Consider the following 107,197-nt stretch of genomic DNA (forward strand, 5'->3'; position numbering starts at 1 on the left):
CCACTTAAATTGTTTGCTCTTTAGGGAAGATCTTAAATTTTGTATTCCTTGTATGCATCCCTCCAGCACTTAGTTTGGGGACATAATAGGTACTTATTACACATGAGATGGCTTACTTTTGGGGTAGACTTTCTCGGTATTTAGATGCATCCAACAACATTTCTAGATTTTGTTCTACCCCATCCTGCTGAGCTCAAGGAGTCATCCTCGGGCTGAAGTGGGAAGGGACCAGCCTGTGAAATGGCCAGCAGAGATTTTGTTTATTTTATTAGAAGGTTTCGATCTCTGTGACAGCTCCAAGGTGATGGGATGGGGAGGGCAAGAGAGAAAGCAGGGAGCCTGGGGCAGGCACATAAGATAGTGGTCTCTGGCAACTAAATAAGCTGAGGGAACTCCTGGACTGAGCTCGCCTGGGTTTGAAAAATCCGCCTGCTGACTTCCACCCTAGTCCCGGCCTCGTCCTCATCCTCTTCGTTCGACTTGTGGCGGGTGTTCTGGTAGAGCACAGCACACACACCTGTGAGCCAGGCAGCCACAGTTCCCGCGGCGAAGATGCAGAAGCCGATGAGCAGCAGGAAGATGTAGTCTTTGTGGTCCAGGTGCGTGATGCACATGTATCGGAGTGGGTTCCCCACCCGGGTGATGGGCCACCCTGTCAGCTCTGTGGGCTCCACACATGTGGCATTTAGATCATCTAAGAAGAAAAAACACAGCAGGCAGGGTGCTGAAACAGCGTGACTCCCAGGGTCCCAAGGCCAAAGGGGATCAGGAGGGACCATCTGCACCCTCACTACTCCAAGTGTGGTCTGTGGGCCAGCAGCATCGACATCATCTGGACCTTGTTAGAAATGCAGAATCTCAGGACCCACCTGTGACCTCCTGAATCCGAATCTGCATCTCAACAAGACCTTCAGGGTATCTGTTGCACATTGGAGTTTGAGAAGTACTTGGCCTGGACTGTTCCTTGTCCCCAGGCTTTGCTGCATTCAGGCCATGAAAATCTTTCTTAAGGATGCTCAAGGAAGGAGAGGCCACAACAGGGGTGGGGAGGTTGGAAGGTTAGGCAAGATTGCCATGAAGTGTTGACATCTCTGTGTTCTTTACCAGTCACCTCCCTCTTGCCTCTCCCTTGCCTCCATCCCAACTTTCCCTTCACCTTGTCCCTTTCTCTCTAGCAGTAGCTGAGTCCAACCTGGCACCACTAGCATCCCCCAAGAGTATTGCAAGCCACTCAACTCTAGGGAGGGAGGAGATTCTCTTGAAATGTTTACTGTGTGTTCTACCCGCTCACCACTTTCCCCCCTGAACAAGTCAGGGGAGCCCAGGGTAAACAGGTTGCCAATAGGGAAAGCAGTTCTGCTTCTCAGCGGTGATGTTGGCCATCGCTGGCTGATTATGTCATCGACATGAGTCTTCAGTCATTCTTAGCAGCTGACTCAGCTTCCTGGCTACTTCTCTGAGCACCTCCCCATATGTAGCGCCATGGCCTTCACTATGTAACAGAAAGAAGAGTGGGCTCTAGAGCTAGACAGGCCAGGCTTCTAATCCAGATTCTGTTACTTACTAATTTCGTAAACTTCAGCAGGATACCGGATTCTCTCTTTGAATTCCATTTCCTCGTCTTACCAGTGCAAAGAATGAGACTTCTCAGGGTAGCTGAGAGAACTTACTGACATAGGTAAGAAGGCACAGGTGATTGTGCCTCGAGCACGGAATCCTCAGAGCCCTATCACTGCCCCTGCATTTTTCTAACTCCATATACTCTGCCATGCTGAGGCTGAGTGCTTGTGTGGGATGCTCAGGTGAATGTATCCAGCACACACTAGATCACTGAGCTCCAGCTCAGGGCTGAAGCCAGGGCTTGAGACAACCACAATCAAAATTATAATAGCAGCCAGTATTTGCTAAGTGCTTACTATGCACTAAGTGATTTATAAATATCTCATTTAATTCTAATAATAACCTTGATGCACATAATATTATTTTCCTTGTCTTACAAATAAGGAAACTGAGATTCAGGAGATCCCATAACTTGAAGGTTTTAGATAACTGCAGAATCTAGACAGAAGACAGAAGACAGAAAGCCAGTGTGAGCTTGTTTTGCGTAAGTGGGATTTGCAAACAGGAGCTATTGTGGAGAGGAGTTTCCTCTAAACTTCAGGACAGGAACTGCCTGAATGGTGAAAACATCACTATCCTTGGTGACCCAGGATGTTAGGAAAATCAGGTTCAGTTAGGTAAATCCTAATGGGGGCTGGAAGCAGCATTCAAAGAAAAAGTACAGAAGTAAGTTGGCTGAGGAGAAGGCATTTGGGCTTATGGGTGGCTGGAAAGAGCTGTCCTCTCCACCCGGACACCAATACCTGCCTCTTGCTTCTGTATCAATGCACCTACAGCAAAGTCATTTTGTTTTGTTCAGGAAGATGGCCTGAAGTGTGTAGTGCTGTTTAGGACTCCAAGCTTGTAGACACAACAGGGGAAGCCAGTGCAGGAACTGTGTCATATCCACTGTTTGTAATGATTACAGAGGAAGGGAGAGGAAGAAGCCTCTCTCTAGACAGTGTGGGATGGTGGCCCTCAGGGCAAACCTGCCCCACCAGAGAGCTCTCAAGTAGAGGGAAAGGAGTTGAGGGCTGAAGTCGCAGAAACACAATTATGCCTCTGTACCTCTTTCTAGTCAGCCTGGCTTGAGGACCTCTGTGGCTTTGCCCAGGAGGCCTGGGCATGGGGCTCCCATGAGCAGGGAAGGTGCCTGGGAGCTCTCCAGGAATTCTATCGAGAGAGAGCTCAGGTCACCTGCCCAAACTGTGGGAGACACAAGAATCTTCAAAGAAAGATGTATTTGAGAAAGGAAAACATGGGATTCAGAGGGTCTGGGATGTGTCTAGGGGGGTTTATCTCATTCTATTTTTAAAAAGATTGGGCTTTCAAATTGCAGCTTGGGCGGCAGAGATGAGACTAAACATCACACACGTTTCCCCATTTTGGAGCATTAACTTTGAAAGGAGCAATTAGGCAGTGATTTTAATGCATTGTTAGGCTGCTAAGTGAGGGATGTGGGTGGCTTTGTTGGGAGGGAGGCCTGGGTTTCTCTCCCACTGAATTATCTCCCCCTCTTCCCAGTCGCAGTCACTGCCAAGATTTGGGCTCTCCCCTCCCAGGCTCCCTGTCTCCATTGTTTCCCTTTCCCAGCTCGGGGCCATTTCACACATTTCTGCCAAATTGCCTTCCCCAAGTACAGCTCTTCTGGGTCACACTCTGGCTCAAAACCGTCCTCTGACCTCCTGTGAACCTCAGAATAACACCCAGACCATTTGGCCTGGCATTCAGAGCCCCTCAGCATCCATCCCTTCTCCCCTTCCCTCCTTACTTCTCAGCACTGCTGGTAGCCTTTGCTCCAATTAAATTAAACTACATATTATGCCTTGATTACACCTCACCCTTGCCCTCATCTATAGTTACTTTGTTACACTGCTCCTTTTTTTATCAAATGCCTCATACTCCTAGTTTTGCAGGATCATGTTCTTCCCATCTTTTAAGATCTAGCCTAAATGCGTCTATTCCAGGGAGACCTTCCTCAACCACCCCGTCCTCAGAGCTCAGAGGACATGTGATTTTCCCACTCGTGAACTCATCTCTAGCATTTCCTTGTGTCATTCTTAAGTACCTATCACATTCTGTCTTGCATGATGGTTATTTACAATGTGCATCCTTTCTCCCCTACCAGGTAGACTTTTAGCTCTTAAAGGTATAAACCATGTCTGATCATTATTGTTCTTGTTAATAAGAGCTATCATTCATTGACCGAATTGTGTAATTTGTAAAATTGAGGGATGTTCTGATACTTTTTTAAATTATGAGATTCGAGGTTAATCCTATTGTTCTGGTTTAATTCTGTAGAAACACTCTGATCCTTTGAAATTTCTTGAGAATTTGCTATATGGCTGAATTTAAGGTCAATTTTGGTATATTTTCCATGTGCTACAAATATATTATACAGTAGATCCTCTAATAACATTGTTTCATTCTATGTCATTTTGTTACAATGTTAATGAGAAAAAAAATATTCCCAGCCAGGGCCACTGTCTGTATGGAGTTTGTGCGGGCTCCCCATGTCTGGACAGTTTTTCTCCAGGTGCCCTGGTTTCTTCCCACATCTCAAAGATGTGCATATTAGCTTATTAGGTGGACTGGTGTGTCTAGATTGTGCCAGTCTAAGTAAGTGTGAGTATGTGTATGCGTGGCCCCCAGTGGAATGGTGTCCTGGCCGGGGCTGCTTTCCACCTTACACCCTGAGCTGCCAAGATAGGCTCCAGCCACTCACAACCCTGAACTGAAATAATTAGGCAAATATTATCTTACTTGTTTGTATAAATCTTTCTTAAATGTATGTATGTTTCATATTTCAATGCTAAATATTAGAAGGGTTTTTTGATCTTTATTTAGAAGTTTGATGATGTTTTTGTGACTAGAAATAAGCTTTAGAAACTTAACTCTTCCTTATATCAATTAGCCTATGGTAGAGTTGGCTCTGTTATATGTCATTTTGCTTAAAGTGGCAGTTTCTAAGAACCTATGGATATTAAGTTAGGATTTACTGTATTCTTTGTTGAGTACATTGTTCTATGGGTGTCAGTTAGGTTGTAGTGGTGTACTGATCTTCTATACCCTTATTGACTTTTTATTTATAAACATCTGTTATCTCTTAGTTATTATTAGACTATTGTCTACTAGGCCCTCTAATTATGTAAAATTACCAGTTTTTACTGTGCATTGGTCTGCTCCATATAGTTCTTTCAAGTTTTGCTTCACAACTTTTTTTTTTTTTTTGAGATGGAGTTTCACTCTTGTTGCCCAGGCTGGAGTGTAGTGGCATGATCTCGGCTCACTGCAACCTCTGCCTCGCAGGTTCAAGTGGTTCTCCTGCCTCAGCCTCCTGAGTAGCTGAGATTACAGGCATGCACCACCAGGCCCAGATAATTTTTATATTTTTAGTAGAGATGGGGTTTCACCATGTTGGCCAGGCTGGTCTCGAACTCCTGACCTCAGGTGATCCACCTGTCTCAGCCTCCCAAAGTGCTGGGATTACAGGCATGAGCCACCACACCTGGCCCTTGCTTTACAAATTTTAAAGCTGTGTTATTAGGTGCATACAAAGTTATAATAAGTCTTCCTGGTAGAATTACCCTTCTATCATTGACCAATATCTCTCATTATCTCTAGTAATGCTTCTTGCCTTAAAGTTTACTTTGTTTAACGTTAGTATGGCTGCATTGAAATTCTTTTGGTTACTGTTTGCACTGTGTATCTTCTTCTGTCCTTTTACTTTTAATCTTTCTATGTTCCTATATTTAAGATATATTTTTGTAAGCAGTATGTAGCTGGGTTTTGTTTTTCATCCAAGCTAGCAAACTTTGTATTTTAATAAGCCCATTGACATTTAATGTAATTACTGATATATTTGGATTTATACCTAGTATCTATTTTTTTATTTGTCTCACTTATTTCATGTCCTTTTTCTAACCTGTTGCCTCCTTTTTTTTAAAAAAAAATCATTTAACTTCCTTTTCTTTAGCTTGTTAACCATACCTTCTTTTCCTATTCTAGTATGATGACTTTAGAGGTTTTATACCCATCTACTGATCCTGGAGTGCCTGACATGTGCTAGGCACTATATGAGATGCTTTACAAAATTAAGCTCTAAGCTGTACTCTTGATCACCCCACAGGGTAGTTTTAATTATTCCCATGCTATGGAATGAATAAACTATACAACAATTCTTCCTTCTCTGGCTTTCTTGATTTCCTTGCCTCTCACACAGGGGGTCAGCAAGTACTGTTTTACATGCTGTGCACTGCACAACTCCAGGAGGTTCCATTCATTTTATAGACAGGTGACCCAGCTTTATCCCATCCCTTTCCTCAGCCTCACTCCAGCGGGCCAGGGCATTAACTACAGATGTCATTAATATTGAATTTCTTATTGGGAATAGTTCCTAAGGAAACATAAACCACGACCTGGTTTATTTCTGTACACAGCATATTGCTCAAAGGCCGAAAACCTCTTTGTCAGAATCAGATGCACGGAAGAACTACAGTGTCTGGGTGCTGGAACCACACTTATTAGTGTTGGAGCCCAGGAGGCCTCTCTTTCAGAAAATAGTAGTGAAACCTCCGGTTATAAGGGGAACTGCTTCTTTTCTTGGTCTTCAGGAGGGACCCCAGTTCTGCCCAGGGCTCTGCTGCAGGTTCCCAGGGCCTTGGTGCCCCCAAAGGAGCCAGGCCATGGGCAGGTTGCTCTGAGCTCCTGTGGCAGCTTGCTCAGGAACCTTCTGGGCTGACAGGAGGGGCGAGCATCTAGGCAGTGGCAATGGAAAGCAAGAGGGTGGAATCTGAAGGCACTGCAATTACCTCTCAGTGAGTAAATTATGTTTCTATCAGCTTTATGCACCTTGTCAAGCACTTTGTCGACTTCTAACCTGGATCTAGAGAAAAGCCCAATTCCCCCATTTTTTCTTTCAGGCCCCAGTCCACCCAAATATCACTAGATGTACAGTGCTTTGCCTTCTATTTTTTTGCAAGCTAAGTTATTTTTTATCAAGGAAATTGATTTGCCACCTATTCATTTGTCTGACTCCACTCATTAGATTACAGATGCTATGAGGATAAGGATTTTTTGTCTGTTTTGTTCACTGACATCTATCAGGATGCTACAGTGCAGGGTGTATTTGTTGAATGAATTGATTGTTATTCAAACCCCTTGGGCTTGCTGTCCCTGACATAATGCTCAGGTGGAGGAAAGGGAACCTCAGTGGTAGAATACCATAGGTGGGTCAGCTGACCTTGGACTGCCTCGGACACTCTACACTGGGTGAGTACCAATCCATATGAGAGTCTGGGGAGGGTTCAGTGAGCTAAGTGAAGCTCCAAGGAGGCAGGAATGGATGCTCTCTAGGACCAAATGGAGGTATAAGCCTTGAACTGGGAAGGGCACCTCCTCTGTCCTGTGAGACTGAGGAGAAGGAAACAGGGGTAAGAGTATGAGGACAAACTGCTGCAGACATGATATCAAAAGGTGATTATTATTATTTCCAAATTACTTTTTGAGAACTGTTTGAGAGCAGAGATTCTTTTTCTCTACCCTTGTATCCTTAGTGCCTGGCACACAGTAGGTGCTCAATAAATGTATGTTGAATGCAAGAGTGGATTATTGATCTGATCTCCTATAGCACTTTTAAAACTCTGATGTCTTTGGCCTGTTGTTCAGGACAGGTTCTCCAAATGGAATTTGAAGGGATCACTATTATATATTCTGTTGTACTACAGGTGCCCAGAGGAGGTGATTCCCTAGAAGGAAACCTAGGTTGGGCAATATGACTGCTCAAGAACACCAAAGCCAACTGACCAACAAGGGCCCCTTCTCAGATCCTCATGCACAAACCTATGAGAATTTCAAGCCCTGGCACTGGCTTCTACCTTTGCCTTTCTGGAGCTCCACTTACTCATTGCTCAGCTGTCATGCAATGATGGCATAAGCCAGGGGTCAGCAACCTGTGGGCCAAATCCAGCCTGCTGTTTTGTAAAGAAAGTTTTATTGAAACACAGCTTTCCCATCCTTTTACATATTTTCTAATGCTGCCTTCACCTTAATGGCAATGTTGAGTAGGTGCAATGAAGATCCACAAAGCCTAGAATATTTACTGTTGGCCCTTTCTGGAAAGTGTGTGCTGACTCCTGGTCTAATCCATCCTAGGCATCTTAAAACCTTAAGGATTTGTGTTATTTGGGCTTGTGCAAAGTACAATTCTTATCTGGTATTCACAATCCCCCCCGCCTTGTGTATAGAGTCTATAGATTTTTAAAGGTTAAAAGTGATTCATAGACTCATGGAACATGTAGACAAGACCTTGACGTTCAGCAAGTTCAACCTGATTATTCCTGTGCTTTACAGGTGTTTTAGCTTACAGAACTGGTCTCATGAATAACTGGTTGCATATGGGCATGATTCAGAAGCAGAAAGCTTTCTTTTTCTCATAATTTCTTCTCATGGGCTTGTCAGTACCCAGAACTCTGTCAGTGGGAGATGAAACCTTTCATTTCACCAATAAAATAACACTCAAAGTGTAAAGTTTTCTGAAAAAGAAGCAAATGACTTAATCCCTACTCAGGGGTAGCCCCCTGCTACTACCTTTTGGTGGCGTGAGGGGAACAAGCTGCATGATGGGGCTGGGGGCTGGGACCAGGTTCTTCTTGGAAGTTAAAAATTAAATTTTTTTCTTTTAGTTTCTTCTCAGTTTGGCCTAGAGCTGAGCCTGCTTAATAACTACCCATCTGCTCAGAAAAATCCAGAGAGCAGACAGTTGTCCTCATGGATAACAAACCATTATGAAACCCCAGGAGCGGAAGGGCACCATCATTCACCAGTTCACCAGGCAGAAACACCAGGCAGAAACTGTTTGCTTCCTCTTTCACATTCCATGTTCGGATCATAAGCAAACCCTGCTAGTCCTACCTTCAAAATGTGTCCTGATTCTTACCTCTTCTAATTACCTGGACCATTGCCCTGGTCCCAGCCAGTGTCCTCTTTTGCCTGAACTGTGTTGGCCTCTGAATGTGTGTCCTTGCTTTTTCCTACAATCTCTATCTGGAGACAGCAGTGGGAGCAATCTGTAATTACAGATCATGTCACTTCTCTGTTCAAAATCCTTCCATGACTTCCCATCACACTTAGAATAAAATCAAAAGCCTCTCCATGGCCTATCTACCCTATGTGACCTGGCCTCAGTAATTTTCTATCTCATTTCTTCCCTTTCTCCTTTTCCTTCGCTCTGCTCCAGCCATATTCCCTTTCTAATATGTCAAACTCATTCCAGCCCAGGGCCTTTGTGTTCATTCTCCCCTTGGTCTAGAAAGACCTTCTTCTACCCCATGTAATATTTTCATGGCTACTCTCTCACTTTATTTCAGTTCTCTGCTCAAAACCACCTCCACGGGCCCACTGAGCCTGAAGTATCTGCCTTGTTCTCAATCTCAGGCACATTCTTCTCTTCCCCTCTCTTATTTTCCTCCATGGCACTTGTTATTTGACATTATGTCATATATCAATTTATTTGTTGTCTTCTTCTCCCACTAGAATGTAAGTTTCATGAGAGCATGTCTGTTTCTGTTCACACCAGTATGCCCCGTGTCTGGCCAAGACGCTGGCATCTGATTGGTACTCAGTAACTGTCAGTGAATGCATGTACTCAGATCCCAGTCCGGGCTCCTTACCTCTTTGTAAATGTCAAATAGGGATAACAATGCCTGTGCCTCACCTCAGCCAAATGCTGTGACCAAAGCCTCTCGGCTGTTAGAAGAAAATGCACTGAAAATTACAAGGGTTTGTCTAACATGACTTTAATTCCATCTTAACTATGTTTTAATTGGATGCATTGAATTTTTAGTTATTCTCTTATTTGGGTTGAGGAGAAAGCCAAATTCACCTGTGTGATCAAAAAAGCTATCATTGGCCAGGTGCAGTGGCTCACACCTCCCAGCACTTTGGAAGGCCAAGGTGGGCGGATCACTTGAGGTCAGGAGTTCCAGACCAGCCTGGCCAATATGGCAGAATCCATCTCTTCTAAAAATAAAAAAGTTGGCTAAGCATGGTGGCACATGCTTATAGTCCCAGCTCCTGGGGATGCTGAGGATCACCCCAGCCTGGTAAGTTGAGGCTGCAGTGAGCTGGGATTGCACCACTGCACTCCAGCCTGGGCAACAGAGCAGCGAGACTCTGCCTCCAAACAACAACAACAACAATAAAACTATCATGGCATATGGGCCATGCAGCAGATTAGGTGTTTTTTTTATGACATCATCTTGGAAGCTTTAACATCCCCCTCAAGAGCTCTGGCTCCCCCAAGTTGAACTCCTTGCCTCTGCTCACCCTGTTTGTTTCTGCAAACCCACACTGCTCTACCCCTCCTCTGCATCTCATGTGACACTCAGAATCACTTCCAGGCAAAGAATTTGTAACAACAATGACAGCTAGCATTAATTCAACATGTACTGTGTGCAGTTCTAAAATCTTCATGTGGGTTTTTTCATTTAATTATCACAACTTGAGGAAATAGGCACTATTTTATCTTCATTTTGCACATGAGAACTTGGGTTGGATGGAGATTGTTGCCCACAGTCAAGTAGTTGGCAAGTGACAGAGGTAGGATGAAAAGCCAGGTGGCCTGCATCCAGAGCCCACCTTGGTGTTGCCTGCTCAACTGGGATGTGAGCATCTCAAGGACAATGGATATTTTATAGTCACCTAATTGGATTGGTGTTATGGAAGCATCATAGAAAACATTACATGAAACTGTGTACTTTATAGATGTACAGTCATTCTTTGTCTTCTACCTCACTGAAAGAGAAATACAGGCACCAACTGGGCCCCTCAATTGTATTTGTCCCCCATTATTACAGTCACCCCCATCTATGTTTACCCTCGCCTCCTTCTCTGCAGTCCCAGAGGGCAGAGGGGGTGCCACTCCTCTTCCAAGGATTACCCCTTGGAGACCATCCATCCACTCCTGTCCTCTCGGGGACTTTACCCCACCAATGACTTCCCCTCTCTCCTATATCTTTGTCCTTTTTCTCTGCATCCACTCTTTCCATCAGCAGATAAACACATGGTTGGATCTCTTTTCTCCTAAAAATCCTCCTTTTTCATTTGTTTTCTCTCCAACTAGCACCCTATTCCCTTCAGTCCACAGCCATGCTTTCCAGAAGAGTAGTTTACATGGTTTACTCCTTCTCATCTTTGATGTTCAGTTCATAGCCCATTATGGATTGGTGTTCACTCTCATCATGCCAGCGGAACTGCCCAAGACATCAGGGATCTCTGGTGCTAAATCTGATGGACAGTTTTCTGTCCTTATCTGACCTGCTCCCACTTTTTGGAACTCTTTGGCTTCCATGAATTTATCTTGTTCTAGTTTCCTTTGTCTGGGGGCTCCTGCTGTCCTACATGGGTTGCTCTTTCTTACTTGACCCTTTGGTATGTTGCATTCCCCAAAGCTTCTGTACTTGGCCCTTATTATCCTCATTTGAAACTCTTTTTCCTGATTGATCTCATCTTCTGTTAGGTTTCAATGATCACTAGTGAGTTGATGATCCCCAAATATATGTATATTTTATGCCCTGTGCTCTTCAGAATTTCAGGTCAGAACATCCAAATGCCTAGTGTTTTACAGGGACTTCCCACTCAGTAAGGTCAAGATGGGACTCAGCTTCTCCCCTGACTTCCTCACTGCCCTCCTCCATGTGTGTTTATGTCAGCAAAGCCCCCACACTGTCCAAGCCAAAGTCTTGGGAGCTACCATTGATTTTTCCCTTTTCTATATTTTCTATATCTCATTCATTCACTCAGGAAACACTAGTTGAGCATTTTCTCTGTGTCAGACCTGTGCTTATTTCCAAAGATTCAGATCTGCTTTCATAGAGCTTCCAGTCTATCAGGGAAGACAAATGTTAAATGAATACACATTTATTAATTAGAATTGTGCCAGAAGTTACAAAGGGTGCACAAGAAACTATGAGAGGATCTAGTTCAGTCCCAAATACTGTTGCTTCTGCCTTCTAAATGATTCCTTCTCAAATGTCTACACTTCTCCTCCTCACTGTTGCCATAGGCTGCCATACTGTCTGGCTTGAATGCCTACAGGAGCTTCCTTCCTAGACCTACCTCCAGCTCACTTGCCTCCCAAGACTTCTTAGGATATATTGCATATTCCCCGGAAAACCATTCAAGGCCCTTCCTAGCTGGCCCCCATCCTTTTCTCTAGCCGCATCCATCCTTTGTACATTACTCCCAGAATGAGGAGCTCTTCACCTTTAAAGGTGAGGAAACTGAGGTTGGCTGCTTTGGCCAGACTTGCACTGCTGTTTTTCAGAGTCCTGAGTGATGCTGGGTGACCTGAGGGGCCAGGTGTAGAAATCTGGCATTTCTGAGCTTGGAGTAACCTTCGATCACCTACTCTCAGGTATCCCAATTGGCCTGAGTCAGGGAGTGTGTCAGCATCACCCAGGGGTTCCTAAACGTCCCATGCTTGCTGCTCCTATCCTTTCTTGGATTTTCTGGGTGGCTTAGGGATCACTGACTTAGTTTCACCCCTCTCAGCCCACTCCTTGCCCTCGGGAGGCTGCTCTTCTGGCTTTCAACAGCCTCGGAAGCCTTGGAGCTGCTGGTTGTCCAGCCTTTCTTTTATCTTTCTTTCTTTTTTTTTTTTTTTTGGCCTTTGGTCTTTATTTTAATTTTCCTGATGGAGGACATGGGTAAGCATTGATAGTGGAATAATGTCAGGACCTGAATTCATTCCGGAAGTCTAAGTTTGGGCACAGTTGTGGATGACTTTGTACTTGGTAGGTTGAAATTGGGCCATTATCCCATTACAGCAGTCTTGAATACAGGATGATATAACCTCGTAATGAAACTAAGATGTTCTCTGCTCAAAACGCCCTCAAAATGACTTGGACCTGAAGCAGCACATGACTCAACCCATCTGCTCCCTGCAGATGGCCCTGAGTGGCTTTGTCCACTGCCTCTGCAGCACCCTTGCTCAAGCTCCTCTGATGTGTGGGCCCCACCATCAGGCTCATTTAGGACTGGCTAAGGCTATCGGAGCTGACGCAGAGGGGACTCTGTCCTCAAACCGCCCCACTCTAGCCCCTGGTAGCCTGTCACTTTCTGAATTCTCACTGTTTCTGGTTGTTCCCTGTCAAGTTGCAAATGCTCCCTGAGGGGATATTTCAAAACACTAGCCATTAGCATCTCAGCGCAAATCGATTCATTTACTAATTGGAACAGCCACTGAAGGTCCAGAACACAGGACACTGTTCTAGGGTTTCTGAAAAGTGGCCTAAGGACAAATGGCATGAAGAGTTGACTGAATCAGAACCTCAGGACATGGGACCTGGGATTCTTGTGCTCATTAGAGTTTGAGAAGCACTGTTTGAGCAGGTCTGGCCTGGGAGGAAAGTCTGGGGCAATGAGTTCCTTGGGATGGAGGCATTGTTTTAGTGAAGCTGAGAGTGCTTAATATAGGAGGTGGGAGAGTGCAGGAGTTAGAGGCATCTGCTTCTTAATTGAACTTCCTAATTATGTGATGTAGCCCTCATCACTGGGAACACCTCCACCTCAGCACTTGCCACTATGCACTTGCTCACCTGGGACCATGCCTGCTGAGCGCTGTTCTCCTCTCACCTCCTGTGTGCTTTCTATTTAGGTCCATAGGCTACCAGCTATAAGAGGCCTTTGAGGATATCTAACCCAAATCCTTTATTTTAAGGACAAGAAAAGTGACTCTTGAAGAAGGAAAGTGACTTTCCCCATATTACACAGTGGCTTTTCTGGGATCAGGACAGGGCTTCCTGGCTTTCAATTCTATTTTCTGTCTCTTGTATCCTAGATTATTTTATTCAAGACAAAAATTATGACTTTTTTTTTTCTGTGAAACAGCCACCCCAGCATTATAATGCAATGTTGGGGACATCATGAATATACAGTAGATGTTTCAGAGTTAAATGGATCATGATGTGCTTGACAGCAAAGAAATATCATGGCATCAGGGAAAAACATTGAACTTGGATGTCAGGATATCTCTGTACTGGGCTTTTCTCTACAGCCACTTACCTGTGACTCTGGATTCTAAAGTTCCAGCTTAAACATCCTATGTTAAAAGGCTACCCTGACCAGTATGGTAGCCAGTAGCCTTAGGTGGCTATTTCAATGTATTGAAATAAAATAAAATAAAAATTCAGTTCATTTGTTCTAGCCAAATTTCAAGAGCTCAATGGCCACATGCGGCTAGTGACTGCTGTATCCGACACCGTATATATAGACCATTTACCCTGTTGCAGAAACTTCTATTGGACAGCATTAGAGCAGACTTTGTGGGTAGAGGGGATGGGATGTGTGAGGCTAGGTTTTGTATGTTTTGGAGCTTAGAGTTTGAGTGAGTTTTCGAGAGCCTCCTGAAAGCCATTCAACCCCGTCCCCTGAGGGAAATCAAATATCCTGGGAAGAACTCAATGACCACTGTCACCTTCAAGTAGCATTAATGACTGGAAAATAACAGTGCTGGCCAGGAACTAGCCCTCCCACTTGCTAACCTGGGCCAGAAAGGAAATGGAATGGGTGGGTCTGTTTTCAGTCCGTATTGATCAGGGCTCAGTAGAGCACCCTAGCAAGGGACACATTACAACACACCTCCATTTCTGCTGTAACTTTTGGGTTTAAAAAGTGACTACATTAACTCTTTGAGAACTGAATACTTTTCAGTACACCTGGTGAATATGCCATTGGAGAGTTTCTTTTGAATCAGACCTTTGATTATGGTGCCAGATCTCTTGCCAACTTGATAAAGTTTTGATATTCTTCTTTAGTGTAGCCTTATGATAAAATAAAATGAATGAAATACTGGGCTTCCTCTACAACTCCTCTATGGGGGAGGTCCTTAGCAAAAATGTGACACAGAAGAAGCATATGATATTGCCCTCATGTCTTTTCTTTTAATACCTCTCCACTTCCTTCTTGCACCTCTGTTTCCTTCAAGGTTCTCCACTGCTGCAGAATTAATCTTAGCTAATCAAATTCCCAAGATTAACCCCTCCTTCTGATATGAGAGCAGATAAAGGCTTACGGACTCTTGTGTTATTCTTCCCAGGAGTTCATGTATTTTTGCAGGTTCTTTTTCAAGATCATGACACATGATTGGGACCCAAAAGGATGAACCTCTAGTGGCTAATTTCAGCTTAATGGTAGGAAGTGGATAGGATCACACTGGGGCAAAAGTATTTATTGCTCAGTTATACTATGTAGGTGACGTCTTTCTCCTGAGGCTAGAGAAAGTTGCCTACACATCCCTAGAATGTTGCCTACACATCCACACCTGCCTCTGGAAGTGGAGTTTGTCTTTATGTAGAACTTTGGTTCTAGATTCAGGTGACTCAGGAACAGGCAGCCTTTTGCTGCTGGTCCAGCCCAAAGTCTCATGGCCCAGGCTGAGACAAAGCCTTGATTTGAGCTTCTGCATTTGTTCTCTAGGGTCTGAAAACCCATCTTAACTTATCTAATAATACCCAACTTAGTCAGAATGTGACATAGACTTGTCCTGTCCCTCCAGGATTCTCCTTGCCCCATTTTTGTATATCCATACAAAAGTCTTAGAAGCAGCTGCCCACCTTCCCACATCCTATCTATATTCCTGCCTGCATCTCTATAGTCATGTTTCTAGACAGGGTGCATTGTCCTCTAACACCACATATGCTGAGCCTTCCTGAAGTCCACTGCTTATCTAGGGGAACACTTGACTACTTTCTGCTATTCTACTCTCTTAGTATCCTGTACCTTTCCTCATCTACCAGCCATTTGTTTTTTGATTGCTTATAGTGTGTCAAGCTTAAATGCTAATGACACTTCATAAATGTTCTCATTTCATTTTATGACAGCCCTAGGAATGTTGGTTCTATTATTATCCTTGTATTCAAGATGAAGAAATTAAAGTTCAGAGAGGTTAAGTAACTTATCTTATATCCTGCGGATAGTCAGCATCAGGGCTAGGATTATAACCCATCAATTTTATTCCAGAACCTGAGCTCTTAACACTGGGCTCTGCTGCCTGAGGGTGACTGTCCTTCATCACCTGGAGGACAAGTGGCTGCCCCAAGTGCCTGTCACCCCAGTAGGCACATGCTGGCCTCGTTTGTCCTGCCCTGTTTTGTTCTGTTATGCCCAACTAAACTATGACATAGATATGGCACTGATGACCCAGAGTTACATGAGTCTCCATATGCAGCCTCAGGCTTCTTGGTTCGTTACCTTCATGAGCACTTGTTTGGCACATAGTAGGCACTCAATAAGTATTTCAATAGATAAATGGATGAACTGAATTGTAGCATGGAAGTCCTTTACTTCACTGCATTGCTTTTCAAGGAAGGTATGTGCACTCTTACATTGCCCTTAATATTTTACTACAGTGAAAATTTCCCAGGGCTAAGATTCAGTATTTCCTTGGGTCTAAAAGGAGCCTGTTTGTGAAGTGGATTCTGTTTTATAAACACCAGATAACTCAGCTTATTTCATAGAAATCGTCCTATCTCCTGAAATGTGGATACATGTGGAGAGATACATGGGCTCCATGCTAGAATATGTCAAAGATCACCATTTTGATAACAAATGTGGTATAAATAGGTGGGCTTAAGTTTGAGACTTCACCAAGAATGTTTGCCAATAGCAAAGATATTTCCACCTAGCAGAGACCATGAATCATCATATGAGAGTCAAATAAATTAAATACCTTTCCTTACATTGAGGTTTGGCTAGAGGGCAAGAGAAGCAGCTAATGAATTTTACTTTATGTGTGTTCAACTTTATGGATATGCATGTATCTGTTCATGTATGTGGGTGTGAACCTGTACATTTATGTATGTATATGTAATATGTGGGTGGGTATGCAAGTAGGTATGTATGTATAAATGGTATATACTTGTGGGTAAGTATGTATGTATATATGGTATGAACGTATGTATATATGGTATATACAAACCTTTGTGTTTGCATATGTGTGTGTATTTGTGTCTGCCTGTGTGTTTGTGTGCATATTTGTGATTATATGTGTGTATGGGAAGGGAGAACCAGACTGATTAAGGCCCAAATGAGAGCAAATGCTAAGGTTAGATGTTGCCCTTTTGGAGTTGGGGTAGACTGGGGTGAAACCTGGGCTTGCAAGGGAAGTACAGGCATATCAATGAATTTATGATGGTTAGTGCTTATTATCCAATGAAAATGATCTTGAGTCAGTTCCAAGTGGCAGCCAGATAGAAAATAAAGCTGAAGTTTAGATGCTGTAGCCATATGTTTATAATACAACTTATATTTATGACTAAACTCACTTACAGGATGATAGTTATGTAATTCGAGGCTTTACAAGGTAGTATAGTCTTGTGGAAAAAGACCTGCGTTTGAAATCAAGGGGTTCAAATCACTTTCTTGTCATTTATCAGCTGTGTGATTTTGGGCAGGTCAGTCTATTTTCCCATCCAAGGATAGGGTTAAAAATACCAATCCTAGTCTCTTCCACAAGCTGAGGGCACAAGTTTAAGTGTTGGTGTGACACTCATGCTAAAGGAAATGAGGTACCATGTGTGGAAACATGGAGGGAGATGAGCAAATTAGCAGTTGTGGGTGCATGTGTGGGGTCCCAGGGCTGGGGGATGAAAGCTTCGTCTACCTCACAAAACAGACTCTTCATTCATGCGGAGCTTATAAGCTTGACAAGATAGACAATCCTTTCTGATGTCTTGGAAAATATGCAGTGAAAAAGATCTACTTTATAATCCCATTCAACTGTGGATTGAACTGAAGAGTCAAGGAGTCCAAAGTGGTCAGCCTGAAAATTCTGAGAAGATACAACTGTGCAAGCAGAAATCTGATGAAGGGAGATGGAGTGGGAGGTGAAATGGTAGGCTTAGGTGCTGGGATGGAAGCCAAGCGATGTTACTCTTGTCATCTGGGGTGAGAGGTCCCACTTGCAACCTGATGGGCTGTACTAAAGGAAAAGTGCATGTATGGTGGGCAGGGGCAAGAGAAGATGACACCCTTCCACAGGCTAATTTACAGGGACATAGACAGGGGAGAATCCCCTTTATGGACCACAGGTCATGCATGAGGATGATTAATGTTGAGCCTCTTTGACAGTGGTTTCTAGACACTATCACAATTTTGGAGAAAAGTAGAAAACATTATCTCTGGCTCCTAGAGATGGTGTTATAGACAGGCAAGGCAACCTACCTGAGATAACTGCTTCTGCATTCTAGTCCTGTTGGAAGATGGTCTGACAAAGTTAGTTTCTTTTGATTTATTCTAACAACTCAAGTTGAGGTATCTGGCAGTAGGGTCAGGTGTCTAAGGCACAACATTTAAGGAGGCACTGGCTCACAATGTCTTATTCTCAGTGCACTCGCTCTCAGTGCCTCCTTAAATTTTGCCTCCTAAAAGCCCTGCTTGCCTCATCCCAGTCCAGACTCTGCCAGGAGGACTTTTTGAGACACACCCATTGGGAGGCCAAGAGGGCATGTTTTTTACTTGCTGTCACCACTTGGTTCTCTCTCCCCCAGTTCTCCTTGAAGTCTGTCATTCTGGCCAGGATTATTTCTAGCATATTGCCACCTGGGCAGGACTTCATGGTGGAAGCTTCGGCAGGAGTTTTATGAAGCTGCGTCTATGAAAACGTTTTCAAAGGCAAACACCCAGGGAAGGGAGACACTACATGGTTTTGACAGGATTTGATTTTCTACCCAGAGTCCAATTTTGCTGGATTACATCAGTGGCTCCAGACTTTCTATGAGGAGTTATTTCTCGTTTTTCTGAAGCTCTGACTTTCCTGGGTAAAAATGCTATTATTGGTGGAGAGAAGAATTGGAGGGTAAGGATGAGACAGTAAAGTCCCTAAGATAAAGAGGGAATGAAGCACAGGGGCCGTGGCAGGCCGGGTGAGGACAGCGGGTAGAGTGGTGGCAAGGAGCTTGGAAATCTCCCAGGTAAGAGTGGAGCATCTACCTGTAAGACTAGAATCTCTCTGCTTGACACAGTGAGCACTGGGACCCTTTCTCCATTGATTCATGCCATTCTCTCCTTCCATAGGAGACCAGCATCTTCAAAACAAAGCAGCTATCAAAAGCCCTTTCTTCCTCCCTCTCTCACTGTCTGGGTAGCTCACATGCCCCTCCTTCCATCTGTATATTAAACTTTCCCTTCTATATATCATACTTCTATATGAATGACTGAGTTTACTTTTTGATCCTGGAAAAATTCAGTTGCCGAATTAAAGAGATTAAAACAGTTTACTAACAGAATACAGTGTCCCCATATTACCTTGTCACTTTGCAATTAGAGTACTTTATCATTTCTACACATATCATATATTTGATGCAACTCTGTGCCTTAGGTAATATTATTGTCCCCACTTTATGGATTAGAAAACAGGCTCAGAGAAATGGTGACATTTTCAAGGGTAGCCAACTGGTAAGTGCTGAGTTTGGGACCAGAACTCAGCCCTTTGAATTCCTATTTCAGAACTTCTTCTTATTGCTACTCCAGTCAACCCAAGAGCGGGGGCCCTGCAGAGTAATAAGAATGCATTCAATCAGCTTCACCCAACTTTTTCTCCCATTCTGACCATCTTTAGAGTTCACCTTTTCTGGAGCCACTTCAATCACATTCTCTTCCCCACACCCAATCAAGCCCTCACCTGAGGGGTCCATATGGAACACTATTAAGAAGATGGCGAAGTCCAGGAAAGAGCAGTTGCACTTCCAGGGGTTTCCACTCAGAAACAGGGTCTCCAGAATAGTGAGGTGGTATAAGGCAGCACTATCCAGGGTCTGCAAGCCGGTATTTCTGAGGTCCAGGTACCTCAAAGAGGTGGTGTTGGCAAAGGTGAACTTGTGAAGCGATAACAGGTGAGGGTTGTTGGCAATGTTCAGCTGCACCAGGTTGCTGAGCACCGAGAAAGTGAATGGGGAGATTGAGGTTAGGTTGTTGGAGCTGAGGTCAAGGTAGATGAGTTTGAAGACCCCGATGAAGGTATAATCCATCACCTCTCGAATCCGGTTGTTCTGACAGTCCAAATAAACAAGGTCACTGAGGAGTCCTAGATGCATTGCTGGCAAACTAGTGATTCTGTTCTCGTTCAGGAACAGCCTCCGGGTGTTCAGGGGTATGTCAAGGGGGTATTCGGTTAACTGCTTCCCTGTGCAGATCACTTCTTGGGCTTGACACAGACAATTATTTGGACACTTTGACCCTGATACCAGCCCCATTCCAAAGGAAAAAAGTAACCACCCAGGGCCAGGGCCTGAAGAAAGGGACATAGTAAGAAGCCACAACCACCCTCCTTTCACCTTCCTGCGGGCTCTGTCCCTCTGATCCGAAGGCTGCCGGTGGGGGGTGGGGCGGGGGAGGGGCGCTGGAAAGAACTGTAACACTTTAGCTTTGTGCAAAGCAATTTTCCATTACAGGAGAACTGAACAGAAATTGAAACGCGAGGCTGAATGCCCTGCCGCCCAGCTTGGTGGCTCTGCTGCTCGCTCCCAGACTGCTGCTGGAAGCTTGCCCACTTGGCAGCTTTGAAAGGTCTCACCCTTTCCCTGAGTTTGCGAGTGAAGGGGAGCCAGGGGAGAGCCACATGACAATGAGGTTGCCAGTTGACACCTTTGTGATGTCAGCAGCCTCAGGAGACTTCCTGGCTAAGGGAAAGAGATTCCTCACCTCTCCTTCTGGGTGGTGTGGGGGTGTTTTATGTGTCTTGGTAAGCCAGCTGGAACTCCCTGGGGGAGTTGGGGCCTCATGGGTAGGAGCCTGCAGCATGCATGTGCTGGGGACCAGGCTGGGTTCAGTGTGTGGATGTGTATAGTATCTGTACCCCCTCCCCATGGAGTTGTAGTAGAAGATTAGGTGACATTGGACCCCATAATCTGCAGGCCATAGAGGGAACATGGGACATCTCCAGGCCAACTCCTTTTCTTAGTGATAAGCAGTGACTTGCTTGAGGTCAGTTCTCAGCGTGGGTCTTTTCTTGGGTATTGATTTGGATGGGTGCCAGTTTTTCAGTGTTGCCAGGAGAAGATGGGAAAGGGGGTGTTTCTTTTGAAATGAGGCAAGGGGAATTCCTCTGATAAAGTGGTACTCTTTTCAGACTTTATTCCTAGGATGTATACATCTCTGTCTGCATTTTGAATATATATATGTGTATTTTTAAAACGTTTTTGAATAAGTATAAGCTACTCCTTCTAACACAAAACCCAAATGTATGTATAAAAAATCTGAGTGCAACAATAGAACTATTTTTTTACCACTCGTATTCTCCTAGGACTTTTAAAATAGTGAGTGCTTCTCTAGTACTTCTAGTGTGAGTTTATATTCATTAATTACTTGTCAGGTGATGGGAGTCTTTTGCAGAGAGGGATAGAAAATCTGGAAGCTGAAGAGTTGGGATGTATCACACACCCCATGGAGGAAGGCATGTCAGGCAGAAATAAGATAAAACATCTGAGGAGTTGAAACTTTTATTTTTGGGAAAATTGGATTTCATTTTTTAAAAACATTCATATATACTGAGTTGTGAATATTAATAACATATTGAAACCTAAGCACAGTGCCTGGTACCTGGTATGTAATACATGTATAGTGAATGAACAACGTGAGAATGTTTCTGATGGCTTGCATCCTTCTCTTGCTTCTTTGCCAAGAGAGAAATTAATAAAGTCAAATGGATTTGTGGCTAGTTAGCTAATGCTTGATTGTTTACTTGCTCAGCATTCCTTGGGTGACTGGCTGTGAATTAATATGATGACTTAGGCATGTTTACCAAATTGAAAGTGACCTTATTTAAGTAGACATTTCAAATACTTAAAGTAATGACCCCAAAGATAGCTGTACTAATTGAAGCATGACTTAATTGATAGGGCAGACACCCTTTCCTCATAATTAAAATGAATTCTATTAAAAAATAAGTTCCTTTCTAGATCTTACATAATTGCTGAGGAGAGAAATCTGGCACATGAAGTCTATAGAGAAGAATTAATTTCCCAAGTGACTGCTCTGGGAGCTGTGGAGAGGGTGTGTTTTGCTGGTGGAGTGTGGCAGGGATGCTTTGTTTGGAAGGGCTGTGTTTGTTGTCTGCTTCCTTTCGATGAGAAATGATCACTGAATCACTCACCAAAGCTCATGGAGTGATTTTGCTGATGTTTTACCTTTTCTTTTATGCCATTCTCCCTCTTTCTGACTTCTTCCCCTCAGACAGCCCCATCTCCAGGTTGCCCTACTTCATTTCCAGCCTCCTTATCCACACTAGCTTTCTCAAGACAGTAGTCTCAGGATTAGGCCTACCTGTTTGGCCGTATGGTTACAAGTGCTCTGCTTAGAAAAGCCTTAGGTAAATATATCATGCTAAAGGTTATTGACTGACACCAGTCAGCTATGCCTGGCTCTGGAGTGTCACCATTTTCACAAAGCACTATGAATGGTTTAACCTCAGGGAATATTCTTTTTGTCTGAGGTAGCTGTATTTTTTTGGTCCTGAAGCCTGGACACTCATGGGCTAGTTTCAGCTTTGTCAGGTTAGACCACATCCCTAAGTGTGTACCTCATTTTGAGACTGAATAAATAGATGTTCAATAAAGAAGAAGTAGACTAGACAAAGAAGAATAGAGAATGTAGCATTGCTTGAATTACCTGATTTCAGAACCTTAAAGAAATTTTGTTTTCAAAGAACAACTTGTGAAACTATTATTTCAGAAATTCTGCTTTGGGAAGTCCTAGACTAGGCTGTTTGCCCTTGGTTGAGGTGCTTAATTTCTCTGGGCTTTATTTCTGTCATCTACATATTGAGGGAAATGAAGTAGATAATTTCCAAGTGTCTTTAGGACTTCCAAACTCCTTCATAAAGGAAAGGTTTCAGGCATCACCCAGCAAACCAGTAGAGGCTGGAGTGCAGTGGCGCGATCTTGGCTCACTGCAACCTCTGCCTCCCAGGTTCAAGCTATTCTTCTTGCTCAGCCTCCCAAGTAGCTGGGATTACAGGCCCCCACCACCACGCCCAGCTAATTTTTTTGATATTTTTAGTAGAGCGCAGTGGCGTTATCTCGACTCACTGCAACCTCCGCCTCCCAGGTTCAAGTGATCCTCCTGCCTCAGCCTCCCGAGTAGCTGGGATTACAGACGCGCGCTGCCACATCCAGCTAATTTTTGTATTTTTAGTAGGGACGGGGTTTCACCATGTTGGCCAGGCTGATCTCGAACTCCTGACCTCGTGATCCACCTGCCTCGGCCTCCCAAAGTGCTGGGATTACAGGCGTGAGATGCCTGTGCCCTGCCGCCTTCCTACTCCTTCTAATCACACCATATAGTCCCACCTATCATGTGGCTGCAAAAAGGGCAATCTCTCTACCCAGCAAGCGGCTCACACAGCTTCAGCTTCAGCATGGTCACCCTTCATGTGTGTGGCTGTTTTATTAGCCTGCCCCTGCCCCTTGGATAGCTGGTGTGCCCATCCTTCCAGAAGGACAGGTGAAGCATCAAGTGAGCACTTGGAGAGGTCCCTCCTGTCACATACAATCGCGCTAGCTGACTCTGCTCTCAGGCAGGCTCCTATTTTTAGCTGTATCTGATGGAGGCACTGTCTTCCCAGCTTAATGATCCCTCTTAGGTGCCAGCATGCCTCCAAACAGCTCTCTAGTGATCCAAAGGACAGGTGGGTACAGGCCCTGATATCATACAAAGAAGAGGCTGGGTGATATAGGGCAACGTGAACACAATTGAGATGCTGAGGCGGTATGACTTTGTGACCTCTCAAGGCCCTGATTTTCTCTTTTTTATTATTATTATTATTATTATTATTATTATACTTTAAGTTTTAGGGTACATGTGCACAATGTGCAGGTTTGTTACATATGTATCCATGTGCCATGTTGGTGTGCTGCATCCATTAACTCGTCATTTAGCACTAGGTATATTTCCTAATGCTGTCCCTCCCCCCTCCCCCCACCCCACAACAGTCCCCGGAGTGTGATGTTCCCCTTCCTGTGTCCATGTGTTCTCATTGTTCAAGTCCCACCTATGAGTGAGAACATGCGGTGTTTGGTTTTTTGTCCTTGCGATAGTTTACTGAGAATGATGGTTTCCAGTTTCATCCATGTCCCTACAAAGGACATGAACTCATCATTTTTTATGGCTGCATAGTATTCCATGGTGTATATGTGCCACATTTTCTTAATGCAGTCTATCGTTGTTGGACATTTGGGTTGGTTCCAAGTCTTTGCTCTTGTGAATAGTGCCGCAATAAACATATGTGTGCATGTGTCTTTATAGCAGCATGACTTATAGTCCTTTGGGTTTATACCCAGTAATGGGATGGCTGGGTCAAATAGTATTTCTAGTTCTAGATCCCTGAGGAATTGCGACACTGACTTCCACAATGGTTGAACTAGTTTACAGTCCCACCAACAGTGTAAAAGTGTTCCTATTTCTCCACATCCTCTCTAGCACCTGTTGTTTCCTGACTTTTTAATGATGGCCATTCTAACTGGTGTGAGATGGTATCTCATTGTGGTTTTGATTTGCATTTCTCTGATGGCCAGTGATGATTAGCATTTTTTCATGTGTTTTTTGGCTGCATAAATGTCTTCTTTTGAGAAGTGTCTGTTCATGTCCTTTGCCCACTTTTTGATGAGGTTGTTTTTTTCTTGTAAATTTGTTTGAGTTCATTGTAGATTCTGGATATTAGCCCTTTGTCAGATGAGTAGGTTGTGAAAATGTTCTCCCATTTTGTAGGTTGCCTGTTCACTCTGATGGTAGTTTCTTTTGCTGTGCAGAAGGTCTTTAGTTTAATTAGATCCCATTTGTCAATTTTGGCTTCTGTTGCCATTGCTTTTGGTGTTTTAGACATGAAGTCCTTGCCCATGCCTATGTCCTGAATGGTATTGCCTAGGTTTTCTTCTAGGGTTTTTATGGTTTTAGGTCTAACATGTAAGTCTTTAATCCATCTTGAATTAATTTTTGTATAAGGTGTAAGGAAGGGATCCAGTTTCAGCTTTCTACATATGGCTAGCCAGTTTTCCCAGCACCATTTATTAAATAGGGAATCCTTTTCCCATTGCTTATTTTTGTCAGGTCTGTCAAAGATCAGATAGTTATAGATATGCAGCATTATTTCTGAGGGCTCTGTTGTGATCCATTGATCTATGTCTCTGTTGTGGTACCAGTACCATGCTGTTTTGGTTACTGTAGCCTTGTAGTATAGTTTGAAGTCAGGTAGCGTGATGCCTCCAGCTTTGTTCTTTTGGCTTAGGATTGACTTGGTGATGCAGGCTCTTTTTTGTTTCCATATGAACTTTAGTTTTTTCCAATTCTGTGAAGGAAGTCATTGGTAGCTTGATGGGGATGGCATTAAATCTATAAATTACCTTGGGCAGTATGGCCATTTTCATGATATTGATTCTTCCAACCCATGAGCATGGAATGTTCTTCCATTTGTTTGTATCCTCTTTTATTTCACTGAGCAGTGGTTTGTAGTTCTCCTTGAAGAGGTCCTTCACATCCCTTGTAAGTTGGATTCCCAGGTATTTTATTCTCTTTGAAGCAATTGTGAATGGGAATTCACTCATGATTTGGCTCTCTGTTTGTCTGTGATTGGTGTACAAGAATGCTTGTGATTTTTGTACATTGATTTTGTATCCTGAGACTTTTCTGAAGTTGCTTATCAGCTTAAGGAGATTTGGGGCTGAGACAATGGGGTTTTCTAGATATACAATCATATCATCTGCAAACAGGGACAATTTGACTTCCTCTTTTCCTAATTGAATACCCTTTATTTCCTTCTCCTGCCTGATTGCCCTGGTCAGAACTTCCAGCACTATGATGAATAGGAGTGGTGAGAGAGGGCATCCCTGTCTTTTGCCCGTTTTCAAAGGGAATGCTTCTAGTTTTTGCCCATTCAGTATGATATTGGCTGTGGGTTTGTCATAGATAGCTCTTATGATTTTGAGATACGTCCCATCTCAAGGCCCTGATTTTCTTTCTGTAGAATAAGACAGGATGCTCTCCAAAGGCTTTCCCAGTTTTAAAATTCCATCAAACTTTGGTTGTGAAGAGAGAGAACAGATGATCGAAGTGTCAAAGTCCAAGCAACTAAGACAGAGTCAAGCAATTACAAAGCAGACCATGAATGTTAGCTAGTAAATAGTCCACTCAGCTGTCTGGGTACAAGTGCTAAGGGGTATTTAATTTTGGCATGTTTTTATTTTCTCAGGAGAAAAATAGCAGAAGGAAGTGCACGTGCCATTTTATTCCGTTGAAACTGCCAATGTGCTCAACTTAGGACTTACATGGGGTTAGCAACATAGGGGCACACAAGTCAGTACTTTGTTAAACTGCTCCCCAGGCAGGGAATGTTGTGGGTTCAGGTCTAAAGAATGTCAGAGTCTCAAGGACTTTGGTGTAGGAGCCACTTACGGTATCCAGTTCACTCTAGACTTTTGACACTGCCTGGGCCCTCTTTAGCAAAGTCATCTCTCAGCAGGTGTGGGGCTTGGGGACAAAAAGTTCAGCCTGAAAGTGGAAAAAGAGTTCCAAAATATGCTGGGAGGGCTGAGGCCTAAGGGCTAAATATGTATGTATCTGTCTATTCATGAGCCTTGGTTCTGTTTGCCATGCCAGCTGGTAGAAACTATTTTTGTCTTTTCCCTTCAGGCTGCCGGAGTCTCCACTCAGGAGATCAGACTCTAACAGAGTAAAGGCCAGAGGGCCAGAGGAAATCACTCCCGTTTGCTGCATTCCCCAGGGATGTCTTTGATTTCCAGGCTTCATCTGCATTCTACACTTCTGCAGGATTCACTGTCCAGAGGAATCCAAGGGGAAGCCTGTAAATTGTATACCCTTTTTAGGGTCAGAATTAGATCATGTTTTCAGCTTATAGCAAATCAATAAACTGTTGCCCATAGCTAAGCTTATGTGTAGCAGTCCGTATGCCTGAAACTTGATCCGTGGCTACCAATAATGGCGGCTGTCTAAGCCCATTGATTTGGGAAGAGAATATGGACACTTCATAGGAGCCTTGTAGATTTCAGTATGGGAGAGAAAACTGTGGCACAGTGTGAGCTTTGTAGTGAGAAGTTTCCTCTGTGGGTGGCTTTGGGCACACACTTTAGCTTCTGTGGGAATTGGTTTTCTCTTTGGTAAAATAGAGATGATGAATATTGCTTTTCCAGTGTTGTTACAGAGATTGCCTGTGATTTAAGGAAACACGATAACCACCATTTACTATTTACCCTGTGTCAAGAATGTGATCCTCCCAGCAACCCAATGAGTCATATTGCATGACCCTCATCTTATGAATGAAGAAACAGAAGCTCCAAGATGTGCCACTCTCCCGCGGTCATAGAGCTGGTGAGTGACAAAGGCTGTATTGGAACAGGAAGTTTTACTACTGGGAACAAGCTCTAACTACTGAGCTGTAGTACAGCATCAGTGTCTCAAAATGCTCATTATTGTTTTCATCAGCTCCATGGAATACATTGTCCTTCTCTAGCCCTAAATGGTGCCTTGACTTCAGACCAAATCAAACTACTGTTTTTAATGTGCTCTCTTTATGCTTTGGGTTCCCTTGTCTTTCAGAAAGCTTATGACATGTTTCAGGCTTTAAGTTCTTATATTAATCTTTGAGATTAAGGTTAATTTATATATTTATATATATACAGACACACACATATACACATATATACATACATATACATATATACACACATATATATATGTGTGTGTGTATACATATATATATATTTTTCTTTTTCCAGGTAAGGAAACTAAGTGGAAAAACAATTTGCCTAAGCTTACTCAGAAAATGAGTACATATCTAGGTACCTAGGCTGGTGAGAATGTAGCTGGATAGAACATAGATTTCCTAATGTTTTTGGAAGGCAATTTCTTTTCTGGCTGGGGTGGCTAACAAAGAGATGAATGGAATGATGCGATGAGGGCTATCTCATCACAATATTTCTGAAAGGACAAAACGATGAAAGGATCACTTCCACAGGTAAGCTCTTCCTAGCACTTCACTTCCTGGACACAGTGAGAAAGTTACCTTTAAGGCCTGGCCATAGTTCTAGTGATACCAAGTTAAAGAAAAGCAGATATCTGAGTGGTCAGCTTTTGGATCTATGCTTTTGCTTTTGTTGCCAGACGTGCTCCCACTTGAACTCTTTACCACAAGATCCTCTATGATGACAGATGTGGCAAAGGCATCCCTCCCCCACCTCTTCCTGGTGTCCTTAGATTAGCCTGAATATCAGAGGCAGCTAGGTGCAGTGGCTCACGCCTGTAATCCCAGCACTTTGAGAGGCTGAGGTGAATGGATTGCTTGAGCCCAGGAATTCTAGACCAGCCTGGGCAACATGGCAAAACCCCATCTCTACAAAAAGTACAAAATTAGTCAAGTGTGGTGACACACAACTGTAGTCCCAGCTACTCCAGAGGCTGAGGTGGGAGAATCGCCTGAGCCCGGGAAGTTGAGGCTGCAATGAGCTGTGACTGTGCTACTGCATTCCAGCCTGGGTGATGGAGTGAGGCCCTGTCTCAAAGAAAAATAAAATAAAAATCAGAGACAGTATTGCTAATCTGTCATGGGGCTTCAATAGCTTCAGCTCCCTAGATCTTGCTACCTTCCTTCTTGGAAGTCCTGTTTCAAATGTCTCTACTCCCCAAACTGTAGAGGGTGAAAGGTCTAAAAAATGTCTATGTGAAGTCTTGATCCACAGGGCTTGCTGCGTCACTTGGCCACTTGCCTTCAATCCTGTTTTTCCAGCTTAGAGCCACCACTCTTTGGCGCAGAAACAGGCTACAATGGGTTCTCTCTGAGATAGGTTCTTTTGCTGTTGCCCTAGTAACAGAATTATTAAACCGAGTTCCAGCCTCGAGAGTATTTGTGCCTGGTGAGGTAATGTCTGTCGCATCCAGCCTTTCTTTTTGTTCCCACTCCCACTGCCTTGCTTCAGGCCCTCTGTACCTCACATCTCGACTGATGCATTGGTCTCCTCCCTGGCCTCTGTGTTTCCAGTCCACCCTCACCGACGGGGCTGCCCCTCGCTCAGCAACACTCTTTCTCAGGTTCAGACACTCTTCCTTGGTCAAATTCCCCATCAGCCTGACATTCAAACCTCTCCACGATTGTTCCAAAATACAACCCACTGTGTGCCTGTGCTTTCGCAGGGCAGGATGTGGCCCAAGGGTGGGGACCGGGTAGAGCCAAGAGGAATTGGAAAGAGGAACCTGTAGGGCTTATTGAGCAACCTGTTGGTTGGGAGGCTATGTAGTATAGTGTTTAAGCGCATGGGTTTTGACTCAGACTGTCTATAAAATCTTCCTGCTCTCACTTAACAGCTGTGGAACCTTAGGAAAGTTTCATAACCTCTCTAAGTTGCACCTTCCCCAAATGCAAAATAGAGATAATGACAGTATCTTCCTCATAAAGGTTTTCTTCTGCCGAATTAAAGAAGGTCATCTTCTAAAGCACTTGGCTTAGCATCTTCAAACTTAAAAAGGCACCAGAAATGTTAGATGTGATGATGATGATGATAGTAGAAGAAGGCGGAAGGGTGGTGGTTTGAGAAATGGAACTGAGAATGGCTCCTGATTTTGGCGAGTGGGTGGAAATCATGCCGATAGAGAATTCAGGCACAGAATAAACACGTTTTTGAGAACAGATAATGATTTCATTTTGGGGCTTATTGAGTTTGATCATCATGGCTCACTTTTATTGATTCTCACTGAGTGCCAGGCACTGCACTAAGCATTTCGCATATGTTGTCTCTTAGTAATTCTCACAACAGTTCCTTGCAGTAAAGGTTATTAACCCATGCAAACTTCAGTAACCAGCCCACAGTTATTAACTTGCCCATAAATTGTCCACAGTTATAAAGGTGCAGAGATGGGATTTGAACCTATGACTTTGTGTCTCCAGAGGCGGCACACTTTACCACTATATACACTGCCTCTTGAATATCTTTACTATGGATATTAAATTAATCTCTTTTTCATGTTTTTAGTGCTAAGATGGTCTTTGGGGTAACATAATGGTCCATGCTGCTTCTTGCCTAGGTCGTGTTTTGTCCTCTTGTTTGCAGTCCCCTTGTATAAATTTGGACCTCAGACTCCAGGATTTCTTTTATGATATGTGCCTTCCTGAGTTTGTGCTTGGAGTCAGAGGTGCAGTCTTCACCTAATTCTCACCTTGGTCCTTTTGTCTCACTCCAAATTCCCCCTGGATGGGATCTTTGATCTTGAAGTGAATTAGTGTCTCTAAGCATCAGTTTCCTCCTCTGAACAATGCAGTTATAGAATTGTAGTAAATGTCAAGAGATAGATGGAGTTGATTGAGGAGAAAGGCTGTTTCTGATTTCTCTTAGCATTCACAGTACCCGGGCCAGTTCTGGGCATATATCAGGTGCTCTCTGATCATTCAATAAATAGATGACCAACTGAATACATATGCTGGTGTATATCATGAGGGCTTGCCGCTTTTGTTTGACTAGTGGCACTGCTTCCTTTTTCAATTGCCCTGCTGTCCCAGGTGATCACCCCAACTTAATGTGGTTTTTTTGGGTTGAATTTTAAAGAACGTTTGGAGTCACGTACACCACAATGGTAGAACTGGGTTATGATATTAGTGTTGGGTGGTAGGCACTCCCTACATATGTGGTGGGGAATGAGGAGGTGTGGAGGTACATGGGGTGGACTTGATCATATTTCCTTTCTTGACTTTCTTTGTAGTGAAGAAAGATGCTCTAAGAACCCAAGGGACATGGATTTAGCTCCAGTTGACAGAACCCAGGGCACAGTAAATTGTTTTTTAACAGACGTTTTCTGTTCTTTTAATAACAATGCTTTAACGTGGCAACTTTCTACGTATTTTTTCCCTATCATTTCAGGTGCTTATGCTTTCAATAACCTGCATATGGATTTCAACGCTATTTAATTAAGCTCTAAACCTATAAAAATGCACATTTAATACTCAGAGTAAACCCTTGCCTTGTTCTTTCTGAAGGTAAACAGAGGAGATATCTTCTTGAGCTCAGAGTTCTGAGATAATTACGATCAGTTGCCATAGAGAGAAAGAGAGAGAGAGAGAAAAACACATTAAAATGTATCTTACTTTCTGTGTTTAGGAAATTCATTTAATGAAATATTCAGAGCCACCAAATCTACCCAGGCCCAGATACCTATTAATCTGTTAGCCACTTGGGCTCCAGAGGGATCTTTCTTCGCCAGAAAAGCTTTTTGATTGCTCTACTCCTGTGCTCAGAAACCTTTAATGGCTCACCATTTTCCTGTGTGCAGATGGTGTTCAATCTTCTTAACATGTGAGATTCTAGGCCTGTTAGGGTCTGGACCCAACTGTCCTTCTCAATCTCATTTGTTACCACCTAGGTAGTAATACAGGTGCTTGTTGGCTGTGCTGGCACTGACGGTGGTATCCCAAGCCTTTCTATGGTATTTTCCCTTTGAAGTTCTCTTTCATGCACTCTGTTGGCCTTGAAGTTCCTGCTCACCCTTCAAGACCCAGTTTAAATTCCATATCTAGTTCAAATGCCAAGCCCCCTTGGATTCCTCTAGACAGAATTACTCTAAGCTTTCTTGGACTTTGTACTTTCATAGCAATTCTAATCACAAATATAAATTTCTGCCACTAGACTGTGAGTTCCTTGGGGACCGGGAACCTCATCTTGCTTTATTTATTTGTATTTTCATAAAATGAATAGCTCATAATAGGTCCTGATTCAATCTTACTGAAAGAAATTATGTTAATGACATATTGCCAGTTAATAGTGTGAATGATGGTGTCATAAAGATTTTTTTAGGGGAATGAATTACCTAACCCAGATCTCAACTGTAGCTGTGCATATAAAAGTTCCACAGTTTCCTACTGAAGGAGGATTTTCTTCACCTACATGGCAGCAGTAGTATGAAGATAAATCTAGTGTTTATTGCTGCCCCTTTGGTTAACTAGCAGAAAGCTCCAAGTTAGAGTCTACAACAGAATCACTTCCTTCATGATGCCTGTAGCATACTATAAATGCTCTAAATACTCAGGAATGGAAGATCACGTAACTTGGTGGTTAAAATATAAATGTTAGAGTCAGGTGGACCTGACTGATCAGCTGTACAACTGGCAACTTATCAAACATCTCTTCGGTTTTGTTACCTGGGGATTATCATAATTTACTACTAAGATTGCTTTGAACATTAAATGAGCTATTCAGGCCATTTGATTAAAAGGGCACCTGGCATACAGAAAAGTGTTCAATAAAAGATAGTAGCTATTATTTTCATTTCATTTTATGGTTATGAATTATTAATAAAATAGCAATCCAAAATAATATGATAATATACATTTCCCCAAAGAAATAGCAATTGCAGTAAGAATTACTAATTTGCTGGTAAGTTAGAAATGGTTTGTTATTCTGAGTACTGTCAGAGGTTAGAGCCAGTCCCATAATTCCAAAAGAGCTGCCTGGCTAAGGTTATCCTCAGATGCTGCTCAGATGTCCGTGGTTCTAAGCACAGCACGAGCAACCGGTAAGGTTTCTGCATGAAGCAGTCAAAGTCAATGTATGTTCAGGACCCTCCATGTGAATGAGGCTGGGACAGAGCTGTGTGGATACAGACCTGCAGCATTGCCACACAAAGCATACGTGATGCAGGTAATCTATCTGCACACAATGCTGGATTGTATGACACTGTCATCCCCTGCACTGGATAAAAGCTCTTGACAATGAACTTTCTTGGGGGTGTTACAGGAAGGCTACTCTTAAAGCTTCCTCTTGATTCTCTCCTATCAGACCTGTCATTCTCAAATCTTGTTGTGCATTCTGACTAGGACAGGTGAGTGTGTGTGAGTATGTAACCTTGGATGAATAAATGCATTAAAAATGGGATCTTATGTCTTTGGTGTCTTCTTAAACACTCCTCTTCATGATCATTCATTACCAAAGAGAAGTGTTGCTTTATTTGATCATTTGATCTTTGCTTTTACAATTACCAACCCCCGGCTGGGTGCGATGGCCTGTAATCCCAGCACTTTGGGAGGCTGAGGCAGTTGGAACCCTTGAGCTCAGGAGTTTGAGACCAGCCAGGGCAACACAGGGAGAACCCCATCTCAATACAAAAAAAAAAAGAAATTACCAACCCCCATCCTTTTTTTTTTTTTTTTTGGTATGAGGTTTCTGCAGGCAACTTAAAGTACAACTGACTCTGATTCTTTTTTTTGGAGCATGAGAGGGAAATCATGTGTGTGTTGAGGTCTGCAAAGGAGGTCTGAGGAGATTACTAGGGTGTCCCTAAAAGACCCAGGAGTGTTCATGAGCTGGCCTCTAGCATTTGCCAAATCCATGAGAGGCCAGTGCCCCTTCGGAGGCTCTGGAAACTGCCTTGGCTGGGCAACTCATTCTCCTCCTCCCTCTTCTTGCTTCAGCTCCTGCCAAAAGTCAAGCATGGAGCTGCGGGAAAGGCTAATTGGATTGGACTTAGGATTGGGGTGGGAGATCCAGCTGGAAAGAGCCTGGAACTGGAAATCTGGGGACCTGAATTTTAGTCCTGCTTCTTTCACAAACTCATGCAACTTTGGACAAGTATTGCACTCCATAAGCTTGTTTCCTCATCTGTGAATCAAGACAGCTATTGCTTTGGGTCTCAAGTTCTGCGGGGGCCAGGCCAGGGACAAACAGTGGCATGCGAAACAGCTCCTTCACCTCCTGCACATTCTAGCTGTCCTTTAGAAATAGTATTGTCCAAACTAATGCGACTGGTGCACCCTGGAATTGGCTGCCTGAGGTCTAGAACATCCAGGAGCCACTGGGAGAGGAGTGGACACTGTAACCTGGGGACAGCAAAACTCTGAGCTTCCTTGGGAGGGGAGTGGAGAAGTATCCTTCCACAGAAGAGCCACCGAGAGCTCAAGAGAAGGACAGACTCTGGTCTTTGGTCTTGGAGGTAAGGAACCTTCCTCCTGCAAAACAAAATGAAACAAAAACGAACCTACAGGATGCGGTGATCTCCATTCAGATAACAAAGTGAACTTGAAAAGCTTAAGGACCCTGGGAGGCAATAGATGAAGCTGAGGAGTTCTATTGATAAGGCAAATGTGGCTTAGTCCACTGGGCCAGTTAGAACACCACCAGTGACCAGATAGAAGGAGATTTTTATAAATTGAAAAAATAATTCATATCCCTAGGGATAATTGAAACAGTACAAAACATTATCACTGAAAAATAGGTTTCTCGGTTACTGGCTCCCCCTTGGTGTCCATTCCCAGAGGCAACCACCCTTTACAATTTCTTGTGTGTCCTTCCAGAAGGAGTCTAAGCAGCAGCTGCACTTTGCTGTTTCATGGAACAATACATCTTAGAAATTGTTCTATATCAGCACACATATTCACTAATTAAACTCCTTGCCATAGTCACAGGGCCTCATGGGCTCGTCCCCTGTCCACTGCTGTGATGTCCTCTCCCCTGACTCCCGTGTCTCACTCTGCTTAGCCACACTGGCCTCCTTCCTGTTTCTCTAATGTGCCAACATGTCCCCATCCTGGGACCTTTGTCCGTGTTGTTCTCTTCACCTGGAAGCCTCGTCCATCCTGTCCTTGGCATGCATCACTCCTGTATGTCACCTCCCCAGACTGGCCCTCCCTGGTCATCCCATCTCAAAGAGTTCCCATCACTTATGTCCTCTTACTGTTTTTATTTTCCCACACAGCACTTAGCACTACCTGGCATTATAGAACATAATTACCATTCCCTTGTTTATTTTCTGGTATTGCTGCTGGAATGCTAAGGAGGGCCGAGATTTTGTCTTGTTTTTCCACTGCTGTAATTTCAGTGCTTAGAACAGTCGGTCCCTGGCTCTTAATTGGCACTCAAATATTAATGAATACAATATTCAGAAAGCAATGAGATGTTTAGTTTAGAGGGCATGGCTTAGGCTAGAGTTGGAGATAGAAGTTTGGGTATCATCAGACACTATTTTAAACTTTGGGATTGAATGTAGAGAGAGAATATAGACAGAAGAAGGCCAGGGACTGATTCCTGGGTCCTTTTCGCATTTAGATGTTGGGAAGAGGAAGAAGGTCTGACACAGGTGACTGAGATGGAACAGCCAATCAGGGAGGAGGGAAATATGAGAATGTCGTGTCCCAGAAGCCCAGCCTAGATAATATTGGCTAAGTCCCCTAAATTTTTCATATGTCTGCATAGTATTCCATTGCAACGCTGTGCCATAGCTTATTTAATTAGTCCTCTATCCACTGGTGTTTGAATTGTTGCCAGTCTTTGGCTGGTAAATAATGCTGCAGTGAATGCAGTTGTCTTTATCAGTAGTTCTGGGTGAGGCAATAGCAGGGAACAATTTAAAGATCTCAATTTTATGTAGAAGCAGAATGAGTTCATGAGTTATTTAGATGTGGCATGGCAATAGCACTGGCTTGCTGAGAGCATTATATACATATATAAATGAATGTATTAATTTCATATGTAATACACAAATAAATGAATATTGAGAGAGTCAGAGGTTAAGGGCAGGAAAGCCCTTTTGAAACCACTAGTCCCAGCCACTGCTTCCATGGGCAAGAAAACAAATTGTTCAAAGTCATCTGACACCTTGAACACAGCCGGGGTTAGAACACAAGTCTCTTGACTTTCTGCCCACTCCTGGCAGAACTCCACAGTGCATGCAACGGTGTTTCTGATGATCAGCTTTGCCAAATTTGCTGAGCTGCAGAATATGGATATTTCTTGATTGAAGGTGCTAGGGGTTAGATGAATGAGCAAAGATTTGAGACCAAACTGACTGGAGTGAATTTTGTCTCCAGCTTCTACTAGATGTGTGGCTACATACTTGACTCTGGACCTTGTTTTTTGCAAAACTCTTACTCTTGCCCTGCATGTAGCAGGCAGTAAGTGCAAACTCCCATCTTTGCCCACCCATACTCTTTCTATTTCTTCCAATGCAGTCCAACAATGAGAGAGTAACTGGAAACTTCCTTATAAAACTTGAAGAAAAACAAGACTGCAGAAAGCAAACCAAAAGCAGTACTCTGTGTGTGTATGTGTGTGTAATTTAAGGCTTTGTCTTGTTCTGGAAATAATGTCCTAACACAAATGTCTCTAAGCAAACTATTAATATGAATACATTAGGACTACCACTCTCAAAGGATGTGTGAAGATGGAAGTAAGAGAGACTAAGGAACACAGAAATCCCTAGATAGTCCTCATTTTAAAATTAAAAAATCCGATTTTTCTGAGTATAATACTTTTTTTCTGATTATTATGCTTTCTGCAAAAACATGAAAAATATAGAAAAGTATAAAAAGGAAAATAAGGATAATGCATAATTCCATTATCACTATTACCATTTTGGTACATTCCCAGCCTTTATTCTATGTAGATACAGTTGTGGACCACTCAGCTCCCTCTTCCAGAGACACCTTGAGTCCAGCTGTTAGCTCCTTTAAGACTGGCCTCAGCATTCGAGCCAAGGTCCCACTATTTTAGTGGTGGTCCCAGCAGGTGACTGGGCCAGCTTGTGCCACAAAGCCTGGCTACTTCTCCCAGTTTAGGGCTCTTCTAAAGGGCAATCTTTGCTTTGTTGCTACTTGTTGGGCTGGCACTGATTTTCTACCTCTGCACTGTAGTTTGAGGGTCCCATGCAATTGTGCTGTTTGTCTTTCACAGGTATTACTCCCTGATAAAATATTTTGCTTTCCTAACTCATTATTGTCTACATCCTGGAGAATCTAATTGTTCATACATATAGTTATATAATCAAGCTTATATTATTAAATACAATGTGTATGTGTGTATGTATATATATGTGTGTGTATATATCACATATTAAATGACATAATATTTATCATATTATTAAATACAATGTATGTATACATAATTATTAAATACAATGTGTGTGTGTATATATATACACACACACAGTATTGCAAATACCATGTGATATTTAATATATGATAATATATGATTATTAAATACAATATGTGTGTATGTATATAATGTGTTAAATACAATGTGTGTATGTATTATTAAATACAATGTGTGTGTATATATATACACACAGTATTGCAAATACCATGTGATATTTAATATATGATAATATATATTATTAAATACAATGTGTGTATATACATACATATATGTATTATATACATATATTTAATAATTAATATATAAACACATTGTATTTGATACTATTTAATAATATGATAAATATATCATTTAATATATGTTATATATGTTATATGTATTATGTATAAGATATAATAGATTATATATTATATTTTATATATGATAAATATATTTGCTCTTTCATTATAATTCTTTATATACATTATTTCTTATTATCATTACTTAGCATTTTCATTATTTGCATATAATAGAATGTCGATTTGTGCAAATTAATTATGATTTAAATATTGCTGATAAATATTAACATACATAAATTTTCTAGAATATCCCTTATTGTTTCCATGAAATAGGTTCCCAGAGTGGAATTACTAGATCAACATGTCTGAATATTTTTAGGGTCTTGGTAGGTAGTTATTAATTGCTCTGGGAGGATTACATCAGTTTACTCAGTATAATGGTTGTGTACACTTCACTGCACTATCACTTGCATTGTGTATTGCCATTACAATTACATTGACAGGCAAAAACAGTGTTTTATTGTATTATTTTGTACATCTTTGAGTTTTACTAAAGCTGAACCTTAAAAATAAGTTTATTAGCTGTTTGTGTTTACATTTCTACAAGTTGTTTCCTCTTTTTAAAATATCTTTTAATTTAGAGGGATTTAAAAATACATTTGCCTGAAATCTATAGTTGAGAAGGCACTCCTTTCTTAGGCAATTCTCCCTCAGACTGTTTGGCTTTCTATTTGGTTTTGTGACACATAAGTGTTTTATATTTTTATGTAGACTGATCTTTTCTTTTCTTTTTTTAATTTATAAAGGAAAGAAGTTTAATTGACTCAGAGTTCCATATGGCTGGGGAGGCCTCACGATCATGCAGATGGCAAATGAGGAGCAAAAACACATCTTACATGGTGGCAGGCAAGAGCAGAATGTTTTTCTTTGAGATTTTTTCCATTGCTTTTTTTTGTTTGTATATGGGTGGACAGGATCTAGCTCTGTCACTCAGGCTGGAATGTAGTGATGTGATCATGGCTCACTTCAGCCTCAATCTTCTGGGCTCAAGTGATCCTCCTGCCTCAGCCTCTCAAGTAGCTGGGACTACAGGCATGTGCCACCACACCTGGCTAATTTTTTTTCTTGTAGAGACAGGGTCTTGCTGTGTTGTCCGGGCTGGTCTCAAACTCCTAGGCTCAAGTGATCCTCCTTCCTTGGCCTCCCATAGTGCTGGGATTACCAGTGTAAGACATTGCACCCGGCCTCCATTGCTTTTATGTGTAGAATACCTTTCTTCATCTAGTGATCAGGCAAATCTTTAGCTATCTTTCTTCTTAATAGTTTTATTTTTTGTGTTTAACCATTTAATCCATCTGAGATTTATGTATGGTGTCAGGTTCAGCATCTACATGGAATTATTCCCAAATAGTTTTCCTGGCCCCATTTGTTGCTTGACCAAAGGCAAGTTTTTAAATCTCCTTTAACTTCCATTTCTTTATTAAGAGAGGATTATGCAAATGGTACTTCACAGGGTTATTTTGAAGAAAAATAAAATAAAGTCATGGATCTGAAAGCATTTTATAAATGCTATAGAAATAATTGGTTTTTACAGTTGCTATCATTCACATGGCCTAAGTGAGGAAATACTGTGCGAACAAATGCTTGTTTGATGTAGTCCTGTCTTAGTTCATTGACAACAACAACCCCAAACAAGGCTAGTTCCCTAGATCCTAACAAGCTCAAGACTTCTTGGACTGCCAGAAAGGGTTTACAGTATCACAGATGAGTTAAAATGCAGGCTATTTATAGTGAGTACACTTCAAGGGCACATATATTTAGGAGTGTGGAGCAAAGAAGAATGCAAAGCCTGATTGGGGTTGGGGGTGTGATCAGGGAAAGTGGCCAAAAGCCTTTTGTAGGGAGACAGGATCTGAGGAAGGGAAGGAGTTCATTATTCTCTGAAGTCATCAGGGAGCACTGAGACGGTGGGATTTCAGGAAGTATTTAAATGAAAGGAGACACATGGCTTGGCACAGTGAGAGGGAGGTTTTTCAGGCATCTTGTGCTGTCTTGGGGACCTGCTCAGAGACTGGACCACCTCATGCTCAGAAGGGTGAGTTGGACTGTACTTTCTTGGCCTGGCCACGGGTTCAATTCCTTATTTAGACAAGAAGAGAGACGTCTTGTTTCTCATCAGAGGGAGATGCAGAAGACGTTTTCTGGCAGTTAGAGGCCATTCTTAACCAATGAGGGGAGAATGGCTGAAGATCTAATATTATAAAGAAAGCGCTGAGAATTTAACCACTTCCCCTCCGAAGCCAAATTATTTACTGGCTTGTCTTTCTTCTCTTTTTAAATCTACCAGCATGATTAAGATGTATTTAGGAAGGTAGGGCTACAGAAGGTTTGATGGAACTCCTAAATGAATACCGTCTCTAAGAAATAGTAGAAGAGCAGAGAACTGTGACAGAAGAAAAATAAGAGGAAAAGACATTCTTTGAGGTTAAGAATTCTATCTTCTTCATTTTTAAGTGATTTAGGGAGTTTAGCACATGGATTAGCATGTAATGGGTGTACACTTTAAATTGGTTGGTGGAAATAAATGAAGCACAGATGGCTTCATCTGTGTGAGAAACTGACTTGGCTAGCAAGGAGTTAACATGGTGCTCTTGAGGAGTAATTGGTGGTGGCTGAGTTGTGGTAATACTGCACATTCCCTGCTTAAGTGCGCATTTCCTGTTCAGGACAAGGATGGGGCCTCTGAGAAGTAGGTGACTTGGGCAGTTCTTTTTATTGGGGGGGAAAAATGAAGATAATTTGGCCAGGCTTTGGAACCTAATTTCCCATTATTCTCATCACAGGACCTTCATCCTAGCGGGCGAGTCTACTCATTATTCTTTACATCTAAACAGACTGTGCAGATCCTTCTCGGCGCCCGGGCAAGTGCGACGCCTGCTTCTCTTCCCTCTGCTGGGATCTTACCCTCCTTCAAGGTCCAACACTCGCTGCTTTTGCAAAGCTGCCTTGAAAAGCGTTCCTCCTTTTCCAGTAATTTCTCCCTCTCTGAATTATTTATTTATTTATTTATTTATTTATTTATTTATTTATTTATTTATTTTGAGACAGGGTCTCGCTCTGTAGTCACGGCTGGAGTGCAGTGGCGCGATCTAGGCTCACTGCAAGCTCCGCCGCCCGGATTCACGCCATTCTCCTGGCTCAGCCTCCCGATTAGCTGGGACTACAGGCGCCCGCCCCCAGGCACGGCTAATTTTTGTATTTTTAGTTGAGACGGGATTTCACCGTGTTAGCCAGGATGGTCTCGATCTCCTGACCTCGTGATCCACCCTCCTCGGCCTCCCAAAGTGCTGGGATTACAGGCGTGAGCCACCGTGCCTGGCCTGAATTCTTTAACTAGCTATGATTGTCTATGTGACTTAAATAACACTTATATACTGTGATGTAAAGTTAGTGTTTTACACACATATGTTTAAATCTCTGACGAGATAATGTATTTCTTATGATCTGAAACCTAGTTTTATATCCATCTTACTGCTCCCTTCCCACTGTGGTGCTTAGTACAAATCTGGCCCCATGTCAGGTGTTCAAAGATTACTTGATAGATTATTTGACGATTTCAGAAGATTCCATGAAGCTCATCACCAGGTAAATCATGACATCTTATTCTTTTTGTGATGCTAACAAGGTAGGAACAAAGGCTGTGTCCTAATGAAGCTTAGCACATTGACAGCACTCTCAAGGGAAACAAAATAGTTGCTGTGAGGGTGGATAAGTGGTCAGTGTTTCTCCTCTCGTATTCTACTGGCAAAACTGGCTCCATGGATGCAAAGTCCGTTGAGGCATGGCCTGTCCTCTTTGCACAATCTGAGTGTGGGAGACAATAGGACACTGATGATTACAAGACAGTGTGGTAAATATTGTAATAGATGTGTGTATAAGAAGCTATGGGAGTCCAGAGAAAGAGCCTGGAAATGAGGCTGGGTTAGGTTGTCAGGGAAGGCTTCCTACAAAAGGTAGTGCTTGACTTGAATTTAGACTTAGAAGAAAGGAAGGAAAAGATTTTTTTCCATCACAGCCCTAGTTAGGAAAGAGTGTTTGGGGAAATTTAGAAGGGAAACTTTTCTAAGATAAAGTTATTTTATGAAGAAGCAGCACTGGGAAATTAAGGAGATTTAATTACAACTGCCTCACGAGCAGGATTTGAAAAGGAGTGGGAGGCTCATGGAAACCTTAATTGCTGAGAAAAGTTAAGAGGAGAAATATGACAGAAGTAATGGGTCTATATGTATGTCATGTCTGATTTGTCACTTTTCTAGACAGGCACTCTGCCTCCTGTCTTATTCTAGATTAGAGAAAAAAGGATCCTTCAGCAGCTAAGGTGAAGATACCATCCAGTATGCAGAAATGGGACCTGGAAAGACTCCTTATTCCTTTTAGGGAAGAAAAGGTCCATCTCGGATTACCTCATTGTTCAGAGAATAATAAGTATTTGTTCAGCAATAACAATGTGTGAGATGCCTGAAAGAGAAATCAGGCTAAATAATTTCCTCCTTCCTTTAGAAAATACAAAACAGCTTGCCTGGTTTCTCTTCCAATTTATTCTTGTGGCTTTTTATTCCTTTGGAGATCTGAGAGGATGCTTATTTTATGAAACTTGTAGACTAGCCCTTCTGTATTCAGGGAGGATGTCCTTGTGTGCATTAAGCTGGGTCTTTAAGATTAATGTAATATATGGGAAAATGTGATAAATGATGCAGCATTAGCAGCTTTTAGCTTGTCAAAGTGGCCGCATGTTGAAAGCATCTGGAAAAATTGCAAATTGCAGCATGATCAAAGCATAACTGACAGATGTCAACACAGAGAAGTGGTCAAATGAGCGGGATGGAACCAGACCCAGCCTCCTGGGTTGTGTGCACAGGGATTGCTAGAGAGATGGGAGGATTTAAAGATGATGTCTTTTATAACTGTTAGAGCATAGAAGTGCTAGAAGGAACAAGTCTGTTGGTACACACAAAAGAGAATCTATGTTACTGAGAAGAGAAAAATTTTCATACACAAGTAGAATGATAAGACTGGACCTTCTCTAATGTCCTGTCCAACTCAAACTGGGATCACATGACTCTCTGAAACAGGATTTAATGAGATTTTGCATAGGCTCTAATATCTCATAGACCAAGGGAGCCCTTGGATACATATATATTTTTCCACCATCGTTAAGCTTTAATAGTTTACATTTGTGTAATACTTTACAGTTTATGGGAGCCTAATCTCCCAGACTATTGGTTATCTGTTGTCAAAATAATGCTGTGTAACAAACAACTATGAAATCGCAGGGGCATACAACGATATAGGTTTATTGCTCATAAGTCTAGAGTTTGCTACATGACTCGGCTGATTTTGGCTAGGCTTATTCACATATTTGGGGGTTTGGGGCTGTCAATTGATCTGAGCTATCAGATGACCTGGGGGACTCAGCTCTGATCCATGTGTCTTTCATCTTTCATGAAGCTAACCTGGGCATGTTCTCATGGTAATGAAAGAAAAGATAGAAGAGGCACAAGAAAGCAAGCAAACCATGCAATGTCTCATATAATGGCCAAATGGCCAAAGCAAGTCACATGAATTCGGTGCCAAGGTGTGGGGAAATGTACTCCATTCCTTTTGATAGAGAGATTTCGCCTGGCAAAGGGTGTAGATACAGGGAAGAGAAAATAATTAGTACAATTATAGCAATTTACCATACAGATATTGCCATGTTTAGTCCTCATGGTATAATCCTGTACCCATGAAAATTGGTATTATTATTCCCTCTTTCACAGATTAAAAAAAAAAAAGGAAACCAAAGTAATAAGAAATTGCTGGGTGTGGTGGCTTGTGCCTGTGATCCCAGCTATTTGGGTGGCTGAGGTGGGGGGGACTGCCTTAGCCCAGGACAACATAGTGAGACCTCCATCTCTAAAAAAATAAAAGCAAATTAGCTGGGCATGGTGATGCATGGCTGTAGTCTCAGCTACTTGGGAGGCTGAGGTGGGAGTATCACTTGAGTCCAGGAGTTCAAGGCTGCAGTGAGCTATGATCACACCACTGTGCTCCAGCCTGAGTGACAGAGTGAGATTTCATGTCTAAAAGTATAAAAAAGATTTTTTTCTAAGGACACATGGCTGGTCAGTAACATTTCAGAAAGAATAATGCTAGTCTCCCTATTGCAAATGTAAGGAACTTTCCATTGTACCATACCATGCTTAATTAAGAGGATAAATCCCAAAGATTTTGTCAGAAACTTCCTAAAGGTAGACTGGTAAAATAAAGTGTGTGGCCCTTGATTTTGTGTGAGTTGGAGAATACACAAACTTTTACTTAGGTTTTCTTAATCTATTTATGAAATTCTTAGTGCCCCTATAAGATATAACATTTTCACGTAATAATATATTAATCCAAGGAATTCACTAGCCATGTGAAATTTAGTTTACTTGTTAATTATGTAGTTACTAGGTGTATTTGTAAGAGTAGGTGAGCTGCTGTAACTATGTACTCCTAAATCTTAGTGATATAGAGTAATAAAAGTTGATTTCTTATTCATATTGGCCAGAACTCAGGTACGTGGCCACATCTAACAGCAAGGGAGTCTGGAAAACACAGTTCAGCTGTGTGAAAGATATTTATAAACATTTAGCAAGATCCAAAGGAATGGACCATAGCATAGGTAAGTTTTCCAGGGAGACTAGGAGGTATATAATAGGTAAAGGAATATGGAAGAGAAGAGTCCATAGCTTAAGACTCTATCCAAAAATTTGTTTTGGCTTCTAAGACATTGCACACAATCTACTCCCTACTTAGCAGGCAGAGTGATCATTATGAATTAGGATTTAGGAATTTGAATCTGATTATGTCACTCTACTGCCTAAAAACCTTAACTGTTTACCATAATAACAAATGCTTAATGTGGTTACACAGTCTTCCAAAATGAATCCTCTGTTGATTTTATCTATTGCACCTTTGCATTCACTCTTTTCACTTAGTTGTAACAGTCTTTTTAATTTGCCTAAAGTGTGAGGATCTCTTCTTACCTGTAGGCTACTAATCATGCCATTTCTTTTGTCTCTTGGACCCTCTTCTCTGAAACATTGCTTACCCTTTCTTTTTCTGACTAATATCTCCTTCTCTAGTTCTCAGCTAAATAATTACACCCTAATGTTAGGCAAATTTAGGTCCAAAATTAAGATACCAAATTACAGATCCAGAAAACTCAGAGATCATCAAGCAGGATAAATAGCAAAACACACACATCTACATATATAATCCAAATCACTGAAAATGAAAGACAAGGGATATTCTGAAAGGTAGCTAGAAGTAAAAGACACATTGTATTTAGATGAACAAAGAAAACAATTACAGCAGACTTCTTACTGGAAACAGTGCAAGCCAGAAGACAGTGGAGTGGCATTCTTACAGTTGAAAGAAAAAAATTGTCAACCCAGAATTCCATACCCAGCAAAACCATTTTTTAAAAATGAGGAAAAAATACAGATCTTAGGCAAACAAAAACTGGAAGAATTTATTTCCAGCAGACCTGAGCTACAAGAACTGTTAAAGGAAGTTCTTTGGGCAGACAAACATGATACCAGACAGAATCTTGAATCTACTCAAAGAAATGGAGAGCACTGTAAATGAAGATAAATTTAAATATGTTATCCAAACTTTTGCTTTGTGTTCTTTTCTTCTGTGATTTCAATTACATGCATATTAGACTTATATTGTTGCACAACTCTTGGGTGCTCTGTTCTGTTTTTGTTGTTGTTATTGTTTTGCCTACTGTTTTTTCCTTTGAGTTTCAATTTGGGTAATTTGTTGTTGTTGTTGCTAGATAGAGTTTTGCTCTGCCACCCAGGCTGGAGTGCAGTGGCATGATCATGACTTACCACAGCCTCTACCTCCTGGGCTTAAGGGATCCTCCCACCTCAGCCTCCCTAGTAGTTGGGACTACAGGCACACACCACTACACCCATGCTAACTTTTTAAATTTTTTGTAGAGATGGAGTCTCACTATGTTGCCCAGTTTGGTCTCAACCTCTTGGGCTCAAACAATTCTCCTGCTTCAGCCTCCCAAAGTGTTGGAATTACAGGCATTAGCCACTGCACGTGGTAAATTTGGGTAATTTCTATTGGCTTATTTGAGTTTCACTTATTCTTTCCTTGGCTGTTTCAAGTCAACTGATGAGTCAATTGAAATCATTCTTCAGAGCTGCTGTTGTATTTTTTATTTCTATCATTCCCTTTAGATTCTTTCTACAGTTTTCATCTCTCTGCAGAAATTACCCATATCATCATACCTGTTGTCATTTTTTCATCTGGAGTATTTTAATATAATAATCATAGTTATGTTAAATTCCCCTTTAGATAGTTCTGCCATGTGTCATATCTGAGTCTGGTTCTGTTGATTGCTATTCCTCTTGACAGTGTTTTTGCTTTTCTTGTTTCTTTGTATACCTTCTAATTTTGTGATGAATGCCAGACATCTTGTGTAGTTTAGTAGAGGCTGAGTTAAATACAGTCATGTGACACATATGATGTTTTGGTCAATGACAAACCACATATACAACAACGGTTCCATGAATTTATAATATTGTATTTTTACTTTGCTTTGTGCTTAAATATGTTTAGATATACAACTACTTAGACCTTTGTATTACAATTGCTTACAGTCTTCAGTACAGTAACAGGCTATACAGATTTGTAGCCTAGGAGCCATAGGCTATACCATATGGCATAGCCTAGGTGTGTAGTAGGCTACATCCATGTTTCTGTAAGTACACTCTGTGATGTTTGGACAACAACGAAATTGCCTAACAACACACTTCCCAGAATGTATCCCACCTGTTAAGAGATATATGACTATAGCTGTTAGACCTGGAACTGGGCTTGCTTTTCCTTATTCTTGGCATTTAACATAGGAGATGTGTCAATCCTCTTAAGAGTTGAACCAGTTTGGGAATTTTTTTGTTGATATGGTTACCCTCGGTATAACACAGTTTCCGTATTCCTCCATATCTTGCGTTTAGGGTGGGGGCTGGTTTGCCAGAAGGTTTTTTCCAATATCTGCTCTATACTCAGCTTTAGGTCTTCCCTTTGCATGGTGCCCAGTGAGGGTCTCTCTTCCTGCTTTTGCATCTCTCTCAGTAGTAGACTACTATTATTCGTTACTAGATTCTTGTTAGCCTGGTGGTAGGGTATGGGGGAAGCATTCTCTGTTGTTCTAAATAAGCCTCAGTTGTAGGAAGTCCTAACCAGAGCAATCAGTCAAGAGAAAGAAATAAAAGGCTTCCAAACAGGAAAATAAGTCAAATTATCTCTCTTTGTGACAATATGATTCTATACTTAGAAAATTTCAAGACTTTACCAAAAGGCTCCTAGACCTGATAAGCAACTTCAGTAACGTTTTAGGATACAAAATCAATGTAAAAAAAATTAGTAGCATTTTTTATACACCAATAATGTTCAAACTGAGCCAAATCAAGAATGTAATCCCATTTACAATAGCCATACACACACACACACACACACACAAACACTGCTGAAAAAAACAGAGATAATACAAACAAATGGAAAAACATTTCATGCTCATGGATTGGAAGAATTAATATTGTTAAAATGGCCATACTGCCCAAAACAATCTATATTCAATGCTATTCTTATCAAATTACTAATTATCATTTTTCACAGAATTAGAAAAAAACTATTTTAAAATTCATATGGAATCACAAAAGAGCCTGAATAGCCAAAGCAATTCAAAGCAAAAAGAACCAAGCCAGAGACATCACATTAACTGACTTCAAACTGTATTATCAGGCTATAGTAACCAAAACAGCATGGCACTGGTAAAAACAGACACATAGACCAATAGAATAGAATAGAGAACTCAGAAACAAAGCCAGACACTTACAACCATCTGATCTTTGACAAGATTGGCAAAAATAACCAATGGGAAAAGGACCACCTATTCAATAAATGGTGCTGGTATAACCAACTAGCCATACGCAGAAGAATGAAATTGGACCCCTACGTTTCATCACATACAAAAATTAATTCAAGATGGATTAAAGATTTAAATCTAAGACTTCAAACTATAAAAATCCTAGAGGAAAACCTAGGAAATACCCTTCTGGACATTAGATTTGAGAAGGAATTTATGAGTAACTCCTCAAAAGCAATCGCAAAAAAAAAAAAAAAAAAGACAAATGGGACGTAATTAAACTAAACAGCTTTTGCATAGCAAAAGAAACTATGAAGAGGATAAACAGATAGCCCACATAATGGGAGAAAATATTTGCAACAATGTATCCGACAAGGGTCTAATATCCAAAATTTATAAGGAACTTAAACAGTTCAACAAGTGAAAAACATATAACCCTATTAAAGTGGTCAAAGGACATGAACAGACACTTCTCAGAAGACATACAAGCAGCCAACAAACATGTGAAAAATGTTTCACATCACCAATCATCAGAGAAATGAAAATGCCAAAGCCGCAATGAAATATCATCTCACATCAGTCAGAATAGCAATTATTAAAAAGTAAAAAAAGTAACAGATACTGGCAAGGCTGTGGAGAAAAGGGAACACTTACATACTCTTAGTGAGAATGTAAATTAGTTCAGCCACTGTGGAAAGTAGTTTGAAGATTTCTCAAAGAACTTAAAACAGAACTACCATTTGACTCACCAATCCTATTAGTGGGTATATACCTAAAGGAAAATAAATCATTCTACAAAAAAGACGCATGCACTAGTATGTTTAGTGCAGCAGTATTCACAATAGCAAAAACGTGGAATCAACCTAGGTGCCCATCAATGGCGGATTGGATAAAGAAAACATGGTACATATACACCATGGAATACTATGCAATCATAAAAATGAATAAAATCATGTTCTTTGCAACAACATGGATGCAGCTGGAGTCTGTGCTCCTAAGCAAATTAACAACAGGACAACAAAACCAAATATTGCACGTTCTCACTTATAAGTAGCAGCTTTACAGTAGATATTCATAGACATAAAGATGGCAACAAGGCCGGGCACGGTGGCTCACGCCTGTAATCCCAGCACTTTGGGGGGTTGAGGCAGGCAGATTGCGGAGGTCAGGAGTTTAAGAACAGCCTGGCCAATATGGTGAAACCTTGTTTCTACTAAAAACACAAAAATTTGCCAGGTGTGATGGCGGGTGCCTGTAGTCCCAGCTACTCGGGAGGGTGAGGCAGGAGAATGGCGTGAACCCGGGAGGCGGAGCTTGCAGTGAGCCGAGATCGCGCCACTGCACTCCAGCCTGGGCAACAGAGCGAGACTCCGTTTCAAAAAAAAAAAAAAGATGTCAAGAATAGATACTGGGGACTACTAGAAGGGGAGAGGAGGGAGGGAACAAGGGGTGAAAAACTACTTGTTGGGTGCTCTGCTCACTACCTGGATGACAGAAATAGTCATACTCCAAACCTCAGCATCAAGCAATATACTCATGTATAACAAACCTACATATGTACCCCCTGAATCTAAAATCAAATTTGAAATTATTTTATTTTATTTTATTTTTTTTAATTTTTTTGAGATGGAGTCTCGCTCTGTCGCCCAGGCTGGAGTGCAGTGGCGCAGTCTCGGCTCACTGCAAGCTCCACCTGCCGGGTTCACGCCATTCTCCTGCCTCAGCCTCTCCGAGTAGCTGGGACTACAGGCGCCCACCACCACGTCCGGCTAATTTTTTGTATTTTTAGTAGAGACGGGGTTTCACCGTGGTCTCGATCTCCTGACCTCGTGATCCGCCCGCCTTGGCCTCCCAAAGTGCTGGGATTACAAGCGTGAGCCACCGCGCCTGGCCTGAAATTATTTTAAAAAGAAGTCTCAGGTATAGGCAGGCATTGTGTCTCTGAGTCTTGGGGATGGGGCTTTCTCAGTGGTCCTCTTCTACCGTTAGCTGTAGGTCTGGGCCCGAAACATATACTTGCTTCTTCCTATAGCTGGAGAGTTTGCCCCCCACCTCTCTTCTTCTCCCAGGTGCAATGGTTTCTTTATCAGTGCTCTAAGAGCGACAGGGATTGTTGCCTTCCACCAACATTTTAAGGCTTTTGTTCCGTAGGGGAGATATCAGGGACAAAGATCCAAGTGTGGCTTTATGCATTTCCCGTGGGGGCAGCTGTTACTTTCTCCCAGGCTTGCAGCTCATGGGATGCTATCTGAAGTCTCTTGTCCTGCTCCCGATCTTTTTTGTGTGTACTCAGTAAGGTCTGTGGGGAAAAGCCTGCAAGAAGGGGTAAATTCTCCTTTGTCTGGGTCCCCAGGGCTTTAATAGTCTCTTGCTAGCCTAAACTCAGCCCTTAGCAATTTGCTAAAAATTTTCATTGAATTATCCTTATCTGGGACCAGTGGCCTCTGCCCTTGGTAATCAAGTGCTTGTGTTTGTCTCCCTTTGGAGATGTCCGTGTTTCCTTAGATTTTGGGTTTGCTGGTTTCCCTTTCAACCTCAGCTCTCTGATAGGTTCAAGAAGAACAAATTTGTAGATTACCCAAAATTTTGGGGGGTGTAAGGGTAGAAGCAATGTTCTTTCCAGTTTATACATTCTAAATGGGAAACAAATGAATAATTTAAAAACCTTGTTTATTTTTCCAGTTGACAAGAGTTTAGAATACTATTTCTCATGGTGTCATCTCCAGACCATCTGTAATCAGAATGGTGAGCATATTAAAAATGTTGATTCTGAAGCCACTCTCTAGACTTACAAATCTGAAAATCCAAGGGCATTCATTCTTTGAAGCTCACCAGGTGATTCTTATGCATTTTAAAGTTTAAGAATTGTTGGATTCAAAATGAGCAGTTCGAAGGTCAGAACACGATACTCCAAAATATGGTGCTTTGGTGTGCTACATACTTAGAATTGAAAAAGATTGGAAGGGTCTCAGAAGCAAGGTCTTTCTGACCTGTCTCCCACCTGTCTTTCTTTCTGGAAGTGAGTCATACAATTCCTCTCCCCTAAAGCAGGTCACTGAAACTAAAACTTCTCTCCCCAAAGCAAGCCACAAAACCTAAAAAGTTCACTCTCTGATCTTCTTTATGTGACAGATGTTCTGTCCTATGCATGGAGGACAGAGTGTTACACAGAGAGGTCAAGAAGAATCTGGACAGGCCTTGCTGCTTCCTCTCCCAACACCCTGGGTCTACAGCTGTTAGTTCATACCCTTTTGTCCAATCACATTTTTACACAGCTTTCCATTCTTCATTGAAACCAAGCATAAAAAATCAATATTTTCCCCTGGGTCGTTGGTTCTTCATTTCCTTCTTTTTTCTTTTAAGAGACAGGGTCTTTCCACGTTGCCCAGGCTGGACTCAAACTCCTGGGCTCAAGCTATCCTCCCACCTCAGCCTCCTGAGTAGCTGGGACTACAGCAGGCACCACCATGCCCAGCTCTTAGGTCTGCATTTCTGAAGTCTCCTGTGTGACATAACATTTTGGTTTTAAATAAATTTGTAATGCTTGCCTCTTATTAATCTGTCCTTTATTATAGGAGTGTTGGTTGTAATCCTTGTGATGGGTGATCAAAAAGGCATTACACATTTTTTTCACCCTTACAGCAGGAAAAATGTATTAGCACTTGTGACGTACCAGTGTAGGAAGAGAATTGCTTTCATCTACTCTTCTAGGTTCTTTGCTGGCCTACAAACTAAATTGACATAAAACAGATTAACAGGAGAAAAGCCATTTTAATAGTGTATGCATGGGAGTCCCACAAAAATGTGACTTAAAGAAATGGTGAGATGATTGAGGCTTATAACAGCATGCTGAGCTACACTAAAGAATAAGAGTTGGGGCTTCTGCGGGGTATGCATACTAGTTACAAAAGAATGAGGGGAAGAAACGCATGGTGAACAAAGATTGTCTTGTTATGAAGATAAAAGTTTCTCAGGTGATAAAAGTTATCCTGGAGTAGCTCTCTTCCTGGTACAGACATCTTTACTAATAAAAATTTCCTTTATAAATGTAAATTTCCTTTACAAAAGGGCAACTTTTCAGAGCTACCCTGTGTCTGCAATTTCTCAAAATAACCTGCTCAAAATGATATGCCAAAAAGGTCTATTTTTGGGGTGGTGTATTTTGGTCTCCTGCAGTCATATTGTGGGGTGGTGTGTCTTGAGCTCTAACACCTGTCACTTTTTTTTTTTTTTTTGAGATGGAGTTTTGCTCTTGTTGCCCAGGCTGGAGTGCAATGGTGTGATCTCGGCTCACTGCAACCTCTGCCTCCCAGATTCAAGCGATTCTCCTGCCTCAGCCTCCCGAGTAGCTGAGATTACAGGTGCCCGCCACCACACCAAGCTAATTTTTTGTATTATTAGTAGAGATGGGGTTTCATCATGTTGGCCTGGCTGGTCTTGAACTCCTGATCTCAGGTGATCTGCCTGCCTCAGCCTCCCGAAGTGCTGGGATTACAGGCATGAGCTACCACGCCCAGCCAACACATGCCACTTTTTACAAAGATTATCTTATTTAAATCTCATAACAAACCTCTGGCATAGGCACTTTGTTATTCTCTTTACAGACAATGTAACTGGGTCTCAAAGACATTAATTAACATGTCCAAGATTACATAGCCTCTATGTGGCAAGACCAGGATTTGAACATAGGTGGCCTGATTCTAAAACCTGAGACCTTTTAAAAATTGAGATACGGTTCACATAACTTTATCTTTTGAAGGGTACATTCAGTGGTTTTTAGTATATTCACAAAGTTGTGTACCCATCACCACCATCTAATTTCACATTTCATTTTTATCACCCCAAAAATAAACCCCATACCCACCAGCAGTCACTCCCCCATTCCTCCCTCTCTCCAGTCTCTGGCAACCACTAATTTACTTTATGTCTCTGTGGATTTGTCTATTCAGGATGTCTCATGTAAATACAATCATAAAACATCTACATAGTGTATCTGGCTTCTTTCACTAGTGAAGCTAGAGATCTTAGTCACTATGCTAGAAAATCAGAAATGGGAATTGTACCTACGTAGACAAAAGGATGAACACCTTTCACCTTGCTCATCCAGGAGATAGGATAACCACAAAACACAAATATAAGAATTCCATTAAATTTAATAAAGACTTATTGAGTACCTCCCCTGAGCAAGGCCTAGGGCTGGATACTCTATCAGAATTACCTGTAGATTTCGATAAAAATAGATTTCTGAGTTTCACTTATCAGAGATTCTGATTCTGTACCAGGCCCCAAGTTCTGTGTCTAACAAGAAACTTCAGGTGATGCTGATATAACTGGTCAGGGACAAGCTGGCATGCACAACTGGAGGGTAATATTTCCTGACTTTCAATGCACATATGAATCACCAGTGGATCTTGTTAAAATTCAGAATCTGATTCATTAAGTAGGTCTGGGATGGAGCCAGAAAGTCTGCTTCTCTGATAAGCTTCTAGGTGGTGCTGATTTGCTATTCTGAGGGCCACCTCTTGAGTGGCAAGGCTGTAAGGGATGAAGGTGAGGGATAGGGAAGGCCTGGTTCCTTCTTAAGGAGCTTACTGTCAAGTGCAGAGAGACCTGAATACAGCTGACTAGGTCAAGGCGAAGTGGGCTAACTGTCCCAATCAAGACCCAAAGATGGTATGAATGGAGACCTCTCCCCAGCCCTGTGGTTCATTCCATGTTCATAAGGAGAGATCCAGGAAAAATGGCGTATGTAGTATTTGTTATACCATTTAGCAAGATGGGAGAATGTATTACATGTTTGACATGTATTTCCATCTCAACTGGTTAATATCTTCAGAAAAAAAATATCAGAGCTAAAGAGGTACGCCCTGGAAAAGCAAACATCATGTGTGCTTACTCATATGTGGGAGCTAAGCTATGAGGACACAAAGGCATAAGAATGATACATTGGACTCTGGGGACTCAGGGGAAATGGTGGGCAGTGGCAAGAGATAAACGACTACACTTTGGGTACAGGGTACACTGCTTGGGTGATGGGTGCACCAAAAATCTTAGAAATCACCACTAAAGAACTTATTCATGTGGCCAAATACCACCTGTTTCCCAAAAAACTGTTGAAATAAAAAAAACTGAAGATTAAAAAAAGAGGTAAGACCTAATTTTCCAGAAAATTTACTGATGTGGAAAACTTCATTTCCTGATAATGCTGGGTAAATCTGTGTTTTGGAGGATGTTCCATATGTTGTCGGTGCTTGTGAATTGTTTAGTTTTATTATCCTCATTAACAGGGATAATGGTTGCTTTTTAACAATCATGATCACCATCTGGAGCCTGGAAAAGCATAGTTTGAGGCTCAGGTAGAAAGACGAGACTGTCCTGACTGGGTCTCAGCCCATTTCCCCACTGCCAAGCCCTGTGTGTGCCCATGTGCTTGGCTGCCAGGCACTGCAAGAACCACACTGACAGATGTGGCGTTAGTTCAAGCAAAAATGAACAAAATTCAGAGAGTGCAGGGCACATTGGCTTGGCTGTTTAATCTCATTCTAATCTTAAATATTCACAAAGTAGCTTTCCATGTGTGCTCCCCTCACAGCCCCGGTGACCCCTAACTTTGCTGTTGACATTGTGACAAGCAGACGATGTGACTAAGTCACTGCTCCCCCGGCTCTTGGGGTGAATTGGGTTTAAGCATCTTCTCTTTGTGCTTCACAGAGAAGTGTTGCCTTGTCGGGAGGAGGTGGCTAGACAACCAAGCTGCCAGGTAACCATAGCAACCATGCACGCCTGCCCTTGTGAGTTTTTTAGGACTCTTCAGACCTTTCCCAGACCTCTATTTTCAAGCTCTCTCAGCCTGCAAGAAAGCAGCATCTGAGACCAACTCAGCCCTAACATACAGGGGCAGTTAAGGAGTGCAGATCGGCAGCCTTTTCCTGGAACCTAAACAGTTAGCACCCCATGGGCTAAGGGGAGAAGCTGGAAGAACAGGGAAAGTGATGAGGACAGAGTCCATAAGGGAAATAAAAGAGCAGCTTTTGATAGACTAGAAGCAGGGGAGGGTAAGATGCTTACATTCAAGAATGCACTGGACCCACTCTAAGGAAATGTATCTAAAAGTTTGCTGGAGGTACAGCCAGTAGGTAGATTGGTCAGGATGGTTTTCTAGAGGAGAGTTTCTAGCAGGATTCTGGAGGCCAAAAAGAGGGCTTCAGGGGTAGGGATGGCAGGGAAGAATACTTCGAGGCAGAGCAAATGGAACAGGGTGTTGGGCACCTATGGCTGGGGCTTGCAAACCTAATTCACCATCGGAAATCCAGCCGATTCCAGGGAGTGAGACAGAGAAATCAAGCTTCCCCAGGTTCTGCTTTTCCCAAAACTCCAGTCTTTCTGTCTGCCGCTCTCCAACTCACCCTTCACAGCAGCCTCTTCCTTGACTGTTGCTTCCAAAATGTCAGTGTCATTCGATCAATTGGTATCAATTTGAAAGAAACTGGGACACATGTTGACTGTATTGATGCTTAAGACACTGTTAGGGGTCAGCCAAATCAACCCCTTTGGTTTATTGGCCATTTCTCTGATCCCATGTAAACACTGTGAATGTTTACAAGAAAGAAAGTCAGAGGATGTGCATTCTAGCTGCCCCTCACTTCACCTCCCCATCATCTGCTACAAACAGATGTATCATTGGAGATGGAGTGGACTACTACATCTTAAGTATAAGGAATATTTCACCATAGAGGGGATGAATAATGGTGTTACTTCCTCCACCCCACTTTTTCGCAACAAGTAGGGGGTGATATTTTACATTTAAAAATAAAAATATTCTACTTGATCACTTTCAGAAGCTTTTGAGCCTTTGATCTGTGTTTCTCAACATCTATCTTTGAATAGGTCCAGGTTAAGAGTTAGATCTTCTGCGGTGTCTAAAAAGAGTGAGAAATAATGACTTAAGCCCCATAGCATTTTAAGACTAGCTGTTTTCTCTCTTTGACTTTTTTTAATGCTCTTTTAAGTAGCTCACCTACTGTATTAGTGAACTAGTTCTTCTATGACAACATATCTGAGACTTAGGGAATTTATAAAGAACAGAAATGTTCGATGTCTTGTGGGGGTCTGGTCTCTGCTTCCAAGATGGTGCCTTATTGCTGTGTCCTCTGGAAGGCTGTTTTCTAGCACAGTGGAAAGGTGGAAGGGCCAAGAGGGCCTGGCTAGCTCCTTGCAGCCCTTTTATAACGTTACTAATCCCTCCCATGAGAGCTCCATCTTCATGATTTAATCATCTCCTAAAGGCCTCACCTCTTAATACCATCACAATGGAATTTAAGTTCCAACATATGAATTTTGGAGAGAGGCATATATTCAAACCACAGCACCTACCTAGCATATTTCAGTGTTCTGTAGCCAAGTTTTAATGTTTCGCTGATTGCTGCCAATCTACCACTCTAAGGGATTGGTATCATTACAAGTTTTAACTTTTCCTAAGGCTAGATTTTCTCAGTGACAATTCAAATGAGATTGGCCATATCTATGGTCCATAGGTGAGCCAGACCTAGGCTGTGAGATTAAGGCATATTGACTAGTTGTTTGGTTTATTTTAGTGGCAAAGCTGTGTTTCTCTTCAGGATTGCTGTAGCTGTCTTTTGCGCTCAGGAGATGTCGCTTTGATTACATGCTAACAGAGTCAACTGAATGCAGGACTCAGACTCTGGCACACTCCACTGCATGCAAAAATGAGTATTTGGTTATGTATGTCTTAACAACATGGCTTTATGACAGGAGTAAAACCCACATTGGTAAAGTACTATACTTTTTTTTATGGACCCCAAACTGCTCGACTGTTTAGGGTAGAAACATGCTATCAGATTTGTATTATTTGTTATTTGGGGGATACATACATCATATCAGACCTACCTCATGTTGCATTTGGCTTTGACAGGGTGAGATCACTACCCTGCCCTCTGAAGCTAGAGGGTGACTGTGACGCTTTCTCATGGACTCTACATAATAACTCTTTTGTAATTTATTGGGTGATATTGGACACTGGACTTAGCATCTCTGGGCCCTGCTTCTCTCAGCTCTCCAATGAGGGGAGAGGAGGTAGAGGGAATTGAACTAGATGATAATTAACACCCCTTCTGGCTTTAACCTTCTGTAACACTCCTCAGCGCTGGGCAAGGCTCAAGTTTTAATTATAGAAATGCCCGTGGGCGCTTTTTGTCATAAGCTTTAGTACCATCCTCTGTGGCTGTGGCTAAAAGTGATCCCTTCTGTGGTAGGGGCTTCGGGCACACATCCAGTTGCCTAATTGGAATGTGCAAGGCCATGAAGTACCCAGGACACAGCATAAGAGGCAAGAAGGAAGCTCCTTGAGAGGAGGGGTGATCCGTATCTGAAAAGATTAAGTGCAGCTATATGCAATGAAAAACCTAAAATAACTGTCTTAAAGCAGTGGTTCTTAAACTGTGATTCCCTAACCAGTGGCATTAGCCTGACCTGGGAGCTCATTTGAGATATAAAATCCCAGGCCTCATAAGAATGATATAATGGACTTTGGAGACTTGTAGGGAAGGGTTGGAGGGGAATGAGGGATAAAAACCACACATTGGGTACAGTGTACACTGCCCAGTTGATGGGTGCACCAATATCTCAGAAATCACCACTAAATAATTTATCCATGAACCGAAACCATCTGTTCCCCAAAAACTATTGAAATGAAATAAAATTAAATTTAAAAATAAAATATCGGGCCTCTCCACCATACCTGATGAATCAGAAATTGGAACCCAGAAATCTGTGTTTTAAGAAGTCTCCCAAGTGATTCTGATGCACACTCAAGTTTGAGAACCACTCTCTTTTTATTGTGGAAAAAGAGGCCTAGAAGAAGGCCATCCTGGGCTGACTGAATGTTATCAGGAAACCAAACCACTCAAATCTGCTTTATCAGACTCAGGTCTGAATGACTTTGACTTTCTCCCCCAAATAAAATCCACTCTTAAAGCAAAACATTGAACAGCCATTGAGGACATTTAAGATAATTTGGTTCAGCTATTGAAAATAATTCCCAAATATGAATTCTAAAAATATTTTGACCAACAACACCATCATTGGGTTAAATGCTTCCTAAGAAGAGATACCACTCACATAGATAGACAGTCGTTTGTATATTTATTTGAAAATTAACTTCATTAATTCATGGTCATATATCTTAACAATACAATAGAATTATAAGGCCTTATCTTATGATCCTTTTTTATCTCCCTCATAACATGTTACTGATCACTGAGTAAGCTTTCAATAAATATTGAATTAAACTGATGACTGTTACAGGGACCTAGGCAAGATAAAATCAAGAATCAAAATTCTGGATAACAAAATCAGTGCAGATAGCAATTGAAAATCCTTCATAATTTTAAACATTTGGTTCTCAATAGTAGATATATATTTTTTCAATATAGTTTGGGTTGTATTGATTTGAACAGTATACTGGGAGTTGAGAACCAAATTTTACCTAATCTCTGCCTCTAAAATTAGGCAAGTTACATAATTCACTTTGTTTCTCATTTTCCTTTTCTTATGGGCGAGGAACTCTTACAAATACAGGGATTGGACAAGAAGAACCAGTCCATGAATGCTTTCTTCTCCTGAGGGAATATGTATATGGAGCCTACCCTCAGGAGAGAATGGGTCAGTAGCACAGTTAAGGCACACCAGGTACTCATCCGTGATTCTACACTCCTTCAGATGAAGTCACTTTCTATCACGTCAGACATAGTTGTACACACCCATAATCCCAGCACTTTGGGAAGCTGAGGTGGGAGAATCACTTGAGGCCAGGAGTTCAAGACCAGCGTGGGTAACAAGGCAAGACCTCATCTCTACAAAATATTAATAATAACACAATTTTAAAAAGTAGAAAAGAAGAAAAGAAATTACTTTCCATTGGTCTGTGTGAATCTGTAGGTGAGAGAATCACTGAGTGAGTCTGAGGACAGAGAATGACACAGTGAGTTTTCATTTCTAATTTAACTAAGAAGTCTTAGTAGCTTAGAACATTGAAGTAACTTCTTTTAATTTTCACACATAGCTGTGGTTTCCAAGAGAGAACATCAATGTTTTTGACCAACTTGTAATTTCAAAGACTGGAAAAACCATGCTTATATGCGCAGCCTCTGTTCTGAGGACCAGACTAGAGGATGCTTGCTTATGCCAGCAGAAAGCAAAGCCACTTCTAGATCAGATCACCTGCTGCTGACAGTCAGGTCAAATCAACAGCACTGAATAAGCTCCTCCCAGGGACAGTGCAGGTACTCCAGAAGACATGAAAGTAGTGTGGCTAATACTGCAGGTTGTCTACTCAGCATTCATTCTCTTATTCCCAATCAACAGAGCTCCTGTATCACTGAGGGCAGCAATGTGCCCACTTAAAAACTACATTTCTTAGATTCCCTTGCACCTATATGTAGCCTTGTGACTGCATTTTGGTCATTGAAATCCAAATGCAAACTTTATACGGATCTCTAGGAAGGCTCTTTAAAGGGAGGTGACTCTGCTGAAAGTGTGCCTATTTAGCCTTTTTTCCGTTATCTTTCCAGCTGCCTGGAATTTGAATGTGGTATCTGGAGCTTCAGTAGTCATCCAGGACTGTAAGTATGAAAGCCATGCACTGAGAGTGGTGGAACAGAAGGTTAGAAGGAATCTTAGTCTCTGTGTACGTTGCCTTCTTCTTCATGTGTGGTTTTTTTTTTCTTTTTTTTGTAGGAGAACAACTTTTTTATGTTTAAGTCTCAATTATTTTGGGCATTCCATTATATGCTGCTATACCGAATCCCAGTTAATACAGGTGGTCCCTGTTCTTAGGGACCTTTGTGCCTCTGGTTACTGGTACATTCCAGGGACATGCATCCCTACCACAGAGTTTATCATTTTTCAATCAGAGCAATGGAAGATGAATCCAAAGCCTGAGACAGAATGACTCAGCAGATATTAGGACTTGAGGCTTCCCTATCACCAGTGAAATGGTCACAGAATGTTAGAACTGGAAGGGATGTTCATGATGACCTGGTTTAGTTCCCCCCACCCTACCTGTCCCTCTACATTTCAGAGATGAGGAGACTGAAGCCCAGAGATGCTAAATGAAGTGTCCCAGATGACTCAATATGTTGTAGGAGAGTTCTGACGTAAAATCCATGGGAAAGTATTCTCCTTCCCATCAGTAGAAGACTCTTTCCGTCAGTAGAGGGGAGCAGCATGGCCTCACCCAATAAGGGCCAAATACTAACATGAGGGCTAGCGTGTTATAGAAGGTCTGTGTATCCGGCCTGGTTTCCTGGTGTGGTTTTAAACTAACACTCAAAGTTAGTTCAGGTGAAAGCTCTCAAAATGTTTTAGCAATGATTTGTTCATGTATCTTTTATCCTCATTCTATCCCCACTGTTGAGAGGTTATTGCAGTGAGAGCTAAAAAAATTTTGACTGACACACAGAAAGTCATATGTAAGTTTTATAGGCTTCATATTAAAACAGATTTCTGGGAATCAGATCTTTCAAATTAGTCTCCAAGTGAATGAGTATGTGGGGTAGGTTCAGATATATGCATTACCCATGGGAAAAAGGGCGGCTACAAAACAAGGCGATTTTGCAGCAAATATATCAATGAGCCCATCCTCAGAGGGACAGATTAGTGGAGTATTAGGAGCTTTAGGGCTAGAGGTGGGGGTAGATAAAAGATGACTATAAGGTAGGCGGAACCAAGAAAATAGAAGAGTATAGGTGGCGGGTGTGGTTTTTGCACAAGTTTTCTATAACTCAAGAGTAAGCATTGATCTTAGCATGGAGGGTCTAAATTTTATTACTATTTTGGTAGTGTCTTTTAACCTAATATTAAATCCCATTCAGCTGCTGGTAAAATACAACCTGCTGAATAGGGAGCCCACCCAACTTGAACCTATGAATGCACTCCGAATACCATGTTGTAGAAAGACCGTAATTATGGAGAACATCTACAAATATCACTTTGTTTACATGTGGTTAGTGATGGCCTTAAAATGCTCTGGGCTCTTGAGTGTCTCCCCGACCACCCACAGCCCAGGACCTGCTGAACCCAAGAGGTTTCTTGCTTTTGCTCCTGTTCCAGGACCTTCTCCAGTTTGGGAATTTCTCCGATCTTTGATAGCAGTTGTCTCTGGAGTCTTCCGCTTTCTCCTTATGACACTAGAGCACTTTCCACATCTTGTCTCTTTTTTCACCATTTCTGTACTTGCTCCTCCTGAAATCTCCTCACCTCAACCAAAAGCCAGAATGCAGAGCTCCTGTTGGTAAATATGCAGTATCCCACAGTACTTCCCATTTGCAAGTCTTGGGGAATCTTTTGAAGACTTGGAATTGAAGGGTTGTATAATTTTTTTTCCATTGCTGATTTATTCTACAGAGACAGATCAAGTTCAGTATCTGGTACATGTACAATGGAGAATTCAGAGAAATCATCAGAGGTTACTGGGGCTTGGAATGAAAGCTTGGACCACTGAATCAATGACTCTGCTTTAAGCATGAAGTGGAGACAGGATTACATAAATGATAATCTCTCTGTGTTTATCTGGATTTCTGCTGCAGAATGCAGCTAAGGAAATAGGTGTAGGCTTGGTTCTTTGGGTCTGAGTGCTCTCTTTGCACCTACACAGAAATTTTTAATTAGCTGCACCAGTCTCAAGTGAAGTTGACCATCGATTCCAGCTAAAGGGGCACATAATAGGTTTATTACTTTATTTTACTTTTACAAACATACAGTAAAATTTACTTTTTGGGAGTGTAGCGTTCTATGGATTTTAACACACGCATAGTCTTGTAACTACTACCACAAACAGGATACAGAACGATTCCAACACCACAATTCCCTCATGCTACATGGTAGTGTTTTGTTTGTTTGTTTGTTTGTTTGTTTTTTGGGCAACCTCACTCTGTCGCCCAGGCTGGAGTGCAGTGGTGTGATCTTGGCTCACTGCAACCTCCGCCTCCTGGGTTCAAGCAATTCTCCTGCCTCAGCCTTCCAAGTAGCTGGGACTCCAGGTGTACACCCCCATGCCCGGCTAATTTTTTTGTATTTTTGGTAGAGATGGGGTTTTGCCATGTTGGCTAGGCTTGTCTCGAACACCTGACTTCAAGTGATTCACCCACGCTGGCCTCCCAAAGTTCTGGGATTATAGGCATGAGCCACCACGTTTGGCCCATGGTAGTTTCTTTTAAAAACAGCTTTATTAGAGATATAATTCACATACCAAGGCCCGGCATCATGGCTCAGATTGCTTGAGCTCAGGAGCCCTTCTCTAAAAAAAAAAAAAAAAAAAATTAGCCAGGCATAAGGGCACATGCCTGTAGTCCCAGCTACGCAGGAGGCTGAAGTGGGAGGATTACTTGAGCTCGGGAGGCTGAGACTGCAGTGAGCGGAGATTGTGCCACTGCACTCCAGCCTGGGAGACAGAACAAGACCTTATATCATAATAATAATAATAAAAATTCACATACCATATAATTCACCTATTTAGAATGTGCAATTCAATAGTTTTTAGTATATTCACAGGTATGTGCAACCATCATCACAGTCAATTTTAGGACATTTTCATCATCACAAAGAGAAACTCTTTATCCTTTAGCTATCAATTACCTATCCTTACACCCTCTCCGAGGACCTAAGAAACTAGTAATCTATTTTCTGTCTCTATAGGTTTGCCTGTTCTGGACATTTCATATAAATGAAATTTTGTAATGGTTAGTCTTTTGCAACTGGCTTTCTTCACTTAACATACTGCTTTCAAGTCTTATCCATGCTATAGTATCTATTACAACTGCATTCCTTTTTATGACCAAATAATATTCCGCTGTGTGGAGATACAGCATATTGTTACTCATTCATGAGTTAATGGACATTTGAATTGTCTCCACCTTTGGCTATAGTGAATAGTACTGCTTTGAAGACTTGTGTACACATTTTTGTTTGAAGATCTGTTTTTTCTTCTCTTGGGTATATACCTAGGAGTGGAATTGTTGGGTCATTTGGTACTTTTATGATTAACTTTGTGAGAAACTGGCAAACTGTTTTCCACAGTGGCTGCACTATTTTACATCCCCACCAGCAATGTATGAGGGTTCCAATTTCTCCACATTCTCACCAATACTTGCTATTATATGTTTTTGTTTTGTTCTTTTGCTTATAGCCATCCTAGTGGGTGTAAATTTACATGGTAGTGTTTTGAGTTGTAAGATTCTCACAGACTGGAAAGAAATGTGGAGAGATTTTTGTCCTTTTTTTTTTTGCCTGCTGCTGATCCAAACAGTAAAATATAAACCTTCAGAATGAGAGCTATAAAAGGGAATAGACAGAGAAAATACATCAAGGGGAATTGTCAAATAAGCACTGCCAGAGAAAGAGCAGAATGTTATGATAGGAAAATCATAAGTTCAACATACTTTAAGTCAACAAATATAATTTGTTCCCATGTGCCAGGCTCCGTGCTAGGCACTGAGGCCCTAAAACGAGTTAGACAGAACCAGGCCTTCAAAATTCTTATTGTATGGAGGAGAGCAGAGAGGAGAGTTCTTCACGTAGTCTAGATATCAGAAGGGGCTTCCTGGGAGTGGAGGGATGAAAAATAAGGAAATTCTCATCAGATAATAAGGGTCTGTGGCAGTATATGGGAAAAAAACTATGCTGAAATATTTGGGAAATATCCTCTGGATGACCTACTTTTCTTTGGTCTTTGGGTAACAATCTTGATTAAAGTTTGGTTTCTTTCATTTCCCAGTTAGTAATTGGTGGGTACAATTCTTTCTGGAGGAAAGTAAGTCATAACTAAGACCTTTGCAAATATTGCTAGCTTTTGCTTATTTGCACTGATTAAAGGGAACATATAATTCAGGATGGGACCAATCTAAACAGAGTTCATATTTTGCTTTGGAATATGTTTTTTCTCTTGCCTCCCAGATGTTGCTATGTCAGATGTTCTTGGAACTCACAGATCCAACTAAGTCATGAAGCCCTAGGAAACGGGGACTGTAGTCTCTCAGGATAATGTACTGGCCTAAGCAGAACAAGTTTCTTTTGACACTGCTTCTTGTTCACACCTTTCCCATGGTGAGAAATAATAATTTGAGTTTTATATTTTCTGTCTAACTTCTGCTAGACAGGAAGAATGATCCTGAAACCTTTTGATCTATTTTAGATGTGTTAAAAATACCCAGAGATTACCTTTGCTGCTCATTCCCTCCTGGTACCATAAAAACTTTTTGCCAAATTCATGAGATGAAAATAAATTCCTTTGATGAGACTCTGTGGCTTTTTAAATAATCACCAATAACTTATTAATTCATGTCCCAAATGACAGCCTAGATATCATCATAAAATATACCCAAATATACACTAGACTAGCTTCCCAATGACTTGTTTCTGGGAGGCCACCAATGGAGAACTGACTCTAATCCCAAATAAATAATATACCAGTTGGTCAAAGTCAGGGCAGATTCACATAAATACAACAAAACCTGAAATTTATTTGGGCTATTTTTGGGGAATGAGCAACAAATTTTTATTAAATATTTTCTAAGTTGTAGAAAATAAGTGTCCTTAGGTTTCTGGTTTGAATGAGTGATAATAGTAATTTGTAATTAGCACATGAGTTATATACTGGTTTTCTATTTCCCATAACAAATTATCCCAAATTAAATGACCGAAGGCAACAAAACACATTTATGATCATACATGGTTTCTGGAAGTGGGTTAGCTGAGAGGTTCTGGCTTGGGAACGCTCACGAGGCCACAGTCATTTGCAAGCTTGACTGGCACTGGAGGATCTGCTTCCAACATGGTGCACTTGTGAGGCTGAAAAATGGGTGCCTCAATTCCTCTTCAGGTGGAACTCTCTATAGGGCTGCTTGGGTGTTCTCACAGCGTGGCAGCTAACTTCTCTCAGAACAAGTGGTCCAAGAGGGCAAGATGAAAGCAGCAGTATCTTTTATGACCTACTGTAGGAAGGCAGACATCATCACTTATGCCATCTTTTATTTGTCACACAGACCAAAGCTGGTAGGATATCGGAAAGGACTACACTAGGGCATGAATACCCAGGAAAGGGGGATCACTGGGAGGCACCTAGGAGGCTGGCTACCAGAAGTTGTTAATACGTAAATTGTAATTGAATCACTTAAAAAAAAAAGAATTGGTTGAAGTACCTCTCTGTTCCTGCAGTTAGTATCTGAATATTACTGTTTAAAAAATTCCAAATGAGTGAAGCCAGATTATAAAATTATTAGAACTCTTTTAGGGAGAAAAAGATTTATGATCAGAATCAGATGGATCATTAGTCCAGGGCTATGTAGGACCATCTGTAATTAGCTTGATTCTTCCTTCTGTTGCCATTGTGAGCATGGAGCACTGGAGTCTTCGTACCTCCCCAGATTCTCTGAAATACATAGCAGGCCTTCAACAGCTATTCCATGTTGTCTCTTATGTTATTTTCATGAGGCTACTCAGTTTTCTTGGCCCCAGCACTCATTTCCCACCATTTCCTTCTATAACTGGTTAAGTTCCCTAATGTCATGTCACACCCATGAGTAATCCTCAGATTATGTGCAATTCCTAGACCACTGGCTGTTTTCCCACTCTTTGTCTTTAATTCAAAGAAACCATTGGAATACCAGTAGGAGAGGAGTTATCACTCAGACAAACTCAACTCGGTTCTAATTTATATAAGTAAATAAAGCACATATATAAATAAGACATTTACACACTTTCACACATTAACCACTGCTAGTAACACATTCCTTAACTCTGAGGTTGAGAGCCTCAGGAAGGACACCAGTTTGGCAAGTCTGAGTTTGAAAACTGGGCTGGCCTCCCAGATCTTCCAGTTTCATGGCAGGCTTTCAAGCATGTGCCATGACTAGTAAGGTGAGCTGGGTGAGAGAGTATCTGTGTGATCCCTTCCTGTCCATCTAAACAGGTCCAGCTGTGGATATTGGCTTGCCACTCCAGAAGTTTCCTCAGCCTGTCCCCTGTTATCCTGTTTTAACTCAGTACTTTTGTTCTTATGTCTCTTTATTTTCCAGCCCTGTTTTCTTTAGACGCTGACTCCTACTGTCCACCAGATCCTTGTGGTGCAATGACTAGTGCAGACCGGCTTGTTGAAGTCAGTCTCTGGATCTGAGCAACGTTGGCTGAGCCGTGACGAAGTACTCCTATCCATCCACTATGCTTCACAGTGGGAATCTCTCCCTCTTCATCACCACTGCCCTAGCAGCCGCAGGTGAAGGATCACACACACTGATGATTGCATCACTGCTTCCAGGGGGAATAGTAGTAGTTTTCCCCTAGAAGCAGTAACGCATCAGTACTTCCAGGAGAAAACAAGTCAATGACGATTAGTTAAGGTCATCCTTGTAACTTTAATTCATAATTCTAAGAGTCAACATTTGTTCATTCAGGTCTTTTATTCATTTCTTAAATGAGAGTTTTTAGGTGGCAGGTTTTCTTCTCTCTCATTTAACAAATGAGAAAAACAAGGCTGAGAGAAGTTAAGCCACACAGCCACCAAGTTATGGGGACAGGATTAGAATCTCAGCCTCTGATACTTGGTTTAAATGGTTCTCATTATGCTACAAATGGCACAGAAAAATGTCAGAGTAGAGGATGTCACAGACCAAAACTAATGAATGGTGATTTGACGAGAGTGCTTAATGATACACCTTTAAGAGTCATCTTTTGAGAAAAACTGGACTTTTTAAAAAAGAGATGATACGATGGCTTTCACTCTGAGGATGTACTAATAGTCTTCAAGCATTAGGAAATGAAGTTCAAGTTAGCAAGGTAAGTTGGGTGGAAGGTTAGTGGCAAAAGTATCAGAATTACAAGGCATTTGGACAGAAGTGCAGTTGCAGTGCTTCATACACATACTTTGAAGTATGAATAGTGAAGAGCCAACTACCGGAAGTGTTTTTACTTCTCAAATATTTATTGCAACCTACTGTAGGTAAGGCAGTTGCCCTGACATGTAGGTCCCTGAAGGGTCTATATTTTGCAGAATATTATAGCCTAGAGTGTGCTTTGAGAGCTACTGTAATAAATGTACTGTGAAACTTTTTTTGTATTTAACTTGGAGATGCTGTGGAGAACACTGTAGACCACATCATGCAGTATGCCTTTTAATGACAGAAATATTTTTTAGATCTCGGTGTGTAAAAGCGCTTCTAAGAAACTGTAAATCTTAGCACCTGTTGCGTTTCCTTCTTTGAGTTTGTCTTATGGTTTGCATCTTTGTGTACTAACGTTATCCTGGCTTTATCTTACAGAATCGTTCAATTTGTATTTTATCTGTACTATGAGTTCCCCACCCACATATGTGTATTTTGTTGTTCTACATATTTCTGAAGTGACTCTGAAGTGAATGAATAAATGAATGAGCTTATAAGTTAACCTGGGGAGGCTGGCATGGTGGCTTACGCCTGTAATCCCAGCACTTTGGGAGGCTGAGGTGGGTGGATCACCTGAGGCCAGGAGTTCGATACCAGCATGGCCAAGAAGGTGAAACCTCATCTCTACTAAAAATACAAAAATTAGCCAGGCGTGGTTGCAGGCACCTGTAATTCCAGCTACTTGGGAGGTTGAGGCAGGAGAATTGCTTGAACCTGAGAGGCAGAGGTTGTGGTGAGCCGAGATCCCGGCATTGCACTGCAGCCTGGGCAACAAGAGTGAAACTCCGTCTCAATAAATAAATAAATTAATTAATTAATTAAACTGGGGAGATATAATAACTTTAAAAACATCTATAAAGAAAGTTTTAGCAAACAAATGAGATTTACCCTTGCATCTTCTTATTTGTTTTGGAGACAGAGACTCCCTCTGTCACCTAGATTGGAGTGCAGTGGCTGATCTTGGCTCACTGCAGCCTCAACCTCCTGGGCTCAAGTGTTCCTCCTGCCTCAGGCTACTGAGTAGCTAGGACCACAGGGTGTGTACCGTCTTGGCTAATGTTTTCATTTTTTTTTTTTTTTTTGATTAGACCACTCGGCTAACGTTTTGATTTTTTTTTTTTTTTTTTTGTAGAGATGGGAACTTGTTGCCTGGTTGCCCATGCTGGTCTCGAAATCCCGGCCTCTAGCAATCCCCCCACCTTGACCTTGCTGTTGCTTAATAACACTCATATGCTTAGAAACAATGTGTTTAGATAGAAAAATGAAGAGGTGCCGGCCTGGATCCTAATTTCCCATGGACTGTATTTCCAGTCAGTGGCTCAGAGGGGCTCCACCCAGAAGGCTGGGATTCTGCTCCTGGAAGCCCCATGGGTCTTGACACAGTGATGTGTGAGAAATAGTTGAGGCCTCCTGAAAGACTGGCTAGTTGAGCTTGTGAAATTACTGAGTATAACTCATCTCTCATTGAGCTTTGTATCTGGAGTGGAGAAGTGTGTAGGCAAGAAGAAAGTTCTATCAAGAATTTTCTCCAGAGGTAGAATAGCACAGACAGTGATTCTCAAATGTGTGGTCCAGCATCATCAGGGTCGCCCTGGAATGTGCTAGAGAAGTAAATCCTCAGGTGTCACCCAGGACTACTGAATCAGAAACTCTGGGAGCAAGGCCCAGCAATCTGTATTTTACCAAGCCTTCCGAATGCTTCTTCCTGCTCTGGTTCAAGAGCTGCTGGGATATAGCAGTTAAGAGATGAACCCTGCAGCCTGACTTCCTTTGGTAGAATCCTGGCACTGTTACTTATTCCTTGTATGTCTCTAGGTAAGTTGCTTGATCTCTTTGTGTCTCAGTTTCTCCACCTGTAAAGTGGAGATAATGATAGTACCACCTTCAGAGAGTTTTTAATAAGGATTAGATTAGGGAGTACACTTAGAATAGGGCCTAGCGCATAGTAAAAGCTCAATAAATGTTAGCCATTATTATTGGAAGACATGGTGTCATGGAAGAATGTGGGTAGTTTCTCTCCCTAGCCACTCTCTTTCCATGAGAACCCCATGAAGCTTTCTAATGCAGCCTTCTCTGTGGAGCAGGTACAGGCTGGAGTAGCTGGGATAGGGTCAGAACTAATGCTTAAAGGCTTATCTGAGCACGTCATATATGTTTCCCTAGAGGGAGCCTTAACTTTTGAAAAACTTTGCTCTCCTTCTTAGCATTGGCAAGACTATTTCCTGACCTAAGGGGCGGAAGGTTGATTCCTTGCTGGATTTTTTGGGAGAAACCCTGAGTGTCTAAGAGAATGCAAGATTATAATGAAATTCACACAGACATCTCAAAATCAAAATCATTTACAATTAACTTTAAATATTTTTAAAAATTTCTTTTGGGGGGCTGGAAGTTGATTTTTAATAATAACATACAATGGGGTGAGGGTAGAGGAAGTTGGCTGAGCTGTCTGGGGTGCTGTGGCGTGGTGAGCTGGCTACACTAACTGCAGCTGCTGTTTGGGGGCTCCCTGGATGTCTGGGTCCTTGGCCTTCTCTGCAGCTTCCAGTGCTGTCTTCTTTGCCTTCTCCTTGGGTCCCTTAGCTGTCTCAATAAGTGTTTTGGAATTGGCTACACTGTGCAGCTTGGCCAAGATGTATTCAAAACCCTTCCTAGTCATGATCACGTTGGTTTTGAATTGGGTGAGACCAAATTCCTGGACAGCTCTGGAGATGGTTAAATAAGCTACAGGAGACCCAGGCTTTCCAGTGGATTTGGGTCCAGGCACTGCTGTCAGAGTTCCCAGAGTAAGTGCGTGGTTCCTCTACCACTACAGCCGGGTGCGGTTGATGTTCCAGGTGAGGCGGTCATGTCTGTTTCCATGGCTTCACAGTAAAGTGTTCCAGGATGGACACCGAGCGAGCGGCACTGGCAGGAAACAGTGGCTCAGCTCAGCAGGGCATCTGCTGGTCTTGGTCAGGTTGCCAGGACAGGAGCTTCTGCTCAAGGGTCTCCACCCTGTGTACTGTGTTTTCTGTAGGGATTTGGGTACCGCTGTCATTAGGTGGCGAACACTTGGACCCAGGACCTCTGGAGCACACTCTGGCCCAGGAAATACTTCATCATCATCCTGGCTGGGATAGGGTTGGCACCCAATCAGCATCAGAGTGCAGAGGGTGGGGAGAATGTGGGGTCAGGCCAGGCTGGGCACCTGCCCCCGACCAGGCCCCACAGCATGCCCAGGCACCGGCATGGTCAACTTTAAATTGTATGTTTGGGGACAGAGTCCATACAGAACCAAATGGCTACGTGATGTTATAACCCCTCCCAAAGTTTGGAGGTCACTGTTGCAACTTTTAATGGACTGTTTTCCCCGGAGTTGCTATAGACACATGCATCAGCACAGCCTCAGAACCCAGTTTCCAGTTGAGATAGTGGACATGGTGATTCCCCTTCTTCCAAGGTTTGAAACTGTCCCAGGATGAAATACAGCTTGACTGAATTAAGTTTTTGTCAATAAGATTTTTAAGCAACCCACCAAATCAACTGGGGTTTTACTTTTGGCAGCCCCAACAGCCAAACTGACTCATCTATATGGCTGATCCATTAAATAATGTGCAAGTAGTTGATGACATGACCAGAAAAAGTGATTTATCTGGGGGAAAATGTTTGGAATTGGAAAGGGCTGGGATTTAAGCTCAGGAGCTCACAGGTTTCAGTCTAGGCCTTAGTAGCCTCAGGGTTCAGGCAGCCACTTTTCCTGCTTTTAGCAGCATCATTGACTAGAAGGATAGCATGGAACTGGAACAGGCTGGGTCAAGGTCTTTCCAATCAATGTGTATCTTCGGACCCATGTAGGCACGTAGGCTACAATGTGCAAACTGGTGTTCTGAAGATCAACCCAAGAGCCTTCCATCTCCCTCTCTTTATCTTGCTCCAAGTCTGAGAACCTTTTGAGGCCAAAGAAAATGAATTCAAAAGCTCAGGCTTAGATCCAGGAGCCAGTGTGAAAGCATGTGCCATGGAGATGCAGCCCAGCATTCCAGGAATGTGTTCTCTGAGGACCAAGTGCTTTTCTTATCTCAGCATGTTTTCCTCCTATCCCACCCATCCCACGTGACCATCTCTTCTTATTGAATCTCCCAGTGAATTCTCATGTTGCTTTGACAACAGCTGGAAAGTGGGTGTGGGGGATGGTGAAGTGGAAGACTGGAAATACCACATCACCCTGTGGTAGAATTGCTGCTGAGACCCAGAAGGGAGCGCAGCCAGAATGAGATGTTACCTTGAGGCTTGGAAACAGCAGTGTGGGATGATTTGCCCTACAATTGAGGGGCTTCTCTTGCTCCTTTTCCTGATCCTTGGAATCCTGTAGGACTCTGAAAATAAAGGATTTATTTCAGGGGACAGAGCTGGTATCTTTCCAAAAGAAAGGCAAGCTGATGGCAAGAGGCTGAAGCCTCCAGTCGTGGCATAATTTACGATGGGGGCTTATCAGCCTGAAGGAAGCAGTTTGGGGGCAGCCTGTTTGGGTCTCTCCCCACAGGAATGCTCTGCTCAATCCTCCTGCTACTTGAAAAATGAAGTGTGGTGGACTAGTAGGGAGACCTCGTAATGCTTGGATGATCACACAGATTTGGATACGGAGTCTGGTTTCAGAGCATAAGAATGGACCCAGGCAATACCACTTAGGGAGTAGAGATAAATAATGGCAATTCACATAAGAAGGTCAAACATATGACTTCAAATAACATGTTTTTTTCTCCAGCTGAATTGTCTAGAGTTGAATGAGGGTCAGATTTGCATTCACGTATCTTTCCTTAGCTCAGCTCATAACTTTCTATGTTTTCTCCCAAGGGGGTATTAAAAACAGAGCTGCTTCACATGAATGTAATGGTTCCCATTCAGAACCCTGTCACGACTTTGTCTTTTCTCTATCATCTTGACAGGAAAATTATGTTCCATAGTTTCAAGGTCAACTGTGAGCTATTTGGGCTTGGAAATGAAATGAGACCCTTGGAAAGCTTGTCCCTCTCTTTATTCATATTTTGCTGATGTTTAATAAAACTCAGTTATTCTCCAGCCTGGGGTTGGAGGTCAGGCAGCCATAAACAGTCAGCCATAAACCTGTCCAGAAAATTTCATTAGGTAGAATTATTTTTTCTTTTGTTTTCGTGCTATAAAAGGAAGTGTGTGTGTGTGTGTGTGTGTGTGTGTGTGTGGTTTTATTTTTATTTTTGGTCTCATTGTTTTGTTTTTAAATTGTTTGCTTTTGCTTTGTGTTTTGTTTCTGGGGCTTTTTAGACACCTGGAAATGAATGTGTAAACAGCAGTGGCCTCTGCCTGGCCCCCCAGCCTGCTCCTTTAACTTTCAGGCTCAGAAGCTGGAGTTGCCAACTCCCCAGGGGGCGGACTTAGCCTTGCCCTCAGCATTGGGGTTGATTTTATTCCTGGCTGAGGGAATGTCAGGGGACTAAGGTCAGGAGTGGGATGACTTGCTGCTGTCTGGTCATGTTCTGATCTGGTGCCCTCTATCCCGAATCAGACCCTGGTCATAATGATCTGTCTTCAGCCCTCTTCCGGTTTGTCCTCTCTGCAGCACTGGCCCTGCTGACCATCGCCTGCTCCTCCCTTGGTTTCTGGGCAAACACTTGTTTCCTGGTTCTCCTCCTACCTCTTCTTACGTCTTCCCAGCCTCCTTGGCAGGCTGTCCTCTGCTCTCCCTAAAATGTTGACATTCCCTAGGGCTCCATCATTTGTTATCTTCTCTGGATAATCTTCCTTACACCTGTGACCCTAATCACCAAGTCTAGGGTACTGGCTTCCAACCATTGCTACTGAACTATAGATGAAAGTTTCCAGGCTTTCTGGTCATATCAACTGGAATCCTCTTTAGTAGCTGAAACTTAATACATTTCAACATGAACTTGTTAACTTCTCTCTTGTCTTAGTCCCTTTGAGCATCTATGACAAATTATCATAGGCTGGATAGCTTATAAGCAATAGAAATTTATTTCTTACTTTTCTAGAGGCTAGGAGGTCTTAGATCAAAGTCCTGAGAAATTTGGTGTCTGGTGAGACTTGCTTCCTGGTTTATACATGACTGTCTTCTCACTGTGTCCTCACGTGGCAGAATGGGCAAAGATGCTCTCCAGGGTGGGTTTTTTTTAATAAGGGCACTGATTCCATTCACGAAGGCTCTGCCCCATGACCTAATCACCTTTCAAAGGCCCCACCTCCTAATACCATCACACTGGGGGTTAGGATTTCAACATATGAATTTTAGGGGGACACAAACATTCAGTCTATAGCACCTGTCAGGGTAGATCTTCTTGTAGTTTTGATTTTGATTGGTAGACCAGCACCCATCCAGTCTCTCAGGTCAAAATCCCAGGGTTGTCCTAAACAATTTATTTTTCCTCATTCCTTGTGTTCAATTAATTATCATATTCTGATGTTTTTGCTTCAGAAAATTTTCTTGAAGCTTACCTCCCCTGTCCATTTTCACTGCTACTACTTTGGTCCAAACCCCCATCCTCCCTCACCTACAAAAATACAATATTATGATTCTTAAACAAGCATAAGCTCAACAAATAATAAATGAATGAATGACCTATCTGGTACCAGACAGACTATTGTGATAGTTAAATGAGGTACTTTATGGAATGCACACTCAGTAAAATGATTGGTTTATAGTTGGGGCTTAATAAATGAGTTATTATACATTATATATAGGAAATATTTAAAAGCATGGACTTTGGACCTAGGCAGCCTGAGTTCAAATCCAAATTCCATTATGTACATTTATTATATATATGATCTCTGTGCTTCCATTTGCTTATCTGTAAAATGGGGATGAATATAATAAGGCTGTTGTGAAGATTAAATGACTTATTTATGTAAAGCACTTAGAACAGTGCCTGGAATATAGTGCATGCCCAATATGTTAACCATCACTATTATTATTGTTATTAGTTTCCTGTTTCCTGTCTTTTATAAGTCAACATGTCGGCTTTATTAGAGGAAGAAAGTTGAGTTCTTATGCATGGCACCCTAAAATTACATAGAGAAAAAATCATCACCAGTTTTCCCCAAGTAAAAGTCATATCTATCAGTTATGAATTTCATAAATGCTGAATCACAGTCTTTTTTCATAGTACAGTGTTTATAATAGCCCTTTTGGGTGGGTGACCAGCCATCTTGGTTTGTCTGAGAGAGTGGCGCAGGCGGCGGGGGGCTGGGCGGGCAAGGGGGTTCAATTTTCTGGGATGGCGGACTTTCAGTGCTAAAACTAGAACAGTGTTGGACAAACCAGGATAGTTGGTCATCTTGTTTTTTATGCTTAATATAGCTCCTCTTCTGAAGTTCATCTTCCAAACATAATTCCTCAAGCATATTTCAAAGATGAAACAAAATATAAGAATTAAGGTGAGGGAGCTGAATGGAAGGTTGGGGACATAACCTAGGAGTCCTCACGTATCATCTTCAGTTCTTATCCATCAAAATGTCCACTTTAATGGGATTTCTGGGACAGATGAAGGATTTTTCTTACTGGTGAAAAGAACAACTAATTTCTGGCATTGTTCTGAAACACTGCAGCTCTCTTCAGCATAGTGTCTGTATTGAGCAGCCAGCTGAAGTCCTGTTTCTCATCCCTCAGGCCTTCTCCTCTTCAGTGGACTGCAGGGGCCATGAGACCCCAGTGGCAGCCGCTCAACTCTGAGCACAGCCACTGCATACAGGGTTCAGTGAAGTGAGTGGGGCTGTTACTGCCCACCAAGCAGTGAGTGGCTGTCTGCTGTTCCACTCCAGAGGACTCACCTCCTGTGTTTTTACACTCCAGTTTCTGTCTTTCCCTGTTGGCACCAAACTTATCTTCATAAAATGTAAATCAAATCACATTATTTCCCCTTGAAATTTGTTGACGCCTGTGGCTAGTGGGATCAGTGCCAAATCCTTGGCTTACTCTGTAAGATCTTTCACACTCTGGCCCCCAGCAACTCTCCAGCACTTCTCCTGGCACTCCTCAGGTGACCTCTGCTTTAGTAACCCAGGACTCACCACTGTTCCTCAAAGCTCACTATGACTTTTCATTAAGTCAAGCTTCTGCATGTGTTATTTTCTCTGACTTGCAAACCCTTTCCCTTGCTAGGCAAATTCACACTTGTTCCCACCTAAAAGATGATCTCCTCTGTGAAGGTAATCCTTGGCTCCCCTCTGGGTACCCGTAGCGCTTTGTTCAGACCTTAAAGAAGTTACTGCTTTGCATGAGAACACATTTGCACATCCAACCCTCCCTGGAGGCTTTGAGCATCTTGACGGACTGGACCGCTGGTGTATTCTTCTTGGAATTCACTGTGTCTAGTACAGGTCTGTTGAATGATGAAATAACAGCAGCAACAAACCCACATCCATGACAACAACAGTTAACCTTGACTGGGAGCATTTATGCTGTGCTGAATGCTTTGCTAAATGCTTTCCAAGCCTCAGCTCAGTCCTTTAAGGAAAGTGACACTACTACCCCCACTTTATGATGAACATAAGTGCTAATTTGGTCAAGAACTGGAGTTCATCTTTGTTTTGCCTAGGGAACAAAAACTTATGAGGCTTACACATATCACCAATAGAATATTTAAAAAAAAACTTTAAAATACTTGAGTATAACTTTTTTATTCCATTCTAACATGTTAGAGGCTCTTGCTTTCATATGCAAAGAGCTGATGTGCCAATCATAAATTCAATCTAACTGCTAAAGCAATCTCCAAAAAAAGAAAAATTGTTTAAGACGTTTCCTTAACCCAATGTCACTTTTAGCTTCTATCTGAAAGTTATAAAAGTATTTCCTTGGAAAATATCCTTAGTGAAGGTGTTTAATGGAGCCACCTTGGCCTTGCCCTGGTTAGTATGAATCAGGCTCAAGAGCCATTGATGACTATGCCTCCTACTCATTTCCCAGGCAATATCTATGTTAGCCTTTGCTAGTGCCAGTGCTTTGTACCACGTGCCCTGCTTTGGTGTACAATTTGAAGTGCCGAAAGCACTCACTGAAAAGCCAATCCACATAATATGGCTCTGAGAATCCTTACCATAATGGATTCAGTTATAGTTTCATCATTCTAGGTGATTATAAAGGACAGTAAAGATAACTATAATTTCTTGAGACCCTCTTATCTTTCAGCTGTGCATTGCCTCAAACCCCATATTCCATTTACAGAGGAAGAAACTGAGGCTCAATAATTTGTGTAATTTGTCTAAGATCTCCCTGCAAGTGAACGTAGAACTTGGGAATGGAACCAAGATTAGCCTTATAAGTCCTATGATCTTCACCAGTGAACTATACAGCCTTACGGTGCAGATAGCACAGCGTCTGTGGGCATCCAACACTCGAATAGTTTGGAAAATCATCAGCCTGTATTCCCCAAATGAGATCTGGTGCCTATTCTTGGCCTCCGTATTTCTAGGGGAATTCCACATTCTGTGTTATCAAGGTAGGTTAATCCTAAAGGTAACTGGGTACTCGTTCACTATTCTGTAGGGTTGGAGATTTCCTTTGGACATTTTCCTTGGGCATGGTGATGAGTGGCACCAGGGTAAGGATGTAGTGGGCGACAGCTGGCATAGTAGCCTAAGAGCAGGGTAACTGGCTGACCTGCTTAGTGGGCCATGTTTCAATCTGTCCCTGACCTTTTCCTAAGCACTCTGTTTCTATCTTATTTTGTTTCTACTTCTGGCATGATCTAGACGAATCTAATGATGAATAATGACAAAACTCAAGAAACGTTCTTATTACTATGATTTTTAATCTTGAAAATGAGGATTATGTGGGCAAGCAGAAACTCCAGGCGAACTCCATACAAAGACCTGGGTGGCCCTGCTAACTCTTTCATACACTGAGAAAATCTTGGGTTTACAAAAAGATTGCAGCAATTTGAAAATAGTTTTCTCTAGGCTATAAAATTTACCTAACCAAAACCAATCTAATCCCTTGATCGGAAGATCAAACTTTTTGCCAGATATAGTTCTACATTGTCATTTTAACCTTCAGGTGGGAAAGCAATTGTTTCTAAGTTTAAATATAGAGAAACTGTCTCCATAACCAAAAGGAAGTGCGGGTGGAAGCAATTAACTGGACAGTTCAGTCAATTAACTCGGAAACTTACTGACCAGAGTGTTTAGAGCTACCTACCTTTATTTTGTAATTTATCAGAGTCCAGAATTTCAGTCTGGATCATAACTTTTATTTAAACACTTGATTTCTGAAACTGGCCTTGAACTAGTGCTTCTTTGGACTTTTTTTCTTTTCTCTTCTCCCTTTAGTTTGCTGTCGACAACTGGAATGAGAGACTGGATGGTGTTGAAATGAAATGCTGGAGCCATCCATCCGTGTGCTTCCAGGATGGCTTCCTGGCTGTGAGAACACAGTGACCCTGTGAGGCCAACATGGACTCGGTTCTCCTGACATAACATGGCTGGAGGAGCTCCAGCTCTGGGATGTTATCTTGCTGTTTTACACTGGTGGTTCAGTCAGCCCATGGGAAACTGAACTTGGGCTGGGAGACCTGGCAGCAAATCTAAACTGAAACAGGAATCAGCACTTCGAGTTCAACTGTGAAACAAATGTGGGCCCAAGGCCTAAATGCCCGAAAGACATTGGGGAGGGTTGAAGTGGAATAAAGAAAGCTTTTGGTGACACTATGGGAAGGCCTATTGAATATTTTCTCAGGACAGTACAAAATGTCAGAGGCACAGCATATTTCGAAACCTATTTTTAAAGCTGCTTTAGATTTTTTAACTTGATGGCTAGATATATTCATTTTTTAAAAAAAGAAATGGTGACCCTCTTAAGAGGCAAAGTATCAGCCTTAAGTGTTGTGGGATGTATCCATCATTGGTTACTAAGTCTTCCAATGGCTCAGACACTCCCAAAACGAAGACTCCTAAGCCCAAAGGAAGATGAGAGCTGAAAGGAGCATCGAGCTCATCCAGTGCAGTGCTTCTCAGCTTGTGCCCACATTGGATTCACTTGGAAATATTTTAGAAATACTGATGCCTGGGCCCCATTCCAGACCAATTAAATCATACTATCTGGGAGAGATACCCAGAAAGTGGTATGTTTTAACACCTCCTTAGGGATTCTGCTGATCAGCCAAAGTTGAGAAGAATCAAACTAGACTCATTTTACATATGAAGAAATAGAAACCCAGATATTGAGATAAAAAATGTTGCCCGAGTCACGTAACTAGTGTCAAAACCTGACTCTTAATCAATGCCATTATGTCACACTAACTTGCTTCTCTTTATTGTGGTTTCGCCATAAATTAAAAGTATACTTGAAAATGTTAGTTTACAAAGTAATTTTAAGAAATGGATTTCATTTTAAGGAAAACAGCGATTCAATGGCCAATACACTGATACTTTCTGTATGATCTTCAGACCAGTCTACATGTTTATTATGCTTGGGCCTTTGAGTCAAACACTGGCTCCTTTGCTGCTTCTCCATTGTTGGCCTAGCATGCTTGAATTCTGTTTCTCCTCTGGAAACTTTGCGCACTACTTTGATTCACCTTGTTAATGGGAAAATGGGAAATACTCTGTATAATTTTTTTTTCTTTTTGAGATGGAGTCTCACTCTGTCACCCAGGCTGGCGTGCAGTGGTGTGATCTCGGCTCACTGTAACCTCCAACTCCTGGGATCAGGCGATTGTCTTGCCTGAGCCTCCCAAGTAGCTGGGATTACAGATGTGCACCACCATGCCCAGCTAATTTTTGTATTTTTAGTAGAGACGGGATTTCACCATGTTGGCCAGGTTGGTCTTGAACTCCTGACCTCAAGTGATCCACCTGCCTCAGCCTCCCAAAGTGCTAGGATTACAGGCATGAGCCACCGTGCCCGGCCCTCTCCACAAATCTTTAGCTGGTGATACGTTTCTACCAGAGAAACATTTTTTTACATAACTCACTTCATGTGGGAGCCATGCGTCCAAGAGAGCCATCATTTTGGGTGAAGGGCACATCCAGACATGTGCCAGCATTACCCTACAAGATATCTGGCTATCAACTAAACGTCTACATTGCATGTCAGCAACCATCCATGGAAACTTACTATTTTTTATCCAGCTCACCCTGTTTGCCACATTCCAACTAAAATTCATAGCCAGGCTTACCAAAAATATAATGTAATCACATTTTATAGACAAAACTTCAAGGTGTTCAGGTCCGTGTAGAAAAATTTAAATGTCTTCTTGTATTAAAAAAATGGAACAATCTATGATCCAAATTTCAAGATATTTAGAAAATTGCCTTATCCAGACTAATGGTCCCCAACTCTGACCACATTAGACTCACCTGGGGAATTAAAAAAAAAAATACATGGATGGCTGGGCCCCACCCCAGAGATTCTGATAGAATTGGTCTGGAGTGGACCCAGAGCACTAATATTTTCAAATGTTCCTCAGCTGAGTCACAGGCAGCTTGGTTGAGAACCGTTGCACCTGACTATAAAACAGGGCTCTGAGCTGGGAACTTTTTGCTGTGACCTTATTGCTCTAACATTTTTATTTCATTTTACATATTCAACAAATTTATGTTTAAGAGGGAAATATTTTTAAAATACTTCTTTGGGTATCTTTTCTCCCAATAATCCATACACTCTTCTCTTCACCTTGCAATCTCATTATGGCTAAGGCAGAGATTTATCACCCCTGGAGGAGAAGCTGGGTTCTGCCAATAATGGTGATTTGCAACCCTAGATGCCCTTTAGAATCACCTGGGGAGCTATAAAAAAATTGCCAGTGCCTGGAATCCACTTCGGACTAATTAAATCAGAATTTGGGGGGATGGGCTGAGGGATTACTAATATAAAAGTACCTCAGGCTTAATACTTTTTTTATTACGCAGCTAACGTTGAGAACCATGGATCTAATAAGAAGTGACTTGTCAACTTAAAATAAGATTCTTATTTCTTAAAATCTCTCATGTTCTAACCCAAACTTTTAAAATTCAGAGAAAATAATTTACTTACCTATAGTTGGAGGTGATAGAGGTTATTGACAATATGATTTTATGATTTAATCTAATATTTATTGAACACTTACTATATGCAAGGCAGATATAATTGAAAACACCTCCTGGAAACTTTTTTGTTTGTTTACTTTGGGTCAGCTAGAAGGAGCCCAGGGTGAATGCATGAGTCTAGGTCCCTGCAGGAAAGAGACGGCATACTCAAACTGGAGATATGGCATAACAGTGCTAGATAAGAATTTGGCTTTGATACTAACTAGCCACACAGCATCCTAATGTTATTTTGTAAATTTCTGTTTTGATTTTCCTAGTTAGAGAGGTGTGACTTGGGTATCATGGAGGTAAAGATGCTCCTGAAGATATTTAGGAAAGTAGCTAGGGATGGTCTCCAGAATAAAGAAGAGATTTCCATTCATTCAGAAAATAATTTATTGGGTGACTATCATGTATAGACACAGGGCCAAGTCTTAGGAATCTAAAATAAAGACAGAATCCCTGCGCTCAAGGAGACTAGTTTCATGGAGATTCAGGAAAACACATAGAGGTAAATGGTAACAAGGTTTACCTGGCGGTTGTGGAGTCAGCTTTCTGGAGTCTCGAAAGTGGCTCAGTTGCTTTTAAAGAGAAGGATCTGAGTATCTGCCAAATATTTGTGAGTTGTGCATGTGTGTGTGTGTGTGTAAACATACATGTGCATGCTTCTACACACATTCTTCATATAGGAATAATTCTTACTGTGGTATAGTGGGGGAGGAACGAAGGAAAATCTAGTAGCTTTTTTCTTAACATTTTTTCTGGTGTGAACATAAGCAGAAACTCAACGCAGCACAGGCTGCGAGGGAAGGAAAATTCATCAAGTCTAAACTATCTTCTCTCTTCTGGCACAAAAGTAAGTGACATCAACAGGATGTGGGGTTTCAGGATGAGTCTTGAGTCCGATGAAATGAATTAAACCTCACAACTCCTTGGAACAGGAACCTGTTTTCATGTGAGTTCCCCAACAGCTTTTGGGGGAGCCTTGAAACAAATGGATTTAGCATCCGGAGATTTTTGGTAGGTTTGATTTGCTTTTCTAACATCCAGTACTTTTGCAAAAATCTTTGAACACAAAGTTAAACCAAAGCCCAGGAGGAGGCAAGTGTCCAAGAACATATGGAAGCCTAAGAGGTTAATATGCTCCTCTTTGTCTCTGTCATGATGTACATCCTTTCAGCCTTGACTTTTAGCAAGTGACCTTTAGCAAAGATGTGAGGGTCTGTCACTCTGACATTTGACAGCTATGAAGATTCATTCTCAACAGAGCAATAGTTACAGGTTCAAGGGGCAGGCTAGTTGGCCTATTCTAGTTTTTGTGAGGGAGAAACAATACCTTGGGCGATCGATTCTCTAGTAATACATATTTGGTTGTTGTTCAACCTCAGTGAGACATGGAGACTGAGATGGGTCCCAGAAGGAGTAGGGAAGAGGGACTGAAGAGGGTCTGACTGAGGGACGGAGGTGGTTGTTGGCATTTATTTAGGGGCATTGCAGAGTTGCCTTTTAAAGCGATCTCTTCAAAGACAATAGAAAGGAGTAGAGACCGATCCCTTTATAACGTGGGAGTTTAGCATTATCTCATTTTTGATATGCAGAAGGATATCTCATTATTGTGTTGGATGCCCCTTAAATGCTTCAAACTTTCTTTCTGGATGTACCCAGGGCAATTTTGGGGGTGTTAATGTGGCCTCACAGGCAAGGGGAGATGAACAGGAATGACCTCTTGCGAGGTAGGCCTAGCATCTCTAACCCTATGGTTGTCAAGCCTCTGACACCATTCTGCTTCTGACGTGTCTCTTAAACTTCAAGTGACCTATATTTAGGAGATCATGTAAAAAGTGTTGAAAGCAAATGGCCATTCTGCCCTAAGGTCAGAGTTCTGCTGTGGCTGATAATGCTGCTTTGATCTCCAGGCCCCTGCCTGTCTAGATCTATGGTGTCTGTCAGCCAACTTCACTCTGGACTTGACCTTTTGCTGGCCTAGACCTGTGGTTACTGTCAGGGGTCTAATCTCTTAGCATGTCACCTCTGGCAATTTTTAAAAAAATCCCCAAATCTTACAATTCAGACATCTCAGATTCTGCTTCAGCCCATTGCAAAGGCTTTTTGAAATTAAAAAAAAAAAAAAGAAAACAAAACAAAACAAAAAAAACAAGAGGGCAAATAAATGATTTTAAGAGGAAATTTCAACAAATGATAAGATCAATGATGCAGTAACAGCAGTTTGGCGAAAGCCTTATAGAAGGCACATAGAATCATAAATGAATTCTAATAGAGCTGGATAAAATTGAGAGATTATTTGTTCCAGCACCCTGTTTGGGGGCAGGTGACCCTCCAACGATCAAAAATAGATGCTTATCTTTTGTCCTTTTGAAAATTTCTGGATGTGCTTTCCTTTGATTTGCTCATTTTGGTATTTCATAACCCTGGTAGCCAAAAACTGCTTCCTCATATTCAGCTGGAATCTTTGCTACTTAATTAAAAAATCTATTTTCCATCCTGTGGCAATTTTGGTTATTTTTTATGGATCTCTTCCAGATGTGTACATGGTTTTCACAATGTGGTGAACTAAGTTGGACATGATACTCTGATAAGGGTCTTACTGCTGTAGAGTATATTGGAACTGCTGGGCTAGGATTCAGCAAGATTCTAGCTCCTTGCCTGCCAGGAACCAATGGTTTGACCTTGGACAAGCCACTTCCCCTGTCTGGACTTCAGGCTCTTTGTCTCTAAAGTGAGAGTATCAGACTACATGATCTCTTAAGATTTCTTCCAGCTCTATGCTTATGTTCAATAATTTTGCTAAAATTAACATACCTCAGTCAATGAATCTGTGCTTAACATGTAATGGATGGACAATAAATATTTGCCAAACTGAATTAAGTCATAGGAATTTCCACTAAAGTTTCCTCTCAGTATGTACTAAAACTTTTAATCACCCTGATGTCCTCTGTCCCTTCCAGGAAGGATGTATGTCTTTTATAGAAATCAGAACCAGCGCGCAGTGGTGAAGTTGCTGTCTTCCCAAAGTGTCACAGGCACCAGCATTGGAGGAGTGAGGATTCTCAGGTTTCACAGACAATCGGGCCCAAACTGTTTCTAGTCACTTCTCTACTGCCTTAGCCAATCTATTAAAATGCCTGTGTGATTCTGGAAAGAAAACAAGTGCCCATGAAAAGGAGGTTATAAATACATCCAATTATAAATATATCCCATTAAAAATAGATATTGACAAGGAGCTCCAGATAGGGTTGTCCTCAGCAAACTGAGCTGAATAGAACAAAGTGGCCTATTATCCAGAAAGCAATAATACTTTCTTAAGTGATTCCTTAATAATATCTATGGAGTTATATATGCCTCATAATTAGCTACTAAATAGTGTTGATGGTCAGTTAAGAATTGGACTGGAAAGGTCCAGTAAAGATAGAATTAGGACTTAATACATATTTTTCCTCTCAATGTCACAGGACTTACAAATCCTAGTGACTATATTGCTGGGAGGACTGAGCTGACTTTCGAAAGTGAGAGTGGCATGCGGTCCTTAACATCTCTGGTCTTTAACAACTCCCATGGAGACCCCTGGCCTGGTGTGGGAGGGAATCACAGACCTGGAACCAGACCTGGGCTTCTACCTTGGGTCCTGCATGCCCTACCTCAATGATCTTGGTGACATGGTTTGGCTGTTTGTCCCCACACAAATCTCATGTTGAATTGTGAACCCCAGTGTTGGAGAAGGGGCCTGGTGGGAGGTGATTGGATCATAGGGGTGGTTTCTAATGGTTTAGCACCATTCCCCTAGTGCTGTCTTGTGATAGAGTTCTTTTTTTTTTTTTTTTTTTTTTGAGATAGAGTCTCGCTCTGTTGCCAGGCTGGAGTGCAGTGGCGTGATCTCAGCTCACTGCAACCTCTGCCTCCAGGGTTCAGGCAGTTCTCCTGCCTCAGCCTCCTGAGTAGCTGGGACTACAGGCGCGTGCCACCATACTCAGCTAATTTTTTTTGTATTTTTAGTAGAAATGGGGTTTCACCATGTTGGCCAGGATGGTCTTGATCTCTTGAGTTTGTGATCCGCCCACCCCGGCCTCCCAAAGTGCTGGGATTGAGCTCTCACAAGATCTGGTTGTTTGAAAGTGTGTAGCACCTCCCCTTTTTCTCTCTTTCCTGCTCTGTCATGGTAAGACGTGCTTGCTTCTTGTTTGCTTACCACCATGATTAAGTTTCCTGAGGCATCCCAGCCACACTTCCTCTGCAGTCTACAGAACTGTGAATCAATTAAACCTCTTTTCTTTATAAATTACCCAATCTCAAATAGTTCTTTATAGCACTGTGAGAATGGACTAATACACTTGGGGAAAATACTTAACCTCCTTTGAGCCTCAGGTTTGCATTAACAATTAAATGAGGTAATATGTGAGAAAGCAGCCTAATATAGTGTCTGGCAGGTGGGAAAACTCAAATGTTAGTATCTTGTAGTAATGGTCTGAGGTCAGGTTGTGATGTAGGAACGAAACAGCAGTGATTTAGCTGGCATGTGTTGAGGGACTCCCGGGACACCACATTCAAATTGTATGGGAGCTCTTTCCCTAGTGTTTTGTCTGCTAGGGTTGCCATGATAAAGTTTCACAATGGGCAGCTTAAACATGAGAAATCAATTTTCTCACAGTTCTGGAGGCTGGGAGTCCAAGCTCGAGGTAACAGCAAGGTTGATTTCCTCTGTGGCATCTCTGCTTGGCTTACAGATGGCAGCCCTCTTGCGACCTCTGCATGGGGTCCTCTCTCTGTGCACTCTTGTTCCTGGTGCCTCTTTGTGTGTCCTCATCTCTTCTTTTTATAAGGACACCAGTCACATTGGGTTAAGGCCCACCCCAACAGCCTCATTTGAGCTTCATCACCTCTTTAAAGGCCCTATCTCTACAGTCACATTCCGAGGTACTGAGGGTTAAGATTCAATATAGGAATTTAGGCAGGGGGATACAAATCAGTCTATAAGACCCAGGAACACACTGAGAGTACACGAGGAGCTTAAATCACAGGGCTGTGTGGTTTTGCAGTGCGGCCCTGTTTGTAATGTATGAAATTCTATGCTCAAAGCTAGTCTTCTTCCTTCCCCCCAACTTCCTCTTCTTTTCCTGGCAGGAAGACTCAAGCTAACATCTCCATTTTGACAAGTATATATTTCTTCTTTCTTTGCAGGGATTCTTCACCCATGGTTGCTTAGGTTTGTAAGCAAGGAAGCTGAATGAAGTCCCTTTCCTTTCTGGGTGAGCCCCTGGGCTTCTGGAAGATTCTTAAAATCACCCTTAAATGGCTTCCAAGCACTGAAGCCCGAGCTGTTAGCTGGCCTGTGTGAGGCCTTGAGACAGAATGCCACAGCCACACCCCAAGGATGCTGAAGGGGATTTCCCTCCTCTGTGGTTTTTCTCCTTTCTTCCTGCAGCACTCCTCCTACATGGTGAGTCATCCAGAACTCCAAACACACAGCCAGCTGTTTGGAACACAAGAAATAACCATAGCCAGAGGCATCTTGGGCCCAAACTCTTCTCTCTTTTATTGCTCATTTCCCAAGTCACTTCCTTTCCCCTCCTCTACTTTCCCTCCCCGTTCTTCTTAGGACTTAACACAGGTATCTGGAGACGTTGGGTCTTTGTCAGTCAGTGTCGGACCTCTCCTAACATTGATATTTATCAAAGTAACGGTTACATCATAGTCCTCTTTCATATACTCGGAGTATTGTTCCTTCCTTTCCTTCCTTCCTTCCTTCCTTCCTTCCTTCCTTCCTTCCTTCCTTCCTTCTTCTTCTTCTTCTTCTTCTTCTTCTTCTTCTTCTTCTTCTTCTTCTTCTTCTTCTTCTTCTTCTTCTTCTTCTTCTTCTTCTTCTTCTTCTCTTTTCTTCTTCTTCTTCTTTTCTTTCTTTCTTTCTTTCTTTTTCTTTCTTTCTTTCTTTTTCTTTCTTTCTTTCTCTTTCTCTCTCCCTTCCTTCCTTCCTCCCTCCCTCCCCTCTCTGCCTCCCCTCTCTCCCCTCCCTCCCTCCCTCCCTTCCTTCTTCTTCACTCCCTCCCTCCCTCCCTCCTCTATCTCTTTCTCTCTTTCTCTCTCTCTTTCTTTCCCTTCCTTCCTTCCTTCCTTCCTTCCTTCCTTCCTTCCTTCTTCCTTCCTTCCTTCCTTCCTTCTCACTCTGTCACCCAGGCTGGAGTGCAGTTGGAGGGATCCCAGCTCACTGCAACCTCTGCCTTCTCAGTTCAAGCGATTCTCCTGCCTCAGGCTCCAGAGTAGCTGGGATTACAGGATTGCACCACCACACCTGGCTAACTTTTTGTATTTTTAGTAGAAACAGGTTTTCACCATGTTGCCCAGGCTGGTCTCAAACTCCTAGGCTCAGGCAATCCACCCACCATGGCCTCCCAAAGTGCTGGAATTACAGTGTGAGCCACTGTGCCAGCCTGAGTTTCTTTCTTAAGGTGTGATCACTTTCCTTGTTGAATCTAGAATATTAGCTAATATCTAGAATGTTAGCTTCTCATGAACAGGGATCATACTGTATCCTCCATGGCCAATGCTTTACACATAGGCATGCTCAAACACTTTTTGAAGAAAGCAATGAAACTTTTAAGAAAAATTTTATTCTCTGAGAGGTATAGGCTTGTAGTTAGCTTTAAAGAAACTTGAGGAGCCCCCTGAGTTATGTAAACCTGGAGTCACAGTGTGCCACTAGTACAGGTGTTGCCAGTTACTCTAGTGATACCATTTCAGACACTAAGCTTAGCCATAGGTATAGTTTATTTTAAAATATATATATAACTTCTTTTGATACCAAAATGTAAAGCAGATAATCACATAAATTCATTTTTATAGACATAAATGCTTAGGTAAAATGTACCACCACATTAACTAGATATGATTTTATCATGTTTATTTGTCGTGGCACATGTGCACCATGGAATACTATGCAGCCATAAAAAGGATGAGTGCACATCCTTTGCAGGGACATGGATGAAGCTGGAAACCATCACTCTCAGCAAACTAACACAGGAACAGAAAACCAAACATTGCATGTTCTCGCTCATAAGCGGGAGTTGAACAATGAGGACATATGGACACAGGGAGGGGAACAACACACGCTGGGGCCTGTTGAGGGGTGAGGGGCTAGGGGAGGGACAGTATTAGGAGAAATACCTAATGTTGATGATGAGTTGATGGGTCCAGCAAACCACCATGGCATGTGTATACCTATGTAACAAACCTGCAGGTTCTGCACATGTATCCCAGAACTTAGTATAACTAAAAAAAAAATTAAATAAAATAAATCGTGACAAAAATAGATTGGTATATAATATAGTTACCTATTGACTCTCACTTTCATTTCTATAGAAAGAATAGGTTAATTCTGATATGTAATAAAATCATCCATATGAACCTTAAAATATATATAAATATATTAAATATTTAATATATTTATATATAAATGTATTTACATATTTAATATATTTATATATAAATGTATTTACATATTTAATATATTTATATATAAATATATTTACATATTTAATATATTATATTATATATATTTATATATTATATATATAATATATTTATATTTATATATATATATATTATATATTTAATATATTTACATATAAATATATTATATATTTAATATATTTATATATAATATATTTAATATATTTATATATAAATATATTATATATTTAATATATTTATATATAAATATATTATATATTTAATATATTTATATATAAATATATTATATATTTAATATATTTATATATAATATATTATATATTTAATACATTATATATAAATATATTATATATAAATATATTATATATTATATTTATATATAATATATAATATATTTTTATATTATATATAATATATTATATATAATATATTTTATATAATATATAATATATAATATATTTTATATAATATATAATATATAATATATAATATATAATATATAAATATATAATACATAATATATAAATATATTTATATATAAATATATATTTATATATAAATATATTTATATATATATATATTTTCCTTCTTGTGGCTTCAAAGTTAGAAATACCCTCTTAGATAGTTGCTCTGATATTAAAGTCCCTGAAGTTTCATTGACATTAATGCCTTCAAGCTTTAAAGAGCAAGTTTAAGAACTTCAAGCTCTTAAACAGGTGGGGGCAGTGGGCTCTGACCCCATCCTAATCTTGCTTGCTCTCTTTCTCTCCTCTCTCTGCCATCAGAGGAAGAGGAAGGCAATGAGGAGATCGAATGGATGTAAGTTTTTCATCTCTGACCTTTCCTGCAGTCCTTTCCGCTTAGCAGAAATAAAGATGGGGTACACGTGTGAAACTTGTACTTATTCATTCAACAAATATTTAATATGAACCTACTGTGTGCCAGACATTTTGCCAGGTTCAGGCACTACAGAGATGAGAAAGTCACAATCCTGGCCTGCAAGGAGCTCATAGTCTACTGGGGAGTAGAAATGCAGCCGAATCATTCTTATAGACTGAGATATTGGAAATATATATAAAGGACTATGAGAGTACTGAGAAGGGGTTTGCTTCTTACTCCAGGGTTTCTGTAGATCAGAGGTTCTCCAAGTGAGGTCTCCAGGCCAGCAGCATCACCTGAGAACATGTTAGAAATGCAAATTACTTAGCTCCAGCCTAGACCTATTGAATGCGAAGCTCTGAGGTTGGGCCCAGCAATCCTCATTTTAATCAGCCCTCTGGGGATTCTGATGTTCACTCAAGTTTAACAAACTCTGCCCAACCCTAAAGGATTTTTACAGTTGAAATCAAGTTAAAATGAACACTAGTAGAAGATTAAGGAGAATAAAGGCAAACAGAAATGGTAGACTGACAACAAGTTACAAATAAACAAGATGAGAAAGCTAGACTCAATCTTGTGCTGCTGAGTCAAAGTCAGAGATATAAACTCATACTGATTTTAGTATATGTAGGCAGATAGATATAGGACATATAGATATGTGTATATGGGCTGGGCACGGTGACTTATGCCTGTAATCCCAGCACTTTGGGAGGCCGAGGCGGGTGGATCGTGAGGTCAGGAGATCGAGACCATCCTGGCCAGCATGGTGAAACCTTATCTCTACTAAAAATACAAAAATTAGCTGGGTGTGGTGGCAGGTGCCTGTAGTCCCAGCTACTTGGGAGGCTGAGGCAGGAGAATCACTTGAACCTGGGAGGCGGAGGTTGCAGTGAGCTGAGATTGTGCCACTGCACTCCAGCCTGGTGACAGAGCAAGACACCATCTCAAAAAAAAAAAAAAAAAAAAGATATGTGTATATGTAGGTTAGTACACATGAATGTATTTCCTACCTCTGTCTGCTGAGAGGTCCTAAATGCAGTGATACCCCAGCACCAATAAACATGCCTAGAAGCCAGATTTTGATTTCTAATTATTGTTCTCTGATAAAAGAAACTTACGGTCCTTTGGAGAAATGGCAGATTCTAGGGGGAGCAGGAATACAAGATAAGCCTGGAGCATCTTATAGTTTTAGAAGCCCTAAGGAAAGCAAGAAGTTCTAAGGAAACAAAAAATTAAGGTACATCAAAAGGACACAGAAGCCAACCTGAAAGAGTTCCCAACGGCCAGAGCTGGAAGAATTAAAAAAAAGAAATTTTAAATGTTATTTCAATAGTTTTAGAGGTACAGGTGGTTTTTAGTTACATGGTAAGTTCTTTAGTGGTGATTTGTGAGATGTTAGTGCACTTGTCATCCAAGCAGTGTGTACACTGTCCCTTACCCCTCTCAACCTTCCCCCACAAGTCCCCAAAATCCATTATATCATTCTTAGGCTTTTGCATCCTCATAGCTTAGCTCCCAATTATAAGTGAGGACATACGAAATTTAGTTTTTCATTCTTGAGTTACTTCACTTAGAATAGTTGCTGCAAGACATTACTTCTTTCCTTTTGATGGCTGAGTAGTATTCCATGGTGTATACATACCACATTTTCTTTATTCATTCATTGGTTGATGGGTACTTAGGTTGGTTCCATATCTTTGCAATTGTGAATTGTGCTGCTTTAAACATGCACATGCATGTGTCTTTTTCACATAATGACTTACTTTCCTTTGGGTAGAAACCCAGTAGCAGGATTCCTTAATTGAATGGTAGTTCTACTTTTAGTTCTTTAAGTAATCTTTTAGTTCTTTAAGGAATCTCCATACTGTGTTCTATAGTAGTTGTACTAATTTATACCTAGATTACACCTAATTTCACCACCTAGAGATGGAGGAATTTAAGCAATAAAATAAATGATGATAGGCTTGTATTATAACAACAACAACAACTATATATATGTGTGTGTGTGTGTGTGTGTGTTATATATTCACTAGTCCATGTAGGCTTAAATAAGTGATTGAATAAATAAATAAATGAGGGAGGAAGGGACAATTATTTTTTACAGAAGAGTTTTCAATAATATATGTAGACCATTCCTCCTTCAGAAAGTGGAGCTTAAATCCGCTTCCCTTGAGTGAAGGCTGGACTTAGTGATTTATTTTCAAAGAGTAAAATATTGAAAGGGACAAATAGTAGCTTTATGGAGCCCTCTGGCAGACATCATCTTAAACAAGCAATGGGATTAGCATCACTAGTGATGTCATACAACTGGCTATGATGATGAGAAGCATCACACCTCTGTGGTATTATCTTTAAAAACCCATAACCTCAGTCTAAGCATGCAAATCCATCCAACAGACTCACATTGGGAGATATTCTACAAAATGTCTTACCAGTACTCCTCAAAAGTACCAAGGTCATAAAAAACAAAGACTGAATGACCGTCCCAGACCAGCAGAAACTAAGGAAACAAGGTGATTAAATGCAATATGGTACCCTAAGGGATTCCTGGAAGAGAAAAAGAACATTAGTGGGAAAACTTGTAAAATCCAAATAATGTTGGTAATGTGATAGTAGTATTATATCAATGCTAATTTCCAGTGTGATAAAGATGCCATGGTTATATAAGACGATAGCGTTAGGGGAAATTGAGTGAAGTATATACAGAAACTTTCTGTACTATATTTGTAATTTTTTGTAAGTTAAAAATAATTCCAAAATAAAAATTTATTAAAAAATAAAGATAGCTTGGTGAAGGCAAGATAGCTTGGTAAGGCCTAATATTACATGCTGCTTTGATATCTAGTGCAAGTGGGAAGGCTTCAAATGATGTAACTGCAAGGTCTCCTCTCTACTCCACTCCTGCAGCTAATATCTTCTAGTCAAACAACTCTCCTTTTCAAAGGGACCAGGCACAGTTCCTGCTTATCCTTGAGTAGCAGTGTTCAGTTTCCTGCCAGCCTGTGGAGTTTTTCAAACAAGCCAATCACCTCCTCCTGTGGGAACTGAGAAGCACCCCACCCTCTCGATACTACAAAGCCCCTGCTTGTTCCCTAGTGCAACTCCCATGTGGTCCTGTGGAGCATATGGTATCTTCCTCTCCTGGGCAGTGAGCATATGTGACTAATAAACTGTCTATCTCAACTGTTCAGTGCCAGGTGTCATTTGTTCTGCCATCCCATGACCTATGGTGGGGATTCCTTCCACACCAACAGGGTGAATGCAAGGTGATTAAAACAAGAAGCCTCTTCAGGATCTATATCCTAGGGAAAAAATTAAACAACAACAACAAAACAAGAAGCCTCAACTCTGACCCTGTATTCCAGATGTGTTACAGGGGCCTGTCTCCCCAGAGCCAGTCTCCGGGTCAGAGCTTACCTCCCCTTGCTCAAGATTAGGAGCTCTGGGCAGGAAAAGGACATCATGGTAAAAGCCAGAGATGAAGAGGGGAATATGGTAATGAGGAGACAAAGGAAGAGAAGCCAGGGAAACAGAAAAAGGAGGAGATGACACACTTTGAAGGCTCCAGCCAGTGCTTAGGATATGCCAAAAGGCATTAGGGTGCTTTAGGCCAGTGCCCCCACAGACTGCCTGGCATGTAGCAGGTGCTCAATTACTATTGGAGGAGTCTGAAATTTTTACTGCCATAAGGCTTGGAGCAGGCTTCAGTGGAAAGGGACTGGATCCAAGCAGTACATCAAGAACTTGATCCAACCATGCAGTGGGCACTGCATTGGGTGTTACAAGCTTGGAATGTTTTTCCCAACACACCATCTAGCTGTATGGCCTTGGAAAAATTCTCCAGTCTCTCTGAGTGTATATATTCTCAACCATAAGTAAGGCTAATGGAACCCATGTGGCTCATACTTACCAAACTGGGTGAGACTCAAATATAATGTTCTTTGTGAACATGCAAAAAGTGTTAAATATCATAGCTTTAATAAACATATTAAACACACTGATTTTTGGGGCAGGAAGATTATGAGAGAGTATCAGAATAAGGATAAAAAGATGTGGCTTCTCTTCTAAAGAAAGGTGTAACCTAGTAGGAAGGAACACACACAGAGGTTACAACAGTTCCAGCAAAGTCAGAGGTTCCATGGAAGAGGCGTACACAGCATGCAGCAACAGGGAAGACCTGGGGATGGATAGAGATTCCACTGAGGAGGTATGACATGAACTGGACCTTGAAGCATGAGTAGTTATAAAGTATTATGTGGGGTGACACCAGCAGGGTTAGAATCAAAAGACTGGTTCAAATATTAGTCTCTATACTTACTGTTTCTGTGACACAGGGCAAGTTTGACTCTTTCTGAGTCTTAGTTGCCTCATCTTCTAAAGGGGATAATAATATCTATATTTGTGATGAGAATCGAATGGGAGATACAAGTGAAAGTGCCCCACAGAGGGCCTGGCATGCAGTAGGTGCTCAGTTAGTGTTGGCTGAGTCTGAAGTTGTTATTGTCATAAGGCCCAGAGCAGGCATCCCTGGATGGGGGTTCAATCCAAGGAGCAGATTAAGAACTTAGCCCATCCTTGGAGATTTCCCAGACATCATTAGACTTCTTCTGAAATACTTCCCGTCAGCCAGAGAGCCTTCAGAGCTACCTTGGGGATAGAGAGTGGGCCAGGCAGTGAGGCCTGGACAGCTGGGTTCCAGTGATTACAAAATGAGTTGGGGAAGTCAGCCTCCCTCATGTGCTGTCCACTCTGGGAACTGGTCAAAGGAGGCAGGCACTGCCTTTCTGGCCTGGCACTTATCAGCAAGCATATGGCAGCTGGCTTCAGTGGCTGCCACCTCAACAGGTGGTCCACTTAGCCATCACCTGCCGTCTTAAGCTCAGCACATCCAACCTGAACTCCTGATCTTTCACATCCACCTGCTCCGTCTAGCCTTCCCCATTTAGTGGACAGCATCTCCATTTTTTCAGGTGCTCAGGCCCAATTCCTCAGAGCTGACTTGGATCGTCTCTCCTTCTCCCTCTCTCCCTTCCCTCTCCCAAAGCCCACCTTTCAGGAAATCCCATTGGCTCTCCTTTTATAATATAGCCAGAACTGACCACTCTTCAGCACTGCATTGCTGCCCCTGGGTTCAGATACCATGGTCCCCACACCTGGAACACTGCAGCATCCTGCTGGCTGGTCTCTTTGCTTTTACCCTTGACCCTGTTTTACAGCCTGTTCACAAGAGGGCAGCCAACTGATCCTACTAAAACTTAGATCATTTCAGTCCTCTGTTTGAGACCCTGCACATGTCCCCATTTCACTCAGAGTAAAAGCTAAAGTCCTTACAATGTCCTACAGGATCCCCTGTGACCTCAGGACCTGGTTTCTGTTCCCTCTCTGACTTCATCTCCTGCAACTCTCCCCCTTGAGTCCTCTTTTCCAGCCACACTGGCCTCCTCCCTGTTCCTTGGGGCTTTTGCTCTGGCTGACTCTCTGCTTGGAATGCCTTTCCTCCAGATATCCATATGCCAGCTCCCTCATTCCTTCAAATTTTTCTCAAATGTCAACCTCTCAATGAAGCTTTTGACAATCCTATTTAAAATAGTAACCTGCACAGCAACCCGCCTTCCCCCAGCACACTCCAGCTCCACTACCCTGTGCCTCTTTTCTCACGCAGCACTCATCATCTATGGACCTTTTAATGTACTTGGTCTTTGTTTTCTGTCTCACCACACTAGAGCATAAGCCAAATGAAGGCAGGGGACTTTGTCAGGCCTGTTCATGGATGTACTCTAAGTGCCTGGAGCACTTAGTGGTTTCAGCTAAATATTTGCTTGCTGTTTTTGTCCTCGGCCCCTCCATACTGCTGGATGGAGCAGGTCTACTGTACCTAGGAGTCAATGCGTGGTCTGGGTTAGCAGCCTGGCCTTCATGTAGGATCTCTGAGTTGGGTTCTAGGAGTGAACTGACTTGCCTAAATCCTCGAGCTGAAGTTGAAGGCTAGACCTAACAGGGACCTCAGGGAATCTGACTCCAAATGCGTCTCTGAGCGTCCCAGGATAAGAGAGGATTGGAACGAGAGATTGGAGCAGGAAGGAAGGGCTCCTGGGCAGGTGGGGGCTTAGGGACCCCCGTTTGTTCTGAGTGGGGAATTTAGCATACCTGCAGGATGTGCCCAGGGTTAGCTGTCTCTTTTCGAAACTGCCATCTCCACCCCACTAGTTGCATGAGCCTCAGGTGGGCATCTCTGATGTTTCCGTAGCTGAGTGGGATGGGGAGGATTTCGGATGTTAGAGTTGAGCTTGCCAATCGATGGACCCTGGACTCTGGACTGAGCCTCCAGGAGAGGGAGAGAACCATGGGCAGGAGGTTGGGAGCTCGGGGTCCCCCTCACTCCAGCTGCTAGGCCATGGAGTTTTCATCTGTTCAAAGGGAACAGTTAAGCCTGCACTGTCTCCCTTCTGGCGTTCTGAGGATCAAGTGAAATAATGTATATGAAAATGTTTTCAAAAGAATAAAGAGCTTTGCCAGGATAAGCAATTGCTTTTATTCCAAGTGATAAGTCAAGGGTGAGATTTCTAACAAGTATTTGTTTGTGGGCTGTTTTTTTAAAATTCTGCTTTGTTTGTTCAAAAACAAAAAAACCTCATGATCCACCCGCCTTGGCCTCCCAAAGTGCTGGGATTATAGGCGTGAGCCACTGTTCCCGGCCAGCCAGGCCTGCTCTATCAAGAAAGAGTGGAGTGTGATGTGCGGCTTCACAAATCACCCATCTCTCCACAGCTCAGTGTTCTCTCCCACAGTAACCTGTTCTCAGATGGGGATGTGCTGGGTGGCTGAGTGGCTGAGTGTCTGCCCACCATCACAGCCCTTGCATACCTGGGATGGGGCTGTGGTTTTGCAAAAGCCAGATCAGTGCTGCTTGGTTGTGAGGGTGAACCACTTGCCCCAGAGCTTCATCGGCACAACAGGGAGGTAGGGGATGTTGGGCCAATCCCTTAGTTTGTTCAGGACCTGAATGGGGAGCAGTGGAACAAGAGGAAGAAAATGAATATTTGTAGGATTCTTTTCTGTGCCAGGAGCCATCATTCTTTACACCTCACAATAAACCTGTATCTCTCTAAGGTTTATCATCACTGATTTGAAAATTAGAAAACTGAGACTCAGAGAGGTTAAATAACCTGTCCCAGGCTTATTAGTCACCAGGAGGAGTGCCACTAAAATGAAGATCTGTCTGGTTTCCAAATCTGTGCCCTTTTCATGGTACTGCATTCCCCTTTGCACAGATTGATGGAGTGCGTTCCAGTCTCAGCTCCTTCCCTGACATGCGTGACCTTAGGCAAGTCACTAAACTTCTCCTGTCCATTTCCTCAGCTATAAAATGCAATGATAACTTTCTCCCTCAGTGGGTGGTGTGAGAACCAAGTGAGATAATAGATGTGGAATGATCAGAAACATTGAGCTAGATGTTACATGCAAGCAAGGAATTGCTATTATAATTTTGAAAGCATTGCTTTCATTCTGTGAATCAGGAACCTTAAGTAAGTCACTTCCTTGCCCAGAATCTGCTGGGTCCTCCCCATCTCTTATGCTCTCACTGCCCTTCCTCCAGCTAGTCTTCCTCTGTGCTATTTTTTTTTTTTTTTTGACATAGAGTCTCACTCTGTCGCCCAGGCTGGAGTACAATGGCGTGATCTCAGTTCACTGCAATCTCCACCTCCCTGATTCAAGCGATTCTCCTGCCTCAGCCTCCCAAGTAGCTGGGACTAGAGGTGCGTGCCACCATGCCTGGCTAATTTCTGTATTTTTAGTAGAGACGGGGTTTCACCATGTTGGTCATGCTGGTCTCGAATTCCTGACCTTGTGATCCACCCACCTTGGCCACCCAGAGTGCTGGGATTACAGGTGTGAGCCACTGCACCCAGCCTCTCTGTGCTCTTTTAAGTGGCATGTCCTTTACATGACATGTCCACTCTGCCACCTCTCTGCCAATCTGGATCTTTCCCCACCTTTAAAACTTAATGCACACTGGGTCTGCTTCCTTTACGAAGCCCTAGTCTCCAGGCCCACCTGGCTGTGCCACCAGCTGCAAGTCCAAGTGCTCTTCAGTTGTTTCAGAAGCAGGAACGTGTCTCTTCAAGGAGGTTTTCGGCTCCTGCAGGGTTGAGATCATGGTTCTGTGCTCTTTGAATGTCCCCACCATACTACATGCAGTGCTTGAGACCTCCGAGATAAATACTCAGAAAATGTTGATGGATGGACTGATCCAAGGAACTGGATCCTTTCCTCTACTTTATCATGGTTGTACTGGGTCATGGAAAGGTGTGGCAGTTTTTCCAGTTCCCCTCTGTGGTCCTCAGCTCTATTCTGGAAGAGACAGCTTCTTGCCCGAACTCACACGGTCCCCAGCTTGAGTCTGCACCCCCTCCTCTCTGCCTGGCCTGGCTCTGTCCTTGTGGCGCTGCCCTGCTCAAGGACTCTGACCTCCAGGATCTTCCTTGCCTTGTACCCCTTTCATACTCCATCTCTGAGCTTTTGCTTATGCCCTTGGCTTGTTTTTCAAGAACGCTATTGGTCAGCCATGGGCATGTAGTGGGTGCTCAGTACTTACATTTTACCAAGACTGGATGCTGACCTCAAAGGGTCAGCTGAAATGTGCACACCCAGATTGCAAAAGCTTCCCAGATGCCTCTTTTTTTTTTTTTTTTTTTTTTTTTTTTTGAGATAGGGTCTCACTCTGACACTCAGGCTGGAGGAGAGTAGTGTGATCTCTGCTCACTGCAACTTCTGCCTCCTGGGTTCAAGTGATTCTCCCACCTCAGCCTCCCAAGTAGCTGGGACTACAGGTCACGCCACTATGTCCAATTTTTGTATTTTTTTGTAGAGACAGGTGTTTTCTTACAAAGGTACATGTTGGCCATGCTGGTCTCAAACTTCTGACTTCAAGTGATCCACCCGCCTGAGCCTCCCAAATGCTGGGTTACAGGTGTGAGCCACCATGGCTGGCCCCCAGATGCTTTTTGGTTTTCAGAATGCAAGTACAGAGTCCCCAAGCAAGGGAAGGTAACAAAGCCTAGCCTTGGTATTGATCACATTGGCTTAAACCATGCCACCGGGCACATGACCTCACCTCTCAGATCCTTGATTCCTTGACACATAAATTGTGGATGATGATAACACAGACATTATAGGGTTGTATGAGCATGCCTTTGAATTCCATCCCAAATTGTGTCTTCTCCAGTCCCACTGTTCAGGTCTTAGTTTAGATGCTTTTTACCCAGAAAGCATCTGAGAAATTCCTCCTACCCCCAAGGAAGTCCCTTGTGTTGTCATGTACCATAATGCCCTGTTAATTTCCTTCCTAGCACTTCTACAATCTATAATTACTATATATATGTACCTGTATATTTTGTTTTCCCATTAGAATGTCAGCTCCCTGAGAGCAGGGAACACCTCAGTCTTAATCACCACTGTATCCTTACCTCATAGAACAATGCCTGCCACTTAATAGGTGTTCAATAATTTTTGGTGGCGTTCCCTTCTCTTTCCTCAGTATATAGCACATTGTCAGCCTGGGTGTCAGGAAGATAAAGGGTCTCCTGTAAACCACTCAGACAGCTCCTGTGAGGGCATGAAGGGTGGATCATGCACACGTCAAGAAGGAGCTTCTACAACACAAAAACCTTTTCTTCAGAAAGAGGAAGACAGGCAGTGGGGGTGGAGGGTGGGGACAAGTGTCGGTGACCTTTTCATCTGAAGCAGCAGAACAAATGCTGCTCATACCTACTGAGCTGGTTTGGGGGTTTCCTCTGCCTCCGCAGCTGGATGCCTGGAATCCCCAGGCCACGAGGATGAATCTTGGCTGTTTCCACCTGACAGACAGAGGAGCTGCAGGGGCTGGGGCATTTCTGGAAGACTAGCCTGGTCTGGTCCTCCTTCCTGCCACCCAGCCTTTGCCTTCCCAGTACTTAGGTAGCACCAGGCCTTGCCACTCCTGGAGTCTGTCCAGGTTCAGCACACTGCCACGTGGCCACCAAAGAAGCTACTAGAGCTGCGACCTTTCTCACCCAGTATACTGCACAAGGGAGCTGAATGTGAGTTTGTGTGTGTGTGTGTGTGTGTGTGTGTGTGTACACGGGCACACATGCAGGACTTTATTTTACATTTGAGAGAAGAAAAATGGGAAAGGACAGAAGAGAAGAGAGAAGGGAAAGGCAAAAGCAGAGCCGAGGAGAATGGTGAGGTGACGAGTGTGGAGAGAGAAATGTTAGATTAAGGGACTTTTACAATTTAAATGTGGGAAAGGTTCGAGCTTATAGAGAAGAGCCAGTTGAGAGGGAGAGTTTGAAACTATGGCACAAGAGGAGGCTAATCACTAGAGCAGAGTCTAGGGTAACCAATTGTCCCAGTTTGCCCAGAACTAAGGGTTCTGGGATGTGGGGCATTCGGTGCAGAGGCTGAGATGTAGGACTTCTCTGTGGCCAGGCATTTGCACAAATGTGGCATTGGGGAGAATGGGGTTGGGGTAACTGAAGGGCCACCTTTCCACATATACCTCCTGATGTTTTCCAGGTGTGAAACCAAGAGTTGCTGGCCTCACTGGCACCTCACCCCCACCCCTGGGAAGGTAGCATTCTCCAGGGTCATAGTGTGGCTCTGTATGTGTCACTTGAGTCAGCTGGGCCTCATTTTCCTCATATGTAAAACAAGGACATTGGATTCAATAGGGTCTGAGACATTTTCCAGTCCCTGCTGAGCTTTTGCAAGTCAGTGGCATAAGTTGTGATGATTTTGCTGGCCCTGGCTGAGGTCTGTTAGTAGGAGAATGCCTCAGGAGCCTCCGGTGGGGAAATCTCCAGGGAGGACTGCTTCTGGCTGTCATTGGAGGTCCCCATATTTTGAGGACCTGGCTTTGGAACAGCCGGACTTCACATGAATGTAAATAGATGAGTGCGTGGGTGAACACTAATGCAGCAGGATCGTCCTCCCTCAAAAAACACTGTTGTCCATGTAGGGGTCTAGGCTAGCCAGGCATGGGCCCAGCAGTGACAAGATATCAATTTGTGTGGGGCTCCGTGGTTTCATCAGCAGCCCCATGTGGCAGGGGCTACAAGAGATGACAGCAGGAAATGGGAGTCCGGGAGGAGGGGGCTGCTGAACTGATCAGATTTCTCAATTATTTCTTTACACTAACCAATTTGGGCTGAGTGAGCACCTGGGGCTCTTCAGTTTTGGGGGAGGAGATCCCAAGAGACATGAAATTGGCCATCCTTCATTTTGGGCAGGTGGTGACTTGAGTGATTAATGTGCATATGAAAAACAGATATCATTTTATTTATTTTCCAAGCCGATGGAGGAGGTCATGCCAGTCACATTAGTTTTTTAAAAGAAACAAAACAAAACCAAATAATATGTATGGGTCTGTGGTGGTGTTCGTGTGTGTTGTATGATGGGGGAGGTGGCTGAAATCCCAAATCAATAAGGTAATTGCGTTACTTCCTCCAAGTGTTTAAGGCTATTACTTTAAGTGAACACAGGGCAGTTGACTGTGTTTGCTCGACTGTAATCAGCTTTGGACTCATTGGGCATATTGATCTCTTTCAATGCTACTTGGTGTTCTCATTGAAATACCAGCAGAAGTCTTCCCCTCATCCTCTCCTTTCTCCCCTCCTTCCTTCATTCTCCAGGCTTCCTAAAAGCAAAAATGCACTTCTTTCTACGAGCTAGGCTGTAACTTTTCTGCTCCACATCATCATCTCTTGTTCTAAAAGCAAAATTCAATTTTCCAAGACTCTTTACGCTTCTACACACACACACACACACGCACACACACACACACACGCACACACACGGCCTCTGTGCTCAACAATGTGCTTTTTAATATAGAAAAAAAGCAAAAACAACAGGTCCACTATAGTCCTGCAGTATCCTCCGGCAGGGAAGCCATTCCTAGTCCAGCAAGAGACATTGTCCTCATTGAGGCGGCTCTCCAGCTCTGGGCAGCTCACAATCCCAACCTTTGTGGTGACCAAAGAATTGTGGCCTGTCCCCTTCCCCTCGGACTCCACCCTACTGGCCCCCAAAGGTCACTGACAGTGATGTCACGGAAAAGCATGTGCTCAGAGAGCCTTTCCTCAGAGGAAGCCCTGGAAACTATTGGCGGGTCGCTGAATGCTGGTGGAGTTTTCCTCCCTTCTGCCCAACCCCCAGCCCCAAGCCCTGGAGAATGTCTTCAGCTTGGAGAGAGTGCACTGAGGGAAGGAGTCCTTCTGAACTTGAGTGGCCCAACTGGGAGATTCCACTGAGAGGGTGTGGGCAGTCCCCTTCTGCACTGTCCATGTGTGCCCTCCCAGGTGACAATGAGGACTATGCAAGCTGGGCACTGATCACCTCTCCAGCCTTTCATCTACTTTAACCCTCTTTTGCACAGCTGGATTTTGCTCCACTTTTTTGCATTCATTTGCTTTATCCAACCTTCTTTCCCTCCTCCCTTCAGCATGAGCAGTACCTACATATGCATATGTGTGTGTCTGTGCATACATGAACACATCCCCCAGGGTTCCCCATTAGCCTAGCTCTCTGTACGTGTTAGCCCTATCTCAACTCCAGGCCAGAAAAATCCAAGCAAGGCCTTGCTGGAGCAGTGTCGGCAGTGCAATTAGCTAGAGCCTACACATGTCCCTTGTCTGTCAAAGATAGCTTCAACCTAAAGGCTTAGAGGGCATGAAACTCATGGGGTATTGTAGAGATGATCTCAAAGAAAACAAAATTTACATTAAAGTTGCACTGACTGAAGACTTCCTATGTACTAGGACCTGTCCTAGGTATTTCATATATATTTCCAACAATAGTCTCCACTACTCCATGAAGGAGGTGTCGCTACTGCATTTTAGTGCTAAAGAAGATGAAGCACAGCAGTGAGGCCAAATGCATATGAACAGGTTGGAAACCAGGCCCTTTAACTCCAGATCTAAGACTCTCTTTACTACCTTGCAGTTCAGAAACTGCAATAGGTAACTAGGATCATTTACATTCTAGAAGGGAAAGTGTGTGCAAATGTGTGTGTATGTATATGGGGGTGGGGTAGACAGTTTAAGGAATTTGGAGCCCAGGTAATGGGTGAAACAGCAATATCCTTATGTTTTCCTTTAGTGCCTTCCTCCCTGATACATGTCTGTTCTTCTTGGGATCAGGGTCTTTCAGCTGAACTCTGCCCAAGGCTCCACAGTGGCTCCTACCACCCCACTATTCTACTGTCACCAGAAAAAAGATTTGGCTTCCTCTCTGACCCCTCACTCCTTTCCACCCTCTCTTCTGCTGACTCCTCTCTGCTTCCCTCCCCACTCCACTGTGCATTACTTACTGTGCCTCAAACATCCATGTTCTGTAAGACTCAATCCTTTGTATTGGCTGTACCCTTTGCCTGCTGTATCTCCTCCTTGCCACCCTTTTTGGTGACCTCCTACCATCTTTTGAATCTCAACTTATGACACTTTCTCTTAACCCCCATCCCGCTTGTGTTCCCATGACACTTTGCACATCCATCTATGCATTCCAAGTCTGATCAGAGCTGTGTTTGAGAAAGTTCATTGTATTGGTAGGTGGAGGTTGTTAGAGGAGAGACTAAAGGCTGGGAGAACATTAGGAGTTTGTTGCACTCATTTCAGGGAGAGATGAATTAAAGCAGGGGATGCAAAGAAGGGGCCTGCCTAGGGTGGGGAGAGTTCCTGGAGATTGACAGTACCAGGCATGGAGCTGAGTTTGATTCTAGGGTCAGATTAAGAGAGGCTACCACCTGCCCAAAGTGGGTTTCAGGAAAGTTTTGCCTCACTGCAGGAGACTTTCCTAGAAGACCTTTAGAAGACCCTTTCAACCCTTTAACCTATTTTGTTATAGCTGTGGCATTCTTCGGGTTGCTCAGAAGGCAGAAGCTCTAAAAATAGAAAGCATTATTATTACCGATTAAATTTCTTTCCACCTACGGAATTTTCTGAAAGTAATAAGAAGAGGAAGCCTGAGTCTCTGCTTAAGTGTTCGGGGAGCAGAGATGTATTGAGAGGTGATGAAAGAAGGAGGGTGTGGAGAAAGGGAGGCTAGGCAGGTAAGATGGGGTTAGGATAAGAAAACACCGACTGAACCCACTGATGAGTAAAGGGACGTTTCAGCAGGCACCGGCTTTTCAAGAGAGATGCACTGCATATTAAAACAATAGAGTCCCCCTGAGGCCCACTATCTCAGCTGTAGCAGGTCCAGGCTGCCAGATGGAATGGGGTTTGCCCCTGTCTCTGCATGGGTGCAATGCAGGAATGCTCTCCATAACTCTGACAAGTATGCAGCCTCCAATGCCTTCACTCTCTGCTTCCTGAAGCATTTCATAAAAACCCATCTGCAAGGCTGCCTACAGCCTTTCAGTTTCTGAGGAGGGTACCCATAGTGACTAAGGACATATAAGATCACATAAAGAGATGATTCAGAAAATATCCAATTTTACATATGTACTTATCAATTTTTTTTGAAAAAGAGGAGCCTTCAAATTGAATCAGCATCAGGTCCTACGAACTTGGATTCAAGCTTGTGGCTCTATTAGAATATTTTAGAATGATTTTAATGCCTCTTTCTTTTCTTTTCTTTTTTTTTAAGATGGAGTCTCGCTCTGTTGCCCAGGCTGGTGTGGAGTGTGGCGCGATCTTGGCTCACGGCAACCTCCACCTCCTGGGTTCCAGTGATTCTCCTGTCTCAGCCTCCTGAGTAACTGGGATTACAGGCGCCTGCCACCGTACCTGGCTAATTTTTGTATTTTTAGTAGAGGCAGGGTTTCACCATATTGGTCAGGCTGGTCTCGAACCCCTGACCTCAGGTGATCCACCCACCTTGGCCTCCCAAAGTGCTGGGATTACAGGCATGAGCCACCACATCCGGCCTAATGCCTCTTTCACATGACACAGAAAAGTCCAAGTTACTTTCCCTGTGTTTCCTGCATCTTCTCTTCTTCCATACAGCTTAGTTCATTGTCCTGGGTGCCCTCCCCAGTCATCCTTGCAGAAGTGTTTTCAACAGCATGAAATATATCAGGACACAGGCTTGAAACTGGGTTCTGCTAAGAATTGACTTGGGCTACTTGCTTCTAAAATTAAATTATTCCAAATTGCTATTTGTTCATAGGTAAAAAAAAAAAAAAATGGTTGAATAACAGCATTTTCACATGGTTCAACATAATAATTCCTCTGTTTTCTCTTCTACAAAATGGAGATAATAAACCCTGTCTCACCTGATGATGGTGAGGATGGAATGAGATAATCTATGTAAAGTGTTTTGCACACTTCCTGGCATGTGGTCAATGCTCAATAAATGTTAGCATTTATTAGTAGTATTAGTATTAATCGTTGTTGTTCCCAAAAGTGGCATTCTCTTTTCCCAAGCTAAAATCAAGTTGTCTCTCTAATAGTTAAGGGGGGGAAAAGCTATGAGGAATCATCACTGAACAGAATCGCCAACACATTCATTGTTGTCCTTAGGCTCCCCCTTAAGCTGCAATTTGTATTCTTTATAATGGCAATAATAGCTAACACTCATCTTATGCTTTGTTCTACATGCTTAACACAAATGAGCTCATTTAAGCCACATCAGACCCCTCAAGGATGGGTATAATTATTTTCCTCACTTGCCTGAGGTCACACAGCTAGTAAGTGACAGTCCAGATAAGGCGGTGTTGCAAAGTCTGTGATTTTGACCACTAAGTCATATGACCTTCACCCAGCTCGCCTTGCTGCAGAGTCTGTAGTTTAGACCACTTGAAATGATTGGCTCCTCTTGAGCCTGTGGCCAACTACAGCCCTTTAGGCCTATGCTCTGTAACACCTGGAGGGGTGCTCACGGGAGGGAGCTCCTGGAGGTTGCTCCTTACTCTACGGCTTTTCTGTTCAAACATCCTTCCCCCGAGAGAGCTCTGTGGCTGAGTCCCTTGGCCCAGAACTTCTGTTTATTTACATTTGCATATTCTTCACTTACTATTTAGTTAATTAGAGTAATATATGCACAGAGACATAAGTACCTGAGCCATATAGAACAATATAAAACAAGAGTTAAAATGTCCCTTTCCCCCCCTCACCTGTCTCTAGGTTTAACCTTTTCTGTTTCTAGCTCTTCTGGTGGTTATGTCCAAACTTTAATTGGCTAAATGCTTATATTGCTTTTTCTTGGTTTTTCGACTTTAAACAGTGTTTATTGATTTTTTACTGTAGAGAAGGAAGAATTTAACTCATTTATAGTAGCCTCCTAATTTTGCTTTTGCTTTATTTTTGTTGCCTACCTATGTGATTTTAATAATATATTTAATTTATATTTTGAAAGACTATCTTTCTTGATATCTCAACTTCAGACAGTATTTCCTAATTCTGCACTATGAAATAAGAAATTCACCCTTTCTCCACAACCTGTTAGCTGTTCTGTCACTTTTACATTGTTTAGGTTGAAAATATTTAAATTCTGTTCTGTAATTACCATTAAGTCTTTGTGTTTTGTTTATATGATGATTTTATAAGTTGGAAATCAATCAGTATTTACATTATGATTATGTAATTAGTATTCTCTTCAGAACCAAGTAGTGCAATTAGACACACAGAGAGGATGAATTCTATGTTGTTAAATCTCTTTTATTTGAGAGGGGGATGCTCTCAGAATCAATGTCAGATGTGTTCTGTTTTCATACATTCTACTCATGCTCAGAATTCTGTTATATTTTCATTTTTGTATATTTAGACCATGATTTTCTTTTATAGCTCTTTGTTAATTTTCCTGGTATTCTTAACTGTTTTTCTTTCTTCTTGCTTACAAAATAGTGCTATTATTTCACCTTATCAGTAAGGTCATCTAGCTTCTTATTCCAGTTACTTGCTATAGGAAATTTTCTTGACTCTTGAAGACATTTTTTCTCAAACAGCTCTGTTCTCTTTTCTAATTTTCTTGGTTACTTTCTAGGCGGCCCTCCAGTGAATTGCCACTCTAGATATCAATTCATTTCCCTCTGGTTTACTCCCACTTTTTTTGGATCCCAAGTTCTCCTCTTAGATGTCTGTTTTGCTTGGTTAGAGCATGCTTTCAAATGATCTTTACACAAGGGTGCATTAGAGGTTAACTTTCTGCGTCTTTGCATTTCTATAAACTCATCTACTCCCACCTCCTTGACTGGTTTGGCTAGAATTCTAGATTTAAGATGATTTTTTCTTTGATCATTGACTTCTAGCATATAGTTTTAGTAATGATGGTCTGCTACTTGTTGCTTTGTAGGTGACGAACTTAATTTTTTCCTCTCTTAGAAACTTTTAGGATATTTTTTATCCTTGGTGTTTCTAAACTTTATCAGGGGATATATTTAAATGTGGACCCAGTTTGTATTTTTTTTTTTTGTAAGCTCTAGGCATTTGCTTGTTCTTCTTTCTTTTTTAAATTCTTTTCTCCCTTCCATTTACCCCGCACTCATTTTCTGGAACTCTCAATTGAATAGATAGTTCATCTACGGCACTGATTCTCCATGTTGCTTAACTTTTCTCTGATATTTTCCATCTCTATGTCCTTTTAATCTGTGGGTCTGGAGGATTTTCTTGAATTTGTCGTCTAGTTGTTCTATTGATCTTTTTCTTTAGCAACTCCATCTTTAATGTGCAATAACTCTGTTTTGCTCTTTGAATATTTTATTTTTACAGCACCAATTTTTGTTTTATGGATGTAATATTTCTTTGAATCTCTCTGAGCACACTAGTTAGAATTATTTTAAAAGTTCACTTCTATTTGGTTTCCCCTCTGGTCAGTGTTTTATTTGTTAATCTATATTTATTTGTGATGGTGATTTTTCTCAAATACATAGTGATCCTTGGAAGTCGATTTATATTTTTTGAATGAAAGAGTAAGTTGATTAATTTCTGAAGCCAGCACAAATTTCCTTTGTGGGTGTATAGTCCTGTTTTCTTACCAGGCTACTTTACTAAATAGAAGACAATTAAGGTCACAAAGTTTCTGCCCTCATGCTATTTATAGTATTAGGAATACACATATCAAGATATGTTATATACATAACAGAATCAATAAATACAAAACTTCCATAAAAATTATGAAGAGAAATAACAAGGCTTTGTGAGGGAGTATAGCAGATTTGGGATAACTTTTCTGAGGAGGTGACATTTACACTGAGGTTTAAGGTGGCTTGGAGTTGCCTGGAAGAGTGGGTGTAAGAGCCTTCTAATCAGAGAGCATAGCATGTTCAAAGGCTCTAGAGCAGGAGAGAGGATGGTGTGTTCTAGGCACTGAAAGGAGGCTTGTGTGGCTATGATGCAGTGATCAGGGCAAGAGTATATGAGGTTAGAGTTAAGAAAAAATAGCCAGGGGCTGGGTCATGGGAACCTCGAAGATTAAGTTACAGGAAGAGAATTTATTTCTCAGTGCAATGATAAATCATTAAAGGACTTTAAGCATAGGAGTAATATGATCAAATTTATGATTTATAAATACTGTTCTGGTTATTTTGTGGCTAATGGAATGGAGGTCTTAGCAGCAGAAACAGGGAAAGAAGTTAGGATGGTTTTACAGAAGTCTAGGCATAAGAAGATGATAGAATAAAGTGAATACATCAGAGATAGAGAAAAGTCACAGCATCAAATGGTGGATGAGAAATAAGGAGCTAGGGGGAAGTGGCTTCATGAATGACTCTTAGATTTCCGGCCTGAGTAACCTGGTTGGGTCGAGATACCATCTGGGGATAGCAGACCCTGGAAAAACCAGGTTTGGAGGGAACATTGTGAGTTTAGTTGGGTAACGTTAGGTGTGAGATGATTATGAGATATCCAAGTGTGAATGTCTAGTGGGACCCTTGACACTTGGATCTGAACAGACTTGTGCCAGGAAGGCCAAGTGAGCCTGCTTCAGGAAGGGAAGGGAATGGTCAGTTGTGTTGAGTGATGTCATGCTTGCAAATAAACATAGATAAGATTTATTCAAGTTTGAAGCAAAGGGATTTTTTTATGACCTTGGAAAGAGTGGTCTTATTAGAGTGAAGGATGTAGAGGCCAGGCTGTGTGGGTTGAGAAGGAAGTAGAAGGTGGGCATGAGGGTTGCCTAAACAACCCCTTCAAGGGTAGCTGGGAAGGGAAAGAGAGGGCAGCTACTAAAGAACAGTGTCACATAACACAGATTTCCATATCAAAATTATTCATTAGGCTGTGCACTCCAGAGAGCAGGAACCATTTCTTCAACTTCTTTCATCCTCTGGATCAGCACAGTACCTGGCAAATGGTAGTTCATTAAGCCATATTTATTGAACCTATCGGAAAATACAAATCCTTAACAAAGAGGACCATTCTACTGCTCCACAGCATGTAGAGCTGGCTCAATGCTTAGCACCCCCTGCTGTTGTTAAGATTGATGACAGGTCCAGATAACAGCAGACTGTTGACAGCCATGGCTTGTGTAAGTTATCCCTATCAGCCTGACTCCTTGGTGGTTAAGTTGCCGAAGGTTCTGCTTGGGAAAAATCAAAAGGATCCAGTGGATGTCTTGGTTAACTCCAGGGACTGGTTTTAGGGTTGAACTGTCCTCTCAAAATAAGAATAGCTCTAGAACTTCCTTATATTTATTGAGCACCTACTACGTATTGAGCACAGTGTCATGTATTTTTGTATGTTTTTAAATCTGATTTTCACAGTTATCATCCATATTTCATAGACGAGAGCATGAAAGCTTGGAGAGGATAAGTATATTTCTGATATGGTTTGGCTATGTCCCTACCCAAATCTTATCTTGTATTGTAATTCCCTGTGGGAGGTAATTGAACCCTAGGGGTGGGTCTTTCCCGTGCTGTTCTCATGATAGTGAATAAGTCTTGTGCGATCTGATGGCTTTAAAAACGGGAGTTTCCCTGCACAGGCCCTCTCTTTGCCTGCTGCCATCCATGTAATATGTGACTTGTTCCTCTTTGCCTTCCACCATGATTGTGAGGTCTCCCTAGCCACGTGGAACTGTAAGTCCATTAAACCTCTTTATTTTGTAAATTGCCCAGTCTCAGGTATGTCTTTATCAGCAGCATGAAAATGGACTAATACAATTTCCTATGTGTTGTAAATAGCTGAGTCA

The 107,197-nt window shown here is 42.1% G+C and overlaps 1 protein-coding gene and 1 long non-coding RNA gene across 2 annotated transcripts; one reads left to right on the top strand and one right to left on the bottom strand.

Moving 5' to 3' along the window:
* Nucleotides 1–237: 237 nt before the first annotated feature.
* LRRC52 (leucine rich repeat containing 52) lies at nt 238–20,198 on the bottom strand. Its single transcript, XM_003258796.3, has 2 exons — nt 19,280–20,198; nt 238–694 (listed from the first exon to the last, which is right to left on the bottom strand). The coding sequence occupies exons 1-2, from the start codon at nt 19,899–19,901 to the stop codon at nt 375–377; spliced, it is 942 nt and encodes a 313-aa protein (XP_003258844.1). The 5' UTR covers nt 19,902–20,198; the 3' UTR covers nt 238–374.
* A 6,597-nt stretch (nt 20,199–26,795) lies between these two features.
* Nucleotides 26,796–73,581, top strand: LOC105740581. The gene is made up of 6 exons (XR_001116629.2): nt 26,796–26,973; nt 57,711–57,753; nt 57,835–58,054; nt 58,343–58,434; nt 64,844–65,040; nt 73,341–73,581. It is a non-coding gene; the product is annotated as an uncharacterized LOC105740581 (long non-coding RNA).
* Nucleotides 73,582–107,197: the final 33,616 nt, after the last annotated feature.

Source organism: Nomascus leucogenys, chromosome 12 (assembly GCF_006542625.1).
Source record: "Nomascus leucogenys isolate Asia chromosome 12, Asia_NLE_v1, whole genome shotgun sequence".
NCBI classification, from domain to species: Eukaryota; Metazoa; Chordata; class Mammalia; order Primates; family Hylobatidae; genus Nomascus; species Nomascus leucogenys.

What these genes read in the sequence shown, in the direction of transcription:
- LRRC52 (XM_003258796.3), bottom strand. Translation starts at nt 19,901, where the DNA reads ATGTCCCTTTCTTCAGGCCCTGGCCCTGGGTGGTTACTTTTTTCCTTT. An exon ending in GTTCCATATGGACCCCTCAG is followed by an intron (nt 695 to 19,279) that starts GTGAGGGCTTGA and finishes TTTTCTTCTTAG; the next exon opens with ATGATCTAAATGCCACATGT.